The sequence below is a fragment of the Simochromis diagramma genome, unplaced genomic scaffold (genome assembly GCF_900408965.1).
Source record: "Simochromis diagramma unplaced genomic scaffold, fSimDia1.1 OVJJ01000596.1, whole genome shotgun sequence".
Lineage (NCBI taxonomy): Eukaryota > Metazoa > Chordata > Actinopteri > Cichliformes > Cichlidae > Simochromis > Simochromis diagramma.
Window position 1 is genome coordinate 4,782,811 of NW_024387245.1, and position 142,366 is coordinate 4,925,176.

General features: G+C 38.8%; 1 protein-coding gene across 2 annotated transcripts; it reads right to left on the reverse strand.

Annotated features, from left to right (window-relative positions):
• Nucleotides 1-3,590: 3,590 nt before the first annotated feature.
• Nucleotides 3,591-90,365, reverse strand: fibcd1b (fibrinogen C domain containing 1b). Of its 2 annotated transcripts, XM_040000257.1 has the most exons (6): nucleotides 89,513-90,365; nucleotides 61,266-61,349; nucleotides 51,529-52,008; nucleotides 38,479-38,638; nucleotides 27,063-27,199; nucleotides 3,591-7,470 (listed from the first exon to the last, which is right to left on the reverse strand). In XM_040000257.1, the coding sequence occupies exons 1-6, from the start codon at nucleotides 89,582-89,584 to the stop codon at nucleotides 7,306-7,308; spliced, it is 1,098 nt and encodes a 365-aa protein (XP_039856191.1). In that variant the 5' UTR covers nucleotides 89,585-90,365; the 3' UTR covers nucleotides 3,591-7,305. The 2 variants fall into 2 exon arrangements, with proteins under 2 accessions (XP_039856191.1, XP_039856192.1); XM_040000258.1 differs by lacking the exon at nucleotides 61,266-61,349.
• Between the last annotated feature and the right edge of the window lie 52,001 nt (nucleotides 90,366-142,366).

The window sequence follows — 142,366 nt, forward strand, 5'->3', positions numbered from 1 at the left end:
AGCTTCATGGCATGGCTTTATAAGGCCGACCAGCTCCTGTAGGTGTATTGTGTAGGAGGTTCAGTACTTTTGTCCGTATTGTGTATAATAGTTGCACAGTCAGACCCCTACATTCTATTTCAACATGAGTAACCATTTTAATCCCTAAGCCAAAATTTATGTGAAACAATATCACACAGTAATAATTCCTGCTCTAAATTCTAGCTTTGCAGACTCTGATTTGCATCTCTTGTTATAAGATATGACATAAATTGTCAGAGAAACAAGGACACGATCCATAACATTACCATCCACTTTTAGTTCGAACAGCCTGAGGCTGAAGCTGTTTTTTTCTTTTTTTATAAAGAAGGAATTTAATAAAGCTTATTTTCAGCTCACAGCTTCTACAGCTGGCTTATTAAACAGCTGAGTAACTGCATTAACATTTTTGTCTTGGATTAAAACAATCTATAAGGGCTAAATGTGCTCCCTGCAGGATGGGGCAGACAGATTTTCGCCAGAAAGCGGGTACTGTGACAGCGGTGACAGCGATCAGCATCTCCGCAGGAAAAAAAAGGAAGGAGCAGCACGGTGCATCTGTGTGGGTGGGCTGCAATGCTTGGAAATCCAATGGGACAAGGCCAATGTAGGAGTGTGTAAACAGTCCCCTCTAGAACAGCTTGGTCTAAACCGAGAAATTTTCATGGCAGCCACAGTGTGAAGTATGAAGGCTGTGGTGAAAGCTGAGTCTCAGATAAGACCAGTGTGCCCACAGTTGTAGTCACTGAAAAGAGCAGTGAGGAGAACACACACCCCTGGAGAATGCCAGAACTGGATGCAAGTTTCCCTAGTTTCTCTTCACTCCATCCTGTTTTTTTGGGGGTTTTTTTATGGAAGTTTGTGATCCAAAGGTTGAAGTGGAACATTGTGTGCAAGCTGTGGGAGTGAATTTTAAGCAGTGGGAATGTCAGGACAGGAACTGGGACTGATGCATAAAAATTATGAACAGTGCTCTAAACATTGCCTAAGTAGTCAACTTTTTTTAAAACCTAGAAGATAAGTGAACCCAGCACAGGGCTTGTGATGTGCTTTGCACCGACTTGTACTACAGATGTGAGGCAGGACCCTGTGATGCAGGATTACATGTGTGTGGCAGGCCCATAGAACAATTTGGAGAAAGAATTTGAGTATTTGATTATTTTTGCTGCAGAGCTGTGACTGGAGCTAGTTGGTCACCACAAGGACACGTGAAGTAAAATTAGCTGGAGCTGTAAGTTGTGCAGTTGAATGGCTTGGTGCCAGGGAGAGGTACGAGCTTTGATTTTTTAGCTAATCAGCGGTGCATCTTTTGCATGCTCACTAAGCTTCATCAGACCCATTTCCCCACTGTATTTACTGTAGGCTTTGCAGACTTTATCTTTTGCCTGTGAGCCGAAAGAAGATGAGTGATGAGAGGGTCTAAAAGCTGGTGAAAAACAGGGCAGTATACATCCTTTAATACTCCGTGACAGTAGGTTGCCCAGTGGGATTCTTCATATACTGTGTGGATTTGTGCAGTTCTTTGCTGAAATTTGCTCTGTTAAAATCCCCTGAAATAATGAGAAGAGAGTTTTGGTTTCTTCTTCATACTGGCTATCTGGGCAGCCACACACTGCAGTGCAGCACTCACATCAGCTTGTGGCAGGATGTAAACACTCGCCAAAATAACAGGGAAAAACTCCTGCGGTGGATAAAATGGCTTAACGTTAATGGAAAGAGCTTAACAGTGAGGGCAACAGATTTGATTTTACATTGTTATATCAATAAAACCAACTTTTTCTCATATAAAAGCTGATTCTATCTTCTCTTAATACACACTCCTTGAAGTATAAAGCCAAGGCAAGCAGGTATCATACAGGTCCAAGTCTCAAACAGAGGACTGCATCTCCTGACGTATTTCTGCCCCTCAGAAATGTTGAAAATCACAGAGCAGTACAAGTTTCTGCATCATACAGTTTGTGATTTTATAATTGCCAGTTTCTTTACACGACAAAGCAGCTGGATTCTCAGAGCTGTATTCACGAGGAAAGCCACAGTTGGGTTGGACCAATCAGCATCTTCTTAAATCTGATAAAAGGCAGATTGTTTATCTAATCAACTGTTAAAGGTAAATGGACTTTTATATATATTCTTTTTCTTTTAATCCTATTAGTAAATGAGGGGAAATTTGGGATTGCCTAAGAAGACTTAAGCATGAAAACTGGAGGAGCTGGTATCAAACCACTAACCATCCAAAGTTACATTTTCTGAAACAAGAATGAAAAATAAATAAATAAAATCCTGCTAGTGTCATTTGTATGCAATCTAACATGCCAAAAATGTAATCTAATGAAATCCTAACTGTGGTTTTATTTTTGTTTTCTCTTTGTCACGCTGTGCCTTGTGGTACATTGACGTGGTTGGTTTTTTATCAGCTTGCGGTAGACAGTGATACTGTAAATGGATTTTTGGCCAAATGGCCCGCTGTGTGCCTGCTCTTATTCAAGCAGCTCTGCACAACTTTTCAGATGGTTCTGTGTACCAGCTGCCACATCAGATTAGTGTCTTCTTAGAGATTCCTCTTGCTTTACAGATTATTCTTGCAGGGACATTTAAATGTGCACTGATTAGTGAAATATAAGCTGCAAAGTGGTTGCAGTATAAAAGGAATGAACATCTATTTTAAATTGGGGTGCACCGATTTTATATTTGGATTGGCTAATGGACTGATCATGAACTCTAAACACTGGGGTATAGGATATTGGTGAAAATGAGCTTTCCACTTAACTCAGTTTTATAGTATGTTGTTTTCTATACTGCATTTAGCACATTTATATTCTTGGATATATTTATTTGCCATATTTTTATTTGCCAAGTCAGGAAATAAATATCCAAGTTAAGCCTGCTGAATTACATGGATTACATCTTATTATTACAGCTTACTGGTATCAGATCAACACTGATATCAGATCATTATTCATTATCTGCAGATACCTTGAGCTGATACATTAAGCCAGCACTGAATGGTATCGGTATTGTTATTGTATTAGGAACAGTACATCTCTGAAGAAGCTTCTCGGATGAGAGGTGAAACGCCTTCAAGCAACTTAAAGAAGTCCAGACGCTTTTCTTTGCAAGCTCCTTTGACTACGATGACCTGGATGACTGAGAACCTTCACAGACATACATCTCTGATTGTAAATTAATAAATGGATAACTGGAATTCAGTCCAGCAGTTGCATGAAAAGAAATGAAAAGCTGTTGTTTTTACAGGCAGTTACCAAAAACTAGAATTCCATTTTGTCATTGATTAAGCAGTTTAAGCTCCACTGGATAATGAAATGAGTACTGCTCAAGAATGTTGTGTTTCTGTTTTCTTTAAATAGAGACGAGGAAACCAAAACAAATTCATGCTCATTTCAACAATAAAATATGCAGATGCATGTATATGTAAGAGAACACTTGGAAAGTTGTTAATGCTTTCATTTACGTACTTTAAATCATTCACTTGGAGTGTTTAGATTGTATGTAATGTAATGCTGAGCAAGATTATTCTGGGATTTACTCCAATTAGACCTTCACATCCTTAACAATGTGAGCAAAAATGTCTTCCTGAGCTACTACTACACAGCTTTTAAGTTATATAATATTTTCTTTGTTCAAAAGAAAAAGTAAAACATTAAAATTATTCTAGGTGTACTTTAAGGAAGTGGAGGCAGGAGAGAAGACATGACTGTGACAAGAGATCGTTTGTCTATACTTTTAATGCTGGGTTTGACACTGCAGACCAAGTTCTGTTATTGTAATAGGCCATCTGGAAAACTAGGTTGGTTCCTTTGGGACCACGTTAAACTGTTTCAGGACCTATATTACAGGTAGACAAGCCTACATCAGCATCGGTGACCAGGTGTCTAATAGATTTGATTGTGACAATGGAATTGCCTTGACCCAGTTTTATGCTCTTTATACTTACTCCTCCGGGAGTTTATTCAGCAATATGTTGGTTTTACCTTTATACACACAACATGAGGGAAGCATTTTTCTATCAGGCATAAATTTTATTAGTTATCTTTTACTTTGACATTAACTGTACCTTTATAACTACAGATGTTTGACGTCAGTGTAAAGAAGGTTTAAAGAATACAACAGAATCAAGAGACAAATGCTAATGTAACATAAATAATATAATATAAAACTCGACAGTCATTATGAAACTCAGTCTGCAGATTGTTTCAAATCACCAGTGTGAATGACAGTTTGTCATAAATAGAAAAAGAGCTAATCCCAAGTGGAAAAGGCTGTTGCACTCTTTCTTTGGATTGACACGAATTAAAATGTTAGACTAATTGACACATATTCTGGTGCACAGATGATAATATACAGTGTATGTCTATCTAGGTGACCGTAGTACTGGGTTGGAGGACCTTTTGCATTCAGAACTACTTCATGGCGCAGACTCACCTTCAACAAGGTGCTGCTGGAAACCTTCCTTAGAGATTTTGGTCCTACGGAAACGACAGCATCACACAGTTGCTGCACATTCATGTATGAATCTCCCATTCCAGCACATCCCAAAGGTGCTCTATGTCTGCACTTGTCAGCCAAAGTACTCAGGTTGGCTGCGGTGCTTAAAAATGCTCAGCTGGCAGTAAGGGGCCCATTGCGTGCCAAGAAAAAAATCCCCCAGACCACCAGCCTCAACTGCTGACACATGGCGGGATGGATGTTTTTACACCAAAGTGTGACCCTAGCATCCGAATGTCGCAGCAGAAAGCGAGTTCCATTCAATCTTCTATTTCTCTTCCATTGTTTTTTGCAGTGTTGATTCATATTTTCTGTTCTTAGCTGACAGGAGCGGCAGTCGGTGTGGTCTTCTGCTGCTGTTGTTCATCGGCTCCAAGGTTTCAACCTGTTCTGAATACTTTGTTGTGACGAGTGGTTATTTTTAGTCGCTGTTGCCTTCCTTTCAGACTAAAGCAGCCTGGCCATTCTCTTCAGACCTCTGGCATCAACAAGCCATTTTTACTCAGAGAGCTGCCGCTCACTGGATATTTTCTATTTTTCGGACCATTCTCTGTAAACCCCAGAGATGGTCCTGTGGGAAAATCCCTGGAAATCAGCAGCTACTGAAATAATAAGGCTGAGATTTCAGGTGTATCTTATTAAGTGGCCAGTGAATATTTATATTTATATCAATTTATCCAAAATTTTTCCAAAATTTATCACTATTATCATACTATCAGTAGTTCAGTAAATGCAATGAAACTCATGCTAATGAGAAATGTACAAAACCTCCGAGGTGGTGGGTGGTAGGTGTTAGCAGTGCTGGTTTCGGAGGAAGGAGTTGCAATGATTTTTTTTAGGCTCCAGGCGGGCATGAATCCATTTTTCATTTTTGCCATCGATGATCGGGGGGGTGACTAGAAAACAGCCCAGCCTGAATGACCAAGGGTGCGCTGAAAGGTTCAAAGTAATTTGTAGCCTCATTCAAATTCAGTCTGCTAAAACCTGAGCTTTCCATATTCCCACTATACTTCCACTGTGTGCCATCTCACCAGATCCCTACCCACGTTTATTTTTTTATTTTTTTATGGGCTGCGCTTTGTAATGGCCTCAGGTCAGCAAAGAGACCTAGATCTCCATTAATTCACATAAATTCTGCAAAAGCTGCGAACCACACACAAGCATTCCTATGTCCAGCAAGGACACAGCGTGGAGGTGGTGAAGTGCCTAAAACCACGTACGCCCATATCATGTTGTTGGTCTGCAGTGCTGCCTATTTACACACTATGAGTTATTAATTCTTATTGACACTCATCATGTATCATAATCGATAGAAGTCTACGCTTTCCTTATGAGTTTATGGTTTCAGTTGCTAATTTAAAGATGAATTTGATACTAAATGGTGTTCATTTTGTAAATTACGCTTCTATTTAGAGCACAAATGGGCAGAAACTCTGGGTACCCTCTGGGCCTTGTGATTCACAAGCCACATTTGCGGCACAAAGGGAAAAAAATCATTTACAGTACGTTACAATTAATCTACAGTACATAGCGTGCCTAAAAAGCTGAGCTGCCCACAGATGCTTATGTTGTGTTACTCTTTTGTCCATATGTGCGTTTGAGTGAAGAGAGCTCTAATCTAGAGAGCCGATGGCAGAATATCTCAGCTGTGGTAAGCACGTCCATGACCTTGACTGTGAATGTGTGCTTTTACACAAATAGATTTCTTCGAGCGCCACTTACTCTGCCAGTCTGAACTTGAGCAAACTGTTGTGAGGTGGTTACCCGCACTTACTACGATGATAGCTCATTAACACCTGGCTGCTCAACCTTTCTAAAATGTGCTGCCCTTTTCTTTTTTTTTAGAATTAGTGATGCACTCAGAAAATATACGAAGCAGGTCACTGTTCTCCATGGATGACATATTGTTTTTTTAATAAAAACACAGATTTATAGGAAAAATACTTTATAGGTTTCACAATGACTTTGGCTGATGTTAAGAGCTGACGCCATGTAGCAATTACTGATATCCTATAAAGACGCTGACTATGACTGCGAAAAAAGTGATTAGATGTCGCCACAGAATTTAATTCTACAGCCGGAAATGTTTCTAATTTAGTCAGCTATCACGAATTTGCCCTCATCCTTGTGAGAAACTTGCTTTTAGACCATGATGTGCATGGATCCTCCTTCGCACCTCCCCCTCCCCACAAAGAAATATTTTGGTACATTTAATGAGAAGTGGTGTGAAGGCAAAGAATTTGGCTTCGGAAAAGTCGATAATTTCACAGTCGAATGAATTCTTTTGTTGGCATTCTTTCGCCTGTCAAGTTTTAAGGGGAGGCATAGACTAATATGCCTGGCTGCCAGTGAGAAATATAAGGATTTGGAAAAGGCGCTGGTTGAAAAAATACTTGTTTTAAGCAGACGGTGACCACTGAAAAAGCTGCAATAATAATTACACTGTTGTGTGTTTTGGCATATGAAAAACCAAAAATATTGTTATTGCATTGCAGGTCTTTTGGCCTGTGTTGTTCTGAGTGGTTATCACAATAAAACATCCTTGTAGTTCTTTCTCTCTGTTACCGCAGCATTTTTCATTGTCAGTAATACAGCTATTGCTGCTCTGTTGATGCTATGAAGGGTCAAACTCATCTCTATCTGTCGGCCTCTTCTTGGGTGTCTCTTTCATCTTGCTCCATCACCTGACATGACTAAGTGTTTTTCTCTCTTTTACTTTTTTGTCAACTCACAAGATGACCAACATTTATATACTGTGTGAAATCTCCTTCCCCCGAGCTTGGCTCACCATCCTCGGCAGTCTTGCGCATGAGTCATACATTGCGGAACACGCACACACCTGAGCCACTTACCCAGCCAGTGTTCTCCGGTGATCTTGCCAAATCCCTCACGATAAGATTCCCATCCTCTGAAGAAGTTGACTGAGCCGTCCTCCCTGCGCTGAATCACCTACACAGTCAAGACAGCAAGACAAGAGTTCAGAGGTCAGATGAGATTCATCACACGCGGTGTGCTTCATCATCCTTTGTGATGACTCATTCTGAGCCCCTCTGTTGGTCGCTGAGCTCATCCAGAACTAAACTAAATGAACTCATAAATGCTTGCTCTTTCACAAATGAATAATGCAAACGCTCTTCCCACTAAAAAGGCAATTTGTCGGAAGATAATAAAAGGAATCCATTAAATCTTGACTGACTTTGAATCAAATTGCAGGGGAATCTGCATATGTAATTGAAAGAAAAAAAAATCCCAGAAAAGAGATGATATTCATAAAATGATAATTCTAAATACACACAGAAAGATGAAATTGCTTTTCACCACGTATCATAAAAGTCTCTAAAAACAGTGGTGCGCAGTGAAATTATATGATGAGCTTTTTATAGCATCCCTTCCAGTATGAGAAACAAGGAAAACCTTAGCAGATACTTAGCGATTTAGCTTAGCCATATGCATGTGTGAGGGTGCAGCATCTGTAGCGCCAAATGAAACACTCTATCTATTACAAGTGCTGACATCCCAAGCATCAGGCCCAAGATGAAAGGAAATTGGAAATGTGCTTCAGAAGAGAAATGCATGCAGATGGAAAACGGTCTAGGACCTACTGTTGGAAGACCACGTAAATGGCAAAATGACAAAAGAAATTCCCTGAGACAGTATATATTCAGCATGACTAATCCCCAAGCATACCACAAGGTACCAGATGGCACCAACAGCCATGTTTGCTTTTAACATCCGCACAGACAAAGAAACCCTGCTGAGCGACGGTTACGTCCTAATCATCTTCATCCTGATAATTGTCTACAAAATTGTCTTAATCTTCATTACTGAATCATCATCATCACTTATCACTGCAGGAATTTTTCTCCCCGTTCTAGATCGACATGTTCTCTAATACTGGTAGCTGCCCCAGTTCATTCTGAAGTCAGTAATGGAAATGTGGGTTTTTATTTATTTATTGCTATAACTTACATAAAGCTGTAAACAAAAATCTTTAAAAATGTCTGTCAGTTAATCGCTCATTATTATTATTATTATTATTATTATTATTATTATTATTATTTGTTTTTAACAAGACTAAATCATTTCCTAATACTATGTGACACTAAAGTGTTTGAGACATTGTACTGAAGCAGGATAAAACAGGAGCTCTAACACTATAGTTCAGAAATATCAAACACAGGGCATGGTCCACCAAAGACTCTAATCTGTCCCACTGGATGACTTTGGAAAATGCATTTACATAAGTTTTACAGCTTTTCCTACTCATAAAGACCTTCCTTACAGCCATTCAAAACATTTTATGATTTTTTCCATGGGCTTACAGTAAAAAAAGAAAAAAACATTCTGTCAATCATTAAATAAAATCAACAATTTTTACAGGACAGTGAGTGATTTAATGTTGAGCTAACAGAACTTTTACAGAGTCACTGCTTACGACTTAAGCCAAGAATATACATATTTCACAATAAAGCAGCATCGTTTTTCTTTTCATGGGATTCATTTAAAGTAGAAACATAAAGACTCTCATGCAACATAGCCACTGTTTATCCTCTTTTCAGTAGAAACTAAACAGCTGCTTTTTTCTTTTGCCTCCAAACATGCATTTTAAACAGTGTAGCTCATTGTTTTGCAAGGACTGCATAGATCTGAAACTACCATTTACTCAAAGTGAAACAAAGGGATTTGTATCAGCACTTCCATAAGACTGTCTTTGCTCTGGTTGTGGCACATTAGACCATCGAGCAAGTGTCTCAGCTGCCAGTAATGATGGCAGTGATTGCACTTCTTAATTTCCACAAGCTGACATGAAGAAATGTTGCTGCTTATAATAACTCTGAATCTACTAATTAGTATGAAAGCAGTGTGACTGACTGCCACTAGTAGGAGTGATGTGTTCTTTATTTATTTATTCATTTATTTAGTGCAGGCAGCCTTTTATTTGTCTTAGATGTCATAGACAGCAAAAAACATTTAATTTACGGCTTTGAGGTTGTTCCAAGAGCTCTTTCCAAAGAGCCTGTCCAGCCCTCTGTTTTTGCTTGGGTTGTGACAGCAGCATTTAGCCTTTGGGAGAAGCCAAAGCCAGCTGGTCAAAGGTCATCTGAACTCCTGCCTTCAGCATCCTGACACATGCACCATTGGTAATCCTCAAAGTGCAGAGTGCAGCGGATCTTGACGATGTCCCGAATCCCGGCCATCATCAGTGACTGTTCCCACAGTGGCAGTGATTTTTGCAGGTGGATGATAGCAATGCGAGATCTCTTGGCCCTACTCATGAGAAACCTTCTCAGAATTAACTTTTTGAAGTGGCCGTTCAACGGGTGAGTCAGGAACTTGCACAACTTGACCAAGATTCTCAGATAAGTATCTTAACTCTCTTTACTGTGCACTGTACTGTCTCTGTTGTGCCTAAACATGACTCCTATCTTAAATTACATCACAAATTATTTTAAATTGCTCTGTATCCTGAGTCAAATACAACAGTAGAAATACTACATCCCTTTAAATTTTCTACACAGTGGATGCAATCTGTATCACTGCTACAGATGTCAATATTAGAGTGTGCAGAACATTCACTGTACACCACAAGTATTTTGGAAGGGTTCTTGAGACTCTTCAACACATTCAACTTTAAGTAAAATACACTGTCTCTGGCTCATATCCCACAGATATTGCATCTTTGTATGGTGATGCTCTCCCTGACCTTTACTGTAGCCACCATTAGCTCTTCCTCAGCATTTAGTTTCTCTCGGCCTTCATTCAGCCACTTTTGTTACTTGACCTTATGTTTAACCTTATGTTCCTTTTCTGCTAAATGTTAAAAATCTGTCATCCACCGTATTTGACAGAGAAGGTGAGATTTCTTACTAGAATGTAGGCATGGAATTTCTGACAAATATGTTTTTTTTTGGTGTTTGATGTGATTGAAGAACACACATGTTTCTTAACCAAGGAAAGAATTCTGCGATCATCCATTTTATCTGTCTTCTTGCCATCTTTTAGACATCATGGTGTTAATGCACTGGGTAGTTCACTCCTTTGAGTTTAGCCAGTGGTTGCTTGTGGTTTGAACAAAAAGGCATGGAGGTCAGATAAAAGTCATTCACCAACTTGTGGTCTTTAACCCTCTACAGTGAAACCTGTGTCGGGTGTCAGATGGGTGTTTTGCAATATGTTATCAACTTCTTTAACTCCTGAACCAATTGCTCAATTGAAAGAGTTCCGACAGTTCCTCAAAGCAGTGACTCTGTGCTTTTCAGTGGTAATAGGGTGATTACGGAAACCCAGGAACAGTGTCACAGCAGCACCGCAAAGACGGAGGTTGGTTGCGAGACAGTAGTGTGAGTGTATGTGATGGAGCTCTACAGAACACAGACATTTCATCAGACATTCGTCTTCTTTTCACCATGTTTCTGTGGTGCCGTGTCTGGGATAACCGCAATGACGCTAATATCACTGAAAAAGAGTTCATGCTTTCAAGAGCCGTTAACATTTTTCGACTGTGCTAGTGGATCAAGAGTTACAGTAGTTTGACCCAAACCTTGACCAGAAACCTTTTAATAGCTGAATACAAGAGTGAGAGTGTTCACAAACACAACACATACCAGCCACTATGAAAAGCAGCAGTACTCTATCTACCTCAGGTCAAGTCTTGGGGTAGTAAAACCTAGTAAAAAAAGTACATTCCTATAAATAGTTCAACAACATATATGCTTTAATCAGTTATATTTATCAGAAACATCTTAACCTAACCTCCCCTAGCCTTGCACATTGGTTTATGCCAGATGTTTCATAAGCAAGTGATTGAGCTCCTTCTACTCTTACAGGTAAGTTCTACTAACATTAACACACCACCACCCCCCGTTTCTTCACCTTCCACAAACTATCACTTAAATAATACTACCAAAAATAAAATATATAATTTTATATCAGTCCCCCATTAAATTAATAATAATAATAATACTGGGAAATGTAACAGAATCCCTGATCTCCATCACACGCCTTTTTAAAGTGACTCCTAAACTTTTTTCCCTCTAACAGGTTAATTTGGGTTTTCACTTGCATCGACATCTCCTTGGACCTCATATTGAGAGTTGTGGTGAACAGTAACTAAATTCAAGTTCAGCACTTGGAATAAACTCCAGGTCTTTTATCTTCTTAATTTGGAATTCACCTGGGCATAAAACTCTATCTAAATCTATCTGTCAACTGTCTAATTATTCTTGAGCCCCAGATGCCTAAACAGTTAATGCAGCTCATTAATTCAACCCCACGAATTAAATGTGAAAGACTTGCGACCTGGCCAGGGTGTACCCTGCCTCTCGCTATGACAGTCTTCATATATATCAGAGAGCAAGGCAGAGCTTTTTTCACAGACAGCTCCCCCTCAGTCTGAATGGCAACTCTAAATAAACTCTCCATGAGCCATGTGTGCAGTTTTTGGTCTGTGAACTACGGTTGAAATGACAGATAGCTCTCCAAGAAAGATTTAATAACCAAGTGTCCAATTTTATTTTGAACCCTTGCAGTTTGGGTTCCATGTGTTTTAAAGGGCCACGACTACCACCCACTTTGTTAAATATTGATGCAAAACAGAAATTAAAATTAAAGCTGAAACCTGGCACTCCACTGCTGCGCATATAACTGTCCAAATACTGTCTCGACTGTAAATAATATTATTAATCATTCATACACAGGGTTAGAGTGTAGCTCATTTCCACATCCCAGCAGCTGAAAGCACAGATGGATGGATGGCAAATGCACTATAATTCAGTTCTATTATTATTAACACATATTGTACATTTTGTGTCAGAAAGGAGTTAATGACAGTCATGTTGTGTTAACATGTTCTGCTTACTACAATTACCACATGGTGTCAAGCGTATGCAGGGAAGCTGTCTGAAAATAGCAGACATGTAATCTCTGGGATTTAAGCTGCGTTTTCCACATTTCCAAGACTCTGAAAGTTTGAACTTTTACTTGAAATAATAGCTTGGAAAATTCACACACCCATATACACACCAGTGGTGACACAGCTGCCATGCATGGCAGATGACCTGCTATCAGGAACAACTTTAGTGGTCAAAGGAAACCTCTGAAAGTGGAGCGGCTGAAGATCAAACTGTCATCCACGAAAACCTGATCTGCAACCTGAGCTACTATACATAACCCGAGCTCATATTCATAAATGTTCATCTTACATTTGATACAAAAGCAGCTAATATTTAACACCAAATCTATCATGTTTAATAGATGTGTTTTGTGAGATTTCCAGACCTCTACATCATCAGTGTGATTTTGTTTTCTGGAAAAACGGGAATAAATTACACAAAAATGTCAGATGTCGCAAAAATTACACAAATGAAAAAATAAATCTGCAAGTTTCTCCTTTTTTATTAAAAAAACTTTTCACTCATTAAAAAAAGGCTTTACAGGATAAAGACTTTTGAAAAAAATGATATTAATTGCTGTAACATTGGCTTATAATGTAAATTATGTACAAAAAATAAATAAATAAAAATAGAAATTGTGGTATTTTGTGTTACAGCAGTGAAGCAAATGTGTCGTTGAAAAAAATGACTTTTATTTTCCCGTTACCTCTCAAATCAAATCTGTCTAGCTGCTTACATGCTTACATATAACACACATGTCGGATAAAAGATAGACATGAGAGATTTACACCATGCTTTCAAACATCTGTCCCGCTGACACTGAAACATAAAGGGAAAAACTGCTCGGGTGAAATGAAGGCACTGCTTTAGAATTCATTTTGTTAGCTCCTATACAAAAGGTCAACAGCCATCCTTGGAGCTGATGTTCGAGTCTTCATTAACCTTTCCCACTAGCTCTGTAATTCAGGGGTTGCTGTCTGACACAAAATCAGAGATACTGGTGTACCAGCTACCCCGATACTGTGAATCACTTCTGCAGCATTGGTGAGTGGTCACATGGAGCAGTACTCTACAAAAGCAGGATAACCAACAGGCAGTTCAGTTCATATCAGGGTTAACATACTTGTCTTGCTAGCCATGTCTCCCTCCACAGCCAGTATTCTTGTAAGACTCGAGAGCTCATCTGAGGTTTAATTGCATGTTGACCCTGAAGGTCAGAATCTCTCTCTGTGTGTGTATCTTCCCTGGAGACATGAAGCTCTGCAGAGACACCGATCCTTTTCTTTCACATGTTTGAGGAGGGAAAGGCACTGATCAACACTGGGAGGTGGAATGAAGCGAGGCTTTTTGGAGTGGGGAAAAAAAAAATGTGTAGAGATGTTAAAGTGGGTGCTTGATCGTGTAGTCAATCTGAACCTTTGTCTGTATGAGTACAGATACATTTGAAACACTGCTAATGTGCTTTTAAACACAACCAATGAGTTTAAATATTCATGTACTTATTTATTTTACATATATATTCCAGCCATTGTAACGCATTTGTGTTCTGTTATGACATAATGAGTGTTAAATAGGTTACAGTCAACATTTGTTCCCATTACTCTGATTCCTCGGCTTCACTGTCTTTTCCAGCTACGGAGCTCTTTTCTCTTTTACCAGGTAAAGTTTAAACAGTTCAACAGGTTGTTACAAATTCCACCATTTCCACTACCTGGAGAGAATATAAACAAAGTGCGCTGTCTGTTTTGGATGCAAAATCGACCCTTCATTTTCCCAGGAGATTGAGTACCTGGTGTCAGATATAATTGCGCAGTGAAAGAGAGGCTCGAAGGGAACCAATCTAAATGCCATTGGTGTTTTTTTAATTTTTTTTTTTTTTTTTTAACTCTATAGCCATTAAATTTAGCAATCAACATTTACTTCATGATGATAAAAGCAAAAATGTGTCTATTCCCACTCTAATTTTGAAGTCAATGAGTAATACAAACTTTCTGTCTCTGGCCTCTTTCATCGCTGACATGTCTGAGTAAAGAATGTGCAGAAATTTGAGGCCAGTGACGGTCAGCTGCCTCTTTATCCTGAATATGTTTTCTCCTGTTGATGTGTTCCTGGACCTCGTGCTATGAATCATCCATCCTAGTGGAGCTCTTCACTCCCCTGATTTGATTTATAGCATCCAGCACTAAATTCAGCACCTCACACTTCACTCATCCACATGCACACAGAGTCTGAGTGAGGCTGTGACTGACTGCTGTCTGCTCTGATCCCTATATTATGATCATTAATGCAGAACTTTCTCCGAACACTGGTCAGCACTGTGTCAGAACGCATTGTAAAAGAATTTTTGTGTCACAAAAATCCCCCCCAAACCCCCACAGCTTTTCATCCGCACCTTCAAAAAACAGGAAATGGAATCAGTCACCCAGTTCAGAGTGTATGCCTCTTCACACGCTCACACACACACACACACACACACAGTTTCCACTAGGATGCAGCTTAACATCCCAAATGACAAATCCTCACACACAATGTCTGGCTAGAGGGCTGTACCTGACATCAAAGTTGTTTCTGCTAAGGTCAGAAGCTGACTTGTTCTATGTGGGTGAGGGGCAGGCAGTGCTCCCGCCGTACACAGACTGAGAACTGCAGTTATGATACAGCAGCAGTTTTATTAAAGGGTTCAGCAACGGATGCTGGGGTTTACTTACACAACATAAAGTATATAACCACCCTAAAGCGAAGTTACAAAGCCCACCGTGAATACAGCCTGGGATCACAACAATAAGTCAATATTAAAGGAAACTTGAGACAAAAAAAAACAAAAGTATCATAGCATAGTACAATCAATTCTTTAAGTAAGTAACTGTTATAAATCAAGTTCCCTGAATGGATTATTAAGGTTCATCCCTCATGCATTATTTATTTATTTATTTCAATAAAGGCTCACTTCTCTTCCCTTCATCTGAAGACTCCCCGAGCAAGCTATAGGAATTGCCAGTCCATGCCGTCAAACTATATGTTTTGCTAAAAGGCAGTGAAACCCAGCGTTGATTTGTAAATGCACAGAGGGGGCTGTTCTGATAAATCAGAGGACAGGCAGTAAAATAAAAAATAAAAAAAAATCCACAGTCCCTCCACCACATCGGACGAGACCTAGGTGCCAACTGTTAAGTCTAAACAAAACTGTCATTCTCAAACAAAGCCTTAAGACAGATAAACCCATGTTTGGAAGCTTTTATTAATGCACTTACAGCAAGGTAGCACACAGCTCTGCCGTGACACAAACACACCACAGACGGAGAAAATAGTGCATCTGTGAATGACAGTCAAATGCACTGAGCTGAAATGAAACAGTGCACATGGATAATATGAGCCTTGAGCTGCCTGTGTTAAATAAACCTGTTCCCGATTGCCAACTCTGACAAGTAGGCCCTACCTACACAAGTTTGATGGGATTCTTCCCTTAGGAATATTAGAATAAAATTTTGAGACTGCCACTAGTACACTGTAGTTCCAAAGAGAAAATAATCAGCTATGGCACTGAGCTGTTTATTATTGTCTCCAGGTGCGCGCGCACACACACACACACACACACACACACACACACACACACACACACACACACACACACACACACACACACACACACACACATATATATATATACATATATAGCTGGATTATACCTATGTGGATATACTAACAGGGTATTATTTTGTTTATGACAGTATGTCACAGGGTACAAGTCAGTTAAAAGAATTGCAGTGGCAACAGCTGTATTTTTGTTAACTCAGTGGAGTGGATCTTTGTTCCCTTGTTTTTTTTCCTTCTTTTTTGAGGAGCAGTTATTTACAAGGCTGTACAGATGAAGAAAAATAGCTTTGAGGGTGCCAGCAGCTCCTGTAACATGTATTGTCAGAGTGTCTGTGTCACCAAATCAACATCATTTAAGTATTAGACATGTAAAAGTCAAGTTCACTTGACACCTCTTTGAAAAAAAAGTAACCCCTGCATTTAGGGACTCTGGGTTTAGGGCCTGCAGCCACTGGCTAGACACAGACACACACACACATGCAAAAAAAAATAAAAATAAATCAAGACTAGCATCAGGCCAACATCTAAATGCTCTATGCAAATACAGTCAGTAGTTTTAGGAGGACCGTTTAAACAGGCAAACAAGAAATGCAGTGAAAAAAACCAAACAAAAAAACAATGGCCGAAACAACGTTAACAAGCAAGTCTCCACTCCTTAATGACCATCTCACCCAACACACGGGCTATTGCACAGGCATGATTACATTAAGCTCCCTGTAATCTCTGCAGTAGATGGAGGCTACTTAACAAGCTGCCTTAAGCTCTTCAGCAGGCTTTCTGTCAACTACTGGGAGCCTGCAGCGTGCACAGACGGACACCCTGACTGACAGACCAGAACACAGGGAAGAATCAACACAAGCACTCAAAAGCTGATTCTGGGAGATTTACAGTCTGGCATGTGACTGGGTGGAAAAAAGGCATTATGCCAATAGCTTGTTAGCTCTTGGCATATAGGCTACATGCTGTGAGCACACTATGTTTATATGTTTGGTGCTTTGGCAACAGATGTCACTTGCTCTGCTCGCTACCTGAAGGTAAATGGTAACATCTTCCTGAGCGCTTAATATATCTGCTATAAAGGCAAACTGAATCACACAGGAATGATCTTTTTTTTTTGTTTTTTTAAAGCAGCATTTATGGAAAACAGACACAATGTGGAAATAGCCAAGATAGACACGTAGACAGGAGGAAAATAAGATAAATAAAATAAATACACAAAACATGACTTGATGCTAATAAAATCAGCTCCAAAAGCAGCTCCGTGCTCCTTTTCATAAGATGGATCAAAACAGACTGGTAGAGGAGCTTCTAACAGTTTGATTACATTGTTAAGAATATTGATGATATAGTGACAAATTCAACACTGTCTGATGAAAGCACTCATAAATCCACAACAGTCTGCACAATTGCTATCTTCAAAGAGGAGTGCAAACATCTGCTGGTGAATGTTTTATAATCCTATCAGAAAGACAGATGTGCTCCAAACACAGCAGCAGCAAATGAGAACAGAAGGACAAACACAATCCACAAGCATTTTTTATTTTATTTTATTTTATTTATTTATTTATTTTCACTCCTGCTTACACACATATTTCTGCATTTACATGCGCTTAAGTAAAAAAGATTATTCTTGGCTTGCAGGGGTAACCTGATTTCAGAAACATCATATAAATAAGAAATCGGGTTTTCCCTTTTTTGGGTGGGGTGGGGTGAAAGGATTAAGAGAAACCGGGTTAACACAGGTAGATCTCTGCTAGGGCTTGTAAACATTCTTCTAAAGTCTGCATGTAGACAAAGATCAAGGGCAGTACAAGACTTTGGGATTTAGCATCACACTGGTGTGGCGCGTGCCAAGATACAAGAAGCTAAAACTGATTTATTTATTAAAGCCAATATAAGCTTTACTTGTATAAAGTGCTGTGCAAAAGTCTAAAGCCAGCCCTTGGTGCTTTATATTTTGCATTCAAAGAGCTAAAAAATAATTTATTAAAAAAAAAAGAAAAGAAAAAAAACCAACAAAAAAACAAAGCAGTTGTTTTTCTATTTTGTCATTTGAAATTTGTTATTTAGCCACTTAACACTGAATTCTGAATCATTCCAGCATAAAAATGGACCTAACTCAAGGGAGGGACCATTGTTGTGTCTGCACGACAGAAACCTGCGCCAAAAAGACAAAGAACAAAACTGGTTTAGTCTGTTGTAATAACACATAATTTGTTCCCACCGCTTTAGTTATATCTATGAAGAATGCCAAGGCTTGCACAGTTTGCACCAACAAGGTAATTGCCAAAGAGCTGTTAGCTAAACACTTGCCATAACTCAAGATGACATCCAGTGTGTCCTTAGAGGACAAAAAAAGAGGTGGCAGACAAAAAAACAAACAAACAAAAAAAAACACAGCAAATGAACACTATCTGAAAGTCATGCTCTTAAGAAAGTCCAGCAAAGACCTGACACAGGACCTAAGAAATACATCTGGCCCTTCATTTGGTTCATCTACTATTCACTCAGTGCAAGGATGGCTGTCAAGAAGCCATTCATAAGGAAGGGGAAACAGGCAGAAAAGGTGCACACATGCCAATTTACACAAGAACTAGACTGAAAATCAGTGGCAACGGGTCATACGGAGTGATGGATCCAAATTTGAAAATTCTGTAAGTACTGAGGAGGTCAGGAGAGAAGTGAAACAGCATCTACAGCCATCTGTAAAACACAGTGACGGCTGTCATGGATTGAGGCTACATTACATTCAGTGGTGTTGGATACGTTGTTAAAATTGGTTGAATTATGAACCCATGAAAGTACCATTAGATTTTGATCCAGCATTTGGAAAACATCTGATTGTCAGTGACCTCATTTTTCATGCTTTCAACACACTGCCAATGCTGTAAAATACCTGAAGAGAAAAATACACAATGGGACACTAGCAGTCTTGGCTTCCCCAGAGCCCGGACCTTAACGTTACTGAAGCAGTGTGGGATCATCATGACAATGACTGGAACAAAATGGAGCCAACATCCAAAGAAGAGCTTTGAATGTCCTTGAAAATGCTGAAGACTACTTAAAGAAGCTGTACGACCTCTGTTTCTGCCTTACTTCATGTATTTCTATGTGTTTCCAAGCAAAATAGAAAGAAATGAAAAGTGGCTCGAGATGAGGCTTGGAACTTTTCCATTAAACGGTAGCAGCAGCTATATCAAGAGTCCTGCTCGTGTGCTTGCTCAGATAGGAAATGTAGAATTAGCAAATGTTTGTGCAGCATCTCTCCCACAGCCGTCTAACCTTCCCCACTCCCAAAAAACACTCATCCCAGCCTAATGGCAGTAATATCCTAAAGGACATGTCTGACTCTGCCTGCTGTAATGCTTCCAGTGGACAGCTCATGCTCTGTCTCAGCACCACAATATTATCTCTTTATGTCAGATATTTAGGGTGAAAACAGAGGTTTGCTTCATTGTCTAGAAAAGTAAATTGAATTTGGATAGAGTGACTGTTGAGTGTGCAAACTAAACATTAAAAAGAAAAATGCATGCTTTAAACAGAAGTGAGATTGTACTCGTAGGTTTTCAATTCTGTGCCTTACAGATCATTTAGAGATATGAAACAACTGGAGAAACTTCCATCCTGGATTTGCTTTATTTTTCAAACCAATAAACTAACAGGCATGAAATATTGAAGAACCTGCGAGTCAGATAGAGATGCTGAAAAGCCTATAGCGTCGCCTCCGACATGCTCAAAAAGGCACTCTAAGCCTCCCGAGGAGTGATACAACATGCACACAATCGTACATTCAATCTCAAAAACTTTTACATTTCAGTTCTTAGCTGAATTGAATATTTGAGAGTGATTGCAGTGCTTTCGATAAAAGCACCATTTGATAATGCAGACCCGCAGAGCACTTTGATATATCTACTCTCATTAATTATTTATGCCGTGGTCATTTTTAGGCCCTTCCTTTTAACAAATAAAATAGTAATAATAGAAGACATTACCCTAAGCCGTGAGAATGTGTTTAAATGGCATTTGAAATCACCCTTTTGCAGATGGCAATGCTTGCCCAAAGGATTACTCTGGCTATATATATATGTATATATATATATATATATATCTATATATATATATATATAGATATATATGTACAGGCATCTCCGTTTCTTTGATTATTTGTATAGATAGTTGAACACTTCATAACTTATTTTTATGAGTGCTGAGTGTGTGTTTTGGGAGCAAGTAATGACAGCTTTCTTCTTTTATGTCCTATCTGCCATCATCCCTCCTACCTCTGTTGTCCAACAGTCTCTGGGGCATGAGTTATGGCAGTGAGGAAATACTGACCAATTTCCTCTGACAACCATTCACATCAACCTGCATGAAATGTCTCTTCTCTTCTCTTCTCTCTTCTCTTCTCTTCTCTTCTCTTCTCTTCTCTTCTCTTCTCTTCAAACACTAAAATACACTAATGGTGGTTACTGTGTACTATACTAGCCCTATCCAAGATGCGCACCTCTGTCAAAACTAGTATGTTAACTCTGACTAACAATATCATTATGTTACTAACAATAACATAGATTTGATCTGATACATCTTTTTTTGCTCCTGCTCATTGATTTTTATCCTGTTTAGCGTCTTCTCTTTAAAAAAAAAAAATGGAAAAAACACATTTATATCTATTTGACATATGAGTCATCGTGCTATAGAGGATGCTCCCTGCAGTGTGGGAAACTCATATTCTGCATAGTATCTTACAGTCAAGAAAACTCAGCATGTTATTCTAGTTATTGATTTGTCTTTCGTATAAGGGTACCACCACTCTACTCACTTGACAGTTACTAAAACCCTACATTTAGTCTCTATCTACAATTTTCTATCTCAGTCTCTGAATCAACCTGGTACACGGCCATTTTTTTTCCATGCAGCCTCTAAACTCTTTATTTATTGATTGTGTAAAATTCTGTTGTTTTTTTTTCCCAATTATTACATGTTTTAATTATAGTAAAAAAACAAACAAACAAAAACCTTTCTCTAAGTATTCACCACGTTACAACCTACTTTACAGCATCTGCAGTTTGCAAGCAGCCAATTTAGTTCAATTCAATTCAGTTTTACTTATCACAGCTGCAGTCACCCCAGGGGGACTATTGTAAGGTAAAGGCTTCTACATTAAGCCATTAAGACCCAACAGAGAAAAAACTGGCTGTTTCTTTTGCACACTTGTGTGTTTTTGTTTTATTATTTTTTTATTTTAAGTGAGATTTTCCTGTATGTAACGAGACTGCAGCTTTAATGCAGCCGGTTCCTGAAACTGCAATGGCTCCCAAATTTGTTAGCTATGTAATGCATTGTTTTCCTTTGGTTTTTATTGCGCAAAAAAAAAACAAAACAAACAAAAAAAAACTGGCGTCACTTGATTAAAACTTGGCTGTTAGTGAATTTTCTAACCCTCAGTGAAAACCAAACCAAAATCCTATATGTTTTTTTATTAACCCTGTTCATTGCCAGGCAGCTCAGTTCACAAATTTGACTCCATCCCTCAGATCTCTAACTTCATGCTGTAAACTTCATGTAAAGAACCTTGTTATAATCTTGACTTCTGCTCCCAAATTAGATTTGCCGATTAAATCTGTCGTCAATGCTGGCTTCTCTCAGTTAAGACTCTTAGCTAAAGCCAAACCCTTCTGTTCTTTTAAAACCTTGAAAAGGTGATCAACACCTTTATCACACCCAGGCTGGATTAATGCAATTCCTTATATCCTAGAGTGATCAAGACTGCTTCACTAAGAGTTTTCAAATCTCAATTAAAAATTCATCTTTTCTCTTTAACCTTTTAATTTTAGTTGAATTTTTAACTGTCTCATTCTTATTTATAAATATGCTTTTAATTTTGCTTGTAATTATCCTCTTTGATTTTAATTATCTTCCATTATTAATTATAATTATAATTAATTATATGTGCATCCTAATATTATCACAGCATATTTGTAGTTTGACACAGTACCAATATTTTATTCTCATAACCAGATTATTGCAAAAAGTCACACTTCATAGTGTGGACAGCTTGATGGAAAAAGTAGACACTAGGATTTAACTATGTGTTATTATTAATGTACAGTTTCAGAAGAAGTTAACCCCTTAAAAAAAGAAGCAAATCTGAGATTCGTGATGTTAGAAATAGTGGATTTTGTGGGTGGCTGTGTTGGTTTGGTCTGATTATGAGTCATGCATGGCATTATGAAACACATTTTCTTTGAACATGCTGCCATTTAAAACAGCTGGTGGTCTCTAATTTTTGCCCTTTTTCTAAAGGCAAATCTTATAGGGTGCTATTAGAACAATGAAACAGAAATCGTCCAGGCGAGCCCACACATTAACGCCCTCCAAGTGCTAAAACTATGGGAACTGCTATTGGTGATATCCGGTGAACATATTTGTCTGCTGTATTAAGGTACAGACAAGTGAACAGACCCTGAAAACACATTCTCCTAAAGGTCATCACTGACTGATGCTACAGCTCTGCTGACTGACATCTAAATCTACCGTATGTAAGACAGCTGTACAATTAACAAGGCTCCCTAAAGGTCACCTTTTCACTGCAAATACTGCAGAACAGAAACATTTGATTGCATTTGAATTATCCATTTCAAAGTACGGGGAGCGATCTAATTCCTTTTCACTTATGGTATTATTTTTTTTAAATCCCTGCATCCTTGTTATCACTCTTCCTCCCTTTTGGATTCTGATGTTTTCATCAAGCCCACTCCCTTTCTTTGTCTCCTCCGAGTCCCACTCGCTCTCCTCTGTTCCCTCCCCTCTGCGAGTAACCTGCTCATCTTTCAGTGTGTCTGCAGCAGCCTCTGCAACAGTGCTACAGTATGTCAGTATGCTAATGAGGTGGCAGCATATGGCTCATTCCTTATTTAAGCTCAGCCGTCAGACAGGCACTAAGCCACTCAACTCACCATGCATCTCCTCTCCCTACCTGCCCCAGTTGGATCACACCACACTGATCTCTTAATGAGGCTCAAGCGTTATCACAATCAGCTCAACACACCAGGCCGGATCAGTAACTCCTATATTATCACCTCAATCGGAGCTGTTAATCCTTTTATAGGACCATACGCAAAGTCTGCTCACTTTGACACTGCTGCATCTTTCGGAAAACGGACGGGAACTCTGACAGGAAAGCACGTTCGCGTTCAGAAACTGTTTTTGTGGAAGTGTGCTCGCTTTAATGCACAAACAGTAATTCATGCACAGACACACGAACACATACACCCTCCCACTCACACACACACATACAAGCTGCTATCCACTGACAGGCTGGTATGTAGCTCTATTCCATCATGCTGGGCTAAGCACTCTGTCACTCTGACAGTCTGGCTTTATTTGATGATAGGAGGGTACGACCTTGCCTATCTCATGCAGTTAGTCACTGGTTTACAAGTGCACACACATGCACGCACAATTCACTGACATGCCGATTAAACAGCGACTTGAGCTGATATTTTATATGTGCTTATGTCACTGTCGCGGATGTGGAAAGCAAACTCAGACGCAGTATAATAGGATACCTATTTCAGACTACATTTGCCTTCTTTTCATTATTAAGCTTGACAATGTGCATAATGACTGTAGCGGCATAATACGTCCGCCAGTATACACAGTCAATTAGTGCGTAAAATGCAGACAATATAGCTGTGATTGCAGCCACAGACTGCGAGCAAAGTAGTTTGGAGGTTTGAAACTGTGCGCTCTCCTTTAAACCTTTGAAAGTTCTGCACACATTCAGGAGGAAAGCCTTCAAGGAGTTTTAACTATCCATTAAAAAAAAAGAATAAACAAGGCAGCATTGCACCCTAACCTTTATAAATGGGAGAGATTTAATTATTCCCTTAAAGGATGTAGAAGACTTTTAATGCTGCTTATGTTACTTTGCGAGAAGCAGAAATCTTTTTCTTTAACAGCTCATTGAATAGATTTTTTTAACTATCCATTCAAATACATGGGACAGAGCTGAAAAACTGGGCTCTTGGTTTTACTTACAAGTATCACAACCTATTATATATCAAAATATTGGATTGTGCAGCTTCAGTTTCAGAGTCTTAGTCCTCCATTAAAAACTGCTCTGCTTTCCTGACAGCTGCTACATTATGCTTTAGAACAAATAGACATAAATGGCTCTAACCAGTAAGAGTGTGTGCGTGTGCCTCCGTGTGTGTTTTGTGTGAGATACATCTAAACCACGCTTCCAAATATAACCTCAAACATCCCTGTGTAAATGTTTGTTCACCTCGCTTGTCTTTCATTCCCCAAAGATGCAGTGCATCCAGTATACAGTCTCACTTAAACCGTGATGTTTGCTTTAACAAGGCCAGACAGCTGACATGTATTTGATCAAAGAAAAACCACATTCTTAGGAAACAAAAATATCTCTTTTTTTTTTTCTTAATTAAATACAAAATATTACTGTACAAAGACAAGATTGCAAGAATTACAAAGCGGAAAACACACAATCAGTGCAGGAATTTGTCAGCTATAATGAAAACATTTTCTCCGGTGAGTTTGATGCACAGCGAATGGAATTACGCATAAAGTCAGATGCTGTAATATGCTTTCTTTGTATTTTTTCTACAAGAAATCTCAGCACGGGCAAAGTAAAAGAGTATCTGAATCTCTACTCATGATGACAGCACTTACTTAACCTTTCCTGAGCATTTACAAAACAAAAGGTGTCATCATATTCTGCTGTGACTGCCCCTGTAATACTGGCTTTCCTTTTCTGCTTTATTCATTTGATATTGTCACCTAAATTATGACTCACAAATATTATGTTTTTGAAATTAAAAGCAAATCATGAACAGGAAACCTCTGTTTTAGTAATTAGACAATACTTTTGGATATAAAATGTCACAACTTCATAATTTTACCAGAGTTTAGACATGTATCTATGTGAAAATTCTTGAGCTACAGTAATGTGCAAATATACGCTGATATACAGCATATATATATATCAGGCCAACAGAGTGCGAAGTCTCTTAGGCAGCTTTCTTCAAGTAGTCTTCAGGAACAGTTCTCCAGGCTTCTTGAAGACCTTCAAATCCTTTTAAAGGGATGTTTGCTGCCTTTTTGTTCCAATTTTAATAATAATGTTGAGGTGTGAGCTCTGACGAGGCCAATCCATGACTCATATTGTTCCATTGTGGGTTCTTCTGACTTCCTTGTCATGCTGAAAAATGAAGCCATTGCCAATCAGACTTTTCTGTGTTCATAATTCCACCCATTGCCCATCACTCCATAAAACATGGTACCAACGATCTTGAGTCCAGTTCTTGTGTAATTTGGCATATGTCAGCCTTTCCCCCCCGTTTTACTTACTTAAAAATGGCTTCTTGACAGCCACCCTTCCACTGACACCATTTCTAATGAGGCTTCAGTGAAAAGTAGATGGATCAGCCAAAGAGCCCGATGCTTCTATCAAGTCATGTCTCAAGTCTTTGCTGGATTTTCTCCTGTTTCTTATGGACATGATCGTGAGATCCTGTTCATCTGCTGTACTTAGTTTCTTTTAGAACTGCCACATCATATTTTGTCTCCAACTCTTTTCAGATTTTTTAAGGACACATTGTAAATCATGCGAAGACATTTCTCAGCTAATAGGTCTTTGGGAATCAGCTTGTTTGTGCAAAAATGTTATCTTATACCTGTCAAACTACGTTACCTTTGTCATATTTAGGAGATTCAGCTAATAAACTGGGAAGAGAGTATGTGTTTTTGCAGTAGTAAAAAGTACCTAAAGATACAATATAATTTAAATAGTTTCTTTGCTGTTGTATGTTATGTGTATGCACAAGAGTGGTTCATCCCTTGAGTTAGGTGATGTTTTTATGCTTAAATGCTTCTTAGATCAGTGTTAAGTAGCTAACACCAACAACAAAAAGATCAAGTACAATTACTGGAGTAATTTAAAAAGCAGGTAATGTCCAAAGAAAGACTTTGAAAGGCCTTCAGAAAGTGTGGAGAACTATTGCACAAGACCACTTTAACAAAATTGGAAGGAATTTTGACTCCTTAGGAAATCATAAAGAATTAAGTGGGGCAGCTGGGATAGGCATCAGCCCTCTGCGACCCTGAATTGGATAAGCAGAGGAAAATACATGGATGGATGGATGGGGTGACTCAAGACGTTTGCATGGTACTGTATGGCACAAAATATATTTTATTTATATTTCATATTTCATTCATATATGCTTCAACCACCAAATTATAATCAGTTTTTTTAAAAGTAAAGACTTTCCCAAATTTGAAAAAATCTCAAGGTGTTCACGACATATTGCGCACATTGCTTTGTCCAGTAACTGTTAACTTTATATTTAACCAGCAACATTTAATAAGTCCATCCTTGTCCAAAAAAATATTGCAAAACTTCCCTCAAGACATCCAAGACACCACATCTACAACAACAGTACATACAGGCTGCTGGGCAACCTAAAAAATGCTTCTATCCATAAAAATTGAGTGTGGAGAAAAAAAACTAAAAAAAAATGCTTTCAAAGAGGCCCACTTGAAAAATGTATTTAAGATTTCTTTTCTTTGCTCTTCTTTGATAGAACTTTGATAACGTAGAGTGATAGATGGGATTCCTATTGCCGTACAACCGTAATCGCAGCAGGTTCTCTGACAATCTGTATATGAACTTGTGTCCTTGGTAACTCTGACTAAAATGGAAGCAATGTACCAGAAAAGAAACATTTCTGTTTGCGTAAATCATTCTTTTGTGTGTGTGTGTGTGTGTGTGAATGTGTGTGTGTGTGTGTGTGGGGTGGGGGGGTGGGGTGGGGGGTAGGTAATCGGTTCATACATGCAGATTTTAAAAAGCAGACCTAATAAAATGACCTTCTAGTACCTTGCATTCCCTGAATACATCTTGATTACTACCCTAGCGCACCAAAAGAGTGAATGTTGCTCCCTCGGGGAGAGACACACAGGGGTTAAAAGCTGTGTGTGTGTGTGTGTGTGTGTGCTCACTGTGATACAAAAGTGTGTTTTTCTCTGACTCACCGTCCAGCCTCCACCGTCTGTCGTCATGTCACAGTAGACCTGGAAGCCTGAAGGGTGGTGAATAGGAAACACAGAATAGATGCCATCTTCTCTCTGTCCACTGGCGTACAGATCACCACAGTCACGGGGACGTGAGCCTGGGGACATGCAAAAACAGCGAGTCATTAAATAAATTGGCTCTAATATGGATTTCAAAGGCAAAGCATGCACTTGTACACGAGTCTTGCTTTGCCTTCCATTTAAATCCAGGCACTGCCACTAACACACGAACACAGGAATTGTAAAGGAACAGTTTGAGTGTTGTGAAAAAAAGATTGATGATGAGATCGACGAGCAGGTGATGGATGACAAAAGTGGAACAAAACACACTGTAAGTCTGTCAAAGACGAAATTATGGGAGGAAAAATATGAAAAGCAGGTAGGTTAAATGAAGCTGGGAAGACACGAGGGTGGAGCGCAGATATACAGCACCGTGATGCGAGATAATACAAGTAGCTGGGAAAGGAATAATCAAAAGGAAGTTAGAGAAAAAGAAGGATATCTTAGTGAGGAGGTATATACATTTGAGGGATATAAAACAGACAAGGAGGCAGAACGATTGGAGAGAAGTATATAACAGGCAGAATTCGAGATGAGTTAGTGAAGAGGAGACGTGACAGTGACAGAGAGAGCTTGTAAGCCACAGCAGAGCAGAATAGTAGCACCCTTGTCTGTGACTGAGAAACCCTTCTTACACAAGGGATACAAAATCTATTCACCAGGAAGCAGTAGAGAAACTCTGTGATGAGGACAGTGTTATAGATTATGCCTTCACCGGGTCAAACCCCTGAATTTAAAACAGCCAGGAGACTTCTTAAAAAGGCCATACAAGATTTTTTTTTACAGAACCCTACATGATAGGAAATGTTTGCTCTCCCCGAAGCTTTTCAGTTTCTCCGTGTAAGCCTCGGCTAATCAGATCCGAACTTTCATCACCGTCACACATAAATGGTAACATTTCCTACTTCTTTTCATTACTGGAAACTGGGGGTGTCTAGGTTCGATAGAAGAGTCGCTATTTAGGAATTCTCTAACACAGTCATTTCTTTTTCAGCTTAATCATCCCTTAGAGCCGAGAAAATTTCCTTCCAAGTAACACCTTCATTGATTGCACTTACACTCTAGGTCTGCTTTTACTTGACCTGCTTTATGGCTGCAAGATATTAAATACAAAAGCATACAATGGAAGCAATACATGAATGGGAATCACTCGTTTTCAAATCTTTCTCCCAAGACTTAGTGACACAGGCTTTACATTCACAATTTTAGATGTCTTATAGTTGTATGCATATGTCTGGGCATCTATCATCAAATTACATGTTCTGTTAATTATTTTTTTAAATACAACCCCACTGCATTAGATATATATGTGGCCCTTTCATTGAATGCAATTACATTTTTTTTAAATTTAGTAAACGCAGACAATTAAACAGTAATTGTGGCATGCAAAGAAAGTTATCAGTCTAATGAGTCATGGGAATGCCCCATTAGATATTCCAAAATGCAAGCATATTTTGGAATAAATAAGAACATTACTTGCAGATCACTTACACATACTCACACACAAGTTTTATCAGATCTACCCAGAATCACCTTACATGGGGAGAAGTACTGGGACGTCTACACATTACATCTACAGATCGGCCATAGGCATCACAAAGCTCCCGGCACAGGTTTTGTGCTGATGTTAATGCCAGAAGAGTTTGGGACTCAGCAGTTTCTGTAGTTTTTATAAGATTTCAGTTTGCGCAGGGTGACGCCGGTGCATCGAGCCACCTGGGGGGCTCTTCGACTGGTGGGGGAGGTTGTTACATCTTGCAGGAGCTCTCCTCTCTTCAGGACCTCACTCTGCAGGAGGGGGAGATACAGGAGAGGTGGAGGAAGATCTCAGCCTGGGCGTCTATTGTCTCATGTAGTCTGGAACATGAGTGGATGACGGGGTGGGTGCAGTTTTCTCTGTGGTGGGGTCGGGTGGGCTGTCCCGGGCTCTGTGAGGCCAGGCGGCGCTGCTGTACTGGGCCCCGGTCCGGATGAGCCTGGGCCCCCTTTCCCTGGCGGGTTGCGGAGTATGGGGGTGCGGGGGAGGTGGCTCGGCCTGGGGCTCGGTCACTCAAGCACAGCTGGCTGCCGGCGGAGCTCACGGGCGCGTCACTGCAACCCCCACCTGGCTTCTGCTCCGCGGCTGCTGAGTGAGCCCTCATCTGGGACTCTCCTCAGCTCCTTCTGGGACAGTGGCGCGGCTGCCCCTCTGTTGGTCTTCCTTGGTCTCTTGTGTTCTGGGGGCCTCTGGATGTCTGGAGTTTTGATCTCCTCCATACCTGCTTCATGCCCTGGTGGACGGGGCTGTGGCCTCCCCACACCCTCTAGCAGATCATTACATGAAGGAACCTTTTAAAAACAAGCGCGTTCATGCTCACAGGTGTACACACGGGTGCTCACACACACAAACGTCACCCTTTTTGGCTCCTACCTTAAAGCACACTGTGCGCTGTCGATCTTATGTGCTGCACAATAATGTTTAATATTTAGTATTTACTGTCATATTCCCATATATCATTGTGATGTTGTTTATTCTATTACTCTTGTTCTCTTCTGCTTGTTCTCTTTTTTCTTTCTCAACAGGTGATCCAGGTGATCGATATATGCATATTGAGGTGAGTTTTGGATCATCTACCTGTTTTGAATTAGCCAGCCTCCTTTCACTCTCTGTTTCTTAATTTAAAATTTGCACTGTTATACTTAGCTTTATCAGAATACATTTTTCAATTAGTCCTGAAGGTCTGCTACAAAACACCAAAGAAGAACATTTCTCTAAATATATTTGGTGATTGTGGGCAAAGAACCTTTTTATCAACAGCATGTACGGCTTATTGAGATGACGATTTTCATACTTCAGACATCTGCGATGAGACCGTAGGTTTTTTTCTTTTATCTAGTGACTCATCCATGTAAACCTTGTCAATGCACTGAAATTGCACAATGAAATGGTGTAGCACTTCTTCTGTGTCAGCTAAACCTTCCTGCAGGTTTTCTGCAGTCATTAAGGAGTCTTTGCTTTGCATTTTCTGCCCACTATTTCTTTGTTTTGTTTCAATCATTTCTTAAAAACTTTTTGGAAAGTAGAACTTAGACGGTTTAATTGTTTCTATGTCTTTTATAGCATTTCTGTACTTTGTAGGCACAAATTTGCTTCATTTGCAGGGTTCTGAGTTGCTTAGGTGATCATGTGGTTGTTGATTATTACTATAAGGATTTAAAAAAAAATCAACTTCATCAACTTTAAAACATAATGTCGCCCAGATCTCTACAGATCTTTTAGAAACATTACCTATAATGTAAAAATGTACCATTGCCTATAACATGTACAATATATCGGCTTTCTGGTTTCTGAATCTATTTTAGCGGCAAAGTAACCACTATAGTTTTTCCATAAATGTAAGCTTCCAGTTGGTTCAGTTGTTGGGGAATATTCCCAGCCATGGATTTGAAACAACATTGGCGTCTAATGCAGTAGAGACGTGTAACAATACAGCAAGTCGAGCTCGCTGAGAGCTGCAGAGCAGGACTAATAGAGCGGTTTGATCAGAAACCCTGCTGCATGCAGGGACGGACTTCAGTGCTGTCAGTTTTGCATTCATATATCTTTGAAAATCTAATATGTTCTTTTGGGAATATAGAGCAAACAGTACTGACATGAATTATTAAAACATTCACACCCATATGGAAAAAATGTACAAAAAGATGTACTCAGTTTGAATTTCAGCAGTTTGTCTTCACCATATCTACATGTCTAAATGCACTGAGTTGCTGTTATGTGATTGGTTATATGAATATTTGCGTTAAAATGTGGTTCAACAGGTCTGTCTAGTACATGTACTACATATACTACAAGCTTTTCTGTTGCTTTTCAACATGAGAACTTACATATGGGAACACAGCCAGTCAAAGATCACTTTTTGCCTAAAGACTGCATGTAAATCTATTAAATCTAACATAAAATATGTGCACACACATACCACCGGCAGCTTTGATGTACTTTATCTTGACAGTAACTCTAGGGGTTAAAAGCAGTAAAACCCAGCATCAAACTGCATTTCAGGATTTCACAAGCTTAATGTAGAGCATATTTATAGTCTATAAGCACATGTAAACATACCATTTAGCTATTTTGAAGCCTACTGGTTCACAGCATTGTGCCAAACTCTACTTTTGAAATTTCTGGGAGCACAGGTGCGGGAGCAAAGCAGGTGGAGCTGGATGCAGCTTGGAAGAGAGGCTGAATACATTATTACTAGGAGGAATGTGGAATAAGCAGATGGAGTCAGGGTGAGCTTCAGTAATGACCGGTCACATGTGCGTCCCTCTTCCTCTTCAAGAAATAGATCAAATAACAAGAGGGAAACAGGAGCCTACCATGAACATATCTGCAACATGTTAAAAAGCGAAGAGCAATCATGTCTTTTTTTTTTTTTAAATTACCTCCTTGCTCAAAAAGATCCTGTATCCTCTGCATTTCTCTTTGCTTTTTAACATGTTGCAGTGAGCTTGTATAAAAGGATGGATTCAGTTGGAAATTAGTTTTTTTTGTTGTGCTGGTACCTCTTGTAAAATAATTTTAATGAAGTTATGGGATAAGATCAGAAAAGCTATACTGCATTTATCCCAAATTTGGAAAAAAAACAACAACAAATTTTTAATGACACCAGTTTAAAAATTAATAATTAATTGACAATAAATAATCTAATTTGCTCTGCAGCTGCTATATAAAAAAACTAATTCCAAACATTTCAGACCTGAATTTCTGGCTCCTTCTTTTGTGTATGACTTAGCAATACGCACGTAGCGTGGCTAGCATTACTTTTATGATAACCATTATTATTAGATGGTAAATTTACAGTTAATGCAACTTTAATGAATAATTATTTTATTCCTAACAATAAAATTGTAATAAATGCCAAAGTTAAATGGTTTTAACGTCATAATTTCTGTGTATTCTCAATTTTTCCAAATGTAAACATTAACTGTGATCTTGTGAAACTTCAGCAGAGACCTGTGCTATGAAGCAGGATTTGTATCAGGCAACATTTATGTTGCAGACCTAAACTGCATATAAGAGCTCAGTCTTGGGAAATCAGTAAGAAATACAGATTCTGACCAACAACTTTACCCTGCTTTTTCTCTGGTTGCTGTTAGTAATTTTCAAACATTTTTGTTGTTCTTTGAGCCTTATCATATGATCCCATTTCAATACCTATTTCAACTTATGCCAAACTGAAAGGCGGTCTAAGCTTATGTTTAAATTATGTTTTATTTTATTAATTTTTTTTCACTTGCTCTCAGACCTTTAAACACCACTGGGGCTGTAGCTGAAAGAATAATGTTACAACTGTCTTACATACATCTAAACATTAATTTAATGGAATACGTAATTGTAATCTGTCAGATTCCCCTGTGTCTTAATAATGGAGCTGCAGTACTGATAAGTCTATTAACTTACACAGCCTGCAATTTGGCTGGCTTTCCTTGCTACTAATACGTAAGACTAATATAGCAGTGCTTTTTCCAGTCTTACGGACTAAAGTGCTAAATGCACATGAACGTTCACACTGCTTTGTTTTATTGTCATATTGTAGTATTGTAGTTTGGGACTGGTTATATGCTGCCAAGACTACCTCTTTCATTTGAATGAGCTCCATTTTTGGACTGACAAACAAGGGCTTGATAACTGCCTGTGTGTAACTGCTTAGCCTGATAAAATATATTAGGGTTAGTGAAGCCAGGATAAAGAAAACATATCCTTGGTAATGTCGAACTTTCTTCACAGCACACCCCTCTGGAGATTATGATGCTAAACCAAACAGTAAGTGGAGGTGAAAGTAAACAGCAAGTGAAAACAAAACTAAACACTGAGTGAAGCAGAAGCAGGAGTGAAGCAAATAATCTTGGTAAATACACTACACAATGTTTTGTCTCTACAAAGACTTGCACACATCAGTTACCACTCTACAATAACCACCTGGACCATTTTCTACCAACCAAAATTTAATAAGTTAGTAACATTTAAAGATGCGGTTTTATTGTTTGTTAACAGAAAAGAACTAGGAACTAAAGTTTCACTAAATTTCAACTTCCCACTATTAAAATCCTGCACTTTTTTTTCTTTTGAAAATTTGTCCTGTTTGTAAAAATATCAGAAGTCGTCTTGCACACTGCTCTAGATGATTAGTCTGCAGAGCATGGAGTCTGCCTCTGTAGAGTGACATTTAGAAAAATGCTAAACACCAGTCTTAATTAATAAAGTTCCTAATATGTCATGCTTTCAAATTATGCACAGCAAGTCTGAAATTAGCAACTGTAGATCATTTCTGCTGCAGTGCGATGACTACTGGTATTAAGTTGGTGAAAGATGCCGCGCTCATCAACTGCAGTATCAGTATGTACATTAATTTGAGACTACGGTTCACCACATTACATATTTAGATGACAGCGTAGGCTGAAAAACTTCCTCGGTGTGAATAAAATACCCTATCCTGCATCAAATACCAAGATGTGCCACCATCTGAAAGAGGTCACATACAAAGAGGTTTTTCTTTTCTTTCATTTTCTTCCTTGTCACCAAACAGGCACAGATTTAAAAGGGAAAAAAAGACTAATGCCTGTTTAAAGTGACATAAAAAGCACGTAAAAATGGAGCCTCAAGCTTAAACATCCTTTCAAAGAATCTTGTCGGTTCAGTATGTGAAGCTCTGTCCAGGGTGCTGAACCCTGAAGCTGGTCGATCAGTTAGCATGAATGCCTTTTAGTTCTATTCTTGACGTTTGGATAGCTACAAGTTAACCACCATTAAAACAGGTTTCTGTGAAGCACTATGTGTGAGTGTGTGTTTTTAACTTGAAAAATACACAAAAATTTCACATCGCAATAAATTAAAAAGCAAATAACAGACAGACGTTTTTTTAGGTCTTTCCACTCCTGTAAAATTCTTAATATAGGGCAGGCGGTTTTATTTTTAATTATTTTTGATTTTGCCATTATTAGACAGTGCAGTTACAGACAGGAAAGCAGGTAGAGAGAGATGGTGGGTGAGTGGGTGGGGAAAGAAACACAACACAAGGCTTCATGTCAGCATTAATCCAATCCAATCCAATCCAATTTTATTTATAAAGCACTTTAAAATACCCAGCACAGGAACAAAGTGCTGTATAGAAAATAAGTTAAAACAATAGAATAACAGAAAACAGCAAAATAAATAAATAAAACACATAAAAATAAAAATTAAAACAGCCCTATATTAAAACAAAAACAAAATAAAACAGCATCGAATCACCTAAAAACAACTGAAATAAAAATAAAAACCAACATCTCACGTGGTGTCAAAGGCCAGGGTAAAGAGGTGGGTTTTCAAGAGTGACTTAAAAACAGATAAAGAACTGGCCTGTCTAATCTGTAAAGGAAGCTCGTTCCACAGTTTTGGAGATGCTACAGCAAAAGCACGATCTCCTCTAAGTTTACGCCCAGTCCTGGGTACATTCAGGAGCAGCTGATCAGCTGACCTGAGAGAGCGGGTGGGTGTATAAGGCTGTAGCAGCTCAGAGAGATACGATGGGGCTAGGCCATGGAGGGCTTTAAAAGTAAATAAAAGAATTTTAAAATGAATCCTAAAAGAAATGGGCAGCCAGTGAAGTGAAGCTAAAACAGGGGAAATGTGCTCAAACTTTCGAGTGCCAGTTAAAAGACGAGCTGCGGCATTTTGCACCCTCTGTAGATGACTAATATATGAAGCGCTGACCCCAATATAAAGTGCATTACAGTAATCCAGCCGAGTGCTAACAAAGGCGTGGATCACTGTCTCAAAGTGCTGCCGTGAAAGAATTGGCTTTATTTTTGCCAGCTGCCAGAGGTGAAAGAAGCTAGATTTTACCACTGCCTTAATTTGAGTATCAAACTTCAGATCACAGTCCACTTTGACCCCCAGGTTTGTGACAGTTGGCTTAACATACTGGGCCAGGGAATCTACATACACATTGGGGGTCTCAGTGGGGCTACCAAAAACCATCACCTCTGTCTTTTTATCACTGAATTTTAAAAAGTTAACAGACATCCAAGTCTTAATGTCATTGAGACACTGAAGTAATGGCTGTGTAAGGTATCTGCCTTTTTTCTTTAGTTAAAAAGAAAAAAGTTAAACCCGAGATTCTACAGTTTAGCTTCCCAGCATATGGCTGCCTGCTCAACCTGTGAACTAAACCAGTGCCATGGGATTTCTAAGCATGTATTTTAATGATCTGTACTCTGCATTTATACTCTGTACCTTGGCGCTATTAAAAAGAGGTAGACTATAACAGACGTTTTGTGCTTTAAGATGCTTTAATGTCAAACTGTCATTGCCTACACCCTTACAGGCAATGACAGTTATGCGTTATGGTACGCTATTATTCCAATTTTAAGACAAGAGTTGGACATTTTTCTGCTTTTTTTTTAACAGGATCTAACATATATTATGTTATGGGAAAGATTGTAAGAATGGATTTGTTGGAAATACACACACCAGAATTTCTCTGGAACGCTCATCCTAAATGATAGATGAAGTAAACAGAAGTAATAAATAAATTAAATAATTCTCCTGTATTCTCTTATATCAGTGGGACAAAGAATAGTACATTCAGGCATGAAGCATATCTGCAGACTGTATTCTTCTTTTCTTCCAAAAAGCATGTGAGTCCCAAAACACAAAATGTTTTTTCCAACATAAAAATGTATGCACATTTTAAATTGGCTTTAAACTTTTCTTTTAGCAAAAAAAAAATAAAAAATCTTGCATTGGTAAATTTTCTGCAAAGTGGTGAAATTACTCATGTGGAAAAATATTAATAATGAGCGATAACGCGTGACAGACATTTGACTGAACTCAACACCTGTTTTTAGGCTCCACCGTAAGAAAACTGGAGAGAGGCAGCAGCCTGCGAGCTACTCCAGCAGGCACAACAGGGCTGATGTAATCATCACTACAACCCCGTACTGCATGTAAACCAGAAATGGAATTAGGAAAAACATATACCTTGTACATGATGACTCCTTAATTTGAACAGGCATAATCACAGTAACTCAAATACATGTACAATGTAATATGATGGAAATCTTCAGTTATCTAATAAATAGCACCTTGTGGGTCTTATTTTGACTCTCTCTCTTTGACTCTTTAGAGTTTGAAAGTATTTTTCCTTCAAACTGAGTGGGGGGAAATCTATGCGTGTCACGGCCGAGGCCACCTCAAAAGGGAAAGGACTCAAATGCTGGGCGCCGAAGTAGTTTCAGTGACAACTTTTATTTTCTCAGTAAGTGTTCACAATCAGGAAACTGGGATGTGAGTTTAACAAGTGCTAAATGCCACAATTAAACCAAAGGAGTTTTAAGCAGCCTGGGCTAAGAAAGCAATCTGGTCGTTGGTCAGTGGAAACAGCTGTTCCAGGGATTGGGCTGGAGGGAGAGTCAAACTGGGTCCGGGGCAAAGGTCAGAGTCACTGTAAACAGAGTACAGACGTTCAGGTATGGTTCGGGAGAGATACGGGCAAGCTATTCGTTCTGAATCTTCCTTAGTACTGCGTACTTGGGTGGTCTGTAGTGGCATGAAGGGGTGAGTTGTCCGGGTGAGTGGTCTGAAATTCCTGGCGTTGAGGCAGGGAGGCAGGCAGGTGAGTCGGGTGAACAGCCCGTGGGACTGTCAGGAGGTCCAGCGTCCGGAATGGAGCTCTTCAGCAGAGATTTGTGTCTGGCAACTTGGTGCGTGGTAGGGTTAGCTGAGAATCTGGCGAAGAGAGGTTGAGTGCGTTGGCCTTATGAGTCCCTGGCTTCATTACCCACAGGTGCGAGCAATCAGCAGAACACAGAGGCCCCTCCCAGGGGTGGAGATGCCAGCTCGGAGGGAGACACACTAGCAAACACCCGGACTATGACAATGTGGCTCATAAATTGACTAATGATTTCCTGACTGAATAGGGGAATTTAATGAATTTAATGTTTTTGTCTCGGATGTTGTTGCCATTAATATATAGCCAGGAGACAGTAAATTAAAGCCAAACTGAAGTGTATTACATATTGTTGGATGACAAGTCTTGCCATCATCATGAAACAATATACTGGCACACTGGTTAAAACCTTCAGCACCATGGACAGAGCCTTAGCGCGGCGTCCTCTGAACTGAACCTTGAGTTGACTGTGAGTTTCTGAGTTTTGACTATGAATTTTGTCACAGATTAAATTTTAAAAAAATATATAATGTTTCTAATAGTGTTATTCAACCTAAAGACCTGCTTTTTAATTAACAGTGACGCTTAAATGGATTCCAGATCAAATTGATTATAGCTGTTAAGTATTAGTATTTATATTAAATGTATTATAGATACATTTGTAAGATGCGATACATTAAATATAAAAATTCTGAACATCGTTGACCCACTTACCTAAAATATAACAGTATATATGTTATATTTGTAAAAATAAAAAAATACGGTACTTGGATTTAATTTAGAAACCCATCATCAGCATCAAGGAGAACTTACTCAGCTGCAACAGTTAGGTTGATGATGTCACAAGCCTGCAATATATTAATATTAAAGTATATAATAAATATACTAAATATTAGTCATAACTTTTTATAAAGCATTCTAGAGCATAAGCAAAACTTGAACTTCAAAATATCCCTTTGTTATGCAATTCCTAGACGATGCCTACTTCTTTATGTCTACAGATTTATGTAAACACCTGCACCTTCTCAAATTGTACCTCTAAGACACAAATTGTTGCTCTTTTATTCTGGTATCATACCCGCTATACACGGGCAGCTTTCAATCTGTGACCTTGGCTACCTAAGACAGCGCAAATCCAACAGGGGGATGCCACTGGGTGTACTATGCCTGGTTGAAAGCCTTCCAATGGGATGATGCCTCAGGCCCTTCTCTGCCTTTCAGCAACACAGCCCGGTGGCCATGCAAGTCATCTCTCATGCTGAGAGCGAGAAAAAAAAATCCACATCTCTACCAAGGCCAGTGGATAATGTGGATGAGGTGGATGAGATGTAGCTCAGAGAAACATATTGATATTACGAGGAGATGCTGGATTGAATAAATATGTGGGAAGACCGATGGTAGACGCACGTCTGTGGAATAAAATTTTGATGAATAGTGGAGATGGAAGAAGAGAAGGACTGATCGTGATGGGGAGCAGAATAGAGTTGGAAAAGGTCAAATGTGTCGATGTATACATTACATATACAGAGACAAAGGTAAAAACAGAATATAAGAAAAAGAAAACCTTACATATAAGAATCCAAGCCCACAGGACAGATACATAAAGTCCAACCATGCTTCATTTCTCTTACCGTTGGAGCAGCCCTTGAAGCGGGCACCTCTGACTGGTGCCCTTTGTAAGTCAGCCTTGACACGTGCCTTCAGACCCACATTCTCCTTCTGCATGGCATTAAGAGCATCACTAACCGAGTTCACTACCTTCACCATGTTGATCTGGCTGTCTGACAGCAGCTGCAACACACAAACAGGGAATGACAGAGAAAAACACTTAAATATATGTTGCGTTACACTCGTAATTACAATGCAAATGCACACAAGCCAGTCGTCTCTATTTACTTTGAACATTTTTAAACTGTGTACACTGCACATTGCTTCAGACCATTTCCCAAAGCTTTCCGAGGGTTTTTTACTACCTCCTAGAGAGTCAGGCTTCTTCTACCTTTTTGAACATGTCATATACATTACTGTTTAGATATGCATAGTAAAACTGAATGTGAGTCTTAAAGTAAAATGTGGTTCTTGAAGTTTTCATAAAAGAAATCTGTTTTGGACCCTCTTAAGGGCTGGAATTTATTCGGTTATAAACAATCAATTGAGCATAACATTAGTTCTGGCAAGCTGCAGAGTTGAGCTCAGCCAGCAATCCCCGCAGATCAGCTGATGTCAGTGCCAGCCAACATTAGCTGATATGGTAAATATAAAATGATTAATGCTATTTAAGCCTCATCAACCTGCATACAGGCAAGCCCCTTTGCAATCCCACCTCCACCTTCATGCTCAGTGTCTTTAATCTATCTTTGCCTCCTGCTTTCCATGTCCATAAATGGAAGGGGAGGAGGTGTGTGCTCTCCCATACTTAATCTTTCTACAAATGCAAATAGAACAGCTGGGGAGTCCCAGAACAGAGCCATACCACCAAATATGAATTAATGCATATGGAATAACAATGCTACTTAGACTGTTTCCTGACAGAAATGCATTTACACTCTGGCAGCATAACAAACCCCTCTTCAGGAAAGTGTGCACTGTCAGTGGTTTCTGCACTGGATTCAAATACCATGTGAAAACAATACACGTACTACACATTATCTGGAAGGCAGGAGCTAACCAGGTGCAGAGTCCAAGTGCAGTAACATAATTTATCCTCAAATGAAATAATGCCATTCCCTTTAATCTCCTCATATTTGCCAGTACAACTATAGATACAGCTACATAAGGAAGATTTATGAATTTCATCACTACCAAAGTGGACTGAAGAGTCTACACTGTTCCAAAAAATAGTAATGTCAAATGATTTTACTGTGTATTTTACAGTTGTGTACTGTTTTTCTAGAATATCATTACATTTACATAAGTAGACTGTGATCTGACACGTCAAATGTAAAATAACATAACATCACTGTAAATGTAATAAAACACAATTTACTTGTTTGTTAAATATATTTTGTTGTACATATGCATATTTAGATCGTAAAAATACATCCAGAAATGTCTCCCATCATGCCTTGGGACATGTGCTGCTGTTTAGATGTTCTTGTTCTATTGTTTATGGTTACGTTACTTTTAACTGTTATCTTGAATGTTGTGTTTACGCCGTGGTGCAGCGTCACTGACAGTTGTTGTTTTGTAGAGAGAGTTCTGTACCATGAGTGACTTCTGTTGTGCTGTTGTTGAACCTTGAGGCACATTGTAGCACCAGCAAGTGTTTTAATAAGGAGCTCCCCCTACCAGCTTGGGGTTAAATAACAAGCTCAATCTCTCTCTGTGAGCTTCTTTGTTAAGATTTTTCTGCATGCCACAATGTAAAACATTGCACGGATACGCTGTGCTAATTATATATTTTGAAAAAGAAATGTAGAGGTAGGAATTGCAATTAATATAAATAACATGACGCTAAGCATCGGCCAATGAATGTGAACTAACAACAAAGTCGCGGGTAACGCTGCGACCGTAGGAAAAAACTCTAATATGAAGGCATTTTACAGTAATGTTCTGTTCTTCTAGAATATCATTAAAGTTACGTAAATAGACTTTGACTTCACATTTTGAATGTAAATTAATGTTAAATCACTGTAAGGTAATACAACATAATTGTCATGATTATTAAATGTATCTGTCTGTACATATGCATATTTAGATTGTTAAAATACATTCACAAATGTATCATGATTTCACAAATATCTGTCCGTTATTTGAAAGATTGAACTGTTGAATTCAAATGTAATGCTATGGAAAAGCATACAACATGATCCCTATAAGCTTGTGTTACATCACATAAGTATTATTATCGTTGCTAGTTAGGCCGTTCATGGCTCAAGAGTTGGCAGTTCGCCTTGTGGTCAGAAGATTGCCGGTTCGCGCCCCGGCTCGGACACTCGCCGTCGTTGTGTCCGTGGTCAGGACTCTTCACCTACCGCCTACTAGTGATAGCCAAGGGGGCCGATGGAGCGATATGGCAGCCTCGCCTCTGTCAGTCTGTCCCAGGGCATGCAATCAATTATTATTTAAACCAACTGTTAACTGTATATTTCTGTACTTTTACGTATTATGATTCATATTTCCACATTCAGTGACCTTGTTTATAGGTAATTTCCTTGTTTGATTGCGTAAAAATGTTCCTAATTTAATGTCTAAAAGCACTTGGAAAAGCGCAACAAACTCTATTTTCATTATTGAAAATAACCGTATTTTTATGGGACAGTTATTTTCTGTTATTTTACGGTCGTATTTTGGCGCCCCAGCTGCCGGAATATTACCGTTGTTTTAGGATGTTTTTTTTTAACAGTGTAGCTTTGAAAGATGCATTTATAATTACCCACCTATGTGGCTTCATAAACCCAAACTAAAATGTTATATTCTCTGAACTTTTCCAATGTAAAATCAAAGTTACATATGCAGACTTTGAAATTCCTCCTTAGTCTTCTCAAGGATGATCTAGATGTTATGGTTGAATATTTCTAGCAGTCCAATTTCTATAATTGGGATTCGTATGTTAAATGCAAGACTCGATCTATTTTACCACGTTCATGTTGGCTCTTTTCCGGGTTGGACTCAGAATATGTGGTGGTAATGCTTCCCAGCAATCAACTATGCTGTGAAACACAAAGAGCCCTGTGGGAAGGATGCTGATGAATGTGTATGCTAGGACTTGCAAAGATCAGTGTAACCTCTCTGATCTGCCACGGCCACATCCTTACCTGCAGCCCTTAATGTGCTTTTCATTGCAGAAAGGTTGTTTTCACACATTGCCCTAGTTGGCCAAAGTGTATGCACAGCCAGGACTTAAGCTCCATATGAGAACACTGCACACTATATTGTGCAGACAGGAGAAATAGTCTTGCTGTTATTTGTACACGGACACAATCCTCATCTCATTCCCTCTCTTTCATCTTACCTGTACCCAAATGCACACATGCACACCCACAAACACACACCGAGACCTGCAGTGTTCAAAGACATGTATAGGGGATTCAGAATTTTTCTATCAAACGTATGTCTGTGCAGCTATATTTGGGTCCTAAAACTGCATTAGCTAGAAACCCCAGTGGCCATTCCCTGCCCTCAATAACCATGCAACACACCTCTGAGGCACAGCAACCTAAAATGAAATAATATCACGGTGACACTGGGGGTTTAATTCACGCACAAACACAACACAAAGTTGCAAACAAAAAGACACATTTACATGCATGCCTCCATGTCAGTGCAAAGATGAGCATCCGGTTCCTGCACTAAAGTTTCATTATTGTTACCTTTTTTTTTTGCATGCCTTTTGTTCAACGAAACTTTTTAGACTTTCCGCTGAAGCCACTAAGTCATACTTACTTTAATATAATTCAGAAAGCAGATTTTAAACATCTGATATCTCAGTTTGTCAAGTGCTTTACAATCCCAGTTGACTCTGATCGAATTAAGAGTACATGGGCTGAAGACCTCGGTGTTCCTCTGTCTGAGGACCAAAGGTCAAACTGCTTGTCCAATATTCAGAAAAGCTCAATAAACGCCAGATATAAATTAATCCAGTTTAAAGTCATTCACAGATTACATTTTTCTAAACTTAAACTTAACCGGATCCACAATTCTGTGTCCCACTTATGTGATAGATGTAATATCGGTGAAGGTTCCCTTGCACATCTATTTTGGCATTGCCTTGTCTTGAAAGCTTTTTGGAGCCAAATTCTTACGTGGTTTTCAAACCAATTTAGGAAAAAAGTACCACTTGATGGTACACTGGCTATACTTGGATCATTTGCATCAATCGAATCTTTTTCCTTTTCACAAAAACAGATAATTACAATGGGCATGCTGGTGGCAAAGAAACGTATGCTTTTACAGTGGCGGTCTTCTTCGGCCCCGTGTTTTAAAAGGTGGCTTAATGAGACGGTGTCTGTGGCCAGGGTGGAACAGATAAGTGATAGAAAGGGGAAACTGGCGAGTTTTTGTACGATTTGGCAGCCATTTCTAGAATTCTTAAAAATTAACTGATCATAATTCATGCCTCACACCCCGTGTGAATTTTCTTATTTTATTTTATTTTACTCTTTATTTAGTTAATATTGCTATATTTTTTTCCTCCTCTTTTTCCTCCTTTTTTTCTTCTTTTTTTCCATCCTTATAAGTTCACAAATGCTAAATGTAGTAATTGTCCTCAGTTGAATCTGTATAAGCATGCTGTGTTTAATTTAAAAGCAAAAAAAAAAAAAAAAAGGAGACGCATGCCTTCCATACAGGTATCACTTACTCTACACCTAGACTAGATACAAGAAAGACTGTTTGATGTGTACAACTGAAAGTGCAGGGACAGGTCCGTACTTACTTCGACAATGATGCAGCTTGTAATTTTACCTCTGTTCACCGCTAGAGTGGATTTGAAATCAAATGTCAAGATGTAATCGACGTGCAGACTTTCAGCTTTAATTTAAGGGGTTTAACAAGTATACCAGACCTCAATTTTAAAGGGGCTGAAAAGCAATTGGTGAATTTACTGACAAGGAGATTCATAGCAAAGTAAGGTCTGTCCCTCATGATCCTATGCCAAATTAAGCAGACTAGTACATGCCCATGCTACAGTACTGCTGGGCCTGTTTGCACTGTTGGCTGTAAAATTGATATGATGTGACCCTTTTTATATTTTATAAAGTGTTGAAAAATTCGTGATTTTAGCCGGCTGCTAAGCAGTTGCTAGGCAGCATGATGGTATCATAATACCTGATGTAGACAAAAACCTTCAGAGGCCTAAGATGAACCTGTGTGGCAAGTTTGGTTGGTCACCTATTGATTGTCTAGAAGGAGTGTGTGGACAGACAAAGACTTTATATATTAAGAGCTAAAATTAATTTAAAGCTTTGAACTTGATTTGGTGACTGGTGACTGGTACTATCAATACGAGGTCCAAAGAGACCACAGGGAGGGAAGTTAGGCCATTATTAGGGTGAAAAATTCAGAGAGACAGCTAAATAGCCAAATTCTTAAAAAGGCTTGAGAGATCGTTATTTCAGGGTCACAGAATTGTTTCTTTGGTTAAGAATAACCCTTTTATGATATTGAGTCAAGTCAAAAAGGTCGGATTGGACATGGCCAGAATATGTTGTGAGTTTGTGTAGTCTTTGGATGAATAAAACTTGTTTCAGAATGATGGGAAGCAGAACCTATAGGGATGGAAAGAGAATCTAATGATGTGAAGCATACCATATCATCTGTCAAACATGGCGTGAAGGCAATCTTATAGCATGCAAATGTATGGTTGCCAATTGAACCTGTGACTAGAATATATTTATGATGAAACTGCTTCTAGAAATAGCAGGATAAAGTCAAAGGTGTACTGGGCAATGCTCAGTCAAATGCTGCAAAACTGATCAGGCAGTGCTTCACAATGTAAATGGTTAATGACCCAAAGCATATTGCAAAAGCAACCCCTCAAGGCAAAGAAATGAGATATTCTTCAGTAAGCAAGCCAGTCACCTGATCTTAAACCAATGGCTCGCGCTTTTCAGTTCAGTTCAAAGAGACCTACAAACACACAGCAATGGAAAGTGGCTGCAGTTCTTCTCAACAGCGGAAACACAGCATTTAGTGATGTCAGTGGGTTCATGCAAAGCAATTCTTTACTTTTGTGAAGGAGGGCTAGTTACTTTAGAGCCTCTAAAAATGAGGGATTACATATAAAAATGTCAGTAACATGTAAAAGTTCAATGGAATACTTTTGTTAAACCCCTTGAATTAAAGCTGTAAGTCTGCACTTCAAGCACATCTTGATTGTTTGACGACAAACCCATTGTGTGGTCATAAAAATTCATTTTTAAAAATGAGAAAGGTAGGGACATTATCAAAGATTTGAGTTACCCTGTAAATGTTGTTTTTGTGCACATTTAACATTATTACTGGTGTTGTCTTTAAAAGTTAATTGTGTTTGTTTGTACGTACCAAAAACAGAGGATTGCCTGTGGTCTTAATGCTAAGCCTTGACTGACACATCAATTAGGATCATGAAGTAATTACCTCTCATTAGGCAGCCTTTGCACAGTCTTACAAAATCAGTTACACCACAGCACTCAACACATGGAGCCTTGTTTCATGAGTCAAGGTTAAAGTCAAATTGTTAGTAAGTGTTCCTATTTAGAGCTTAACACAATTCAGACGATAATGTGCAGTGCACTCGCACTCAAAATCAGCTTCTTTGCTTCTCACCATCGATAAAATCCACTCTCATCTGATGCTTTGTTTCTTAAAACTGCAAACTTAAATGCTGACCTGCTGAAACTTTGTGGCAAAACACAATAAAGAGTCCGTTCTCATCCCTGGGGTGCCGAGTCACAGAACAGAGAGGCACAGCAAGGCTAGAAAGGGCAATTACAAAATGTCATTTAGTCACCATCTGCATAATATGACATCTTCACTTCACAAAGTCACCCTCTTCTCCTTTTGCAAATTAGAAATAATTTAAACTCCCAGCCATATCTGTCTATTCCGAGCCTCAGATATAATTTCAAACAGGTCTAAAATGCAAAAGGAAAACATTAAGATTTTGTTTTGCGCTCAAGCGGCGTAATCAGTGACAGTTCATTTGCAGACAACCGGGGTAGTATACAAATGGTTCCACAAAGTATTTCCAATGAAAAAGGAAACACCCGTAACTTACTGTAACACATCTAAGGCGCATAATCATTGTCAGCTGTAATTTATGTTGATACCTTGTCTGTGAATTGTCTGTCATTCACAATCTACCATTTACTATACTATAGTATGGCAAATAAGTGTGTTAGCATATGATGTGTGCAAATGTTCAATTAAAAGTTTATGCGTAAGTAAATTAATGTAATCTTGCGTATCATATTGTACATGTGTACTTACTACATATCTTTAGTTAACAGGGCTGTGAGTTTACGGTGTGAAAAAGTACTTGTCCCCTTTCCTGATTTTTTTGCATCTTTGTCACACTTACATATTTCAGATCATTAAACAACTTTCAATATTAGACAAAGATAACCCATGTAAACACAAAATGCAGTTTTAAAATAATCATTTTATGTTTTAAGGGGGAAAAAGTTACATATACTTTTCACAGATATGCCAACATCGTATGTGAAAGCAATTCAGCAGTGCTTAAATTGACCATCAACAAGGGCTTGACTTAATTCGCTGTATTAAAGTGTTTCATAAATGTTAGGCCGACCTCTTCCTATCCTGTATCCATTTAATTAAACAGTCAGCGATTCTAGATATATGAGGCCTCTGAAGCAAAGAAACGATGAATAAAAGATTACCCTGATGATTGAGAGAGCCTTCATACATAAACAGGATGTTTTCATATCAAATATGAGTAATATCTGACAAGGATTTTGATTTTTTCTATATGTAGCTTGCTGTTGGGGTGGAGTGCAAAGAGCCCAGCTATGCCATTAAATCACTGTTAATGAAATAAAGACGTGCAATGGCTCTTCAACATTTCTCTGCTATACTTGTCCTAAGTCTCACTTGCGAAATAGGCCCACACATGCATAAATAAGTACTGCATTTCATTTCTGTCTCAGAGTTGTTTTCCACAGTCCTTGAAATTCATGATGTCTTGTGTTTTGTTACAAAATATTATATTTAACAAAAGCAGTCATCAGTTCTAATTTTAATCCACTGAATTAAAGGATCCCATTCATGTTAGAGGCAAATGACCTATTGCTACTGACTGTATTTTGGATATTTTTAAAAGCTTAATATGGTATATTAACAAATTTCCCACGTGTGGGACTAATAAAGGTTATCTTAGCATTTGTATTGTTTCAATTATTTCTTAAAACATACATTTTCCTTATTCCTTTTAAACTGTTAATTGCAATTGATTTTTTTTATGAAGTCATCAATACCTACTGTTAATAGAGCATAGTCACACAGGCCAAGAAACTGGTTGGTAACTGTAATCTATTAAATTAATATAACCGCAGTCACACAGGCTTAGAGACCAGTCAGCGACCCCCTGGAAACCAACTTTTCCTAGGAAAATGTGTATTCCCCAACCGGTTAACAAGTGGTGGGAACCAGTTGCTTGCTGTAGTGCTGTAGCTCAGTGACACTGGACGCAAAGATGCATAAGCACACCTACTTGCTAAGCAGTTGTGAAACTATAAAGAGTGTGACGCAGGAAATGAAGGCCATTTTGCCTTCAAAGTAAAAGTTGCTCCTTTATGAAACATGTTGGCTTCAGGAGGAAAAGAAAAACTTTTAGTATGAAAGAAAACAGTTTGTATTTCCAGTTTAAGTTATGGTTTTTTTTTCCAAATTTCACTACAGCTCAGTTGTTAGTTAACGCATGTTCACGAGAAGTTAAGTGTCATCTATGCAATTTGTGAGAGACCGAATCACAAGGAGGATTTTAGTGTGGCGCCTTCTTTGTAGCTGATTTGATCCAATGACAGCTGGCAGCCTTCCGCAATCAATAACCAACCAATTACTAGTATTAGTTTTACTGATTGTGACTGAGGCTTTAGGTTTTCAAGCTCTTTAAATCTTATTTCTGGCAGAAAATATTAAACTCCTCATCTATTTACAGTACTTGCATCAACTTTAATGAACATCTTGAGCAATACGGTTTTCTACACTAGCAGTAGTTTGGCCCGAGATCCTTATCAGAGATACTGAGTTTTGCTTGTCAACAACATTAAAATTCCACAGGCACATGATTCAGTTTAAACTGTGACCTGTGGTTCAAGGATATCAGCAAGTCATACTCTTCCTTGTTGCTTTTTCCTCATTGAGTTTTTGCAGTCATATATTGTGCCAAACATTATATTTAGGCTCATTTTGTGGGCGCTGGAGTTCTGTTAATGGGCCATAGCCTTCAGTTTTTATGGTTACTTTGTACATCATAGCTTATGCACAGGGCTGCCACTGCTGGTCAGATCTAAAAATAAAATACATTAAAAATGTTTAATGTAATTCATACCGCTGCTGACAGGTTCTAACTTAATACAAAAAAAAGATTAATGGAGACAACCCCTGACGGTAAGAACACTTCACAGGAAATAAAGATCTACACTGCAGTAGTATGAGGGTGTTGGACTGGAGTGCTTTGGGACTTGGGTAATTTACAATAAGAACTAAAAAGTTAGCTTGACTTTTGGTCCCTGCGGTAACCAGAAGTGTAATCTTCAGTTACAGCTTCCAACTATGTTATATAAATGACAGAAGGCAAAATCAGTGAGTTGGCGCTTGAGAAAAGGGTGCAAGAATATTAAGCACTATAGTTATATTTTTTAGTACGTAAAGCTTAAACCTACAGATAAGTAATTTGGTGTGACACCTTTATGTGTATGTGTAATAAAGACCTAAATAGAAATGTAACCTTTCTGACAGTATTCATTCTGGCTTGTTATAACATCATAGCATTGAGGCTGGTGAGGCCACACCAATGAAAGTAATACATCACATGTGTCTGAATGAAGCTGTAGCTAGAAGTTATAGGCATCACCTCACTGCATATGTGAATTTCAGCAATGAAGCAAACTGGAGTCCACCAGGGTTCTGTTCATGGCCCTTAAATATTTACCAAATGAATACTCACTGCCGTACTCTGAACAAGTAAGCAACTGGGTTGTCAAAGAAAAATCACCTCTCAGATACTAATGGACGACCAGTTTAGATACTAATTTATGATAGTCTTCTCTTCCTCCAGCTAACGGACAACTTCACATAGCACCACCGTGGGCAGTGAGGCGCACAGCCCCTCCCCTCACTAGCAGCTGAAGTAGCTGAGGCTCATAACACTGAGTTACTCTTCATGAGGAATTCTGAGAGGTCAGTGAAGCTCCCATTTCAACAACACTGAAGTATTAAATAGTTATCATTAAAGTTAACCTGGCTGCTGGACACGTTAATTTTACTCATTTCACCATTCGCAATTGCCTGACAGTAACATTAGCTGTCTTTTATCATTAAGGTAGCTGCCAAAGGCTACAGCTCAGTAATAAAACAATAATGTTAACATTGGAGCTTTGGCAGCTAACATTATCATTCCTGCCTGTCTGTAACATTAATAGAGAGTGTTAATTTAACAGGATACCATGATTATTTGTGCCTAAAAACAACAGAAACAGTGGCACTCTATCCTAACAACTGTATTTGATCAGCAGCAAAAATATGATGCTAAATGGGAATGGGTACTGAAATCAGATATTAAACAGGCTCCAGGGCAAAATGATTTACGTATCAGTAAGCTCCAATGTTATCTGTATTATTTTCAATACTGGAAAAAATTAAGAAAATAGATTTACTATTGGTACATAAAAGTTATCTTTCACATTTTATCTGACCTCCTCTGTTACTGATTAAGCCATTAATCCAAGGCATTTCCCCTGTTCCCTATCCCGAGGACAGTTGTCTCTTTATCTCTCTCAGAGCCTGCATGTGAGGGGCGAGGGGAGCTCTGTCTCGCACATACCACACAGATCCTGGTCTTTGTGCAGATGGAGGAGAGAATGAAATGCTCAAAAGTGCGGTTGCACTTTGCTAGAGTCGATGCCGACAGTGTTGTCACAAATGCAACAGGTCTTTTGCTTGTAAAGGTGGGAACATGAGAAATCTGTCAAAACATTCAGCAAAAGTGTTCAGAGGCAGAACTGCAGAGTTTTCGACTGCCTAGCTTGTAGTTCATCTGCTCTTGCTCCAGGTGTGTTATGCTAGCAGCCTGTTATGCACGCACATCTAAATAATCAGTTATCTAAAATGTGAACATGGGCTAATGAACAAAGTGTTATGGATATGTGCATTCATTATCAGGTGGTCAAAACGTCATTGCTCACAATTCTAAATCTTAAATTCCCAATTAAAGTTTTTAAATTAGAGTAACACTACAGCACAGTAAACGCTGTCAAATTTAGCTACGTTTTTCAAATTAAGGAAAGAAAATTGAACTAACGAGAAGTACCGCCTGTGTTCTGCTCGTGCTGGAACCTGACCATGAGCTGGATGTATTGCCTCATTGCCATATCCCTATATTTCACGAGCCTTTCCCATCACAGTGATTTATTTGGATGCAAATACGGGGGCTTTGGCGTACCTTTCTATTTGAGGCTGCAAGCACTTACTGTGAAAAATGAATGTCAGTTTTTCAATGATCGAAAAAGATTGGTCCTAAACCCGCTGCAATCACATTTCCCTGTACATCAGGTGATGTGGAAGGGCCTCTCCCTATGTAGCTGGGTGAAACTGTTCTTCAGGGGGCTTGCAGTGCACACAGAGCCATTACTAACACTGGCACAGTCAGCTCTGTGTCATCGTATAAATCAGACGTCTTGGCCACAGGTGGCCCATAGATCACATAGTCACACCACAGTGTCAGGCAGAAACAGCGGATGTGCGCACCACATGCCTTGCTTCCAAAGAGGAAATCAATCACTTGGACTGTCTAAGCTGCTAGTACCACCTCCACTTAGCCTCAGTACCCACTGCACGATGCCACCCACACCAGAAATTAACAGGAGCAAAGGCAATGGACCGTTTTACGTTCTCTTTGTGTGCTCAATCAGCACCCATGTTTTCTTAGCCAACAGGTCCAGAGCAGACTCATCTAGGGAGTTTCTGGGTGATTTTTATACAATGTTGATCTGTGAGCTTTAAAGGTCTGGCTTAACAAAAAAGAAAAAGAAAAAGAAAAGAAAGAAAAAAAGAAAAAGAAAGGGGGACTGGCAGAAGCAGAATGAATTCAGTAGTTTGAGCTATATGGCTGGCAGCTATGAAATCTATTTACTGCAGAGTAGAGAGACTGAGCCTGATGGGCCAAAATTAAAAGACCATGTAGTGTGAAGATTCTCCACGCACATTTGGGAAATGTATCATCAATAAATCAATGTGGACAGTCGAAACTAAAAGGTGTCTAATTATGTTTACATCCAATGCTCAGTCTGACTTACACATTGGGAAACATTATGTTGTTTTACTGCATTAATGTGCAAATGTGTTTGCTGTTTCTTGAAACATGATGGGCATTTTCTTCCCCCTGTGACCTCGTCTTCAAACACTACAGTGAGCGAGTTGTACCCAGTGGAACATGAGCCCTATTTGCACTTCAAATTAGCTGTTATTTGGCTTTAACAGTCTAAAAAGAAATTGACACAGTCTACTTGGCATTTGATTAGTCAGTGATGGTGTTTGGATTCTCTAGTCAGGAAAAGGAAGTAACTAAATAACACCAGAAAGTCCAATGCTGTCACACGCTCCTGAAGGTGGTGTCGCAATCGATACATATTGATAGGTGTGTCACAATCCAGTCCTTGAATACCTCAGTACAGTACTTAAAGTCAGGACTTGGGTGTTGCCCAAGGGTTTAGGAGCATTGCTTTAAATACAGTTCACAAATTGGTTCATTGATTAAGAAAACAACAACAACAACTAAACAAACAATCAAATCAAAACTGATAGTTTTCTCACAAACTGCATGAATTTCCCTTTCTTCTTAAGAAATAAAACCCTTTCTAATCTTCTATGTGCTAAAATAAGTACAAAAAAATTGAAGATGCTTACTACTGTGGATGGTTTCATATATTTATACTTCAACTAAAAGCTGTGATGAAAGAGGTATTGATCTTTACATCACACTGAGGTATAAGGAATGTTTCTCTGCTTATGCGTCTCACCTGTATGAGGCGTCCCTGTTCCGTTTGCAGTGTGTTAAGGTCTTGCCCGAGGCTGCTCTGCCCCCTGCGTAGAGATTCATAGTCCATTTTCAGTTGGCCTGCGTGGGCTGACAGCTTGGCCACCTCCTCAGCCAGACTGACAAGCAGAGCCCGATCCTGTCCTTTCACAGACTTCAAGTCAGAGTCGTGGTCGGTCAGTGAGTGGAGCAATGAGGTCTGCACACCCTCCAGTCGCATAAAGTTACTGTTGTAATCCGGACAGTTGGGGTCAATGAAGATGTTAATGCGAGAGCCATCGCCTCTCTCAACAGTGACCAGGGCATTGGCTTCATCCTGGTTGGTAGAAATGTGGGGTAGGCCATCAGACATGGGTGGAGCCTGATAGTGATTCATGAAAAGGATGGTGCCAGTTACAGTGACAGCCAGCAATACAGCCACGAAGAGAAGGATAGTGCAGAGCAGGTAGCTGCAGCTCATCCTCTGTAAGTCAGAAAGAAGAGAGGGAGAAAGGTAGGCAGAGAAAAGGTATGTTTTAGAAAAGTAAATGCAATTACACCAAAAATGACATTAAAAAAAAGCTGAGTTATTCAAAAAGAAATGACTTTCTTCAATCACCGGGGCCATAGTTTTAAGTAATGTAACCATATTTCCGTGATAAAGTGTAGTTTTGAATTATTTATGCAGCAGGAAAAAAAAAGATCCCATCAACTGTCGGCCTTATTAAAACTCAAAGAGACAATTTCTGTCCAAAAACCCTGCTTATCATTGGAGTGGTGATGCAGTGTGGGGGAGGATACTAGCCTCATACATGTCTGGAAACCACTCAGGGACCTGAGAGCTCCTTTTTTTCAGTTCTAACAAGGAGAAGAAAACAAGAAAACATGAAGAAATTGGAGCTACTGAGAAAGAGTAAAGCAAAGACGATGTGGACGGCCAGTCGGATGCAAATAAATGAGCAGAAACCACTTAGAGAAAAAAATGGAGGAACTGTACCGGTAACATAGTCTTCAATAATTGGGCTATAAAATGTTTTTTTATGATGGCCCTTTAGGATCCAGGCCCATTTTCCACTTAGGTTAAGCAATGGATAGGAGAAAGCACTATGGCCCGCCTATATGAATGATTAATAATTCCTAGCTCCCCAATATCTTTCTAACAAATGAATCACCAGTTGATGTCTAAGTGATTTTTGTTTTTTATTTTCTACAATCTGTATTTTTTTTGTTCTCAATGACTGTATGTGGGCTTTGGTTTATGTTAGCATGTGAAAGTGAGAGTGAGCACATTAATATGTAAATTGGCTGTACAAAGCACCGCGAAGCACACTAATAGACAGCTAATGGCCTGCTTTACGAGAGAGGTTTACAGTTCTTTTAATGTGAGGAAAATCAGTTGTGTTGTGCAGGAAGTACTCCTATCAACTTGTTTACCCACAGTCTTTGGATAGAAGACATAAAACGTTGTTACTGCCTGGATATGTGCAGGTGTACATGGGATGCCAATTTTGTAAACCTGAAGCACACAAGACACACAACCAATATGAATACTTCAACCGCACTTGGCTTATTTTATTATTTTCTTTCTAATTCCTGTCTCCAGTAGAATCTGTTGATTACATTTAGTGAAATTTCATGAATCATTGCTTACTAAAGCACCTTAATGTGGCTTTTGTTTTTGAGATACCATTCACATGTGTGTGATCACTGTCGCTGCAAAAACTCTCCTGTGTTAATTTTTTTTAAAATGGGTTGCTGTACAGATGTAATGATAAACAATGTCGTTAAAACTACTGACAGCTAAAGTGTCAAGGGGTACCAGGCCTCCAAACTTTCTAATACCCAATTTGATTTAGCATCAGTGGGATGGGATGCTTCAGAACATGCTATAAGGCATCATCCTACAACGTTGCCCATGCCCTGACAGGTAAAAATGATGAGGATCTCAACATTAGTAGGTTAAGGGTGTTAACTGGTGTACAGGTATGGTAAAAAGAAAGTACACCCTCTTTCAATAGTAAGGTTTTACACATTGGGACAAAATAAAAAAGTCCATAGCAGATTTTGAAATGGGAAAAAAGATGCTCTCAGATGAACAACATGTGACATATTTCACTATGACATTATTTATTTAACCAAAAATAAGCCAAAATGCAGGAACTGAAAAAAACAAAAAAACCTTTACTGCTTTAAGAGGGTAAGAAGCAATCAGGTGCTGCTAATCAAATACACTTGATTAACTGATCATCAAAAAGTGTGAGCACCTGAGTAAAAGCAGCAGTTTTGTGGGTCTGAAGCATTCAGGTGTTTTAACACAAAGCCAAGGAAGAAAGACATTAGCAATGATCTTTAAGAAACAGTTGCTACTTCATTACGGTCTTATATCCTCCCCATTTGTTTGGGGAGGTAATGAGCCTATTTCCAAAGGACCACAAAAAACCAAAGCGCTACATCTCAGACTTTTTAAGCCTCAATTAGCTCAATAAATTATAATGCTTATATTATAATTATAATGACAATACAATTAGAAAAAAAAAGGTTAAATTTGCAAAACTGTTTCCTTTGGACACACAAGATGAAAGTGGAAATTTTTGGCTTTAATGCACACCAATATGTTTGGCAAAAACCAAACACAGCATGTCAGCATAAACACATCAAGCCAGCTGGTGGTGGAGGCATGTTGATTTGGGCTAGTTTTTTTTAGCCACAGGACCTGAGCACTTTGCAGTCCCTGAGTTAAATGGTAAATGGACTGGTTCTTATATAGCGCTTTTCTACTCTATCCGAGCACTCAAAGCGCTTAATACAGCTAATTCATTCACCCAATCACTTCTAAGCCTAAGTGCCTAACATTCATACACATTCACACTCCGATGGATGCATCGGAGAGCAACATGGGGTTAGTATCCCCATGGATATTTGGCATGCAGACTGGAGCAGTGAGTGGGATCGAACCACCGACCTTCTGGTTAGTGGCTGATCCTTCTGGTTAGTGGCTGATCCGCTCTGCCACCTGAGATATTTGTTGACCTTGAACTCACACATATTCTAGAGACAAATGTGGGAGCTTCTGTGTGACAAATAAACTTGGGCAAAAGTGGGTTGTGCAACAGGAATATAATAATAATATTATATCTAAGACACCAGCAAATCTACAGCGAAATGGCTGAAAAAGAACAGAACCAAGATGTCAAAGTCCAGACCTAAACTTGACTGAACTCCTATCCGGTCGTTAAGTCTGACGTCACTAGCCGTGTCTGGGTCTAAACTCCGCTGCAGGTCCATATATCAAACGATCACTATGGCATTACTGAGAGTTGAAAAACTGTCTAAAGTCTTTCATCTTTAATGAAATGATCAGCCTTCTGCTCTACCAGGTGTAACAATTGAGTTTAACATCCAGGCATCAATGAAAACGGAATTTATGACATTTAACGGAGTTAGAAGTTAGCAGGAAGTTAGCTCGCTAGCTTCTATCTAAATACAATATAGCATGTCCTGACTGCGGAGTTTTGGAAACAAATTAAAACGTACAGCTCTGCTATCACTTCCAACATAAATGAAGACAGAAAACTAAACAGCAGTGACGTTTGTAGGGTTACTGAAGTTTGGCTAGCTGGTATATAATGATGTGCTATGTGACCGCTAGCGACACAGCTATGTTAGCATAATATAAACAAGCTAACTTTTTTTCCACTCGATAAAAGTTAACGTGAGTGTTCTCGGTGGTCAGGAACAAATGTAATCGCATGGCAGGATGCTGTAAAAGGACCAAACTTCAGCCAGGAGAACAACTGAGATAATCCATCCACAATACGAGGTTAGTCATTCATATACTGCTGCATGGGCTGTGCTGTAGTTACATCCTCTGTCAGTGCGCCCCAGGGTGGCTGTGGCTACAATGTAGCTTACCATCACCAGTGTGTGAATGTGTGTGTGAATGGGTGGATGACTGGATATGTAAAGCGCTTTGGGGTCCTTAGGGACTAGTAAAGTGCTATATAAATACAGGCCATTTACCATTTAAAAACTGAGCTTAAATAAATGATTAGTGGTAATAAAAGCAGAGGGAGGTCAACAGTGATCACTGACTGTTTTAGGAGCTTTTTGAGATTAAATAGAAGAAAATACAAAACATTAAACATGTTAACAACACAAAAGCCATATTAAACGCAGACTACTTTAGGCCCGGAAGTAGGATTTGTCACGTCATCACTTAACGACTGGATAGCAGGGCCCTAAGAGAGCTGTGCATAAATGAATGCCAACAAACCTCAATAAAGTCAGACAACATTGTAATGAATGGGCTCAAATTCCTCCACAATGATGTGACAGACTAAAGCCATCTAGTTACTGTTGCTAAAAGTTCTGAATCTTCTGGTGTACTAATTTTTCAAAATTACTTTTTTTTTAGTTAAATAAGTAATGAGACAGTATAATGTGTCTTCTGTTGTTATCTAATTTAAGAGCTGGTGATGACCAGATAATTTTTTATTATGTCCTAATATGTAATATTTTGCAACATACTGCATACTGTACAACTAGACACTAGAAACACTACACACATTTATGCCACTTAATGTTCACTGCATATATGCACATGGACACATAGTCCTGTCTCCCCCCCACCCTGGACCCCCACCAATTCGCATACCGCCAGAACAGGAGCACAGAGGATGCAGTCTCCATCGCAATGCACTCTGTCCTCTCACACCTGGACAACAACAACACCTACGCCAGAATGCTGTTTATAGACTTCAGTTCAGCATTCAATACAATCCACCCCTCACAACTCATCAGGAAACTGACAGACCTGGGCATCAGTTCCCTCATCTGCAAATGGTTACTGGACTTCCTGACCAACCGCCCCCAACATGTCCGGCTGGATAACCACTGCTCATCTACCATCACAATGAACACCGGTGTACCACAAGGCTGTGTGATGAGCCCTTTCCTCTACTCCCTCTTCACCCACGACTGCAGACCTGATGATGGTTCCAACACCATCATTAAGTTTGCAGATGACACCACGGTGATTGGCCTCATCAGTGACAACGATGAGGCCGCCTACAGGGAGGAGGTGGATCGTCTGGCTGAGTGGTGCGACAGAAACAACCTGCTGCTTAACACCGAGAAGACCAAGGAGCTCATCGTGGACTACAGGAGGAATGCTGACCCACATCCACCCATCCACATTAAGGGGACGGCTGTGGAGCGTGTGAGCAGCTTCAAGTTCCTGGGAGTCCACATCTCCGAGGATCTCACCTGGACGACCAACTGCTCCAAGCTGGTCAAGAAGGCTCACCAGCGCCTCTTCTTCTTGAGGACTCTGAGGAAGAACCACCTGTCCTCAGACATCCTGGTGAACTTCTATCGCTGCACCATCGAGAGCATCCTGACCAACTGTATAACAGTCTGGTACGGGAACTGCTCTGCCTCGGACCGGAAGGCGTTGCAGAGGGTCGTGAAAACTGCCCAGCGCATCGCCGGAGCACCACTTCCTGCCATAAAAGACATCTACAGGAAGCGGTGTCTGAAAAGGGCTGGGAAAATCATCAAAGACCCCAGTCACCCATCACATGGACTCTTCACCCTCCTGCCCTCTGGGAGGCGCCACAGGAGCCTACGGACTAAGACCACCAGGTACCGGAACAGCTTCTTCCCCACAGCTGTCAGACTCCTGAACTCTGCCTCCTGACATCTGACCCACGTTAAACTCATGGACTGAACATACACACACCCACAATGGACAACTGTACCCTCAAACACACAATAATAACATGGACTGAACCACCACTCACAACCACCAGCACTTTATATAGCCTCTGTAGAAACTATCTACACCCTCACTTATCTTAACTGCACTACTGTATAGCTCTGTGTAAATAATCATTCTGTACATTCGATAATCTTTAATCCTACAACTGTTTACAACTTGCATAGTTCCCATTTCTGTATAGCTGTATATCTCAGATTCTGTAAAGTTACTTATTTCATATTCTGTATAGTTTTTCATATTTATATCCTGTTCATAGCCTGTTCATAGCTTGTACTCACTACAGTCTGTACATACTTATAGTTATAGAATATTCACAACATACTTCATACCGTGTACATTATAACATTCCATAATAGACCCATTTCTGTAATATACTCACATATCTATATTATTGCTAATATATATTGTAATATATCTATATCACTAAAGCACTTCTGGATGGATGCAAACTGCATTTCGTTGCCCTGTACCTGTGCATGTGCAATGACAATAAAGTTGAATTCTATTCTATTCTATTCTAGTTGCATGGAGACCTACATAATTTGACCATAATGCTTTTTTGGGAAAAAGAACATAAAAAAACTGGAGCATTGCTTTATTTTTTCACCCATATACATCATCATAGAAATGAGCTCCAGGGGAATAATGCTGCACATAGCATTTTTTTTTTGTTTGCTTGCTCTAATTCAACATGTAGGCCTTATGACTATACTTAGAATTTACCGTAAAATCTTTCCTTACATATCAAAACTGTGTTTCTCTTTTTTCCAGTTTGTATGAGGTGCGGCTCAGTGATTTTAACTCACTGGGCTTGGCTGTGTGTATGGATGTGTGTGCAGAGGGGTGTCTGTGTCGTACATAATGTGTATAATGGCCTTGCTCTGCAGAATGACAGCAACGTAACATTAGAACGGTTTGCCTGAGTACTATCGCTAGCGGGCCAAGACATCAGTGAAAGCTATCACTGGCACTACACTAAATATTCATTGCTAGCACACTGATTATTAACGTAGAATGGAAAAGATATATGATAGTCATAGTTATGCTGACAGGCAGACCTCTATACATTAAAACATATTCAGAACACAGAGGAGTAGACGTGTTTCATTCATGTTGAACCGTAACTAGACAATGATCAAATCTGTAATAATAATTTAGTCTTGAAAAATTAAGGCTAATATAATATAATTATATTATATGCCAATTATAATTGGCATATAATATATAAATGTGGAGAGACTCCCAACTCGACCTAACTAGTTGCCAACTGGTTTCTATAAAAGAACGTGCCTATGTTACGTTGCCGTGAAATTGCTGTCGTACAATAATCCTATTTTTTTTAGGAATCTCTACTTTTGTGTTTACCAGTTCATTTATGGTAAATGAGCTGGTTCTTACATAGTGCTTTTCTACTCTGAGCACTTTTTTCTACATCTAAGTGCTTGCTATTTAACATTCAACTCTGTGTCTTATTAAGTGTTATTAATCTAATTCAGTCTTATTGAGTCTGTCTTATTGCTGCTCTATTGCTGGTTTGATGAACCAAAGTTGCTTTGATCACTCATCTCATACCTGCCCTTCGTCTTCAAAGAAACATTTTCAAAGGGAAACAAAACCACAAATTCATTGCACATGGTTTCAGTAACTTTGGTGTTGATGCAATCTCAAACCACCATTTTCCCTAACGTGACTGCAGAATCTTTTTTTCATGTTTATGAATACAACAATGAATCAACAAAAGTGCAGTTCAGTGTTAAAGTTCTGTGTTTTGCTAATCTATCAATCCAGATTTCACCCTCCTGCCCACAGACACTGCATTGTTGGGAAGCATTTGCTGAAATACTGCTGAAAACCTCTCAGTTCACTGATAGAGACACAGTCCTTGTAGAAGTGTGTTACTCAGCACCATCTTGAAATGCCCATAGACACTTATTTGAAAAGTTTTTTGAACCATTACCAAAAATCAACAGGACATCAAAATTGCATGTTGTGAAGACAGGACACAACTCACTCAGTGTGTCACAGTCAACAGTGCTTTATTATAGTTCTTTTTGGATACCCTGGCAGTTACCCACTGCTCCACCCCACCCCTGCAGCTGAGCCACAAACCACAATTCACCACACACGTATTCAATCAAATCAAATTAAAAAAAAAATGATTAAAAGGTTTGCTGACTTTTTTTTGTTAAGGCCTTTTTTCTCCTGGGAAGTTCTACTGCTTTGGATGTCAGTTTTTCCTACAACTTACAATGTCAATAAAAGATGAGGTCACTTAACAATAACATAATTATGTGTCATTATAGGATGTTTGCTCAAACAAGTACAGGATGAGGATTTATTTATTTTTCAACAGAAGAATAATCACAGGAAATGCACTCATTCTTCTGTTTACAGGTAATATTTTGGTCTGTAGAAACGCACTGGCTCAACAACAAGGTGGTTATTCGGTTAAGTTGATCTTATAATTTTATGATTTTATTTTTTTATTGTGCTGTGGCAAACAATGTTCCCAGTAATAAACATGGCATAGGGATAAGACAACAGAAAAGAAATAGAAAACAGAGCAAGTGTAAAAAGAAATTAACTAACCAGGCATCTTTTCCACTTTAGAAACAAAGGTGGCAAATTTAACCTTTTTTTATGCATTATTAACCAACCAAAATGTTTCTGGAGCCAGAGATTTTCTTTTGCATTGTGTTTTGATGGTCAGTAAAAATGAAATGAAACAGCAACCTGCTTCATGCCCCATTGGAGTACGCGGTCTCCCACCTCAGGTTGAGATTTGTAGTGGCATAATGACAGTGAGAACAGGATGCAAGCAGCCTCTTAACAGTTAGGTTTTTTTTGTAAATGAGACTCTCGATCTCACAGCAGGAGACCACTCTGTAATTAGTGGCTGACTTTCGCGTCCTCTCCTTTCTGTACTCAAGCCACACCATGGGATTTGAGAGGAGAACTGGGGAATTCTGATAGATAGATCGGAAAGAAGAGGCAGAGAATCAGAGAGAATTCCTCTCTGTGGAAATGATGTCCTCCCACGCAGGAGAACTGGCAGACAGTTCTTGGACAAAAGGTTTTGCCTGCTCATTAGATAACCAGGAAACTAGCAAAACTCTTCCAAGCATCCTCACTCTCTCGTCCTCTCTCCCTCTTCTCAAAACACAAACACGCACATGCTGACACAAATCGATGTATACACAGAAGACATTCACATTGGAGCTGCCAAACTAATACACACAGAAAGGTACAAAAATATTTTGAAGCTAAACTGGCATGCACGGACTGGTTTTAAAAGAAGTCATGTTCACCATTTCCACCCTCCTTTCATTCACTGGCGGTTTGAATCTGACTCATTCAGTGCAGTTTCTTCATTATAATCTGCCATACAATCAGGCTCCATTTCCCAGTGTAGCCATGACCTCCCCTCTCAGTTCAGAGTATCTGCAGGGTCTTATCCATCTTCCTCTTGTGCGTCTGGGTATTTGAGCTGAGGTTGTGCAATTGCTGCTTCTCAGTGGCAAAATATAATGTGTTACACACAACGATTCATTTCTAAAGGAGTGAGATAGTGGCTGGTGATTAAAAAAATAATTGTCGGTGAAACATAATCTCCTCCACAGGTGAGCAAGTAACTATTCAATGTCTGCCCCTGATTTGACTGAAAAGGAGGATGGTGGATAGTAGTGTATACAGCAGTGCACGTAGTATAGAGGAAGAAATAAGGGGATTTAATTTGTGTCATTATAATATTATAAATTATATCAATTTGGATGCTTTTTATTTAGCCATTTCTATCCACTTCAGTGTTTGCTAGTCCCCATATCAACTTACATATTATTCTGCAGAAATCTAATTCAAACTCTAGCCAAAATAATTTGTTTGATTTGTGTAAATTCAACCAGTTAAAAAGACAAATTGCTCAAGTATACATGTGCGTACATGTTGTGATAACGGGGCCTTACCTTAGCTGGGGTCTCCCTGGCTGTTTCTGAATCTGACCAGCGATGTTTGAGTTGAGAGGAGCTGGGCACACATTCACAGAACGTCTGCATGGGACAAACAGATAGGGCCACCAGTGTTGGCGTTTGTTCAAGTCACATGTGCAATCAAGCATGCGTGCACATGCAAACAAACACACACATACATGCATAGACGCACAGGCTTTGGATATATACTCCTGAAAACAAGTAAAGGAATACTTTTTAATCAGGGTTTAGCATCAAGTCAATTAAACTTGTAGGATATTGATCTGGCAGCAGAGGTTTGGTGTTAATGAAATTAAAAACAGGTGCACTAGAGGGGTAACAATGAGCACCCACAATAGGAATGGTTTTACAGGTGGAGGCCACTGACTTTTTTCCCTACTCATCCCTTCTGACTGTTTGGCTAGGGCCAGTGTCACTACTGGTACCGTGAGCTGAAATCTGGACCATACAGAGGGTGCAAAGGTCCTAGCACATTGGACCTTGAGGGGATTGAGGGGATTTCAAGAGACAGGCAGTTATTCTAAGAGAGCCGGACAGAGCCATAGAAGGTCCTTAACCCATCAGCATGACCAGCATCTACTCCTTTTTGCAAGGAGGAACAGGATGATCACTGTCAGAACTACAAAATGACCTCCAACAGACCACTGGTGTTAATGTGTCTGAGAAAACAATCAGAAACAGACTTTATGAGGAACCTACATCCTCTAAAGGGCTTCATGGTCACTGCAGAGCACAATGAAACCAGATTGGCATTTGCCATAGAATACCACAATTTGTGCCAAAACTTGCACCCTGTGCTTCTCATAGATCACAGCAGGTTCACCCTCAGCACACCTGAAAGAGTCTGGATAACCATGGTGAATGTTATACTGCCTGTAATGTCATTCAGCATGACTGGGTTGGTAGTAGGTCACTGATCATCAGGGGAGGAATAACCATGGAGAGACGCACAGACCTCTACAGCCAGTGGGCAACGGCACCCTGACTGGCATTAGGTATCGAGATGAAATCTTTGGACCCACTGTCAGACCCCATCCTGGTGCAGCGGGTCCTGAATTCCACCTGGTGTCCAACAATGCTCAGCCTCACATGGTAGGAGTGTGCAGGCTGTTCCTGGAGATTGAAGGAATTGATACCAATGACTGTACACCCACACCAGACCTAAATCTAATTGAACACCTCTGGAACTTTATGTTTTAGGCCATCCAACGCTGCCAGGTTGCACCTCAGACTGTTCAGGTCTGCCAAAATGGAGTCTGCTGCATCATTTTTCCACTTTGATTTTCGGGATGTCCGAATTCAGCCTTCCGTACAGTAGATTCATCATTTTCATTTCCATCAAGTGATGTGGCATCCTGTCATTCCACATTACCCAATCCAATGTCACTATAAATATTCAGCATGACTTTTCAAACGTTTCCTTTACATCTCAAACGTATCATTAAATTCAGTTTTTATGACAGGTTCAATTTCCAGAAATCATGGACATAGTTTCTTCTACTTTGAGTAAAATAGAAAATATCAAAAAGTAACTTTTAATTGACTGCATGCGGGGAAAACACTGTGTGCAAGCAGCACTTATTCATACAGGTAAATGTGTGCAGTGTGAAATTTGAACATGCTTCAGGATACAGTATGTGCCTAGTGCTGCTTATATGTGTGTTTGTCTAGCGGTTCTAGCTGCTACACAGATAAAAGCAGAGTAATTACGGAAGCGTGAGCTTTCTAACTGCTTCCAGAGACCACGTTATTCCATGACCTTAAACACTACTCCTCCTCCACTGGAATTGCTCAATTAGATAGGAACAATAACCCCAACACAAAAGCACACATCCCCAATCCCAGCTGAGTACTTAAGAATGGATGCACCAAACATTAGCAATTAATATATCAAAATGAGTTTTCTACCCAAGCCTGGTGTCACAAGATTTTCATTGGTGAATTTATATGACTAAGACTATATGTCTTTACACCTGTTATGAGCAGTATTGTAGGATTACTTTAAAGCTGTACTAATTTTCAGCAACCAGGGGGTGAAGTAAGCTGGGTTTGGTTAAGTTTTGCTTTGGTTTGGCAAAGAACCACTTACTCTTATATTCAGCAGACATGGCATGTCCACCCTCCCACACTCATTTTTTACCTCTGGTTTGGCCTTAGAACTATTTGTGTGCTAATTGTTAAGCTAACTTGATTTGTCTGACTGTTGTGATGCTCATAACTCATATTGTGGTTTTGCAGACACATGACTTCTAACGACATACCATTAACTTGCTCTGTTTTTGAACATGTGGCCAAGTGATTAAGGCCCCAGTCACACAAACCTAGAGACCCATCTACAAACAAATAAAAACCACTGGTCATCAGGGAAAAATATGTATTCCCCTACCAGCTGGTGAGTGGTTGCTGGAGGTTGATGGCAGTTGCTGGGAAATCGACTGCTAAAAGCCCCAGTCACCTACATCTGCTGACAAGTCAATGACTCCCTGACACTAGAGAAAGATGTGGCAAAAGCCTCTTTGGAATTGCTTTGGTTGGTCGGAGATTGGCACAGTCATCCAAAGTCCACAACCCCCCCCCCACAAAAAACAAACGTGGAAAAACACTGAGCAGCTACTTTTAAGGTTGTAGTGAAACTGTGAAAAGTGCAACACAAAATAGACACAGAGAACTTTTCCCATCAAAATAAAAGTCATGCCTTGTGAAAGATGTTGGCTACAATGCTGAGGCACAACTTTTATTCTGAAGAACAATTTTCTATTTTGTCAGCTTGCGTCCCACTTTTTCAAGTAGCTTAGCTAGCAGTTTGCAAGTGATTGCAGATAAGTTTGCAACCAATTTCACCTAGTGTCAGTCAACAACCATATGGAAAAGAAATAGTAAAAACTTATAAAAGACTTGCATAAGATGTGGCCTACTCCATATAGTGAATCATATAAGGCTTTACTCGTGAAAGTGGCCACTTTCTCATTACTTTCATATATTGTTTTAGTAAGTATCCAAAACATACAAGTTTCATTTATATAATTTTTCAAGGGATCTTATATCTGTTTTCACTCTTGTATGTTTTTCATACAAGTTTCATACAAGACAGATACTAACTTTATAAGATTTATATATATCTTTTCCATATGGGCAACCACTTGTCAACCAATGACAGAATACACATTTTACACTTGCAGCTGGTGGCAGCAAGACACTCAATATGGCTAACTCTGGAGCAATGGGCTTATGACCTCAAATGAGAAATCTCTAAACATTAAGCTTTCTAAATGTGGACATGGCTGCTTATGGGGGGCAAGTGTGGCAGCTATACAAAGCCACACAGTTACTGTGTGGGCCTTCTGAAAAAGCCATACTTAAAAGAGTCTTGAAATCCACTTAAAGTTGGGAGACTGCTGATAATTCTCTCAGATTCCTGCAGGTATGATGGATACCTTGAGCTTTTTAATGTTAATATTTCAAATATAGTAGCTGTGAAAGAAACAGCAGTTACATGTATGCAGTTGTGCAGCGTTGCTTGCCTTTGTGTATGTTTTGTCAGCTGCGACTTGCCGCGTATGCTACTCACACAGTCATTGTTATCTCGGCTAACCAATAGCTCACCTTTTTGCTCTAAGCATTCATTTCCAGTGTGTAAGACAGCAAGAAAGAAATAAAGGAAGGTAGTGAGAGAGAGAAAAAAGTTAAGGGTGGGTGGATGGGGGAAGCGGGAGATTTGAGAGAGGTGTGCAGAATTCTAATGAGCAGCCTTAGGGTCAGTGATAGAAATCTATGTCTGTTCTGCCTAAAACATTGCAGCTGTCTGTGCAGTACACAGAGAGCTACAGAGCTGTGTTACTAAATAAACACAGACTCCACAGTGATATGACCAACGCACTAACAAATCAGCTACATAGTAGAGTGAAAGCTAATGAATTTGTGTGTCTTACAAATTCATTTTAGTAATAAAAAGCAGGCAAATGTGTTGTGAGTATACAAAATGCGTAAATGCTTGTGTGCACCAAACAACATGGGCACAACGTGTACTCCCGTTTTGTTGCAAAAGAGAAAAAAAAATTATAAAAACATCACATGTGAACACATACACACAGAACAAAAGCTTATGTGTTGCAGCTCCAACCCACTTAGATTCCTGAGACTCTGCCTTTCCATTATACTGAGCAGCATGGATCAGAGCTTTAGTTTGTTCATTCCCCTGCCTGCTAATGCATTGGGGTTTCATGCTGCCCGTGCACACAAACATATACGCACGTGCCCCACAGTGACACACCAATATCTGTGGAGCTTCTTGTTGGCAGTGGTCCCAGCTTGGGCATGACTGCTTGGCAGTGTTTGTCTAGTCCTAAACTGACTCCACAAGCTCCACCAGCAGAGAGGATTTACACTTAATGGAATATTTGGGCTTTTTATTGGTTGGACCTTACAAGCAGAATCCTATCTGATGAGGCACGTCTCGATAAGACAGAGAGGGCTCAGACTTATCCCGGGTGCGCCTGAATGTGTACGTGTGTGCTTTTTCAATAAGCGTACCTATGTATTTGCATGAGTGCATGGATAGTGTGTGAATATAAATATTTTAGGCCAGTATCCCCAGTCTATCTAAGAATATTTGGATTGTGTGAACGTGTTGTTCTTGGGATAATTAGTTCGCTTTGCAGAATACCTTTGCGTGAGACTGTGTGACAGGGACTTTAGCAAGGTGTGTTTAAGCCTAGTGCTCACTAAGCTGATGGAGTAAAAGAGGCTTTGCATATATTCACTTGTGGGCTTACAAATCATTTAATGGGACTTGCAGATTGGTAAATGAGGGGACAGAATGATGAAAAAAGCAGAAAAAGGGGGTATATAAAGCAGGATGAAAAGCAGAAGGATATTGTGTAGGGGTGAAAGCCCTTACATAGTTCAGCAGTGTTTCATATAAGAGATTATCTACTTAAGTGTGCATTCTCTGTAGACACTGCTATACCAAACAACACTCAAAACCAAACAGAAACTTTATTAGTGAGAAAATAATGACTAAATGTATAAATTTGTGCCATTCCTCCAAAATAAATTGTGATGTTCTCTAGTTTGTAATCAGATCTTAAGAAGATAAACTATAATACACCTTGAAATCTATAATGAGACAGATTAGTATTAAAAATATACATTTAATCTAACATTTTAATACCTTAATAACAATTCATGCAGTTATTTCAACAAGTTATTTTCCAAACCCACAAGGAAATATTAATACCCAAAATAATGACTTAAAATAATTTGATTACATGTAAATATATTATACACTGTAAAACATTACATTTAACAGAATCTCATCAAAACAAATCTACTTGATTGGTATACATTCAGTCTATATGAAGCTTTTTTTCCTTAATGATTATTTATCTGAATAGATACACCTTTGATTTTATATACATTTGTATCAGCTGTGTTTTACTCACACAATTGCATCCTGTTTATGAGGGCATTGAATCATTTTTGAGTGTATTTTAAATTAAAATATGGCAATGTAAAATCACAAAGAACTCATTAAGTTCTTGGATTTTAAAGATAATTTGGGGCTGTTTTAAGTGGGAGTTAATCCGAATCTTTTCTTTTTTAAATTTACGGTCATTTATTTCTTGAGGGTTTGTTTTGTTTTTTTTCTCTCTGAGGATTCAAATGTCACTACCCAACAAAATAAACATTGTCTAATTATTAATTCAGGGACTTACATTTAAAATTCAACAAGTTCTGAGGCCGGCCTTGCCAGAACAATGATGATTAATGGTCTTACACATGCTTACCTGAGATGAAAGGAAGCTTCCAACTTTAACTAAAAGAAAAGACACCCCAAAGCTGCACTGTATCATGTCTGCAGATGATCTGCTATCATCATCTACTTACAGAAGTCAGCCAGAGTGTCAGTATGGGGGTAGAACTTACTGTACCCAGTCACTGGTCCAAATGTTAAGCTATCTGTTGATTCCCAGTAAACCACCACCCAATATCCATCTTTCATGGATCTTGTCCTTCCCATAGTTATTTATGCAGGACTGAAGATGTATGGAAGTAATCATATTAACAAATATCTAGCAGGGTGAAATTGATTAGGTGCTGGTGTCCTTAAAGTAATGGTTTTGTGTGTTTTATGATGGCACAACTATAGTTTTGTTACGGAGAGCTGAGTTAACCCCCTGACCTTAGAAGACCAATATCCACTGCAGCACAGCATCCCCTCAGAGAGAGAGTGAACATGACCACTTGCCACCCGATAGCACTCAACCATCACATCTTTTACTCGTGCACTGCCACACATGTACACACGCACACACGCACACACACACACACACACACACACGCATGCACATATCCTCTAACACGAGTAAAGGAGCAAACGCTACATTTGTCCTGCGCCATCAGCATCAAAATCTGATCTCCTTGCCAAGGTCAAATTTTTAAGATGTAGGATACCCCCTTTGTGCGAACGCAGTCGCAAACATAGACATACACAGAGAGATAGATGGGCAGACACACACATGCATGGACACACACACACACAAGTAAGGGGACCCAGTAGTGCTATTTGAGCTACAGTCATTAGTCATTCTGCAGGGTAGCTGTACCATGAAGCAGGACACCCTAACATGCATGTATTATTTATGAGTGCCTGTACGGTTTACACGTAGTGATATATGCAAATGTATACATTAAGGAGACGCAGCTCTTCATTTTTGCCTATTTGAGGAAGTGTCTGCCTTCTTATCACGCTGCTATTAAAGTAGCAACACTGTGGGGTGGAGATTCATCTTGCTTTTTAATGATGCGTCTTATTTGTGTGCGTGCGCATGTGTGTGTCTGCATGAAGTTCATAAGGGTATCAGTGAATGTGCTTGTGCATCCAGGTAGGAGTGTACTTGCGTGCCCAGGTAAGTGTGTTTCTTGTCCTTGCATGATTGTGCTTGTGCACTTAACTGTTCTTGCAACAGCAATCACAACTCTAAGTGGCCTGCAATTTCAAAGAGAGAAATTGAAGTGGGAGTGGAAAGGACGAAGAAAGACAAGCAAGCTGGTGAAGTTCAGCTGTGAGGAGTCCTTGATGAGAATTATTTTGATTATTCCTGACAAAGGTAACAGGAAAAGCACTATAAATCTATCCTTTTCACTCCACAATAATTTATTGACTGGTGAAGGTGTGCCTTTACCAAAGATATTCTTGTGTTTGTGTGTGCAATTAGGATGCTGTTGCTGTCAACAAAGTGCCGCTGGTGCATGTATAACCTCCAATAGAATACACCCCTCTTGATGTGCATATGTGCATGAGCATTATGTTTTTGACGTTTTATGCAATCATGCTCAAATCCTCCTTACCTGACCTGCGTCTTGCACATTAAAGTTTAATTTCAAGTCAAGACAAGTCAGGTTTATTTGTGAAGCCCAATCTCACATTCACTGTCTTCTTGGTCATCATATCACCAAAGCAAGGCCCGTTTGTTCAAATGAGGCTTTTGCTCTGAAAAAGGAATGAAAAACTTAAAGAACGAGGGAATGTCAGTGACATGGAACAAAACAAATCAAACAGAAAAGTGAAAATTATGAGTTTAAATGTCTTAGAAGTCTAAGAAAACTTAAAAAGTGTAAGGAAATCACAGAAAATTAACATAATATTGCAAAAATTGTAGGTTGAGCTTTTGAAATATGATGTTTTCTGTCTGCAAAAAAGACCCATATGGTAGAGACATGATCTTTAAAGAAATTTCAAATCATTTTCTTTTATTAAAAACTCTTTAAGATGTTTGAAACTTACTGCTTTGACACATTTCTCATTCAATATGTAATATTTCCCTACCACATACTGATAGGCTTTATGTGTTTAACAATTGCAAGCAACGCTTTTTTTTTTTTATCACTAAACGACAGCATAGGACATATAGGTCTTATAAGACATAAAGTACATGTAAAATATTTACTTAAAGTTCATATTTTGTTTCCATTTGGTTAGTCTCACATAACCTGTGAGAGAAGAGGTAACAATATATGCCTTTTTAGCTTTTAGCTTTTTAGCTTAGCTTTTTTAGCTATACCATACCGTCACTGCCATTATATTATGCTGCTATTTATACTGTCATTATATTAATGCTGCTATCCTGTATATATCGTACTTACTATTGTTTGAGTACTTGCGATTATTTTATTGTACTTTTTATATTTTACATTTATATTTATTATTTATCTTGCACCAAGGGAGTGGCACTCCAATTTCGTTGTACTCTGTACAATGACAATAAAGGCTATTCTATTCTATTCTATTCTATTCTATTCTTTTGAAACTGAAAGCCCTTTTTCAATCTTGCTGTTTCACTTCATGCTTACAAAGAAGCCGTTCTGACCTTACGGTGATTGCGTGCTTTATAATCGTGGCTGCAGTGATATGTTTTTGCATTCCAGTGTGTGTGTCTCAGGGACAGTTGGTGACAGAGTCAGTCTCTGTGTGGCCAATTGCAGTGTGAGCTCCAAGGACAGGCAGTGGAGGGTAGAGCGGGTGATTTGTCTCTTAGGATTGAACTCATCCCCCTGCTCTCCTGCTGGCCTCTCCTTCCTCTTCTTTCTCTGCATGCTGTCTTGTTTTGAAGGTGAAGAACATTTCTCGCAGTGTTTGCATGCATTCATTTTAGCTGATGCAGCATATTGTCTTTTCCGAATTTAGAGTTTGTGTAGCGCGCACAGTTACACAAGGTCACAGATCCTCAAATAAGCCATTAACATTCACATACGGATATTGTATGTTAAACAAAGCGCTACAGCACAATTTACATATTTGCTTTAGCCCAACGGAGACATAAATACTTATACTGTATATTTTATATATACTATTCTGACCATATAAAACATTTTAAACATTATCATAAAAACTATTCCTTAGGCCTTGGTACTATATTATGCATTTTATTATGACTTTTTAAGTTTATTTTTACCTGTGGATTTTTTTTCTAATCAGTCTGGAGTGGCTGTCTGGGACCAACCAAAGTTCTACATTGCTCTAATATTGTGATTTCTAGCCAGGATTTGTCTTAGAGGCATTCAGTCATAATCCCACAGATGGTAGCTTCACACCATTGGCTCTTCAGCCAAACACATATGCCAAATGTGTCTGACCCTGTGTTCTGTCTCCGACTAAGTAGGAATACAGCATCAACAACCAGCAGCATTAAGAAAATATATGGGTATATACATATAAACTGCTCATAAAGGGTAATATAATATTTTTGCGAGTCATTAGCTAGGGAATCCAAAGAAAGTGCACCATTTTTATCAATCATGAGCTTTACACTGAGCTGCTCCTTTCAAATCATTGTGGCCTACCATAAAGACACAGCAAATAAACTAATCTCTTATTATATTTAGCAGTCTGTAGCATAATCATTTTTGTTGTTTTTAGTTGGAGAAGATTATATTATTTTCTCAAAACTTTATAATCTGTGCTCTACGTATTAGGAATTTCTATTCTGATTTTGAATCATTGGAAAATCACAGAAAAATCAGACAGGCATAAAAAAGCTAGACTGTACACATTGAAGTAAATGCTCACCACTCTATAGCTAATCACGTCTGCTATTGCTTTTTTGCAACTTAGCTTGATATATGAAAACTGTGCTAAGAGGTAAAATAGAAACTCTTTTCATTAAAGTGCAGAAAAAAATGGCTAATGCTAGTGTATGGAAACCAAATTGCTCTTTAATAACTCTATCAAGGTTTTACAATGATATATTACTTAAGAATAGGATGTTATGTTAACCAATCAAGTGCAATGACTTACATTTCTATGCTTTTTGCACTGAGAAAGACTAAGCACAGCACAGGGCATTATTAAGATCTGTGAGTCCTTGACCTTACTTTCAATCCTTAACAGTGGATAACAGTGTATTTCTTAAACATCTTGTAATACTGATGTTAGGTTTTAGAATGAAATGCTTACTGAGTTACTGCCAGCACAAGTGTAGACAGTAACTCGTATTATTTATTATAACATAAATAACTGTAAGACTACAGAAGGTACCTTCTGATATGTTGCTATAATATCTTTTTATTAAAGATCTAAAGAACAGATTTGTTGTTAAAGATATACCCATTAAGTTTAATTGTCTCCCTGACATTTGTACCTTTTCACATTTTCTTTGAAAGTGACATCCTCAACAACAAATAACCAAACTTCTTCGATGTTCTGCATTAGAAAAGAGTATGTGTTTGTGTTTGACTATGATCATGTATGTGTGAACACACCTGTTCATTAAGGTCAATTTCCTGGAGTCCTAAATCTGATTTTCCCTCCTCAAAAGTGAATGTGAAAAGATTATTACTGGCTTCGGTCTTGTTAGCCTTTACAAAGCTTCCCGGAAAGCAAACACAGTAGTACTGCTGCTGGCACTACTCATAAATACCAAAGCAATTTTGTCAATAGGGCCTTTACTGTAATGGAAACATTCTAAATTTCGGTGCACAATAACCCTTCAGAAGCTATGGGCAATAAGTGGAGCACGTACTGCAGAATGGGGATATGCATGCATCGTTAAGGGGCCTCTTCATGTAGAGTGCGGGGGTTTGATCGCTGCCTTTATAAGGTGTAGTATCGGTCACAGGAAAATGTTTGTGTTATTGTATAACTTATTGAGAATGACACAGTTTCAGCATCAGTAAGGGCATATTTTTAGATTTAAAACTATCAAAGGGCAAACAAATGGAAAAGGAATAGTCTTACGAGCAAACACATATTGCATGGTAAAGCAATACCCTAGCAATGAGTCAAAACAAAGCAAAGCAATGGAATTATGCATAAAACAGTGCTGCAGCAAAAATAAAAGCGCGGCAAGCACTGTTTTCCACTCCACGAGGAAAGCAGTAGTACCCACCTTAGTGAAAAATGGGAAATAAAGTAAAACCCTAATGGCTTGCCCAGGCTTGGTATGGAATATATACTGCTCAAAAATTAAGGGATCGTTTAAAACACATATCAAATTGTGATGAATTAAATATTCAAACTAAAAAATCTTTACTGACATATAATTCGTTGAAAACCAAAAGTCACAACAAGAGCCAGTGGAAACCAAAATCAGCAAATCTTTAAATGTTGCATTTAAAATAAGTTAATGTTGTTCACATGTTCCGTTAACATTTTTAGTGGTATGTTTTAATATATTTCTTAACCATATAACATATTTATGTTCATGTATAATAACAATCTTACTAAATTAGTGTTCTGATTTGTGGTAAGACATTTTCCCTCGTGGTGAATTTGATTTGTTTTTGTTGCAAAAGTCCTGTTAGATATATCCAAGCATCACATTTGTTCAATATGGTTTGAAATAACTATTTGCACTTGAATCTGGGAACAACACTGCATACAACAATTTTTTGTATGTACTGTTAAGCTGTTGCATTAACAGTTACTGAAGCCAGTTAATGCAATCCGAATTGCAACCTAGTGTACTTTACTTTACTTGGGCTACTAATGCTCAAATAAGAAAAAAAAAGTGATGAGGTGGAAAAAACGAAATGCAGGCCACACCATTTGAAATAGAACACTTTTTTTCCTTTTACATTACTCTGAAAACTTGGATCAAAAGTCACCAGCCTGAATCTTTGGGACTGAGAAGCAGACAAATATGAGAGCAGAAGCACACTTGCTCTCTGGCTGTTTGTAATAGGAACTGTCACACAACTGTCACTTTTCCTGTGAATGAACTAGGGCTGTGTCAAAAAAAAGTACTCCAAATGAACAGTCAGAATACGGCAAGGACTAAATAAATGTAGAGTGACTGCATAAACAGACCAATTGAGTGTGGTTAGCTAGTGCTAGACATCAGTCATGCTCAGGAAGTAGCAGACAAGCTTTTCACTGTATTTACTGAACTAGAACTATATAATAACTCAAACTCACCTCATGTCTGGCAGGTTTTTCATACCAACTTCTTGCAAGGGCTAGTGTAGGTTCAGAAGTGACAGGAAAATAACCATATGGTATCCTAATGCTACTAGCTTACTGTTAGCTAGCAAAAACAAATCTTAATATGAGTTTCTAGATTACACATCGACTTGAGTTAAGACTGGCAACTGGAAATCAAATGGATCAAATTAAAAAACGTAACTTAGTTTAATTTTGACTAATTAAACAAGACGATGCAGTCCTTACAGCATGCCAATTCTCCAATTTCAAAACAACAGTAGGGTGGCAAACCTATAGATTTGACCCATTCTCAAAATAAGGAAACTTTAAAAGGAAGACACACAAGAACTTAATTAATGGAGTTCTCTGCTGACTATTTCTCTGGAGTTACGAGATTAAACTGCTTCATTAGTGTCTGGGGAGAAAACAGACAGACGAGAAAGGCAGACCTTTGGGGGAGAGAAATGGGGAGACGGAGAAAGAGTAAGAGCCTGCTTTGTTAGTGTTTGAAAGAACCACTTTCAAGGCAGTAATTATGACGCAGAAAGAATGTAATTATTTTCCCAGAATGCCAGAGGGCTTTCAAGTACCTCTTAATAGTGATGGGTGACAATCTAATAGACTACAGATATAAGTGGTGCACGAGGCTTAATTGGTGTTTAAATGTAAGTGACTTGTCTGAACACATCTAGGCTCTTTCCTAAATGTGTCGACTGCGCCTGCACCTTATGATCCAGCCTGACATGATGTGACAAATTTGATCAGAGAAAAGCAGTATCATTGTGCAACTCATGCAATCTGACAGCTTGCAGTAACAAGCCTGAGGTGTTGCGAGCGTTTTAAGACTGATTAAGCCGCTGTCACATTTTGCACTTCCCTGGAGATTCCTGTTTAGTGCCAAATTCACAATCAGATGTAGAAACTCGATGTGAATAAAGATCGTCGCGGGTCACTTGAGAAAGTTAAGTTTCAGATGGCACATGTTGGCTAGGAAAATGAGCCAAACGTAAGACGCTCTAAGTTACCAAGAAGGAACTCAGCTGCATTACTTCATGGTATTTGGATGACCAGCTTTTCTATTTTAATTAATTGTGATTTGAGGATTTATGCTTTACAGGGAAGCACAGTATCTCACTCTAAATGACTTTTCACACATGGGCTGAAGTGTCAAAATAAATGATTCACTATAATGGATAAACCACTTTGCACCTTGTTGCTGCTTTTCCCACTGCACTAGTGTGAACATGGCTTATGGGAACAGAGGCATTCTCTGTATAAGCCCGGTGGGAAAACTGCAGTGATGAGTTAAAATGTCTGGACTCCTAATGGAGGGAGAACACACCACACAAGATTTTTTTGTTTTTTTTTACTTGAGCCTCTGTCAGCTTACATTTGAGCACTGTCTTCACACAGTCATTTCCTTTCCTCACTACTCTGCTAAAAAGTCGATTCGAGAAGCTTAGTAGTCTGACTGAAATCATAAATCCATTTTTATTCATTTCCAGATTTTCATTTTGGAAGATCTATTATAAAAGGGGGGAAAAAAACTATTGAAAGCTCAATACACGCAGCATGCAGTGACATTTCGAGTAAGCCACAGCAACAAAGTGTTGTAGCTTGTAGCTCTAAGAAAATCTGCAATGAAGCAGAGAGTGGGTTGTGAGGCTTGTGACAGATGTGAACAGCAAGCTGAACTTTATTTTAATAAACACTGTAGAGGGATGTGTTTTCCACCACCCCCAATACCCTGATCACCATTTGACCCATGGCCCGGCTCACAGCCAACTTCTAATTGTGACAAGGCGCATATGGCACATAATTATTCAGAATAATCTGTTACCATGGTGACAGCTGACCCTGATGGCGACTGATGCATGCTCTTTATGTTAGGCTCCGTGGTCAGAGGCAGTTTTTGCCTCTTTGCCCTCCTAATGTGCTGCGGATTAGAGATGTACATTATCACTTTAATCTTCTCTTTAACCCCTTCCATCGGCCTCGCAGCCCCAGCAGAGAGACGCCTACAGCCACTCAGCGGAGCTGCATATGGCCACAAATGACGTGTGTTTTCCTGCTTATGTGTTTCATGAAAGCCTAATATAAACATACGATTTCATTCTCCCCATAGTGCCATCCTATCTCAGTAATCCACTTCACTCGTCATCTCCATCAACTCCCTTTGGTGTCTCTAAGTGTATGCTCATGATATAAATATACCAAGCTGCTGTTAAGCTCTTACTTACTCTGTCTCTCCCTAAGACAGTCATCTTTCACAAAACAGATAAACAAGCCTTCCACTCGGGAGGTGTATATAACTTACTGGTGAGGTATTCCCTCCCCTTCACCTGCATGAGTCATAATTTTTTTAGTAATGGCAAAATAATTTGTTTTGAGCTTAAAAATGTCAAAACTGAATTTTCCTCAGATCAGTAACAACAGTCAAAAAGCCATTGCAAAGTATATTAGGTAAAGATTATGATTTTAATACAGTAATAATTTTGTTAAAAAGATAGGAGTCATTTTTTATCACATTCTCCCAGTGATGCTCATGCATCAATGGCACACACTCGATGCCAAGACTTGAATCAAGTTAAATTGTTAAGTGGATTAGAAACAAATGCTATTAGGGCAGAATTATTCCATTAGACAGGGAAGTCAGTGTGGAACATTGTTCTATAAGTTTCTCAGGTTCATTTATTGATAATATATGGAAGATATCTAAGCCACTGCAGCTTTGTGACCCCTGACACGTCTCACTACAAGCTGACAGCAACTGTTATACCCCACGTAACAGAAATCCCCACAGCAATAACACCACAGCCACCTAAAATAGAAAATACACAATCATCACTTTCTCTTCAGCTGATGACTGGCAGTGCCTTAACCCTGGAGTTAAAAGTCAGTCTGTCAGAACAAAGGTTAGTGACCCAAAATCCCCCCACCATCTCTTCTCCTAAACTTGTCATTCCTTCATCCTCCTCTCCTGCATCCATTCCTCTTGACCACCCTGCCCCATAGTGCTAAAAGAGTTTCTCTCTGCATCTTCAACACATGCAATAAATCAATGTGAGCTGAGTGGCTGTAGAAATAGTGTGAGTCTGATTGATTTCTTATGTTAGCACATTATAGGAGCCTGTGAGGAGGCTGCCAGATTTCATTCCCCAAGTGAGAGAGGCTGTGCGAGAGAGAAAATAAGTTCAAAGTATGGTGGGAATTAAATAAAGACACTGTTAGCTAAAGAACAATTTTCAAAACTTGTCTGTGATTATATGACAATTATGCTACAGTCTAGTCGCAAATTAAGGGTTGTCAAAAAAAGAAATAGACTCTCAGTTTTATTCTTTGCTTTTCGCTGCTTTTTCTCCAAACCCTACATCTTTTACAAAAACACCAGACTTCAAACTTTTCTGTTAGATATGTGACAGAAAAGTTTAGCCGGCTTCCCTGGAGCATTTAAGAGCTGGGTGTCTCAGCTCCTGCTCCTTCTCTCTATTCACCCAACTCCATGGTATTTGTTTGCTTTGGCTTTCATTTCATTTTATCAACTGATAAAACACATCAGCACACCTCATGGAGTACTATAGTTTTCTATTAAATTTGGTTAATACATTGTTAAATTCTGGTGCAAGTAGTGTCTTTTCCATTATTTGTCATGGCCCTTTAGTTGTACTGTGACAAATTTGGGGGCTCATCTGGGATTTGAACCTGGAGCCTCTCCAAAAATGTTGGCGGATAAATGTTAGGTATGTGTTGTTTAGTGTAAAACTTAAAGCAACCAGGCCAAAAGCCAGCCAAACAAATAACATGATGCCACCAGTTCAGAGGTCCCAGGTTCAAATCCTGGACGAGCCCCCAAATTTGTCACAGTTAGTCAAGTGCCATGACAAATAATAGGAGAGAAATTACTTAAACCAAAATTTACCTTTTTATTAACCAAATAAAGTAGACATCATCGTGCTTCATGAGGTGTGCTAATCAGCGTTTTCATTGTAACACTAGTTGGATGGGTGATTGAATGTTAAATATATATGGCTTTGGATGTTGTGATAACCTTAAACAACCAGGCCAAAGCCCACAAAACAAATAATATGGTGTTGGGTGAATGGAGAGATGGAGCAAAAGCTGAGACACCAAGCTCTTAAATGCTCTGGGAAGACTGGCCAGGTGTTTCCTGTTGTACTGATTAACTCTGCCTACCAGACAACACAAATGAACAAACAGTCGTAACACATCAGGCCCTGACCAAGACAGAGGGCTGTCACAGATCTAGTCCAGTTCCGTCGCGTGTAAACTTAATTCATTAGTGATTCTGTAAGGAAACTTTAAATAAAGGTGGCAGACAAATGGCTGAGACACTGCTGTGCTGACAGACTTTCTAAAGGCTTTTACAATATCACACAAACCTAGACTGGAAGCACTTGTACCTGATAATCTGACAGCTTGTCTGGAAAATGTCAATTTAAGATTAGTAAAGCAAGGTCAAGATGAAAGTAAAAAGAAACTTTTAAAAGTGTATAGATTTTAAATTGTGCTTTTACATGCCATCCATGAGACACAAAAATAGATGAATGAAATTAAATAATACTAAAAACACAAGGATAGGGGGATATAGAGGACAGATAATGCTCAGAGAGAATGCAAAGATAGTCTTAAGATTCTGTTTTGAACTGTTTGATAGTCAGGGACTGAATGCTGCAGTGTTTGGGTCATACATCTTCTAAGTCCTTGAATAAAATAACAAGCACTCCAGCAGAATAACAAAACTAAGACATCAGTTTCAGCAGAGAATAATAAAATCCCCTCTGGCACAATTTAAACAAAACACTAACATTACAAACTATTTATACTATTTCCTGTATGGATGTTGTATTAGATTGCAATTATTCTACAGGTGGCTATCAAGTCTACGTCAATACACACTGTGAGAGCCAAGTCAGACAAAATGCCAGTAAAGGACACTGCTCGCCTTTCACACAACAAGAAAATACAAAACCTCTGCCCAGCTGGTTGTTTTTATGCATCATACAGTTTAATTAATTTAATTTTCATGAAGTCATGGTTTCTTAAAGACAAACTGTAACATTTATGATGAGATCTCAACAGTTCATCCCATATGACCAAGGTTATGAGCAAATATGTGCAGAGTCAGTCTGCAGATATTTGCTCATGGAAGCTCATAAAAGTGGTACTTTCCTTTACTTCTGTGTTACCAAGGTAAAGGTAAAGGTAACATGGTAAACTTTACACACAGAGAAGATTATCAGCAAACTATCAGCTTAACTCGTGTTTACCTTTGCCACACAGATGGCCAACCAGGTTGGATCACCAAGGTCATCTCAGCGCCATTCTCGACCGGGTTAACTTCAGAGGATCAGACCAGCAGCTCACTACTGATTAAATTACAGTCATCATTCCCACAGGACTGACAGGAAGACCATCGGCAATATTTGCAGATCAGATTTTAAATGTCAAATCATAATTTGTGTGTAACTATAACACCATTTTCCCGGTGCTTTGTTCATAATTATCATAATGGAGTTTGCAATTATGTACTTCTACCTCTTTCACATGAAAATGGTTTTCGCTGAATAGGTAAATCTAAATCTAACACAGCCTGCTCTGTGATATTAGTTATTCAGAGCACCTAATGCTAGGCTCAGTGAAGCCAGATCAACCAAAGTGAGTCAGTCCAAGATGAATTTGCTGGTCCATGCTAAGCATTAACATTACAAGCTTATTACGGACTACAGACTCCATGTCAAAATGTATTGCATGTGATATAGAGTATTAGGAATATTGTAGAATGCTATGCCTATTATCTGCTGTTTCCTGGATATTTGTGTCCATTCACGAGCTGCTTTAGCTACCGAGCTTTAGATGTGTACATTTTACTGTAGCTGGTTTTCCTGTAATGTTTTGCATTACTAAAGAGTCTGTGTGTCCGGTTTCATGCACAGTAGGTGTCTGCATGAGTGAGTGTTTGTTTCTCTGAGGAATATGTCGTTCTGCTGATGCCAAATTCCACAGCATCAGCAGAACGAGTGGTCTGCAGTACTCAACATTTCCATATCCAATCACATTCAGGCTATAGTATTGCAGAGACGTGCAGAATTTCACCAAAGGAGACAAGACAAACCACATATAATAATTATGCTCTTGTCTAGTGAAGCCATACGAGGGGCTCAAAAACTGCTCTGAAATGAGATGTAAGTTGACATAAAGCATAATGGTTTTCTTTTTGGTGATTAAAAAAATGCAAGGTAGATGATGTATGACAAAGCCCATTTCAGCAGCTCTGTGTCTGTGTGATTTTTTTTTTAAAATGGGCTGAGAACAATAATATGTTTCTTCCCAAAGATATAGTAAATCCAGCTATGTGGGCTAGGGAGGGATTTTTTTTTTTAAAAAACGCAACAACAATCATTCTCCTACATTTTTTTTGACAGATTTAATGTTTGAATCACTTAAAAGGAGGGCTTTGGAATAACAACAAGCCATGGGAGTGAGGCCTACAATCCTCATTTATTCAAATGTGCCACTTTCCCCCAGCACATCTGAATAATGGCACACAGTCTGCCAGATTGAATTTTTGATGATGAATAAATAATGGATGTTAGTGGATAAGTCTGTTAATACATTAGCCATGAGTTTGTCATAACTGTTTAATTGGATAGCTGCAATAAATACATTTCTGCATACCCCCCTGCCTCCCTCTGTGTCTGATTAGTCCTGGATAGATTTCATGGATCAAATCTATTTTATTTATTTATTTTTATTCCTCTCCTAAAACTGTTCTCACTTCCAATACCTTTTGGCATCCTCATATCACTCACCTAACCTCTCTCTTGGTGTTTTCTTCATATCCTACTAATCACAAATGTAAAAACGTAACTGACTTAAAATATAGTCAGCGGGAACTCTTCTACTATTAATGAGTGATACCAAAGATGCTTTACTGCTTGTGGTCAGTGCCATCCTTGCAGAAAATGTGATGTACATTTTAAAGGAAGGGATTGGGCTTGGTTTGGTGCAGGATCTAATTAATTCTCATTTCTTATTATCTTGTAAAAGCCGGTCCCTGAAAGTAAAAAAAAAAAAAAAAAAGTCGGTGGCTATTAACCAGCCACTGAGTGTGTTTTTTCTGACACATTTAACTGAATGGATAAGGAATTACATTTCCAAGCCAATTCATAAGTCAAGAATACTACCTAATTAGAACAAGGTTTTCTTAGCCTCCATCCTTGTTGTCAATTAATGCTGCTATTAACCTTGAGACGTCTGATGGCGCATGGCCCATAATGACGCTATTATGTTTCCTCCGTTAGCTTAAGCAAGTCATCAGCAGGTAAATATATGAAGCTGGTTTGCTGTGGAATTGCCTTTACTTGGCTCAGAGGAGAACCAATAATGTGATTTTGGAGAGATGGCCGCACGAGAGAGAGAGCAAAGTATCTCGATCACGTGTGCTCTGGCAGTAAAAAGAGGCCCCAGTACACAAGCACAGGAACAGATGACACTCTTTAGCATTACTATTTTAAAAATCAGCTGTGGCTTGCTCCGGGGCATTCTCCATATTCAGCTTAGTTTATGTTAAGACTGCATTATCATCCTCTTACCCCCTGCTCTCCTATGCTTTTTCTGCTCCAGGTCCAGTGGCCAATAGATGGATTTCTTGATTAAACTTCCCTGTATATCATAAATTATTTACTAGATTTTAGAATGAATTTGCTCAATTAATTCACTGTTCAGGCTTCATTTTTAGTTTGATGCATCAGAAAGTAAAAATGCGTAGGTGACTTGTTTTGTGTGCTTCCATGTGTGATGATATTTAATCGTTGATTAATGATGAGGGAGCATCAAGACAAAAAAAAGCCCATTATGTGGTGTTGTGGAGCGATGTATGTTCGCTTAAAAGAAGGGTCCTAATCTCACATCTCTATTTTATCAAGACGCTAGCATGACATGAACAGAGCTCTTTAACTCTTACATTGAAATCGCCAGGAGGAAATTGGACATTTCTCACTGCAGATATAAAGATAGGGTCCAATCTGTCAGGGAAACGAGCCCGGCTAGTTGTCCTCTGCGATGACTGAACTCTGTAATACATGCACACGCTGCATCGCTCTCATCCCTCACCCCACCGCTCGTTTCACATCTAGCCCACTCTCCTCCCATCTCCACACACCTCTCATCTGCCTCTAACAGGTGATTTCCAATGCATTTTTAATGCTGAATTAGCAGGGAGGTGAATGATCAGCTGCATATTAGTGATATTATAGTCTCTTGGAATAAAATAAAACATTTTCTTTCCTTTAAAGTGTTCCTTTTTTAATCTTCATGACTTTTTTTGCAACATATGCTGCAGGACCAGCAAAGGTCCAACAGATGTACTTTTCATGTCCTTCCCTGCCTGCTTTCCTCTCCCCCCAAGTCTTTCCTGGACTCTTAGCTCTTCTACTGTAAAACCCTACCCATCAGGTCAGCTTGTTGACAGGTCTGTCAATACGTGCTCTGGCTGGTAGAGATTAACCTTGGCCTCTTTCTTAATGCTCGCATTTACTTTTTCTCACAACTGTTCAAAAACATAAAACAGGCCACTACCACCATCATCATCATGTACACACGTTGTGTTTGCCCACACACATTTAAGGACATGCAAGTGCACTGAGTCACGTGCACCTTCGGGCATACACACTTGACCCAAAGCGTATGTAGTGCACAAAATCAACATAATCACCAGAACCATGAATCAATTAGGTACAGTTATTCCCTATTACAGCTGTTTTCCTGGATGCGAGTGAGCCCTTGGTGATGCTTTGGGGCATCTGCAATGAGCCTTGTAACTGATCCAAGAGTTGACTGTGTGGAAAAAGACTGCGTTCCCTCCCCAAAAGCAACGTGTGGTATATCTGATAACAACCCTTTGTTGATGGTACGTGGGATTTTGAGCAGCTGGAATATATCTGCGTCATCTTGCAAAGGTACATGTGCCCCCAGCTAGCCCGCTGTCTGCGCAACACTGATCTGGGACTGTCTATGATTCATTTGCTCCAACCCTCCTGTGTCATTTTTACTCCACTTTGGGTTACTCTTTTGTTTCTTTACTCTAGGTCTTGTTTTCATTCTTCTTCATCAAATTCTGTTTTCATTTGTGTTCCTGTCCTTCCTGGATAATGGCTCTTTTCTCTCCGAAGGCCTTGTTGGCCAGCTTTCAGCACTAGAGATCTGAAAGTCTGCACATTCATGTGAATAAGAAATATATACACTGAGAAAGTGAGAAAAAAAACATAGAAATAAGGGATGAAAAGCACACAGGAAAGCAGTTCCCATGTTTAACCTTCAGATGAGCAAAGGCCTATCTTCATAGAGCTACGCATCCCAGCATACATTTCTATTCTGAATATCCACTAGCTCACCAATATTGTGGATCTGTAGTCTTGTTTGAAAAATTGTGCAGGCATTCCAGATGTGACCTATTTTAAGTCCTTTTTGAATATCGCCTACATGCCCCTCCTGGACTTTTTACCAACAAGCAGTTTCTTTACAAAAACGTCGTATTAGAACAAAAGATGACAGAAATACTTATAAAAAGAGTAGGAAACATGAGAACATTAAACACAATCATGAGACAGACTCATAATCTTAATCCTACATGAACTAGCCAAATTACAATTTAACCATAGGGTTGTATTTGTGTATTATCTATTTGTCTGTATATTGGTACTGGCATTTACAACAGTGGAAAATTGAAAATTAATTACACAGTTATCCATCAGAAGGCGCTCTGCAACTTCTCTGTTTGCAACACCACAAAAATAACAACTAACTAATGCTAGCAGACTATAAGACATGAGTGATATACGACTTGTCGTGACAACAAAGAAAGATGATCTTTATGTCATTATTGTAAGAACTTAATACACATAACCAATATTTAAAAATAGAATACAGCCTATGTATTGGATTTTGAAAACTCCAAATATGGGAGTGGTTCTTATATAGTGCCATTTGAGTACTTAAGCGCTTAAGTGGCTTTATACAATATGTCTCATCTGCATAAGTACTTCCTATCCAGCATTCGGACACACATTCAGAGTCCGATGAACGCATCAGGATCAGCTCGGGGTTCAGATTGGATTGGATTCTGGTTCTTCAGGGACTGAGCCACCAACATTCTACATTGAAATACATACATAAATTTTTTTTTTATTCAATTAAAAAAAAATAACTGAACATATTAAGACTATCTGTTTACAACCATTTTGTAACTGAAAAAGTTGGAAATATTAAAAAAAATATATAAAAAAACAACATGCATCTGCTTTTTATTTCCATAGCAATTTGGTAACCAATATTTTGGCCACCTCTGGCCTCATTGCTCATTATGACCCTTCAGTATTTTGCAGCTGAACAGTGACCATTTCTATTGCTGTCACCATGGAGTTTGCTGGGATGCTACACAAAATGGCTCTGTCTGTGTCAGAAACCTAAACAAAACTGCATGCCGCTCCATTACGACACTCAATCACTTTCTATGAGAAAGCACTCTTCACTTATATAACAACTTGACAGTAATGGCTCATTACCTCTTTGATCCACCAACACACAGAGTCCTCTCACACATTCATACCTTCATTCTAACAATAGTCCTACACTCCTGTGAACCACTTAGGCTTTGAACCCACAATTCAACAATACTAAAACAATGGAAAGCATCTATAGCGCATGGATGTGTTTATAGCTGGAAGGAAGCTGATATTGCACTGATACAAAGAATAAAAACAGAGAGAGGCAATTAGAAAAGCATTTGTGTGAGAAGAGACGTACCCACAGGAAGATGAGAAACAGCAAAAAATTAAGGCTTTGAAATTCATTATAGTACACGCGCCAGTTTATAGGGGATGTTGCTATGAAGAGCAAAGTGAAATCAGTGACACCGAGGGACTGTTTTTGTTTTCTTCTTGATAAATAGAGTTACTATATCTATTCTGTCCCCCTCCCCCAACTAAGTTTGAAAGGATTGATAAACGTAAGTCATCACACAAGCGAAACATGCATAGACCCTCGCATGAAAATGTCAAACTATAAGTACTTTCATGTACTGTGCAGTTCTTAACACAGCCTAATTTGAGATGTTTACAGTACAGACAAAAGCGCCCACATGTAAAGACAGAGAAAGCAACTTCCATATTATCATTGTAATTGATGCGCTGAAGTTGACTGAAAGCAGAATGTGTAGCTATTATTGTATCCGTATCGGTGATGTGACAAATACACGAAGCCCTTTGGTGTCAGGTGCTTCCTCGATGCCAAGCCAGAGCAAGGCAGGGGAGACCAAGGCCGAGGTTGTTAGAGCTGTAGTCCTGCCACAGCAAGACCCCCCACAGGGAAATCACAGGCCCAGTGATCCAGGGAAGTCTCTCTGCTCTGTTTTGCTCCAGTCCACATGGCCTCCTATACCTCTGGCCAGCTCAGCAGGTTCATTATTTCGACAAGGGTACCCACAGAAGCAGCAAGCCCACATCTGTCACGGAGACGGCACGCATTTACAATCTTCAGCCCTCAACATACTGTTATGCTGATGATTAAAGTATCATGGCATGGCTGTATAGAACATATACTTCACATGTGTCTGCTTCCACTGTAGCGTTGTTATTAGGGCCGAACAATTAATCAAAGTCACGATATGAAAGGCCGCAATTTTCCAATCGCAAATGCTGCCCTATTAAACACAAATAAGCCGTAGCGAGTAAAAGTTTAAACTATGATGACAACTGCAAATTCTTTCTGTTACAGTAAATAAATGTTAAATCTTTGCATATCCTAGCTGTCATCCTAGCTAGTATGCTAACTGTGGGCATGCCAGCAGTTTTAATTTGATCATTAATTAGCAGCGGGGAATGTAAGTACAGCCACGACTCTCTTTTAGTCATGTTTTTGGTCTTTACCAAATCCTTTGGGAAGTAGCTGACTTTTTACAGGCTGCACTCATCTATATTTTCACTCTTTTTCACTAATTATGGCTTTTGGTTTAAAAGGCTCTACAGAGAAGAGGAGATTAATAATTCTCTGTATTGATCGCTATGTGGGAAAAGTTTCGGTGCCATTTGACGTATTCTTTATATGGAAAAAAAGAATAATTACCATTTTTGTACAGTGATCATGGCAGTTTCATGTGTTTGTTTGTCGAGTGTAAATGGCTTGATTTTCTCAGTTGTACGCACATTACTGTTTTGAACTCGTCACATGAACGCTATAAATCGGGACCTGAACGATTCAGAGCTGCAAAGAAGCGTGCTTTGTGATTGCAGATATCAAGATTACCATCAGTTGCCTCTTAACAGCTGCTTGTCGTTATTATCATGGAGTAGCCACTCTGCAATCGTGTTGTGCTGTTATCCAGAAATCTAAAGGCACTTTGGAACTTCTTCATTATGTTTGAATGCTACTGAGCAATGTCAAGCATGAGACTACTGTTGATTGGGACACCCCCTCTCCCATTGACCAGAAGATATTGCACTTTTCCCTTCCATTAAAAACTAATGTTAAGGTGCTTAAAAAATACATATGATACATATTCCATTAGTACATGAGCCAGATTACTTAGTGATTGCACTCACTTCAGGACACTTCAGTTTAACGTACAGGACGGAAATAAAATAATCACACAGTTACTTAGAAATAAAAAAAATTTCCACTATTGCTGTAGGCGTAAATCAGTGTGTGCATGAAGTCCTACAGAGCCTGGCTCTTGTGCCACAGTTGCGTGTGGGTACAACATCTAATTAAGTGAGTTAGTGCAGTTTGATAAATACCAGCAGAGGTGTCGACATAATTTGTGATATGGGTTGCTGCTGAGTCTGTTTTTGATACTTGTGTGTGATAAACATAGTGTGTGTGTGCACATATCTTTGCATGTATGTGTTGCACATCATCCTCCTTCATATAGCTTTCCTTCATGATGTTTTGGAGATAGATAGACTTCCTAACTATTGTTACACGCTTTGCTGACTCATTGATTCCATTTCTTGACTTTGATCAGTTTGTGTTGGTTGTGGTTCTAAAGTGAAGCTTAGGGTGTAAGAGCTGACGAACTGTCAGATATATTCCATGGTTTTCTAGTCATAAACAAAAAGGTTTTTTTCCTCAATGCTTTGGAAAGTTTAGAGAATGTTATTGATTATCTCCAGCCCAAGTGGGCAACCCCACTGGGCTTATCTCCCTTTAAAGCTGTACTGTGTGCGTGTTTCTGCATCATGTGTGGTAAAGATGAGAAATATACAGACATATCCTATGTGCAGTACATTTATATATACCATAGGTGTTAGCACATGTGTATGCACTTATATCACACTATGAAATTTAAAAAGAAAATGCCCCTTAACCTGCTATAAGAATCACAGCACAGTAACTAATATACAAATCTATAAATCTGATATAGAAAGGGAGTTCTTCCTTCCCACTGTTGCCAACGTGCTTGCTCGTGGGGGTCCATATGATTGTTGGGTCTTTCTCTGTGTGTATTATTTTAGGGTCTACTTTACAATATAAAGCACCTTGAGGTGACTGTTGCTGTGACTTGGCTCTGTATAAATAAAATTGAATTGAATAGAATAGCTAACCTTTCAAAAGAAGACCTACAGGACAATGGGGTTTCTTTACAGAACAAACCCTTTCTTATTCCAGTGTTGAATTACAAAAATGTAAAACTGATACATAACTTAAAACAGAGAGTTGATGAATCACAATTTCATCAATTCATCCCAGCCATGTAAGCAAACAGGTTAACGATTCAGGCGAGCGGCTTTCATCGGAGCGTGAGAGAAAATGGAGGTTAAATCCTAACAGTTAAGCAGGTCATTGGCTTCAGGAGTCACATGATAATTCACTTCCTTGTCCTTTGGATACCTTTTTGATATTATGTGAATGACTGAAAACAAGTTCTGTTTTCCTATAATCATCATCCAGTCCTTTGGGCTTTCATCATTTGGACTGCATGCGACCAAAAGCTCATATTCTGGGGATGTGTATTCATTCCAAAGCAACCTGCTCTTATCACATTTTGTTTTTGTTTTTCTGTTGTTTTTTTTTGCCTTGACTTTTCTCAGCTCTGACTTTTTTCATCAACAAAGCCTAATATGAATGCTCCGCTATTGTGCTCGCTCGAAATTCTCCCAAGTTAATAGCACATCCAACCATGCGGCCACAGTCACACAGTTGCTTTGTATCCGGCGAAGATTTCAAAGCCGGTTTTTAAGTCGCACTTGAATCTCCGCTTTACTCTAAATGGCACCCATCTGTTACAAAAGGGCACAGATGACAGCCCACCTACAGCAACGACTCAAATATGCAGAGTTACCAGACAAATACCAGGCGATGTTTTGTAATATCAAGACAAACAGAGACCGCAAGAGATCTCTATTACCTGATCCCTCCCCACTGGGTCTGAAATGACTGTGTCAATAGCACGAGACTGGAGATAAAAGATTGGTATTACTGCTAAAGATTGCAGGGAGAGACTGGCTGACAGAAAGAGAGGGATGGGGTGGGGGTAGCAGAGAGAATGGTTATGTCTGCCTGTGTGTGATAGTAACATAACAAGTGCCGAAGAAAGAGACAGATTGATGTAGGGAGGAGTGGGACAGATTGGAGCATTAGGCATTCTTATTTCCCACAACATCTCCTCTCACCCAGTGTTGAAGTTATGGATAACATTCGGCTTTTTCACAATATTAGAGTCATTCAGATTTTTTTTTAATCTAAACATGACTCTTCACTTTTCATTCATTCATCAACAACCCCCCCCCCACCTCAGTTTAGTTTACTGATCAGACACAGAGAGGCTAGCATTGCAGAACACACACACACACACACACACACACACACACTCAAAACATTAAAACCCAGGGCAGGCTATCTGGTGTTCACGTGACCTTTAAGTGCTTATAAAATAGACAGGGGAGCTTGTAGGCAATAAAACGCTGGCCTCGACTCCACTTATAAGCAGGTTACATGAAGATCTGCCAGCTGTAACATACAGCACATTAAACTCATCTTGGTATCGGTCCATACTCATGCAGCAAGACTCAAACACAGGCCCACAGTGCCACCATGCAAGTGACTCTGACTGAGCCCTGAAATTTACAGGAGAGCAGCAAGCCACACATCCAACACCTAAGCAGTATTAGAAATGTGCCAAAGTCGAGCGTCTTTCTAACAATTGGAATGGCACCATTCGCAATTCACAGTACAAAAGACAAAACAAAAACATTCTGAAAACACATATTATTGATTAGTCTCACTGGGATAATAATGTTGTCGTATATTTAAAAAAAAATCTATTGTGCGATTTATGTGAGCTGATTTCCTATGAAACAAATCAAAGGTGCGTCAGCAATGGAAAGGTCGCCAAACTGCAGGCTCACGTCAGATTTGCTCTTACTGTCTCAGATCTCTCTGAGGAACTTTTCAGCACTTTCACATTTCTTATTAAAAGCCATCTACATTTTTAGAAACAAGGAAAGGAAAACGTGTGTTTTCTCCTTTCTGTGTGTTTTGCAAAGGCCACAAGCTGTAGCAGTGCCCCGAAATCCGATCCCTTGTTCCCGAGGAGACCTTTCTCTCTCTCGCCTCCTCTCTCTGTCTCTTTCTCTCTCTCATTGGCTGTCAATAACCCTCTACTGACCTTGTGAAAACACATTGACTATTCCCCAAAGTAAGCCTTTCGTGCATGCAACACCATACACGTCCGACTGTGTCCCAGTTCACCCGAGCGGGAGACAGGCTGAACTCAAGACTGTCGGGAGGATGTCTGTGCGCCAAGTTTCGGCATTTTCAACAAGACAAACCGGATTTTCAGACAAGCGAGCAGCTTGCAGCCCGAAGTAATCTGACAATATGTGGCGAGGATGCAGCCGAGATGCGCAATTATCTCTTGCAGTGATTTTCACCTATTCCCCTTAATTAATGTATTTCTAAGTAGGGCTAACTAACACGTTCACGCGCCGTGACACATTAAAATAAAATAAATAAATAAAAAGTAGCCGTGGGGACCGTGTGATCCGCGGGTGGGTTGAAACATTATGACAGGAACAGAAGTGCTAAAGCTCGGGGAGTCGGGAATAACAGCTCATCTGCAGCTTCTGTCTCTACAGTGCAGTGATTCGCCCGAGAGGCACATCACCAAATTCAGCGTGGTAACACTGCAGCAAGCAGATGCACCACTCCTCATAATAGTAATAATAATAATAATAATAGTAATTTTAAAAAAAGCCCACAGATCGAGTGGAGAATGTGCGGAACATACCTGGTTTTTATGCCGAGTTCCATCTTCGAGTTCAGAAGAGCTGTTCATGATTCCCCATCGGTCATTTACCATCACACGAAGAATCGGCGCATCGAATCCGCCTGTGTTTCGGGGCGGCAGGGAATAAGCCCACTCTTTTTTAAGTCTTTACCTGCGATTCAGCCTACTCCACGAGAAAGACAAATGGGGGTACTGGACGTAGAAAAACGGACAAGGCAAAAGTACTTATGCGGCACTTGCACACATTACGCACCAAGGGAACTTAGACTAAATTCCTCCAGACTTTCCTGCTTCTGTATCCAATATTCCAATTAGAAAGAGTTTTCTTCTATTACAATCTCCTGGAAATTAAAAACAGATTCACAAACGCGATTATTTTGCATTTAACATTTTTTTTTAAAAAAAGAGCAACCTCTCCCCCCAAAAATTTATCTCGATCAAGCACCAAGCGCAGTCCTTTTAGTCCACAAAAAGAAATCGACAAAAATCTTTGTTCGCTCAGATTGCTTGGTGCATTCTGACCTTTGCGTCCACCCACTCCCGTTATCCGGACACTTTGAAGCGCCAGGTTGGCCAAGACTATTTCCACTTATCACTGAACAGGTAGAGAGAAGATGAGGAGAGAGTTGCAGAGCCGCCGCGTCCTTTCCACTTCTCCAGAAACCCTCCAATAACGGAGCCGCTGGACGGATACTCTTGCTCTTTTTCTTTTCTGCGCCAGGCTGATCTATCTGGGAATTTCACACAGATGCCGTTGACAAGACGTGTTGCGGTGAGATTAGCGTGCTCCGCTTGCGAGCTCCGCACGGGGCGCTCCGTGCCTCCGACTGTCAATCAGCGCGTCCCTTCGGTACGTGCGGCGCGCTCCAGGGCAACGTTCCTCCCCAGTACCGCCCTGCCCTCGATAGATGTGCCACCGCCTCACCGCCTACTGCTTCACTTCCACCGCAGCGCAAACCCTCCTATCCCGCTGCAACCCAAACAGAAGCAGATCATAGAAAATATATATATATATTTCTAATGTGGAGACCACAGACTGTAGGCGGTTAAACACAATCCTGAGAACAGATTGCTGATGGAATCCTCCTTGTGGAAATCTAATAAAGGTTGCTTCATATTTCAGAGATTGTCACAGCACCCTTTGAACATTATTGCACCCAGTGTCTGACTGGATTTTAATGACTAGACGTAAGATTACCTAGGATTTCTAATTGGTGTGACAGCCGTTAGAAGTGTGTGTGTGTGTGTGTGGGGGGGGGCTCTTTGGGAGTTAAAGGCAGAAGAACCTCACTAAGGTATATAAAAAAGAGGGAGATGAAACAGAATATTAAACTGAAGCTACTACCTCATTTATTTCACAGAAGTCAGACGACTAGAGCCCTTTCCTGGATTAACACAAGTTTGCGGTGTGTTTCAAGCTCAGTGGACATCAAATCCCAAACATAAAAATCCAGGCCAGTTGTTAAAAAAGGGGGCGACAAATTAAAAGAAAAACATACATACAGCGTCTCAGTTTGGTGTTGACATCACTACAGTTTGCATGCACGTCTGTACTGACTCTGCACTCGTCCTGAGAGATTGAACTCAATTCATCCAAAGAGATTTGGACAGTTTCAATGATGGTTATGAGAAGCGCTGTTGGTTCAAAAGCTCCCACAGCTCCGGCCAGTGACTCAAACCATTCAGTGAACCCTTTTGCCATAGGGAAGGGGGTACTGTCATCCTCAAATAGGCTACTCCCATGAGGGAAGAAATGTTTTGTCACAGAATAAAGGTGGCCACTCGGTACAGCTTTGCATTGGTTTGCAGTGACACTTCCTGAGGCCAGCAAAATTCCTCCCATACCATCACAGAGCCATTGGATCCTCTTGCTGCTGGGGTCAAGCCTTTATGTCCATGGGCATTCTCTTGGTGCATGACATGCATTCGCCCACACGCTAAGAAGTTGGTGATGGATGACTCATCTCACCATATCACCTTCTCTTTGCATCTCTGCAGAACAATGCTGACTTCTAAAGTGTGCATTCATCTTAAAATTGAGTTTTTCCACTTAAAGCTCGGTATAAAAAAATTTCTCTGTATTTGAAGTATTTATTGACTAGTCTTGCCTGCAGTTTAATCACGCCACTGACATTTTCTGAGGTAGAGTTGCTCCTCTGTTTTTCCTTGCATATGGCACTAACGCACAAGTATCAAGGTCTGTAAACGCGCACTTTCCCATCTCTGTTTCTGACTCTATTTTCTGGTGTCTGCCGTAGTTCTAAATGCACTGTATCTACTGACACACCAGTCAGCTGAACACAGAGTGTGATTAGCTGTTAATTGCCCAATTGTGTCATGAATCTGTGTGGAATCATTTGCATATTTTGTGTTGTGCCATTCTTTCATTCAGCCTTTTCCTTTCATTCCCACCTGTAGTAAAGTGACTATGTAGTGGCAACCAAATAAAAGGAAAATCATATGAATTGCCACTATGAAGGGGGGAAATGATAATAAGGGAAAATGTGCACTTGACTCGTTTGGTTCTTTTGGAAGCAGTTTTTCCAAAAAAAACACCATTAACAGAAAGCTCAGCTGGTTAACATAATAGCTCTACTATTTGAACTCCAGTTATGAATTGATGAACATGTTCCTAAAAATCAATTTTCACTTCAACATTTTTTCCCACCCCAGACCACCACCACCCTTCTCTTTTCCACGCAGTCGATACGGTCAATAAGATGGGCCTCAATACTGGCCTTGTTTCTGCTCATTTAAGGAAGTGTGATAAACTGATGATTAGAGATCTGATAATTAGTGCAGGGAGCAAAGCGGGAGTGACATTACTCAACCCTGTGATAAAGATGCAGTTGCTGGCAGAGGAGTGAGGATGGGTTGAGGGGAATAATGAGTCGTTGCTAAACAATGTACAATGTTAGCAGATCTGACATCCGCCAGTTAATTGAGGGTATTGTTAACCTTTACATATTGTTTGGGTCAAATTGGACCTGTCCTGACATTTAGCAGGATTAAAAATACCTTGAATGTCATCCTTTTGGCCTTAAATTTGGTGACTTTTCCTAAAGTGACCCAAAATACACAAAAACTATTTGAAAGTTTGACACTGTTGTGCAGGGGCTAGCTGACCTGGGTCGAAACTGACCTATATACTGTAAACTGAGATGGATTTCAAGAAAATGGTGGTTTTAAAGAATCTTGAGACTTTGACGAGGCACACGTCTGTGTTTTTTTTATGGGAAAGTGATGACAAAATTTGAGGTGTCACACGATTTTTCAGTCTTCCCACCACATTTGCCCAAGTTCCTGCAGTCACAGGGACCTGCTGGTCTTTGAGCATTCATGGGGGAACCTCCAAAGAGTTAAACAGTAAACATAGAAGTGATCATAGATAGTGCACAAAGGCAACAGATGTGCTACAGTAGTCAGAAGGTCCCCTGAAACAGATATGAGACCTGAAATAGGGCAGTCATGTTGGTGCACGAGCTATCATTGTCAACTCATACTAAGAAAGTTCCTGGTTCAAATCTAGGCAGAGCCTGTTTAAACTTTGCATGTTCTCCCCCAAGTAAAGAAATGCATGTTAGGCTAATTGGTGATTCTAAATCAGCCATGGGTATGAGGTAAATAAAGTCCTTGAATTGGACAGAATGTAGTGCTGTATTAATGTATAGTTAAAGCCTGAATTGTAGTTAAAAGTGGTTTAAGTGGTCAGTGAGATTAGAAACGAGCTATATAAATGCAAATATATTTGCTCTTGCTAAATAAAGCATCTGAAATATAATAAAATAATCTAAAACTAAACCAATCAGAGTTGAGCTGAGATCAAACTGAGAGCTTTGTGAGATTAAAGACAGAGAGGGGCTGGAAAGTCCTAAGATTATAAGGCACCTGAGCTGCCATTTCAGTGAGTGTGTGGGAAACACGTGAGAAATCCCATAAATGTAAGGTTTCCTCCCACTGCTTTAAATATGTTAATTTGAAATAAGCATGTTTTGTGTTTTCAGTGGTTCTTAATTTTGAATTAATAATAATGATTACAGTACAGATGGTTGTTCTGAGGATTTTTGTGATATAGCAGTGAGGACAGTGCACACCAGCTGTAATGGTTACACAATAATGTAGTTATGTAACAAGCTCCAAGAGTTTCAGAATTGTCTTGCCATTTTTACATACAATAAAATATATTTAAGTTGTTACAGCTATCATGTTCTCATTTCTTAGGTAAATCAAGACATGATACATGATAGCATACTGTAAAGGCATGAAATAGGAAAAGTATGTAAAGGTTAAGGTTGGATGGTTCGTCATGAATGTCTTGTAAGACAGAAAATAATGCTATGATACGCAGCAGACTGACTCTTTTTTGTAGCTCTTTCAATTCAGATAAGGTTTCATTAAATTAGTGGTGAAGATTAAGTCCGTCGCACAGATTCTTATAAATCTTTCAAGGACAGTATGCAACTTCACCCTTTCCAGTTCATTTTAAACCAACGAGACGACTACAAATCAACATGGAAAAGGAATTTTGAACTCTCGTGTGAAATAACTTTTTCAGTTTTGGCAGAACACATTGTGCTCATGCAGGAACCTATCTGACATATTAGAAAACCACAATAGCACTGGAGAATTGTGGTTTAAAGTTTTTAAAGTTTGGTCCTGCATTTTTCTGAAAAGACATATTTGCCACTTTTTTGTTAATAATTATTGGAGGATTGGTGGTGTGAATTCCTTCAATCTAAGGCTTCGTAGGGCGATTAATAAAGAAAGAATGGGGGGGGAAAGCTTGTAGTTTTGAATGTTACACATTAATTCTAGTTTCCCTTTCATCTGTTTAGCTATTTAAAAAATACATGTGTATGTATGTTTTTAATAATATGTAATATGCATATGTGAATTCAAATCCACAAACTGTCATGCATGGAAAAAATGGTTGTAAAACACACATATCTCTGTGTAATTATATTTGAATACATGCATGCTCAATGACATTGGCTATGTGGATGAACATAATAACATGTAAGTGCAACATGCACAGTAGAAAGAGCATATGTACAGTCACTGGACACTTGTTGCGTAAAGGCTGTGGCACTTAAATGATGCTCAGTTGGCACTAAGGGCCCCAAAATGTGCCAAGAGATATCCACCACACCATTACACCACCAGCACCAACAGCCTGAAGAGTTGATACAAGGCTGGATGGATGCTTTCATTATGCCAAATTCACACCGTACCATCCAAATGCCACAAGAGACTCATTACCAAGCAACGTCTTTCCAATCTTCTGTGGTCCAATGTGTGAACTGTAGCTTCAGCTACAGGTGCGGTCTTCTGCTGCCCTTCTGTTTTATGGTCGTGTTGTGTATTCAGAGATGCTCTGCTGCACACCTTGGCTGTAATGGGTGACTGTTTATCAAACATTTAAACACACTGAATTGCTGCCGTGCATTTGGCTGATTGGGTACTACATATTTAATGAGCAGGTTAACAGTAAATATGCTTTTCATTGTTACAGCCAAATGTTCTATGTTTCTCCCATTTTTTTATTTTGTCATTCCCAATGTGTTTTTTTTCCCTCACAATCTGTGCAGCCTTTGAGTACTCCTAAAAAAACATCAAGCTCACCATTCAAGATAACATGTGATGACATGTTGGCAGGGGCATCACATGTTTTTCAAATGTACAAATTTCGGTGAAGTATTTTTATGCAAACAGACATGAATTATGTCTGTTTTGACACAAAGTCAGGTGACATGATATCCTTTAGGCATTCGCAAACAGCTTCAAGAGAGTGTGTCATATATCATAACAAGTAAAAACAGACATACAGTATCGACTCGTACTTACTGGAACAAAAGGCAGTTAACACCAAATGTCTTTTTACACCCTGGGGTCGTGGTAACCGCTTGATGAAAAACAAGGAATGTGCAAACATTGCACATTTGCTTACAAACTGCAGGGGTGTTCAATTTAGCCCATATCCTTCCGGGCTTTTGACAAAATATTGCAATAATATAGCAATTTATTTCACAAGGAATGAGCCATGAATTTAATATCGAGGGAAGAGACTTAACAGAGGGCTGCCAGATATGCAGCAGAGCGGCTGAAGTTAGAATCTTGGTCATCCCATCCTGTAGTCGTGTCTTTGACTGGAAACGTGCATGCTTTCATTTATGTGCATTCATCTGTGTGCTTAGTTCTGGTTTCATCTCTGAATGTCACTGAAATCTGATCAGCTACATCTACAAAGACATCCAGAAATCTCCTGGAAAAGCTGTTTATCTCTAAAATTAACCCAAACTATACAGCCATTTATTGGCATTGGTTTCCTAACATCCATTGTGCTTTTTGTTATGTTTCATACTTCATTCATTGTTGCTGTCTGAGGCTTTCTCCTCTTGGATGTTCTTTCTTTTTTTTATTTTCACGCATGGAGTGGCAGTGGGACAAATGCACAGAACTGTGAAGATCCCACAGCGTGAACTGCCCTTCCCAAAATACCAAGTCTATAATTTGTAAAGTGACAGAGATGCAAAAAAAAAGGAAAAGAAAAAAGAAAAGATCTGTGTGAAGGCTTGCATGGTTATAAAAAAATATGAGGGACGTTATGACACTGTGGTTTAATGTAGATAATTGAACAGCACTCATTACTAAACAAGAAAAGAACACCTAGTAAAACGCATATATGCACATACAGATGTGCACAGTTTAATAATACATTCAATTAACAATGGCTCGCACGGTTATATACTAAAAAGGTTCACGCTTACACAAAAGGGCACACAACGATTAACGGTAGGTGGTATCAAAGGTGTCAGTTCCTATACTCTCATCAAAGGAATTCCATGAAAAATCAATAAGGAGCACAAACAAATGCTGTGCAGTGAAAAATCTCTGGTGTTATTAATGTATAATGCCGGTCTTTCTCAAAGTCTCCAGAGGAGGGGCAAAAACCACTCACACCTCTGAAGTGCAAAGTCAAAGGCAGTCTTGCATCTCTCCCCGACTCCCTCTGTTAATTCCCTAACTTAGCCCGAGGTTAGCCATAGGTGTGGGACAAGATGGAGGTTACTGATACATCAGACTCTTTGCAGTCTTCGCTCTGCCCTATTCCTTTTTTCAGCTGCAATATCAACCCCGTGGGGCAGAACTATTTCATCAAACGCAGCGCACACGCAGCCAACTGCAAACACACATTCTTGAGCACTGGAGGTCCAGTGAGTACAAATTCAGATTGAGGTGACATTTACTAATGAGGCTAATTAGGCACAAATCTGGGAGTTGGAGCTACATAAGTGGTGGTGGTGCTGATGATGATCACAAAAGAGACTGTAATGATTATGATCTTGGAAATATGGTGGGAGACTTCTGTATCTAAGCTATTAACTATGATTATGCTCTCTGTGTGTGATGTTTTACAGTATCCGTAGCCTGATTATGCTCCACGTGTAGCTGTGGTCCATTTATGAGTCAGGTGTCCCTTCGATCCACGCTTTCAATCTGAGAGCTAATGTTGTATAACTTATATACTCCGTGTTTTGCCATCTATGTCTTGTTTGCACGGTGTTTACCTTTTGGCTCCCCGTCAGAATGTCTCGGTGAGCTGCTGGGTTGTGTTTGCTGAATGGTTTGTAATTATCCGCAGGCCTCCCATGGGCAATGCTTCAGGGCACCTTTACAAGTTTGCAGTACTCTGATTAACCCCTTTTTACTTGAAGCTACTGCTCTTTGCAGGATGTTTGAAAACACAGTTTGCACATTTAGTTTGAGGGATGCAGATAGTAGAAAGTAGGAGTACTCATAAAAAACAACCCACCCTGCTGCTTTAATACACACTCACCTCTCAGCCTCTGACTTCCCAGTTTACTTTCCTAACCAACTCATTGATGTGTATAGGCAAAAACAAGCGCCCCTACCAAAACACACACAAGTATTTGACTCTGATGAATCCTGTAATATGTAAAGTCTCTTAATGTATGTGGGACTCAGCTCTCAGAGTGGTTTAAATCCAATCTGTACCTCTTTAAGGGATTGGGCATTAAGTAGGAAGGAAGTAATCCAAAAATACTTGTTCATCTCGTAGGGCCATATAACTCCATTGAGTATCTTTACCCCCTACTAGGACGACCCTGTATATCTGAAGTAGTTCAAGACTTAATGTGACTTATATAATGCCCTTAAATCTCTTTGATGCCCCAAATCGCACATGTTTAGCTGTTTTCCTCTGTGGAACACGACTAAGTCTACCTAAGGCTTTTTCTTTTTTTTTTTTAAAAAAAAGGGAAAAAAAGAAAATAGAAACCAGTGGCCTCCTTTCCCAATATAGTGTCAGCTTTTCTTCTGCCTTGTGTTTACAGGTGTTAGAATTAAACACACAGGCTTCAGCATCACATGCTCGCAGTTACCTCATGAAGGTTATTTATTTCCCCGAAAGACAGACGGATACCTCATTTTACCATTTAACCTTACAACGTCCTTAAGCTGTAGGTAGCTCCTGGGTAGGAAAGGATGCCCCACTATTTTTTTTAGCCCCTGAAATCTCCTGTGAGTGTAATCTGCACAAAGTGAAAGAGACATTAAATAACACAAGGATTTCCTTAATACTCCTGGGTCATTACATTTGGAAAGAAAATGCTTCTCTTTTAATGTGGACCGCCCACCCAAATCTCATTTTAAAACTGGACGTACCGTGGGCGGTACGTCCGACTGCTAAGGGGTTACAACATGGTGTGGCTGAAGTGAAAATTAACTTTGCATGTGAGGTGAATTGGTAAAGTCTACAATAATGCTAGATCAGGATATATCTTCCCAAAACAACAGATGGCTGAGGGTGGTTGCTCTTATTACATTCATGGTATATGCAAATGGTAGACACTCAGATTTTCTTTCATTTCAGGATCATAGATTACAGTTCTGATTACCATCACAGGACACAGAAACTATGTGTTTCTGCGTGTTTCTTTGTAGTAGCTGGGTGTGGCGTATGGTGCCAGAGCATATGAATTGGATGGGCAACCAACTTTGTCAGCAGGCCATTTGTATGAAACCACTTTACTATGAATAAAAAAAAAAAACAACCAAAAACTGAAATACTCATATTGTCACATAGGTGCATAAGTGCAACTGTACTTGCACCCTATGTCAACAAAACAGAGGTTATAAATTAAAATACACAGCAAAAATGTAAATGTATATTTAAAATAGTACTACAATATTACATGATTAATAAACCTATATAAATTTACAGGCCACACAACAAATCTATAGATAAATAAGCTCCTTTAAACTACGTCACAAATCTTATTACAACCATACACGGACAGTGCCCTCACAGAGAAATGTAGCCACAGTTCTAGAAGTGCAAAAATATCAGTGTTAGATTGCAAAGGCAAAGGTAGGACACAAGCAGGAGGGAGAGAAGTTTTCTCTAAGTGCAGAAATGGATCAATGAACTCACCGCACACTAGGACGATGGGCTGTGAGTACAGAATATCTTCAACACATTTCCATTTGTTTTGCAATTTTTGAGTGAGGTCATGCTTTTAAACTACCCTAGGAGCAGCTCGGCCTTGGAAACCCACACTGTTAAGCTCCCAGGTGCACAGTTTTTTTTTTTGTGCTGATGTTAAGGCTAGAGGAGGCTTGGAAGTCTGAGGTTATTAAGTCACTTTGTGGGTGAGTTGGTTGCTCAGTTTGCACCACATTTTAGGGCACACTGCACGCCCTGCTGAAGTATGCCAAGTTTTCAGTTAATATTTATTTTGGAATCACATTTTTTGTGCAGAATTACTATTTTAAGCCTGGTAAACTTTGCTACTGTTGATATAAAGATACATTTTAAAAATCAGTTCACTTCTAAGTTTTCTGTTCTGTGACACAACACTTGTTCCCTTAACTTCAGTGCCATTTATGTGCTTGAATGAGTCATAGGTCAGTGTAAAGTAGCCTAACAGGACAAAAACATTCCTCCAAAAATGGTCAAGTACAAGAGCTGAACTGAAAGTGAATGAAAAAGCAGCCAGTGCCCCAAGAAAAACATTTTTTTAAGAAAAGTCTTACAGAAGGCCTGGAGAACTATTGCTCACGACCACTTTAAAAAAAATTACAAGAAAGTCTGACTCCTTGGAAACAAAATGTGTCTCAAGACTTCTGCACAGTACTGTAAGGGAGTGTAGCCACACACATCAGGAAATGTGAATTATTCATGCAACATAATACACAACCAAGATGTTTGTCATAAATTTGTCATTTCTTTGACCAAAGGCTTTTGGTTTTCTTGATTCTCTAGGAGTTGTAGTTTTCTGTTTTGTCTCTCAGTAGTAGTAGTGTCTCATAGTGCCGTATTATTCAAAACATGTCAGGCTTTGGTTCTTGATTTAGTAAAAATGTTTTTGACACCCTGTTATGCTTATTAACTTTAGCAAATTAATGTATAACTTATATAACGGTTGATTCATTACTACACTGAGTGTGTGCTTTCTGGGTTTAGTTGCCTGTACAACATGATTTTTTCCCCCTGAATATCTTTAATTTTTATATTCATGAACACACCGAGGTCCTGCTAAATAAATGTCTATACTTATATAACAATGAGTGTCAGTCGTGTTTACTGCGAGGCTAAAATGGAAACATTATGTATATAACATAATGCACTTGTATCCTGCATCCACTTTCAACTTAACCTGAAGCTTTGCAACAGTCAGATGTGCACTGCATAGACTGCTGATGAAACAATTCAGTTCATAGCACTAAATCACAACAACAGTTGCCTTGAGATGCTTTATATTGTAAGCATCAACTCTACAATAATACAGACAAAATCCCAGGCGACCCCCTATGGTGACAGCGGGAAGGAAAACCTCCCTGGCAGACCCAGACTCGGGGAGGGGCAGCCATCTACAGCGACTGGTTTGGGGTGAGAGGAGCGAGAAAGAAACGAGTTTGTATGTTAGTATTTATTACAGTGAGTTTCTCTTGAGCTATTTACTTTTGTCATCATTGGTTATTGCCCACTGCTAAGAGTTTTCGGTCACTGTATTAGCATATATTTACTGGCTTCCTGTTTTATTTTGAAGACTCTGACTTCAGTTGGTTGCATTTCTGTTTCCAGTCGTTTTATGTCAAACCTGTCAGTAATGAGTCTGCGTATATGTTTATGCCTGCAGCTTTGATTTGCTCGATCGTATTGTTTCTTTGCTTAAGGTGTTCAGGCATCATTTCTTGTTTCCCATGTTTCAAGTCTTTTTCTTGTTTCTTTGTTTACTTTGCCTTCTGGTCTGTTTATTGGATTTTGACTTTTGCTCACTGAACTGTTTGCCTGCCTCACTGTCTGTGACCATCTCCCGTTTTTGGATTAAAGATTTGGAATTTGGACTTTAACTCTGTTCTCAGGGTGGCCTGTGTTTGGATCCTCCTCCTGTGGAATTGTTGGACTATGCCTGCACCAGTGAATGAAGAAAATATTAATGTTCACACAGTCATGTGTCATGTTTATGAATTTGAATGCAATCATCGCATTTTATTGTATTATTACTGTAAATGTGAAATTGATTTTAGCCGCATGGCTTTTTAATATTTTCACAGCAGAGTCCTGCATCATTGACGGGTCAGGCTAATTATGAATACACATAAATATCCTCCTGAACACATGAATTTAATTTTCTGTTCTATCTTTTTTTCTCATTTGACTGTGAAGAATCAAATAGGTTATATAATGTGTGTGGGATTTTTAATGATGACAGTTCTCACATGGAGCTGTGTGTCATTTGGCCTAATGGGAACAACTGGCCAACTCTCTTTGCAGGACCATCAAAGTCGTGCCTCGTGTCTGATTACACAGCACAGAGGACAGATGTTTATCTGTCAGCTGTGATGTTCGACATGTTGTAGCTCATCACAGAAACGGTTTGCTCGCTAACATAAGCCGAATGCCATGAAATGTAGTTAAATAGCATTGCAGTCATTCACCTTGGGATTCATTAGCATAATTCCACCTTTAATTGATTTATTGGGGGGCTGTTTTGTTGTCCTTTTGGTTGAGATGAACCTGATTAAGGTGATCCATTTGTCAGGTCTGACCGTTGGGCTCTATGTATCAATGTGTATTGTACATGTTCTAGCCATTTGAGCAAATTGTTATGCAGGAAATATTATCTAGGTCCCACAACAAGCACAATAACAGCAACAAAATAAATTCGGATCTGTTTATAGTTAAATAATAGCCATGTTTTTGTGCCCTTCTCTCTCATACGTTATTAAGGACCAATGTAATGTGTATGTTGTGTCTACGGCATGTATTCCAGAATTGAAAGTTTGTGGTCATCACCAGAATTTTGCGGTGTTGCACCATGTGACCGCAGAGCTCTGGAAATGAATAAGCTGTAGTTTGTGCGAGAGAGTCTCTCCTGTGCCGATATGCAGTAATGTGTGTGAATTACCAAGGTAGAGAGAAGAAATTCTTCACTCAGCCCGTGTCAGTGCACTTTCAGGTGAAACCAAAGAGCCTGAACCATAGAGAAGAATGAAAATGATATATAATAATCATAATATCACAGTCTTGCTGCTTGAAGTATCAGAGCTATTGGAGATGATCGCAGATAGGTCAGGACAGAATGTCAACCTATTGAATTCATTCCTGACTTGAAGAAAAGGTAAAACAGCACCTTGATTAAAGAGGGGTGTGTGGGTTGAGTGGCCATGGATGAAAGAGGATCCAACTCTTTAATCTTTTGGTGTAGAAAAACATATCTATCCATGCACAAAAACTGTAAATTACTTATGTTGGGAGCAAGCCAAAGGTGAAAGGCTCTGTTCTCCTAAAAGCTTTGGCTGGCCCTAATATATTTGGGGTTGTGTCTATTTTGAATCTCGACAGTATTATATTTAATACCAAGAAATAATATCAAGTTTTTGAATAATTTATGCTTGCCTAAAAAGGCTGAATGCTGTTATCGCTTGTTTGTGGTTATACTCTGCCACCAGTCAGTGATTAGTATCTAAATTTGGACGTGGCTCATTCCCTCAAGAATTGTGTTCAAATACTTAACTCGGTACTTTGGGAGTGAGAACAGAAATCCTCTGTTTAATGTGCCCATACTAAACATAGTGCAAATGTTCATATTAAATAAATCTGCACAGTATTCACTTTATTTCCACAGACTTTCCAAAGGCAACAAATAATGCATAATTCGAGATGAGCCAAAGCCGAAAAACACCATAAAAAATATTATGAGTCCACCCAATTAATGTGCTTCAAACAAGTATTGATGAAATTCATGACAAATAATCAAATTTGAGAAAATATTTTAATAGCCCACACAGAGAACATCAAAGACACAAACAAAAGAAAGATCCCCACCGTAATAAACTCAGAGTATTTTATAAATTAAAGATTAACTTAATAAATTTTAAACATCATGGTTTCTTTAGGTTTTGGGATACTCTCATGTAAGAGAAACTGTGTATAAATAAAATATAAAAAAACTGTTTGTAGCCCTACAGGAGGCTGTGCAAAGTCTAATAAATTTTCTCAAGTCATGTTCCACCCCTGCTGACATTGCCAAGTGACAAGTGCTGTAAATTTTTAATTGAAAGCAAAAATGGAGGTTAGAAAGAATGAGCTTACCAGACATCTGTAGCCTACAGCTCATATGTGCTTGACATGATTTGATTATACCATTGTGGGCATGTGTTACTAGTAGCCCAGGATCATACCACAGACTGAAAAGAAATGAATAAAATACATTAACATTTGATAATGCACTACAGTCTTGATGACATCTCTAAACTTGCAATCACAGCACATGAAATGCAGAAGATTTGCAGTGAAATCAGTTTAATTAATCCAGTGGATTTTCTGTAAGTGGCCCTAGCTCTATCCATTGGGGCTAACAATTCCTACACTGTCTCATGGAATTTTGTTATAAATATTTAATTTATTGCAATTATTAATCCCTAGCTCTCTCTAATATAATTTTCCCCTACTCCTGTCTGTCTGCTCTCATCTTTTTCCCCTCACTCCCAGTAATTCGCAGCAGATGGTCCATGAGCCTGGCTCTTTTGAAGGTTTCTTCCAGTTGAAAGGGAGTTTTTTTTATTGCCACTGTCACCAATTGCTCACTCACAGGAGCACATCTGATTGTTGGGGTTTTCTCTCTATTATTGTAAGTCTTTATCTTACAATAAGTAAAGTAATATGAGGTGATTGTTATTGTGAATTGGTGCTATATAAATAAAATTGAATTGAATTCTGTTAATGAATATAGATACCAAAAAGCTGAAAGTTGTCAATACGGGATTCTGAAAATGTCCGTGACCATTGTTTGTTACTTTTTCTTTGTGAATTTTCATTTTGTAGTAAACTGTGACTTTATCCACGTCTATGTGTTTTTGTCACAGTTTGCCGAGGCAAACTGCGTGGAGTGTGAAGAGAGGACCCAGGTGCAGACATCCTAAAACTCAAACGTAACTGATGATGAGCCGTTTATTAAGGCAGACAGAACAGTACAAAATAAAAGGGCAAAAACAACGCAAACTAAGCAATAACCTAAAGTGGGTAAACTAGAAAGGAAACACGAACTATGACAAACCCTGGCAAACAGAAAAACAAACAAAACTCTAAACATGGCAATGATGAGGATGTATGAAACCCTGACCGCAGATCACGGCATGGGAACAACGCAGACGATCCGACAAAGACTGAATGAGAAGGCACAGACTAAATACACACAGGAGGCTAATGAGAGAAGTGGGAACACATGGGGAAACAGCTGACACACGTGAACATAAGGACGTCACAGTGGAAGAGTAAAACTAAACACGATGAACACAGGAACACAAGACCTCTTCAAAATAAAACAGGAAACATAAGACGCAGACATGACAACCTGAACTTGACAACATAAGACACAGACATGAAACACATGAAGGGCAAGGGAGACTTAACAGGGGTGGATGACACAAGGGGAATCTAATGACAAAGAACTATAACAACCTAGGCATGATAAAAATGAACTTAGAAAACCTGAAGGGCTTAAACATAAACCATAAACTAAAACTTAAAATGCTGGGTCAAAAGACCCAGGATCGTGACCGTTTTAACTTGCTGTGTAGTTAGGATTAGGCTAAAAAACATGTAAAATGAAGAAAAAACAACAACACTCTGCTTAGTTAAGTTTCCACACCAAACTAAAGCTAATTAAAAGAATGTGGATTGGGTAAAAATGCTATTTTTAACATTTTTCCAAGCTCCCTTTTGGGGTTGCCTGTATGATTAAATTACCTCACATATGCTCACATAAATCACACTTCTAATTTTTTTTTTTCCAAACACATGGTAACCTTTACAGAACAATTTGTGTCCATCTACATGGACTTTTGTGACATTACATTTTGGCCATATGAGTTTTAGATAAAGCCTCTGCCAGTAAAGTTGTGATTGTTTATCTGTTTCCTCTGTGTTTGGACTTGCACTAGATTGAGACATCCTCAGCAAGATTGGTTTCTGCTGATGCTACGTGCGCACCCACTACTGACCGGCCGGTTGCTCGTCGTTCTCCCTAAATCAACAATCTTCTTTGTCTTTGTCACAATAAGGTCCATATGGCTCACACCACATCACTCCATCAAGCTGTCAGTCTCCTCCCCGAACTCAAACCCCTGCTTATCCTGCAGAGTCATTTGAGGCATTCTGTCAAAGACACGATGAGCCCTGGTTTCATTTGAAGTCTACAGAGTGCAGTGTGAACATGAAAGGAGACAGGAATTTTTCCTGTGGGGCTGCAAAGCTATTTACCAGCTGTTCAGGCACACAGTGGTGTGACTGCAGAAACCCCTGTCTCCCATGTAGTCAAGTGTTATTATTGTGTTTGTGGATACTGTGGTTAAAACTAGTGTAGAGCAAAAATGAATAATAGCAGTATCCTCATAGAGGAAGTAGGACGCAATACAAAGCAAATATTTCCACTGATGCACAATATGTGCCAATGCCTATTGTGTATAGGCACATATCCATTAATAAATTGTATCAGTGTGCAACTTAAACAAAGATTACATTGTATACACCAGGTAGCACTAATGACGAAAACTCAGGATCATAACTACATGGACTATATGCTTTACTGCTTTATTGTGCAAAGTTTTATTGAAGCACTCTGATGTTTCGGGTGATGTGTGTATTCAACTGCTGTACCAAGAAAAGGCAAATTGGAAACAAATTGCATGGGAAGACTAAAAGGAAGAAAGAAATCCATTCTAAATGTGGAAGTGATTACAATACTCATGGAAGATAAAAGATGCATTTCGGGTATCTAGAGCAGATGGAGCGGCTCTCATAAACCGTCTCTCGAAGCACTTAGTTTATCACGGGTGGATTACAAACGGCTCTGTCCCCTTGTTGCTTTCTTAGTGGGAGACTGTGAGCATACATTGTATTATCTCATCTCAATTTCACTTTCTGACTTGCAAATACTGCCATTTTTCCCCCCACGAGAGTAAACAAAAACAAAATGGGATCTCTCACAGACATAAACCCGAGTAGATCGGAAGTCAGTTGAGCTCGGAAAGCCACAATATCCATAGTAGCTGCTATTTCCTGATCAGTCCTTCCCTGCTGTGTCCCGGAGGAGTGTAAGAGTTGCACTGTCATTGCATTTCTTAGATAGCTTTCACATTACATGTAGTCATTTGATTTATTGCTATAATAAAGCTGCTTTAAAGCTGCTTTAATGTTTGGGATTGCATACCGCACACTGCATATGCGGCAGTGCCTTCCTCCAAAGTTTGAAAACAGACAACTTTAATCCTTATGTATGCAAATTGACTTGAGCTAAACACCACACCAAACAATGCCAAATATATCTTGCTTAACTCTCACTTTGTATACGCTTCATTCGACAGTGGGGAACTCGGGTAAAGGAGAGGAGGAAATGATCGTCTACTGCTGACAAGGCTGTCATGCAGCCAAACTGCTATAATGTACAATCTCAAACTGGAGTGGTTAAATTAAAGAGTGTAATAAAACAAATCCAGGAAGCAAATCATTTTGGAACTGAACACAAAGAGAATACATGAAGCAACAATTATCCAAGTTAAACATTTTATAGAAATACATCCACACACCTATCTAAAGGCAATTAATTTAAGATGTCTTCTGATTTTTTACAGTCAGACTTTTTGTTTTGCAACTAGATAAGTCACCTCATTATGTTCATTAGAACGAAAGCAGATTAAAACACATTCGCACGTGCTTCACTATGCAGATGTGGAGCCCGGTCCATGTACTTTCCACGCTCCATGACCGAAAGAGTGTTTAGGGACAATAAACAGTGTAAAAGTAATAGTCTCAATTACTAGTACAGCAAACTTCAAATTAGTAATAATCTGTACCAGAAGATACAATCCCAAAAGAGCTAGAAATGACAGCTGGTTACATTCTACTTTAGGGTTGCTTTATAGTCCAATCATCCTATTGCATCCCATTACAACAATGGCATCTCTGCTGGGCAGCAGAGGAGCCTACAATTACTTTAGTGCTATCCACCCTTCGTAATGTAGGAAAACTGTGGTCTAAAGCTGCAGAAACCCCTCCCCCCCCAAAACCCAAACAAAACACACACACACACACAGGTGAAAGAGAAGCATGCACACTGGGAGTTTATTTCTCATTTCGAGGATGAAGAAATATTTGCACGTCGACATAAAATGCTGATCGACAATACTGGGTAGCCAGTAATTACAGTAATGTGGCAGCTAAAAAGTTATACGGTCATGAGATTTAAAGCCTCTTTATATTTTATTTAACTTGCATTTATAGTTCTACTGATTCATCTTTTTTTTTCTGAATAAAATGTCTCTTCACTGACCCCCTCCCACCAACACGCTGACAAAAACGCCCGGCGGAACAAAGTTAAGGAGACGAGACAAACGAGCGTCTCCACAAATGCAGTCACATTAAGCTCTGATTTAAAAATCAATCCGGCAGTCAGAAATATCCTCCTCCTGTTTTCCTCTCATTTGATGATGATTATGATGGATCCATGCAACTGCTCCACACACACTAACTTCAACGCGTGCAGAAGTTAATATGCCAACTTGTGCGAGGACGCCTGTGCAGGCCCAGGCACGTCTGTGCTGCAGCACTGCTTATGTGTGGAGGTGTGATATGAAACGATGGCTTTCCAGATACGATTTATTATCAAGCTCAGCACAATGACAATATTAATTTAATGCCTCAACGGTGAAATTAGATAAAAATCTCCTTGACTGATCTCCTTGACTCTGGCATCACTGTCCATCGGCTCACCTCTATTATACATAGATAAAAACAAGATTAAATATTGAAACACATCAAAACAAAAAATTTGCTCTGTATAGCGTCTGCATATCCTTGCGTGTGCTGGGGTTCGTGTAAATTTCCTCTTAAGTGAGTTTGAAGCTCAGTGAGAATGTGTATGTCACTGCCAATTTTTTGTGAATGAACTATCTACACATGCACTCTTCAGATGGATTTCTAGTGGACTTCAAAGAACAGGAGTGACTACTCATCTGTGGTTTCTGCTGTTTATGTTCCCGTCTGCAACCAAGTTCAATCCCTGCTTTAAGGGTTAATAACTTTTGTGATAGAGATCCATAGCCACTAGGCATTCTGCATGCTTTGGCTTCTTCTAAAGTAAGTTACTATTCAAGGATGAGCAGCGGGAGTCTTCAAATACAAGAACGGGTATGGTATAGCAAAAAAAGAAAAAAAGCTACTGAAAAACATGTTGAAGATAAAAAAAAATCCCTCTTCCAAGACAGTTTAGAGTTTAGCTTTGAATGAGGCAACACTCTGTTTTGTAGCAGGATTAAATCTAGGCATCCAGACAGGCATAAATTCACCCGCCTTTCCTCTTTCTTTAAAAAAAAATAGGTCTGTGCAAGTGACAAATAAAAACATCTTATAACAATAGTTGGTCATAAAATGACTGAATGAGTGTATATTTTGGACTAACATTTACACAAGTTATCTACTTAAATTGTTCCATAAGATTTGTTATGTTTTTATGCAGAAAATGTCACTTCTTGTCTCCATCAGTGTTTGCGTGTCCTCTTGCCTCTTTTTTTAACTGCCTAATTATTTTACAGTGATGAATGGTACCAAGAACACATCACCTGTCACCCTGTTAAGAGGTTTTTACAAGTACGGCAAAAGCACGGGGCGCAATCTGCTCAGGTTCATCCTCTAGAATCCTATTACAATATTACATGTTGAATTTATTATTTTAAAAGAAAAAAAATACTTACAAAACACTCTTGTAATATTTTACCCAAAGGACAAGAAGATGTCTAATGGGATTAATTATACCTCAAGGACCAAGTAAAAAATGAAAGCGGTAATTAAGAGGAGAAGTGGGAAAGTTCAAATCTGACAAGCTTTGTTTGAAAATATCTAATAGTCTAATGCTGGGGTGTTAAAAATAAGGCCCGGGGGCAAGAACCAGACAGCAGAGACTTCACTGCAGTGCTTCGGGATGTGAGTGCATAGATTTTAAACTGTTAATTGTATTTTCATACATTTGATAGCTCCCTCACAGCATTCATCCTAACTTAACTGAGTTCACTAATAGAAAAACAACTAAATGATGGAAAAGTTCCTGTTTTTCTAATATTTGCTATAGAAGTATTTAATAATTTACTTATTTTTATTGTAGGTCCATGATAAAAACAAACAACCACAAAAAAACATTAAAAATAAAGGACAGTCTGGGTTCTGAGATACACAAATCTCTTTTGTAATTTTACAGGTTTGTCATGAAGAAAACTGAAATGCATTGTTACACATATATTACATACAAATTGCACGACTGCACTGCTATTTCTTATATTAAGACATGTCTTAATATATGTAATACATGTTTAATTAAAATGTCTTTACACTTTTAGAAAAGGGAATTTAACTGATCCAACCCATCAATGTGAGCTACACCAGTTGCATGTGATCCAGGATGTATGATTAGTTGGACATCCCTATTCTCCCTAGTCCGAGTGGTAGTCTAGTTGTTTAACATTTGACAAGACAAATATAAAATATGAAACTAACCCTTTCTACTCTGATTACTGTTTTAACTATAAAAGTCATTATATACTGTTTTAAGAGAAACCGACCTACAAAGACATTCACAGAGACAGGTCCCTTTACACATGTTATGTATGAATCTGTCCTACAAATGACTAATCTGACTAACAAGCCTTAGAATGTCCCCTAAAAAAGTCTTTATTAATATTTCATTGTACAACATTTTGATGTAACTTTGAAACCGATTTAATTTGACTAAAACAAGGACACTTACACACCAGCAACACAAAAACTCCCAATGACATCTGTGCTGCTTTTCCACAACCGAGATCAAGGGCAAAATCACATCATCAAATCAAAAAGGATGCAGAAAAAATATAGAGAAAACAATCCTGCACCCAAACAGGGAGTCCAGTAAATAAAATAGTTTGATGCATGCAATGAGCTGCCTTGGGACGGTGAAAATCAATTACGTCGGGGGTCTGTTGGGTGTTTGGGGGGGATGTGTGCTGTTCCCTCCTGATAAGAACATTTCTTTGCTTGATTTGGTTATGCCAAGAGAAGATTATCGCCTGGCAGGAGCAGCAGTAGGCCTTACTCATTAAGTGGTGGGTTATTGCCAGTGCTCAACATCAGAGCCAAGGTTTTAGTACATTGTAATGGGGGCTGGGTAAACACTCAAACACACTGGGATTTTTGGCCTGCTGTAGTTTTGTAAAGCTAAATTGCCTGCTTATATCAAGGATTAGTTATTAACCTTGATCCCAGTGGCAGGGGTGAACTCGTCACTTATGTAGTGCGCGGACATATCGTGACATTGCAGTTAGCGTAGAGACTTTACAAAAGCATGAAACAAGGCATCTTTTATTCTTTAAAAGAATGAGACACGGGTCATTATATTGGCTTGGCTGATACTGTTAGCCATTGTTTCCTTTTAAATGATTTGTGGGATTTGGGGATTTTTTTTTCTTTTTTTCTCCACAGCAGGGTTTATTTCAACTAGCAGAGAATCCATGGATGAATCATGCTGCCAAACAAGCTGTCCATTTGTGGTGCAAGATGATAATTGGTCTCACGTGAGCTAATGGTAGCTTGGTGATACTTTTCTGTCAATTAAATCATTTCATGTAAACACTTTCTGGCCTTTCTAGCCTGCTGTAAATCTATACTCAAAGGATTGCCGTGAGCAAACTTCTCCAAAATCTGGCAAACAGAGTGCAAAATTTGAAAATAATCAAGTTACTGTAAAAAAAAAAAAGTTTGTAAAATTAAGCTGAGTGATATTTGCAGGTGTGGTCTTCAGACATGTTTGGTACAGCAGTTATAGTTGCATTAGACAGGATCCCAGGAATGAAAAAGCCTGTCATGTGTAATTGGTGTGTGTGGCACTGTGCTGAGCCACAGGGACCCAGAGTAAATATAACCTGACAGTGTGAAAAAGGGGAGAGAAAAGGCCCTTTTGATCCCTTATTCATCTCTACCCTGTCACTGATAAGGCTGGTGGGGTTGGACGATGGGAGGATGATTTTCCCTGAGGAGAGGGAGATGCAACGCAACAGTGTCACAATACAGACTTGAAGAGGCACACGGGGAGGGGCAAGGGGACAAGACTGAACAATAATGCTAAAGTATGAGCAATTATTATAGCATTTTAATGTGGAAATAGAGGGCAAAGCAGGAGATGATTAACTACCTTTACTCCTGAATGAAGTGTTTCACATAGTGGATATATACGCTGAGGGACTCTTTCCAACTGGAGCCAACTACATACACACTCTAAATATGAAAAAGCAGTGCTTTTGTCTTTTTCCATGGGTTCCAGTATGTTGTATGCAGTACAAATGAGAAAGGGAAGGCTTGAGTGTGTGTTAAGAAAGACAAAAAAAGTAGAGAAAGGGAGAAAAGGGGAGAAGTGGAGAGACACAGTTGTTCATTCAAGCATAATTCCATTACAGTTGGTGGCTGCTGTGAAGAGAAACCATTAGAGGTGTAATCAGGATGGATGGATGAGAATAAGGACAAGAGACTATGAGCGAGAGGAGATATAAAGCTGATCCTATGTGATTGAGCCATAGCCTATGACCCATAACTCCCCCAGGTGGGGAAAAGGACTATCAGGGAATGAAATGACACCTGTCACTGCAGGTAATAGCAGCATCAACTCTTTTTTGCAAATGCTTTCTTCCCATCGCTATCTCTCCATCTCCTTTTTCTCTTCTGTCACCCTCTTACCATTTTTTCTTCTCTCTTGTTATACACTGCATGCCATCAGTATCACAAAGAGATAGGTTAGCAGTTTTACGTAAAACTGCAGCCATTTTTTCCAGATGGCTGCAGTTTTAATGAGTTCACATAAACCACTACAATCTATGGAGACTGCACATTAAGTGATAACATTTTGATTCTGTGTCTGAATCGATTCTGTGCTGGTTTGGACTCTCGTATTTTTAACATGCTGTATCATTTTGCCCCTTATTTTTATTAGTGTCAGTGTGCCCTGCTATAAGCTTCATCTAAGCTATTTTTGCAGTGCTTTTTATGTGTAGCATGTCTCTAACCTAAGTCCATGGTCTCACAAGTTTTCAAACACTGATATTTTAACAATTTAGAAAATCACTGTCAACCTCAAATAGGATTTTGATATAGGGATTAAGTGAGTTACAAATGTACCTGTGCCATACTGACTGACCCTTAAGTGGTTCTATTCAACTCCATTCCTTCACTAGCACATGAGTATTTATTTTTACATCTTAGTTTTGTCCAGTTTTTGCAATGTTACTATGTATATTTATATGGTAAATGTGGTTTTTGATGGATGCTCAGAGCTACACATGATTTCCATGCTTGGGGAAGAATTTGGACTGGTCATACCGCTCAGAGGTGCCTCTGTGGTCACTTGCTTTTGGGAACTGAACGTGTATGTGAACCCAAAAATGGCTTAAGAAGCCAATGGGCACTTTGACATAATGCTCAGTGATTGTGTCATAAAGTGACGTGGATGTGCTGAGTAGCCTGCAAAAAGGTCCTTCTTATTATGACCATGGAAAACGAGTAAATGACAGGCCTTCAGGTTTGGAATAAGGCTTTCGCTGCACAATTATCATGGCCAAAAAGTTGCTGCCTTAACAAAATAATTCACATATCTATGGAAAATCTGAAAATAAAAATAAAAGAGAATGATGCAAATGGGAAAAAAATGCCAGAAATACTTTTTTTATCCAAGAAAAATGAATTCTATTAAAAAACAGTTTCAGGAAGATGATTATATAAGTTGTTATTTGAGAATTATTACATATTAGGCATTTTATAATCGCTGTTCTCTATGGGTACATTGTGACAGTTATTACATCAGCCTTTACAAGGATTAAAAGGTGGGAGAGAGATTCATACTTTCTAATATTATTCTCACGATTAGACTGAAACTATATAAAAAATAAGTGGTTATCCCTCATAATAGTAGAATAAATATCCCACTATAAAATCCATTAAGCATACCTTAAGAATCAGGATTTAGTTTCTAGTGGGATAGAAAAGAACCAACAATAACAAAAATTACTGAATTACTGAAAAATGAAATATATTTTTGCAGGTTACTAAAGAAGGTAACCTAATGAAATGACATATCATTCTCTATGTGTATCACAGAGAAAGCCATAGAGCTGGAAAAGTATACTTAACACAATTTCTCCAAGTAGTCTGTTTCAAAAGGTATTTTTTATGAATCTCTTTAAACCATTTGAAAAAAAAAAGTGTAAAACTTTCAAAACCCAAATTCTGTCTGTAAAAATTTCAACACTGTAGCCCATCTGTTGGAAATGTGGAAAGCCCTTGACTTTCTCTAACACTGAATAGGGGAGAAAGCAAGATGAGGTATGTTAAAAGAAATCAATCTACACACTATAGACCCCTTGGGTTCCACGTCTGTGCTCCATTTTCTCCATAAGACATGGTGCTGAATCTAAACTAAAATCCAGGGTTATGTGATGCATAGAGTTGAGTTTGTGGTTTGTGGTAGTCCAGTGCTTCTAGAAAGCTGGCTCCTCTATATAAAAAGATGGCCATGTAAGACCATAATTAGATAACACTAACAGATAGAGGCAAATTTAGGAACGTTTCTTAAATTTTCCTTATACCCAGTGTTGGTTAAGTTACTTGAAAAAAGTAATTAGCTACTAATTACTGATTACTTCTATAAAAAAGTAATCCCATTACTTTCCTGATTACTCGTTTTCAAAAGTAATTAGTTACTGTTTAAAAACATGATACACAACCTAAATATGTAATAAAGCAATAGACCTTACAGCCCAATTCAATTTTTTCTGCATAATCCATCATATAAAATTGAATCAAATGAAAAAGTCTCTTTTTAAAATTTGTTTTATTAGTTTTAATCTTTTAACTTTATGCACATTGCATCAAGCAAAAATTAAAATATATGTAACATTCTCTGACTTGGATTGTTTAGCATTTAAACCTATTTTCTGCATATTCCAGCATATAAAATAAAATTTTTTTTTTGTGTTTACACTCACTCTTTGAAATAAATGCAAGTAAAACATACCTGTTTAGCTGGAGTGGGGCCGTCTGAGGTTTTGGATGTGGTAATGTCACTGGAGGGATCCGGGGGTTTCTCTGTGAATTTCACATTCGTGATTTGAAGTTTAATTTTTTGCTGTAGAAAGACGTTTTCTTCCCACACAGAGTGAACAGTGGAGGCTGATGTTCCTGTCAATTTTTACAGAATCAAACTCTAAGTAAGGTCAGTACTTCCAAGCTTTAAACGCTGCATGGTCGTACTCTCTCCCACACTCCATATCATCCATTGTTGATCTACACACGTCTGTCTCTGCCACGCGCTTACGTCATTGTCATGAGACACTCACAAAATCATGGTTTAGTAACGCAGCGTGCTTACAGGAAAGTAACAGTAATCTAATTACTTTTTTGCAATAGTAATCCCTTACTTTAGTTGTTACTTGAAAAAGGTAATTGGATTACAGTAACGCGTTACTGCCCATCTCTGCTTATACCTGAATGGGATAGCTAATTCACAGCAGAACAGTCTTGGAACAGCACAGGAAAAGTCCATAAAATCATGAGGAATAATCCACAGCCTAAATGCCCCACAAGAGATCTGGTCAAGAAAGGAAAGAGAAAACGACAGTACGAGTGTGGAGTGTGGTGAAAGTAATCAGGTTATCTTGCATTCTAGCTTGTAGTGCATATCTCTGTCCGTCTGTTTGTCTTCCTTGTCTTTTGTCATCTCTGGGGCTGCGTTTGGTCACTTTGAGGCAGGCAACCGTGAGAGTTAATTATAACTATTTACTATATTTGATGAACATCAATGGGCACCTTTGCACAGGGGTCCAGACAATATACAGGTGGCACTCCTCACTGGCTCATTGGTAACTTTACAATAACACAATTAATATTGATCACAAAGGAGTGCAGTGGGACCACTATGTTGTCAGGCCCATAAGCCATGCAAAATTTACATGGCTTATGGGTCATGTAGGAACCCTTTAGTATGCCAGAGGTTTTTGCTTAGTGCCCCCTGGAGGCCAACGCTGGCTCTCAGAGTAGACACTGGCTATAAATCGCAATATGTGGGGTGCTCCAATATGGACATGACTTCCACTGTGTGGTTTACAGACAGACATTACAGAATAGAGGGTTTCAAATATACCTGCTCGAATTCTGACTGAGTCATTTGAGGATCTCTGTCCAGTGGCTGTACAAAAAAGATTTAGCTGGGGATAGAGAAGCATCAGTATCAGATGACTCATTCTCAGCTGGCAAAGGAGAAATGGGTAGTGGGTTGACTTACTTGGTGCTGTTTTCCACCACAGACTGATTCATTTGGCTGTAATCCACAGCTCTAGGGCAGCTGTCTTATCTTCATGGATTGATGAGTTCTACTTGCATCTAATCACATTTTCAAAGAACTACTGTCTGAGAGTGAATAAAGAGTTCAGGATAAATGCAAACACAAAAACACAATGTTAATGCAGAGCTTAGTGACAATTACACAATACAAATAAGATCAAGAGAAAACATACTGTATGAAACCTGAAATGCTGTGTTTTGAGCATCAAATTAATATAAAGCATGAGAAAACCTTTTGTCTTCTCATGTGAAAGGAACACCAGACATTGTTTTCTAATGATGTGACATCAGAGTCATGTATGATGCATATTGATTAAGCAGATAGATTGTATGACTCCTATCACGTCTAATCATAATTCCCACAAAATGACAATGGTTGGATCCTCCACTGGGAGATGAAAGATACTGGTTAATGAGTTGTTCTTCTTTTATTCCTTTTTGTTTTTGCCATAATTTTGAAATGCTCTCACAGATATGAAAAAATGAAAGCTTGACTGTGTAACCAGTGGAAAAAAGGGTTTCTCTTTCTTTCTTTCTTTTTCTTAGACATTGATAAATAGATCAGGTAGCTAAAATGGTTAACACAAGATTATACCCGGCAACAGAAAACAGAGGAAGCACAGGTGGGCATTTTCTCTCTGAAGTTAGTTTTTGAACTAAACAAAAGGTCACACTGAGTTGGCAAGAAACGTTTAAGATTAGCAAAATGTTCTGACGAAAAATAGAAAGTGGAAACATTGTTTGCTTATCACCTCGTGCTTATATTAGTGAGTATGTTAAAACAGAAGCAATCCAGCCTTCAAAACAGTGCCATGAGGGGAGGGGTAAGGTTAAGTTGTCTATTGCCACTTTAATAATGTTAACACTTGATTTTGAAATGTCTCATTTGTCTGTGCATTTGTCCCCAGATTTTTGGTAGTGTAAACACTTTATGTGTCAAATACAAGGAAAATATACCCCAAGTACAAAATGTAGTTTTTAAATGAGGATTTCATTTCTTAAAGACAAAAAAAACTATCCAAATCTACCTGTCCCTGTGTAAAAGAGTCATTGCTTCCTGAGCCTAATAACTGGTTGTGCCACCCTTGGGACCTTGTTCTCCAATGAGTCAGAGTATGAACGTCTGTGAAAGTTAGACTGTTTAATTCATCCACATTGGAGGGTATTCAAGCATGAACAGAATGTTTAAGGTCATACAAAAGCATGTGAATGAGATTTAAGTCCGGCAACTCCGAAACCTTCATTTTCTTTTCTTTTTTTTCCATTCAGAAGTGGTGTTGGCTGTGTGTTTAAGATCATAGTTGCATTCTGCATAATCTAAGTGTGCTTGACCCTCATGGCACAATCTGATGGCTGGACATTCTCCTTCAGGATTTTCTGGTAAAGAGCAGAATTCACGTTTCCAATACTTACAGCAAGTCGTCCTGAAGCCAAATGCTTTTTCCACACAGGAACAAGCAGATTTGTATGTTATTCTTTTCTCAAAATAAATGAAATCATCATTCAAAAACTGCATTTTGTATATGATTGATGGTCTGAAATATGAAGTGTGAAAAATATGTAAAAAAGTAAGAAATCAGGAATGAGGCAAATACTTTTTACTGCACTGTATATGTATGTTAATTATGAAAATACATTGGCAAGCCATTGCCAAATAAATGCAGTGTTTGATGAATCACAGAATAACAAGCCGTTTGACCTTTAGCAGCGGTGATACACTTTAATTAAATAGTAATAGTACAGTAATATATAGTAATAGTACAGAAACAGGTGTGTTTTAGCCGCCCACTTATGATCCACTGTCCAGTGTCCCGAGATATATTTTAAAAACCAACTGAAAAGATGGTGTATGGCTAATGCAGGTTGTTGTCAGACTTTCACATAGTGTGAATCAGTTATAAAGCATATTTTAAACATTATCTACCTGAATGATTTGAAAGGTACTAGCTTCTTATCTTATAACCGCTTTCAGAATACTAATAACTAACCAACTCTCAACTTCCAGGTATATCAAATTCCTATGTTTATACAATTTTTGTGGATAAAATGGGGCAAAATACACTTTCTTTTTTGCTTCTGAAAAGCTGCCAGAATGCTGTTGCTCAGAAAACACTTTTGTGTCATTTTCACACTCTGACTTTGAAGTCAGGGCTCTTACTAGAGTGCCTAATACGTGGCCATGAACAATATAACTTCTGGAGAGCATAATTCCTCCTCTGGTAATGCAGGTAGTTGCTAATGTAGGTTTTTGTCTCTCAGCACCTCACTTTTTTTTCCTTCTTTTTTTTCAAATTTAGTGAACGTCAAAAGCCAAGGCTTATTTTTGAAGTCTTAGGGAAAGTGTTCCAAGGCACTGCTCAGTTTGTTCAGTATATACCACCTTGCTTTCAGGTGTTCTGTTCAGCAGACATTTCTTTAAGCCTGGCAGGGCTAAAGGGGCTCTGTTGCAACCATTCTGAAAAAAAAAAACATCAAAAATGAAATCATCTAATGAGAACTGTTCACAATTATCCATCCTGATTTGGAATTCATGATATCGTAATTAAACGTATTGTTGATTAGGTGGTACAGGTGGAACATTCCTGCATAGAGTACTTGTTGGTTGCTGGTGACTCTAGACAGCAGTTTAGCCTTCTATTGTATGAATGGGTGCACTTTAAGCGATTCGTCAAACCAATAAAGGTCAACATTATTAACACAGTGGGACTAAATGGGTCACAGTGGTCCCTGAGACAATTATGAAAGTTGACCTATGTAAGCCACTTGTCTAAGACTCTCGTGTGGCCTGGCGTCGTTATACCACGCAGTGTCTTCAGCTGTGACGTGGTGATTCATTCAAAGTCTGGTGTTTTACAGCTGGGATTAACAGTATTCTGTTCTGTCTTTGTCAGACTGATGTCAAATTTATATTCTTTGTTTATATTTCTTTTGCATTTCATATAAAATGAAGACAACTTTGTTTGAACCTCAGTTGCTTTGTGCTCATATCTGGTTTAGCATGGCTTCCCAGACTTTTTTTTTTTTTTTTTGACAATAATGAGTCAGTTATTGCTATTGCGTTACATAAAGGTAGGGGATTTTCAAATATTTTATTTCTTAAGTTAAATTGTTAGATTTGCTTAAGCTAGCTTTTGAATTCTCTGGCTTGACAGCTTTTTAGAAGGGAAAATGATTAGAAGGGATTAGCTTTTTAGAAGGGAAAATAAAGCAAAATGATTTCTTCATTAGGCATCTCATTTGTTACTTTTTATGCAAAGTGCTCACAGGCTCCTGTAGTCGCAGTAGAAATGATGATCTGCATTAGACAGCAACCGGTGTCTAGAACTTACATTTACTCATATCCCGACCTTAGTCAAGCCTGGAAAAGGATATTGTAGCAGGTTCTCCTTAGTGACAACAGACGGGCGACATTGTTTGCCACACACTGAGCATTATTACACTATTTACAGGTTAAATTGGAGAGATGGAGAAAGATGTAGAAAGACAGGACAGGAGAAGAACATGAGAGATTATTTTCAAAAGTAAGTACTGTTAGGCAAGATAAATTTAACAAACCTGAAATTTAACACTTGTATCTAATACCTTATTTCATATTTGAATGTTTTATCAGTTATTGGATCTATACACAGCATGTTTCTGAATTATGCTTCTATGAAAAACCTTGCAAATTAAGCTGAAGTATAGCAATACTGTGTTACTTAAAGGTAGCTTGTGAAATACCAGGTAGTTTAGTGCATTAGTTTGCAGTAATGTGATAATTTTTATTGTGAGTCAGTATGCTGGACTGGTACACATCAAGGGTAGAAGACATCAAATAATGTTATATATAAATATTATCAATTATTATATTTAAGGGAATGCTTTTGATTAGATTCATTCAAATTCTGCTTGTAAATGAGCTATGTAGCTAGTGAAACATCTTCCGAGTGGCAGTACACGACAGCTTCTTGCAGCCTGTACACAAAGAAAAATCTTTTCTCCACACTGCACTGATACACCAAATCAGGTTCCCCCACCTGCTTCTGGCAAATTGCTAATTTATTCTTACAGACAAATGCTGGTGTTACTTTTTTTTTATTCAATAAATCTTCATAAAATGGCCAATCAGTTTACTTCTCAGTACTTTTCTCTCCTGTCTCAATGTACTTAATTCACAGTCATGTAGCTCCTAGTGCAGGCATTAATCTTTTAATAGTAGGTTATACACATAATTTCATTTTCTTTAAAATCTTCCCTGATATTTTATAACTGTGTATGACTCAGTTATATATACTTTAAAAAAAAAAAGACTTTTATGTCAATACTTGTAGTTGTAATAGGTAATAATAATAATAATGGACTGCATTTATATAGCGCTTTTCGGGGCCCTCAAAGCGCTTTACAATTCCACTATTCATTCACTCTCACATTCACACACTCGTAGAGGCAGCTACAGTTGTAGCCACAGCTGCCCTGGGGCAGACTGACAAAAGCGAGGCTGCCATATCACACCATCGGCCCCTCTGGCCATCACCAGTAGGCGGTAGGTGAAGTGTCTTGCCCAAGGACACAACGACCGAGACTGTCCGAGCCGGGGCTCGAACCGGCAACCTTCCGGTTACAAGACGAACTGCCAACTCTTTGAGTCACGATCGAGCAACACGATCGAGTGACAGCAGTTTCTGAAGTGTGTTGCTAAAAAGTGAGTGAGTGAGGTAGCTGCTAACAAATAGACCATCATCTGTTCTGAATGCAGCATTCTGAAATTGCATGTAGAAGGCAAAGATGTTTCAGCTTCCTTTAATAATTTGAATGTGCTTTTATGCAATTTGTTATAGCCTGTATTTGTATTTCTCCTGACAACAAATGTTGTAATGCAATACAACATTTCAACAGAAGGAATCTCCTCAAGTCCCCTTGATGGTACTGAAATGTGCTTGAACAAGCAATTGGACCTCTTATTCCATGATCAATATCACAGGCTGTGAGGGATTCTAAGGATGCATTAATAATACAGTTTCTTTGTAAAATAATACATGGACCTACACAAGGAAAAAAAAAAGTAATGGTCACATATGGATGAAAAACGTGCCACACTGGAGAGCCACTGAATCACTTCACCTCATTACAATCATGCATAATGTATAAAAGATTGGGTTAGAAAACATTTCTTCCCTCTGTGTGGTCATGTGTTTGTGCTTGTTTTCTATGTTGTTTTTCTCTGACCTGAAACATGCTCTCAGGAGGTGCAGCAGCCATATATTCACCTATGCCCGGAGGCCTTGAACCTAATTGGTCTCAGAGCCCATGTCACTTCACAAATTTTACCGTAATTTACACTGGTTAACTAATCCCTCGGAGGGCTTTTGGGTGTGGAGGAACATTCTCTCCACATTTTGTCATGTTTAGTATTTACCTTTGTTTTTCTTAGACACCTTTTGACCTCTAATTTCCCAGCAGCATATACTGATCACTATGTAAGAAAAATGATGATAACCTCAGTCTGACCTCGCTCTTTGAATCCAACCAGAAGGAAATGACTGACTGTAGGGGAAAGTGTACATTTACTGTATTTTTACACCAATTTATTATAGCCGTAGTTTTCTTTTACAGTAACTAGAGTGCTAACCTCTGCCTCCAGAAGACATTGAAGTCATATTTTGTATGTATATACTGGACAGTGAAATAACCTTTGACTTTGTAGTACATGATGGTTTCATTGAAGGCCATTAACCAGATCATTACAAAGTTTGGCATTGTAGTGTTTTGTTTCTCATATTACACAACATTCATGGTTTGTGTTGGACTGCTGGTTCTATTTAGTTGTAAATTTTATGAGAAAAGAGAATATTTACATAAAAAGTTTGCATACAAGTGCAGTTAAACCAAGAGACTGTGGTGGTGCATCTAGGAAAAGTATCGCTATCCAAAAACATATGGACAGGTGCCAGCTAGATTTACCAGCATGAACACTGCTTTTTGTTGTGCATGCTATTTACGCTCTAACAACATTTTGTCAAAATATTACAGTACTTAGCCTAAAATTAACATTTTACCATGTACTGTTTTTTTTTATTATTTCCCTTGTAATGTCAATGTAATTGTTTATTAAAGTAAAATTATTACCGTACTGCAGGTCTGTCTCTATAAAATACAATTCTTTGAAACAAATGTGCTCACCAGTGTACCATGAATTCAGCTGCTTGTCTTTCCTGGACTTTGACAAGATAAAAAAAAAAAAAAAAAAAACCTCTGTTGGATTTCCTCTGCTCCTTGCACCACTTGGTTGTAGAAATCCAGCTTCTGTATGTTTAACATTTCAAGACCACAAAGGTGAAGAATGGTTGGTGGAAGTCATAAATTCTCGTGAGTCTGCCTGCGTGAAACTTTCCCTAATCCAGGTGGTCACTAAAACATTTTTATGCCCTTACAGTGTGTTGACTGTTTTCTAAATGAGACAATGGGACATCAAGCAAAATGATTTTCAGAAGAGTTAAGTTTTTAGGTCTGACTCAACAGAAGACAATTTTACAGTAACCTGTGTTTAATGTTATGTTTTTCTTTTCCTGAAAGGTATCAGCGTATATGGTATTTACAAATACTGAAAGAAATTTCTTGTTACCTTGTAGTTTTATGGTATGTAAGATCAATGTTATGTGTAATTTAATCTCGATTGGAAGACATTTAAGGAATATTTCCCATACCACAATTGTTGGCATTAGTTTTAAGCTGTTTTAAGCATCTCTCTCTCGTTTTTTGCATGTGTTGAGAATACCTAGAATACTATTTATGCCTGAACATAATTCACAATTTCACCTATGTTCTTGAAGTCAGGGAAAGATAGCATCTTCACATAATGCAACGTTAAATGGCCTGTAAAACAGCAGCTCAGAAACCTGACAGTAACAATATGTAGCTGAAATTAGAAAAGCCTTGTCAAGACTTGTCAGGTTGGGCATCTATTCTAACAGAGATTGCAGAGGCAATGATCGCGCGTTGATGATGCACAGCTGTGAGCCATTATCATTCCCCCCAATACATAGACACACACACACACACACACACACACACACACACACACACACACACACACACAAACACACTATCCAATGAGAGAGAAAGAGACTGAGCGACAGATAGAGAGGCATCCCAGGCTTCTGTAGAGTGAAGACATTTAGGATTCATTTCATCATAAGATCACAAGCCATCATATGAACACAGCTCTATAGAAAGGTAGAAGGGGGGTAACATCTGAGCGAGCTGCAGACTGGCAGTGAGGAAAAACCTCAGAAAGCAGAGGGGGGAAAAAAGAGGAAAAACTAAGAGGTGAGAAGAAGAGAGAGAGGTTAAAAGCACCCACGGTCAGACAGTGGGGAAGTGGTCAGTGTAATGTTACCGACCTTTTCATTAGAAGATTAAAGACTTTTGTGCACCTAAGTCTTTAGTGAGGTTTATAATAGACTCGACCCTAACAATGACACCCAGAGGTACAAATTGTTAAGATGGAGATATTTGACTCATATTAGGCAGAATTATATATGGTATTTAACTTTTATGTAATGCAGTTAAAGAATAAAGCAGTTTAAATTTAATACTATGCACCTCAGTCATATATGGCTTTTAAAAGTTGGAAGGCGTTGAGGTGGTTATTCAATAAATCACAAATAGCAGTAGTCACTTATTCCTGCAAGTACTTTCCTAAAAGTGTTGAAATCTGATTCTTATGAGAAAAGTTGACAGAACATTGACATTTTGTGATTGTGAGAAGGTCTTTTTTTATTGTAATTTAAACCCTTAAGTCCTACTTGTCATAGGTGATGACACTAATTGTAGCATTTGGAGATCAAAACTGACTTAAAAATAATGAAAAATATGAGTAGTTTTTGATGCATGTCATTTGGAAGATTACTTTTCCTTCTCTCGTTCAGCCCCATTGTATTCATTTGAACTTCGCCAACTTAAAGCTATTGGATGCCGCCCGGAACGTCTGTTCAGGAAAACAGGACTTACTATTCATAAGGACATGTATCTCAGTCATATGCAGCACTATAAAGAAGCTATTTATCATACTAAACAATTGCCCTCTACTTGTGATATGGTCAATTGTTCTACCTGCATTTTTTTCTCCTACACAACTGTCATCCAAATTTGGATTACCTACAATTATTCAGCTATCTTCCATAATTACTAAGTTAAAGTCATCATCGTGTAAACTTGATCCACTGCCAACTAATTTTGTTAAACTTCACTCCCCTCTCTTGGCTCATTGGTTGTTAATATCATACACTCCTGTCTTATATCTGGTTCTGTTCCATCTTCTCTTAAAACTGCAATAATAACTCCAATATTGAAAAAGAAGTTTCAGACTCTTCCAATCTAAATAACTTCAGGCCAATTTTAAATTTGCCTTTCCAAGCCAAAATTCTGGAAAAGATAGTGGCTGCACAGGTTCATAGACACCTCACTGGAAATAACATTTACGACCAGTTTCAGTCTGGCTTCCATTCATTTCATACTACAGAAACAGCTCTCGTAGAAATCACAAATGATCTTCTGCTTGCAGCTGACTCTGGACTCATCACCTATCTATCACCGATACTATCTCCCACCGCATCCTTCTTCATAGATTAGCATCTATTGGCATCAATGGTTTGGCATTCGCCTTACTTTGCAAATCTCTGGCCGTTTGTTTAGTTACTCACTCACAGATCACGATCTACTCCAGTTAATTCTGGTGTACCCCAAGGCTCTCTCCTGGGTCCTTTACTTTTTATCATCTATCTCCTACCCCTAGGTAACATTTTCAGGAAACATAACATCCAGTTTCACTGCTATACAGACACCCAGCTCTACTTATCTTCCAAACTCACAGCTACTCTCCCACCCACACTCATTTCTGACTGTTTAAGTGAAATCAAGGTCTGGTTTATTCACAACTTTCTTAAACGCCAATAAATCGCAATTAATGGCAATAAAACAAAATTTATTTTAATAGGCACCAAATCAAAACTGAATAAAGTTCCAACTAGACGTTTTTCACTATCCATTGAGAACTCTGTTGTCATGCCCTCCCCTCAGGTTAAGAGTCTTGGTGTCATCCTCGATAGCACATATAAATAATATCACTCGGTCTTCCTATTTTCATCTTTGTAATATTAACTGCTTTTGTCCTTCACTCGCTCCAAACAGTACCGCCATACTTGTCAATGCTCTTGTCACATCCTGTTTAGATTACTGTCATTCTCTTCTCTATGGTCTACCTCATAAATCCCTTCATAAATTGCAATTAGTTCAAAATATAGCTGCACGTATTATATCCAGAACTAGATTCACTGAACATATAACACCTGTTCTTAAAAAGCCCACTGGCTTCCAATTCACCTCCGTGTCAATTTCAAAATCCTGCTTCTTACTTTTAAAGTGCTTCATAATCTTGCTCCTGCATATTTATCTGATCTTCTCCATACATACTCACCTCCTCGTACACTTCGCTCTTCTTCAGCTTCCCTTCTGTCTGTTCCACCTGCTCGCCTGACTACCACAGGACTCATTATTATTATTATTAATAATATTATTATTATCATTATTATCATTATTACTATCATTATTATTATTACTTGTGTGAACATGCTTGTGAACATAAAAAACAGACGCCTTTGGGTTACAGTTAGGGTTTGACCTATTACGACTTACATCTCATTGTAAGTTAACACTTACAATCTGAACTATCACTCTGAACTACCCTACTTAGTCATCCTCAAATCAGGACCATCAACAGCTGTCTGTCATGCTGGCAAATCTCTCAGTCCTTTCTGGATGGATACAAAGGTTCTCTCACTCACACTAATATCTTGTACTCTTAATTAGACAACATCTCTGTTTCCTTTCCAGAAACTCCCCAGTGCATGGTTCTCAAACTTTTTTCTAACATGCCCTATTTCAGAAAAAAGTTTATAAACAGAAAAAAGAAGATCCAAGTTGAATTAAATAAAGGTCAGTACAACAGCACCAGAACACTCTTTTATTTTCCGTAAAAGGAGAAAAAAATATTCCGCTTATTTATTTAACCTGGTTATCGATGCACCCCCTGTGGTGCTTATACTTACACTTACCCACTAGGATTTTCTGTTTTCAACTGGTGTATGAATCATCTTGTGTAAGGTGTTTTCTATTCTGTACTGCATAGTTCACTTTCAAGAAGCACTCAGATAAAAAATAACATGTTAGATCAGAGATCAAATGTGTTTTGGATTCAAACTACAATTTGATATTTAGAATCCCCACATCTGTATCATTTCCAAACTGTTGCCAATACACACAAAGGCAGTAGAATTTTTAAGGATAGTTTTAAAGACTGAATACTTTTAATGGAAGTATGACCTTTTTTAACTTTGAAAGTAGGTTCAAAGTTCAGAGGTTCAAAGTAATGTGTAAAAATCTCAAAATATCATTCCCTATATGTCTATATGTTGTCAATACAAACAATGGCAGTAAGTAACATCGTTTTAAATAACTCTATACAGCATTATTATAAGTCTGGCCTTCATATCCGTTGACCTCGAAGGATATCAGAGGTCATACAAGCTTCATACAAAGCATATACAAAGTTTAAAATCTTTATATCTTACATTCTGTATGTTCACATTACACACCACACTTATGAGAATCATTTCAAGTTCTGAGCCTTTTTTTTTTTGTCAATTTTTGATAAATAAAGTTGACCTTGAAGATCTTGGTGCATGTAAGCCAAATTTTAATGTTTTGTTAACATGGCTCTACTGTACACCTTTGCATCATTCATTTAAAACCTTTTGAGCTTTTATGTTTACAAACAGACATGATGAAATGCACCAGTTGTGTTACAGTCCAGCTCTGATGCACCACCAAATTTCATAAGTGACACAAAAAATGTGTTAAGAACAAAGCAGATGAAGAGGGCAGGAATGCATTCAGATTTTACACATATTATGTAAAACTCTACTTTTAATAATAATAATAATAATAATAATAATAATAATAATAATAATAATAAAGACCCAAATCCATAAAGGGAGGAGTCTACTGCAATTGATAGGACAGGAATTGCACAGCCTGCAAGTGTAAGGTGACCTTGGGTTTCTGAAAGGCGCCCTCAAATAAAATGCGTTATTATTATTATTATTTCTTGTGTTGCCATGATCAAAGCCTTTGTGCCAGCCTTTTCTAGGCACTAGTGGACACACCTGCTGTAGTAGTGGCCACGTTACTGTCTTCGAAACACTAGATTATTGGTTCAAGCCCTTGTAAGGACACATGTCCAGTAAGGGTTCCCAGCCAATGCTACCCAAGTCTATGTCAGAACAGGTAACACATAGCAAACACCATACAGGCTCAGATGTCGCTGAGCTTAATAATTAGATCACATCAGATGTTGGTGAAGCAGGATTTATTAATGCATGTGTGTGTGCATACATATTTATATGTTAAAACATATTTATAATTCATATTACAACATATTATTATTTATTTAATAATTCTGTCAAGGATAGACACAAGGGAAGGGAAGCTTGTTATTGATTATTACATACAGGAAAAAAAACCCAAAACAAAAGAAAAACCAGTTGACTCTGTTTTGCAACTGAAGCTTTTAGCACAATTCACAATGCTGCTCACAGACAGGGTCTTACACAGGGGTGGCTCCGCTCAGCTTTGAAAGGTCTTCATGCTTTTTGCCTTCACTTGAATTTGGCAGCCAGTTCCAGCCCTTTTGATACAAATTCACCCTGGCCAAGTTCACACATAAAAAGATCTTGAGCACATGCTTTCGGATTAACTTTTCATAAGGTTACCAACTGGAGAAAAGAATGCTACTCAAGCGTTGCCAAGAAATTTTTATTCTTTCATCTACCCTAATAAATTTTAAACATATTTAGTGGCTCAAATAACAGTTGCAAACACAAGCTCTACTACTTCAGGTCTTTTCTTTATTACATCCCATGTTTTGACTTCTAGCACTGTTAGTGGCATACCGGAGAACATGGTGGAGTATTTAGCAGCCAGAGATCTGGAGATAAACAGAAAAAGAAAGGAGGATAAATGCTGCTATTACTTTGGATATTGGATGAACTATGGGACTTCCTTTGACACATATCAAAAAGAAAGGCAAGTATTTAATAACAAATGTGGGGGTAATATGTCAACGCTGTTTACATCCCAGTTTTGCTGATCCCAAATGGCCAAGACAGCCATTAATTCAAGTTTCAAAATAAAACAACAGGGGTAGGAATGCATTTTAACAAGAGTGAAGTTTGGCACCAAGCAGTGATCCTCATGAACCCGTGAATCTTGACAATCACAATAAATTTTTGCATCTGAAGACAAAAGAGGATCTAAAGACATGATAAAAATCCCTTATTTAGAGCCTTCCTTGGACTTGACAGGGAGACATAAATGCAACACTACAGATTTCAGCCGTATCTCTGCTGACCTGCTGAGACACGGAAAGACAATTATAGGGGAGGAAGATGACAAGCTTGTCAGCATGACGGCTCACTATGAATTCCATTTGTCCTCCAAGCCTATTCACCGTGAGTCACACCTGATTGAACCTCCACAGGGGAATGAAGAGCAGCCTTTATAGCAGACTTACTCTGCCTGTTTGCTTTAGATCTACATGTTGTGATACATATTTGTATGCAGCGGGGATACTATAAATATAGGGTTTCATTATGCACATACAAGCACTTACAGCCTTCAGAATTGACTTAAATAACTCACCGTGAAATGCAAACACTAAAATGAACAGAAATGCCACCGGAAACTGAAAAAGAAAGAAGAAAGAAAAGCAACACAAATAGCAATGGAGAAGTTTGTTAAGAAGGCTTAAGGATTACAGCGCCTATGTGCAATTAGTACAGATGAGTCACAGAATTTGCAAAGATGCCAGTAGTTATATTACTACAAAGCACATAAAATAAAATAAGCAAACCAAAAAAACATGTAAGAAAAATAAAACAAAGAAAACAGCAGTCGGGTTCCAGAGGCATTGATTAAAATCGCTGTCGTCATTAAAATTTAATTAAATGAATTAAATTATTCTAGCATAAAATGTAGATACATGAATATGAATAGAAGGTCGCTGTTTCTTGAAGGCGCAAATTAAATTATTTACAAGGAAGTTAATATGCCTACAAGGTTTGAGGGATGGTATGGTAAGCAGATGGTGAGCGATGCACCTCAGATGTACGGGATTAAAACATCAAGATCTGTTAACCTGCAAACCATAGGTCTGAGTTTAAGCTTAGGCAACCTGAGGACAACCTGATTAGCTTTCCAAATATGCACCGTGCTTGTGCCCTCCCTCAAAGCATGTGCTTTAAAGTGTCTAAAAGGTCATAATTTCAAATATATTTTTAGAGAAAAAAAAATGATTTGACTGTTAGCAGTTTCCTTAAGATTGAATTGACCCTCTCCATAACTTAGTGTTCAATGACTCATATTTCACAGAGGGCATAAAATTGTGATAAAAGAGCTCCTTAGAGTTTTCAAATAACCAGCTTTAAGACAGTGACTGTGATTGAAATCACACATGAAGATGTGAGAACGAGGCCAAAGGAAGATCTGTGCATACGACTCTAGGATGTGTGCTGCTTAAAACCTTTAATATCTGCAAATGCATGTCTTTTATTGGCTGTATTCTGTGCTTTGAGACTCGCTAATGAATACATTGTAGATGTTTACAAGAGAACTGCACACAGTCCCACAAAACCTGTATCCTTCAACGCTCCCCAAGGTTGCCACTGGACCAGCTGTTCATATAAACTTAACAGGTGTTTCTCTTTCCTGAGATCCTCACTAACTTCATACTATTTTTTCCTCATTTTCTTCTTCACCAAATATCAAGGTGCATTTCCCATATCACTGATTTAAGCAGTCCATTATGTCACCCAGTATAAGATGCTTACTCTGTCTGTCTAGCTATGTATATTATACCGATTTGTCTGCAGATACAGATTTTGTTCCAATATACCTCATATGTGTTTTACAAGAAAAACAGGAAACGAGCAGGCACGCACATTATGACAGTTCGTTACATGAACCCTCAGGCATTTTAGCAACATGCTGGACCTTGAATGCACAATATGCTGCCCACAATCCAAAAACTGTTCATTTCACCACACGTCCTTTTATTTATGTCTTTTTAAATAAATGGATTTATAGCCAGTGTACTTTTAAAGCACAGTTTGATTTCATTCCTCACTCACCACTTAAAAAGTGGAGGTTTTCACATTGAATTCTAGGTTCAGTAATCTACAATGTCTACATGTTTGAAACCGCTGCCATTATCAGAACTGTCTTAAAAGTGTAACTTGAACCATGGCTGTAACCAGCTGTGCAGTCACACAGGTGTGGGCCATGGTCATTTTTGTGTAGGCTTTTACTTTGAAAAGACATGGGGATTCAATTATGTTATGATCGTTATGATTTGGTTGTATTGTCTGGTTTTGGCATGAGGAACGAATGAGAGTAGGACCAGAGTCACTGGGCGTGTAACTTTTTCCTTTGTGCTATTTTAATGTCAAGTGAAGGGAAAATCTTTTGATTTATTAATTTTTTGTTGTTCATACAACGCTTATCTTCCATAGTTCTACATACACAGTTTCTTCAACCAAAGACATAAAGCAATGCAAAATAAAGTCAATTTTGTACACAACACAAAATTTGTTGTGTTGACTGTAACGGAGTTATAGGACTTTGTCTCTATAAAAGTGTAGACTTTGGTGCGGGTCGTCCGAGCACAGGTGCTACACCTTAAACATGACACAATAAGAGAAAAAAGTTCTGAACTTCACTCATTTGGTTATAACCCTGATTGGAACACAAATGATCACACAAAATGCAAGCCTCATGAAATATTGTGAAAAAAATACAGGTGCAATATGCCAAAACAGAGTAAGAAGGACATGGTTGAAATAAACTGGCCACATTTGGTAAACAAAAAGAAAATCAGATGTGATTGCATGTTGTAAATCAACCTGTCTTAGCCAGAGCCGAAATATAATGACTTCCATCTAACCATGGCACCTTTACTTTTATATTGTTTCAGCGTTAGACTACTTTCTATTTCAATTAATTGAATCTTCATATACATAAATATTGTTGACATGGAAAAAAGGGCCTATCTATTCTATCTCAGCATCAAGCAATATTTTCATTTCCTTGTGTATGTTTGTATTTTGCCTCCCTCATTCCTTCTGTCTAAAATAATTACATCCAGCCATCTGTTACAAATTGCTTCCCAAAACAATGGTTAAGTTTTTTTGTTTTGTTTTGCTTTGCTTTCTGTTGGCACGAGCTCATGATATGTGCAGTATTTATTTAAGAACGCAATGTAAACATTATCTCTCATTTCCAAGTTTCATCATTTTGTATTGACATTTCTGGATGGATGGTTGGATTTCTGTGCTCTTTTGCGTTTTAATATGGCAAAAGTGGGGGTTATACGAGACAATTGCAAAATATCACAGCATCATCATATGCACCCCACTGCACACAAAACCACAAAGTTTTTCTACCATAAAAATGCAATCAATCGAAGCTCCAACCCTGTGCCTATGTATTGTTATTGTACATCACTGATTGAGTCCGAGTTTTGCATACCCTTGAGAGAACAGAAGCTGTTAACTGCTGTTTTAGTGGCTCTATCAGTGGGCTGTAACGAGGACATAAACATTGTATAATAAGATATTCTGTTTTGGTGTGTTCTTTTTTTTTTTAAATGCTCAGCCATTTCCTGTGCCCTCAAATCTTTAAATTATGCATGGAAGTGCAATCGCTATTATGTGTTTCTGATTAGTATTTTTTTTAAGTAAATGGCCGTTTTGTGAGCGCGTATCCTCCCTGAGGAAAAAAAAACGAAGTCTAGATGAGTTTTAAGAGAAGCCGAACAAACCGTTTTGCTGTGTAGAAACCTCAGTGTGACTCTTTGTCAGAGGGAGAAAAAAGAAGTTGAAAGGGATGGGGAGGGAGGAAGAGCAGAGAATTACTGAGGATTCTCACAAATTGTTTGGCCGGACCGACTTGTCAGAGAGCTGGGTGAAGGGGGCTTCAGATGAAAGTATTAAGATCAGCCCTGAGTTTTGCAATTGTGTTTTCGCCACATTCAGCAGCTTCCACCGCAAGAGACTTTAAGCTTCAGTGGAAAAAAAGAGAAAGAAATAAGGAGTTTCATGACCACTTGATAGTCTGTATGTAAAACAATTTCCCCCCAATAAATGGCCTTACTATTGCATTAGCGCCACAGACGTTTCCACTATTTGCAGCTTTCGAGTGACTACTCCCTAGTAACATAAATACCAGCCAGAATGTGCACATATGCATATTTGCGTTCTGCTTGATTTGGGGGAGCTATTGGAAACAGTAGAAGCATCTGTTAGACCCTGTAATCCATCCAGATTTTAGCCCTGTGAGCATCTGCTGCAGCACACTCCAAGAGAGAATCTGTGCTAGAGAAGAAGAGAGAAGAGGAGCCGTATGAAAGCAAGAGAAATAAAGACACTGAAAGTAAACACGAAAGTTGGGAATGAGGAAATGTATCATTTGTATCTGTAATAGTACTTTAAGTATGATAATAGTTAACCATATAGTTGAGATTTATGCGCAACACAATGGCAAATGCGTTCCTAGCAAATCTGGTATAACTAAAAGTTTTGGCACTCAGAGTAATACTCATTGCTATGAGATGGCAGAGGCACACTTCTGTCTTCGACCACTGCGATGCGAGCCTGTGCCACGCCAGCTGTCGTGGTCATTACAAGGTGGCAGCAGTGCCAACCTCTTGGTTGGCCAGCAGCTGCCTTAGCAATGTGGACCTCTCAGATTAAGGCTGGACCCAATCTGCACTGATCTGTTCGAGGAAACAGATGACGATGAAGGGACAAACAGCTAGAAACAGAGACAGCGCAACTAATCCGGAGAGCAATCAGACCACGCGCACACACACAAACACAAAAAAAACCTCATCACACAAAATTACTGCAAATGCTGCAGATGCCTTTAATGTGGAGATGAAGCAATGAGCAATGTGTTCTCGGTTAATTTAGAGTCTTTTAGGGTGATTCTGGGGCTTGATAGCAATTGTTACGCCTGTCGAAGATGCGTCTAAGGTACGGGAGGTATTCATTTACGCACCAGAAATCGTTTTTGTACCATAGTTAAATTTATACCTGATGAAGGGAATGTGTCTGTGTGAGATAGCACTTGCTTACTATCCCTTCTGGGGTGCTGATGAAAACATTTTTTTTTTTCCAATGCTTCTAACCGAGAGAGAGAATATAAACAAACAGCTGTGCAGCACCAGTGACACCTCTGTTTTTACTGAAAAAACACTCTTAAATATCAGCTTGCTCTCACCTCTTCCAAAAGTAGAACATCTATTTATTTTTTGTTTTGGTAGAGAACAGTATTATATCAATTTTTCTAGCAGTCTTTTCAGAAAGAATCCTCTACAAAGATGACTTTGGGAACCACTACAGAAAAAAAAACGTGTTTTGTGTGTGGAGATATTTTAGCATACTTTACGATTGTCTTGATTTTGTTTTTGTCATTGAGAATGAATCCTTTATCTTTTTTTCTCTCAACAGGTGTTGATTTTATAAAAAACATTGGATACCCATATTGCATCTGATCAGCTTGGTGGACACTACAATGCAAAAGTCTTGAGCCATCCCACATTTCTTTATGCTTTCCTATGAAAAATAGACACATTTTAACTAGGATTGCGTTTAACTGGCTGAACATCTAGCCACAAATCACGACAGAGCCTCTGCTGCAATGTAGAAATTCACTGCTGTGCCTCTCTCCTGACCTCCTTCATGATTTGAACCAAAAATCTCAAATTTGGTCTCAGCCCTCCACAGTTCTTGTGTAATTTGCCATACAGCCTCTTCTCCTTGTTTCCCTTGCTTAAGAATGTAAAAATGAATGATAAAGCAGGGAATGTCCAAAGAAAAGCTTTGTAATACTTTCAGAAAGCCTGGAGAACTATTGCTTAAGACAACTTCAAAAAAAGGAGGGGGAGGAGTGGCTCAAGACACGATTTTAACCATATCTTGAAATTTTGAAATGTTCTTTCTTTAAAGCACATAAATTACTTTTATTCATAGTAGTATTATTATGATGTACCCTACTATGCAGCAGCTATAAAATTATAAGTGTGTGCATGTCTGTCAGCTAACTTGACATTTCAATGAGAAAAATGAACCCAGCTTTATGCAAATGCAAATAAAAATATTAGCCTTTATAATTGGCAGTCTGCAAATATGGTCTCAATCTAGACTGATATCCAATGACACGGCTAATAGTGGATTCATAGACAGGAGTGACCTTCACCAGCAATGATAAAATATGAATATTTCTCTTTAGGCTGTTGAGCTGCTTGCATGTTTTCTTGTGGAGAAGGCATTAAAAGGGGATGTTGAGGGGAATACTAACAAGAATCAGCGGCTTGCACTGCATATAGGAAATGAGCGAGTGGTGCAGAAATCAATAAAAAGTCAGCAAGCCCTATTCAGACAGTGGGCTCATCAATTTTAATTGTGGTGGATATACAGTCATCTGCTTTTACAGCATTAATCCAGTGAGTTCTAGGTCAAAAGATTTTGATTCTGCTCACACTGATACGAGCCATAATACACAAATGAGTCATGGATTAATGTGATTGGACACTGGAATCGGCTGTAACTGCTCGTACTGTCCGGCTAAAATCTAACCCAAAACAAAAAGTAGGTGAGAAACTTTTGTTCTAGTCACAGCAGAAGGTTTGCTACAGTCAAATCTATAGCAAACTTTTTTTCTATTATTGTTGGCTATAAAATTTCAACTGTTTGTCGTGCCCCTTGCCCTATTTTTCACTGCAGTCATTTCTTGTCCTACAGAGTCATGCTCTTCTAATATGCACACAATTTGGTTTTGTATTGTTAGCGAGACCTTCCCTTTCCCTTTTTTCAGAAGTGATCCTGAGCAAGTGCAAGTGGATTTCTTCTACAAAATAACTCTGCTGCCTGATGGCCCAGTAGCCATAGTTTAATTTGGGTTTTTAACCTTGTCCATAACTTGTTATTAACCAATAAGTTATTGATCTCTTAGCCCAGAGAAGGGAAGCAAGAGGGTAAACTCTTCCTTATCTGTAGCATGATAAGCTTCTGCAATGTTCTTTCATTTGATGTTTTCCTAGCACACAACTTTTCTGGTCTTTTATCACCACAGATTCAACTTTTTTAAAAATTGGCTGGCATCAAATTCAGCATCACCTTTTTAAATTAATATATACAATTAAACAAAAGGTTCTCACTTTCGATGCGTGTTTTGTTGTCTACGTAGAAGATATAGGGTTTTAATGAGTTTCAAATTGATTGCTTTTTGTTTTTATATATATTTTATGTAGTGTCCTGACTTTAATCCAAAGAGGGTTGTGCAGCATCTAATAATTAAACAAGCTTTGCCCCCAATGAACAACATTTTTTAATTAGATTTATGAAACAATATTACAGCCAAATGTGGCAGAAACTCGTGACTGCTGAATTGAGTGAAACAGTGAGTTAGTTCTTTAGGTTTGTCTATAAAGCGCAATTAAAAAACATCTTTTTTGTGCTTTTTTTTAATAGCTTCCACATTATACACTATAAATCTATTAATATGTTTGATTACTGTAGATGATGTCTTTCTATGTGTCTGTATTTTCACTGTGTCTTAACAGTATTGACCTGTAAAAGACATGAACACAGGTGGCAATCATGCCCTCTTGCTGCCTCTTGCTTGAAAGTGACTTAATTTGGTATCACAATTCCCTTTAAATATTTCAATACAGGCAAACAAGAAACTATTCTCAAAGTGAAATGGAAATTTTTACAATCACACAATTTTAACCAGTGGTTTGAATCCGAGTCTGGCATTTACTCCTTAGATAACCGTTTGCCTACACACCCAAATTAAGACTTCATAGAAGAAGATAAAATGACATGTTAAATGACATATGGATTCCTTAAAATGCATCCATATGTGAGTCCATTTGTTTAATGTTAATTATATTTAATTCACTTTAATTTAATCTGTGTAATGAATGAATTACTATCATTAGCTTTAATAGAGGCAGTGTGTGTGGTTTACTATCTGCCCTGCTCAGATTTCATAGTCGACCACCTCTGCAGGCTTCAGCACGACTGTCTGCTTCCATACTCTGTGTGTTATTTACTTTGCCTTGTTTAGTATCATTGTTTTCAGCACAACCTCACGTGTCTGAATTTACAGTTATGTTTTCATTTTGACATACTGTATTAACACAGTTGATCTAAAAAAAATTGTTGGGATTGGATGGGGAAAACACACGTTTCAGTCAGCTGAGCCCACAATTCAGATAGGAGAAGATGGAGGAAAATTGTGATTTTTCTATTTTAAAAAATGTGGAGATTTTGCAGAAAATGTCCTGCACAGGGACCCCAGAATGCTAGGAAAGGTAAAATAGCCACTGTGCTTACTAGCCACTTCATCAAGAGTACAGGTTAGACTTATTTCAGCTGGGCGCTCTGTGTGGTATCATATAAGGGAGTGCAATGAAATAGTGCTTTCAAATGGTTACACTGCTCATGAAGTAAGGGTAAATTAATAATACTGACTCATCTGCTCTATATCCTTTCAGGTGCACCTGGGGAATCCCCATCTGTTGGGTTTCCTGATCAAGGTGCCGCTACTCAAGTCAGGAGACAGGTGAACTGCTGGAAACCTGCTGAGAGACCTTCTGTCTGGGACTGACAAGATCACAACTGTGTAATTGTTGTGATGAGTGTCTTTGTCAAATCAGCCACAAGGACAAAAAAATGTAACACATATTTATTTACAAGTTGTTTTTCTGCCTAAACCTAAGCTGCATGTAACATACATCAGAATATTATAAAGGGACAGTCATGTTCAGCAGTGGCAGTTATCATGTGCTGCTTCCATCTCTTATGGGTCTTTATTAAAAGGTAGTGACAAACTTCCTGTATGGTTGTTTCGGTTGGAGGACTTACATAATTACATTTTTTAAATATCAGGCTGAAAGTAATACAGGTAACCCCTCAAACGTGTAAACAAAACCATGTTACTTCAAAGAACTATTTATTATAGCTAAATGGCAGTGTCAGTGCTGAGGAATACTTATCCCGTCCCTGGAGACATTGCTCCGTCTCATAGCTGTCCAAGTAGCAGCTCCACTCCACTGCTGCAGAAAATGTTGACTTTTCTGTTTTATCAGGCAGTAACCCTTAGGTGACCCAAATGTAGTGCACTTGAGTGTTTTTGTACACGCATTATTATGACGAATATGATTGAACATCTGGATGAATGGATGAGAGAAAGTCTCTTATGGTTGACAGAAAACACGATGTTGCCAGAAGTGTTTCTCGGGTAAAATCTTTCCCCAGACTAGTAAATCCTAGTTCAAACAAGGCTACAAGTCTGAAGCCCAGTTTACAGTAGATTAACCACCCAACCTAATTCTAGCACCAGTTTTACACATTAAGAGGATTGGAAGAAGAAATCTTCTTGTTCTGTATTAGCTCAGTGATAGAAGGGGATCACAGATGAAACATACTGCATGTACAAGGTTAAAAAGTGGTTGTGCATAAACGCTATTTGTATGGTACAAGTTTCGCCTCTTTTCTTAATAGGCTGCATCCAAATATGCGCTGGTGCTCCTCAGTCACATCCCCATCCATCAAACGGCAGGAGATTCTCCAGACAGGGTTCACTCTTTTACCCATCTGTCAATCAGTGCCCACAGGCATACAGCCCAGGCTCCTCCTGCCAGACCACACAACACCTGCCACCTAATTGCTTGGCCACAAAAGCCCAACCTTCACCTGGATTCTTGGGCCACATGCCCTAACACTATCGGGAACCCAGCATCGAGCGTCTTACACTGCTTGATTTTTGGGACTGTGGATATCACTGCTCACTTATAGGTCACATACTGCAAACACATACTGCAAACACAAAGCGAGTGCATTGTATTCATGAGCTGCATTGTAACCAGTGGAGGGTTGCATTAAAAGAAATCATTTTTCATCTTTCATTAGCTAAGTATGATGGATTGGTGTGTCCTATTTGTTATATTTTACCTCTGGTGTTCAAACCATATGAAAAAGCTCAGTGGTAGGTGGGAACAAATAGCTAATACGTAAATCCTTAAGAAAGCTGAGAAAACTAAGAGCAGACTGCGGGATACTGAATCATACTGAATCTGAAAAAGTGTACCAGCTGTCTCAGCAGAGTTTCTACATGAACTGTGAACCTGCAGGTACTTTCTTAATAAATAGCTCCTGGATAACTCTGAATGCTAAATGGAGCACAGGAACTTTACATTAATTTCTCATTATGTCACTGGGAATTAGTTTTCCATGAAATAAAGAACCCAAATATATTAGCCCCTGACTTTTTTGGGCCGTTGTTTGTTTTGTAACTTACATTTTTGTCCTGACCCTAAACATTCGTGTGAGTACAGCTTAGCTTGCAGTAAACCGCCTGGTACATCATTTTATGCAATTTTTGAATAGCACATAATTATAATAAGATGTTTCACAAAAAACCTTATATAATATAGAAAAAATGATGTTTAGGATGTGATGAGTAAGATTTTAATTTCCAGTTTATAAAATGTCATTTGCTTAGCAATCCCTACCTTTGACAACAATGTCCTCTCCTGCTGTGTCTTTCTTATATGTTTGTCCATATCCCTGTGCCACAAATGTATGTTTTTTTTCTCTCTGCCAATTAAAAATCGTTACTCCATTTCACTCACCCCTCTGCTGTAGGGCTGCCTAGAAGCTGAAGTGCCATGCTGGCAATGTTATATCTGCACCTTGAGCATGAGGAGGAAAAATCCATACATTAAAAGTCATGTGATGTCATTATGTTCTTATTACTGAGCGAGTGTATGGGTGTTGTCTGCTGGAAGTACATGAAAAATTACAAGTAACGTCTTTGACATTGTGTATTAACCTGCCTATCATATTTAATTGCTCATTAATTGAATATGTCAGAACACCATGCTGGCCCACGTTAACCTCTTGGTAAATCCTACTAGAGTGAAGGTTGCATCCTCTCTCCTAGCATGTAGCAGGAGCCAGGGCAGCCAGAAGCAGAGATGCACTGCAGCACACGGAACAAAAAGAAGCAGAGAAGTAACTAAGAAAAATAATCTGAGTGAAAATAAGTCCTCTTTTTCTTGAAGTGTTCTGGAGTAACAGTATAAGTGACTGAGAGGTGGGGAAGCTGTCTGTCAGAGTGAATTTACCGCTACGTTATGGCGTTGGCATGTCTATCTAATATCTAAGTGGGTATATTTTTCCTTGTGTTGTGCAAATTGAACATGCTGAATCACTACTGTGCTGTATACATGTGTACAGCATGTACAGCATGGAGGATATATTTTTTTTGGGTCTATAGGAGAATTTCATCTTGAATGCTAGCTAAAGCTCTGTTTTGTTGTACATAAAAAGCTATTGTAGTACCAAGATGTGTTCTCTAAAACGTATTTCTTAAAAATATGTTCAGTTTTTTGTGAGAGGTAAAAATGTGCACAGAAAGCCCACAAAATGTATTAAGTAAGATATCTGGGGAGAGAAAGGGAGTTTGTTATATTGAAATAAATTTCAGTAGATGATTTAACATACAAAAACAAGTGGATTTCATGGTCATTAAATGATAATTCATGGTTTGAAAAGTACTAAAAAATAAAAAAAAAGCTAATGTTGTAAACACTCCATGGGATAGTTCATAACTAACGTAAAATCACTAAAACAGTGCTTATTAGATGAAAAGGTTAATTGGCCTCATGTAATTAAAAATAAATGAACCAATGCAATTACTAGTATTTTATTGTCATGGGTTTTCTTTGATACCTTCTGAAGGATGTGGCGAACTGCCCAACGGTCTGATCATTCCATTCACCGGAGAAGGAACACACCCATTCCATCTTTCCCCCTGGTGAAACACTTGGATGTGGTAAGATTAACAGATCCCACATTCTATTGATGACTGTTATTACTAGGTACACCCACAGAGAGCAAACTCACTTAACACCTGACTAAATACTTTTCTATCTGGAGAAACAGGCAGTGATGCAGTAATAACTAATATTTGCTCAGTTGCCAGAGTATATAATTACTGACTTGTACAGAATTTAATGAAATTAAGAACTCGATTAAACTGAAAGAGAATTTTAGTGTTGTCAAATTTTATTATTCTTATGAAATTGTGGCCATTTTGTTGCATTGTTCATTTTTCAGATTTAACACATATGCAAGTGTAAGAGCGCTACGGCAGAATGGCAATATTTTATTTTATTTTATTTCAGTGTTTGGTAAATGGAATCTTTTAAGCTGTTCATTCGTGTTTTCTTTAACTTTGTGTCACAACCTTCCAGCTATTCACTAATCTCACGCATTTTAGCATCTGTCTCTTGAGCCTGTACTTTGGCCCAGTATACTGTAGCTTAATCAGACTGGTTGGTGAGGGCATTACAATAGTTACATAACCATGCCATTAAACTGACACTTTGGATGAGGTGAAATAGCTATCAAATATATAGACCGGTGTAGATTAATTGGATTTCTACCCACAAGTGAAATTGAATCATTTTTACTTGATGCTCTGTAGAGGTTCAAGTTTGTGAAGTTAAATAGATTTAACACACAAACATCTGAAGGCAGCTGCTTTTCAACACAGACTGTTTTTAACTTGTTGTGTGGACTGTAAGATGTGTTAAATGCACGAACTGCAGTTTTACGCCATTACAACACATTGACGTAAATCCTAATGGGATGTGAAATACAAAAATTTGTAATGACCTTATAATCTGTGCCACTGTTTACTAGACTGCTGCAGTTTATATTTTGATGATAATGTTCATATTTACTTTGTATTTATGATCTGCACATGAACTCAGAATTCCAACTTTTTGCCAACTTTTTTCCCTGAACATAAGCTGACAGAGCTGGATCAATCCACTAACTGTGGAGCTTAAAGCAAAGCTTCAAAAGATCCCGCACAGGTGTGTAGATATAAAACAGTATGTTGGATGTGCCATGCAATGCTCAATTACATTGGTGTGAACTAGTGTGTTAGCGCAGTTAGCTCGTTAACGTGTTTGCCGTCTAGCCCCATGCACGGAGCGATCGGCGGTAGCTCGTTAACGGAGATTTGCCGTGTTGTGGCGTTAAGGTCATTTCAACGAGATTAACCTGAAAGCACTAGTGGGAACACAACGAATATGACTGCACATTTATACCGACATCATCCTAGTGCAAAGACAAAAATAACAAGCATGCTACTAACTTTAGCCGAGTCATTTAGACAGCTGTTAGCACATGATTCTCCTTATGCTGCTGAGAATATAGCCCAGAAGAAGCGGATAGTATAGCTTTTATTTTGGAAAGAGCCATTTCTCTGTAATAAACTCTCTTTTCCAAAGATGAGTGATTCCTCAATCAGATACAGGGCTTGCAATATCGCTAGCCCGACGTCCCGGAGCTAGCGATTTTTTCAGTCGGGCTACCAAAATCTATCTCTTCCCTGCCCGTCGGGCTATTGTAGGAAAAATATATGTCAATGCTTTTGCATTCTTTCAGAAATGTAGCTGGGTAATTATGTCATTGGCATCGGTGAGCCACTGTCAATATGTGACATATTGAAATCGCGTTTGAATTTGCGCTTGTTTTTTTGCTTTCACTTTGCAATCGTGCGAACTGTGTATAGAGAGCGACAGCACTGATCTGTGAGTGATGATAATTTGTGCACCAATTCCTCTGACATCGTCTTATTAATCGTTAGCTTACTATGCAAACATGACAAGTGAAATCTCCCGCAGCAAGCTTAAACATGTGAGAGGTTGATCGCGCAGAGAATCGCTGAGCTTATGTGAGTGAGCGTGTAAAAGCATTTCAGTTTTGCTGAGCCAAATAAGACAGGTCAGGGTGAAGAAGTGACAGCCAAAGAAAAGCTTACCACAAAACGGAGAAGTTATGACAAATCAGACTATAAGGCAAAAAGAAAGTGCAGCTTTATGGTTTCATGGAGTGTACTTACAGGACTAATCAAATGGCTTAATCTATTTGCATGTGAGAGCCTTCATCATAGACTGGAATGTGATGGGAATTTTGTTTAGTCTTCACTTTTTTTCGGAGTGTTGGGAACTAGCCAGTTTCTTGAATGACACTTGTTTATGTCCTATCAGTCCTGTTTTAGCTGTTTAAAAAAAAGCTTTAATTTTTCAGCTGACAGCTTCTGGATCCACCTTAAACTTGTCTCAAAGCAACAAGACAAACCAAAGCAAACAAATCTACCGAAAATTACATTCGTCCCAGTTCCCACACTTGAGCCAGACATTTTCTGTGAGCTGCTGATTGTCGGGGGACTTAGTGTATGCTGTCTGGCTGCAGCTGTTCTGCACCCCATGGATTTCAGGTCTAATCTGTCAGGTGCATGCCGAAGCATTTCTTTATCAACTTTATCAATAACAGTGCAGCACTGCCAGGGCAACACGGAGAGGGGCGGCCAATAGTCAGTGCTTTGCTTTGGAGCATACAATAATTGCTCAGCCTCTCCTACAAAGAGCCTGGCACAGGAAGGCGTTTTAATACCGCCTACTGCAAACTAAAAACACATTTGGCTGTTTTTCTTCGCTAAAACATATAAATAATATTGTGCGTGTTAGTCCTGTTGGAAGATAGATGAAGATGATGATGAATATTTTGTGTGGATGTTTTTCTATTTTAGAAGGGGAAAAGATTTGAATCTAAGAACAGTGATATAACAGAGTAGGCCTTTAAAACAAGTCTGGACCGCCTTTTATAATTAAGAAATTAAACAGTTCATGATATCAAGTGATATTGCGGCAAGGACGCTCTAGGCCGGAGGTTGATGAT

Excerpts from the sequence above, each read along its gene's own strand:
- fibcd1b (XM_040000257.1), bottom strand. The coding sequence starts at position 89,584 with ATGGTAAATGACCGATGGGGAATCATGAACAGCTCTTCTGAACTCGAA. Across the intron at positions 52,009-61,265 it reads CCAGGGAGACCCCAGCTAAG|AGGATGAGCTGCAGCTACCT; the intron begins GTAAGGCCCCGT and ends TCTGACTTACAG. Across the intron at positions 7,471-27,062 it reads CAGACGGTGGAGGCTGGACG|GTGATTCAGCGCAGGGAGGA; the intron begins GTGAGTCAGAGA and ends TTGACTGTGTAG.